General features: G+C 39.6%; 4 protein-coding genes and 1 pseudogene across 21 annotated transcripts in view; 3 read left to right on the top strand and 2 right to left on the bottom strand.

Moving 5' to 3' along the window:
* RCHY1 (ring finger and CHY zinc finger domain containing 1) overlaps positions 1 to 23,627 on the bottom strand; it is a 126,055-nt gene extending 102,428 nt beyond the window's left edge. For 4 of the 8 annotated variants that reach the window (XR_015165300.1, XR_015165301.1, XM_086405378.1 and 1 more), the window contains exons 1-8: positions 23,414 to 23,627; positions 21,771 to 21,890; positions 21,194 to 21,309; positions 14,804 to 14,882; positions 12,817 to 12,861; positions 12,649 to 12,707; positions 12,531 to 12,557; positions 11,482 to 11,602 (exon numbers count right to left, since the gene is read on the bottom strand). Coding sequence is in view for 6 of the 8 variants with exons in the window: in XM_086405378.1 (XP_086261504.1) it covers positions 11,482 to 11,602; positions 12,531 to 12,557; positions 12,649 to 12,707; positions 12,817 to 12,861; positions 14,804 to 14,882; positions 21,194 to 21,309; positions 21,771 to 21,890; positions 23,414 to 23,503 (657 nt within the window). In the remaining 2 variants the exon portion in view is untranslated. Of the gene's footprint in view, positions 1 to 8,425; positions 9,083 to 11,481; positions 11,603 to 12,530; positions 12,558 to 12,648; positions 12,708 to 12,816; positions 12,862 to 14,803; positions 14,883 to 21,193; positions 21,310 to 21,770; positions 21,891 to 23,092 lie in introns of those variants that run through there. The other 4 variants (XM_086405384.1, XM_086405381.1, XM_086405379.1 and 1 more) reach the window with 4 other exon arrangements.
* THAP6 (THAP domain containing 6) lies at positions 23,598 to 48,596 on the top strand. 4 transcript variants are annotated; one of them, XM_086405385.1, is made up of 5 exons: positions 23,598 to 23,738; positions 24,648 to 24,750; positions 37,053 to 37,260; positions 41,628 to 41,753; positions 48,238 to 48,596. In XM_086405385.1, the coding sequence occupies exons 2-5, from the start codon at positions 24,671 to 24,673 to the stop codon at positions 48,490 to 48,492; spliced, it is 669 nt and encodes a 222-aa protein (XP_086261511.1). In that variant the 5' UTR covers positions 23,598 to 23,738; positions 24,648 to 24,670; the 3' UTR covers positions 48,493 to 48,596. The 4 variants fall into 4 exon arrangements, with proteins under 4 accessions (XP_086261511.1, XP_086261513.1, XP_086261512.1 ...); XM_086405386.1 differs by having other exon boundaries at positions 23,685 to 24,197; XM_086405387.1 differs by lacking the exon at positions 41,628 to 41,753.
* A 13,288-nt stretch (positions 48,597 to 61,884) lies between these two features.
* ODAPH (odontogenesis associated phosphoprotein) lies at positions 61,885 to 80,175 on the top strand. 2 transcript variants are annotated; one of them, XM_086405377.1, is made up of 4 exons: positions 61,885 to 62,342; positions 63,622 to 63,852; positions 65,577 to 66,197; positions 74,653 to 80,175. In XM_086405377.1, the coding sequence occupies exons 3-4, from the start codon at positions 66,131 to 66,133 to the stop codon at positions 75,018 to 75,020; spliced, it is 435 nt and encodes a 144-aa protein (XP_086261503.1). In that variant the 5' UTR covers positions 61,885 to 62,342; positions 63,622 to 63,852; positions 65,577 to 66,130; the 3' UTR covers positions 75,021 to 80,175. The 2 variants fall into 2 exon arrangements, 1 of the variants encoding a protein (XP_086261503.1); XR_015165299.1 differs by having other exon boundaries at positions 61,902 to 62,342; positions 65,577 to 65,750; positions 74,653 to 74,783.
* A 2,921-nt stretch (positions 80,176 to 83,096) lies between these two features.
* On the top strand, positions 83,097 to 83,565 carry LOC147370460 (fatty acid-binding protein, heart pseudogene; annotated as a pseudogene).
* Positions 83,566 to 95,180: 11,615 nt separating this feature from the next.
* CDKL2 (cyclin dependent kinase like 2) lies at positions 95,181 to 141,215 on the bottom strand. 7 transcript variants are annotated; one of them, XR_015165297.1, is made up of 15 exons: positions 140,767 to 141,215; positions 138,031 to 138,229; positions 127,204 to 127,398; positions 125,126 to 125,304; positions 123,347 to 123,459; positions 117,025 to 117,164; positions 114,270 to 114,358; positions 111,909 to 112,044; positions 110,464 to 110,762; positions 108,229 to 108,322; positions 104,833 to 104,956; positions 104,503 to 104,609; positions 98,302 to 98,390; positions 97,468 to 97,616; positions 95,181 to 97,282 (listed from the first exon to the last, which is right to left on the bottom strand). XR_015165297.1 is itself a non-coding variant. In XM_086405356.1 (15 exons), the coding sequence occupies exons 2-15, from the start codon at positions 138,196 to 138,198 to the stop codon at positions 97,235 to 97,237; spliced, it is 1,908 nt and encodes a 635-aa protein (XP_086261482.1). In that variant the 5' UTR covers positions 138,199 to 138,229; positions 140,767 to 141,215; the 3' UTR covers positions 95,181 to 97,234. The 7 variants fall into 7 exon arrangements, 5 of the variants coding, with proteins under 5 accessions (XP_086261482.1, XP_086261483.1, XP_086261485.1 ...); XR_015165298.1 differs by lacking the exon at positions 140,767 to 141,215 and adding an exon at positions 139,267 to 139,351; XM_086405356.1 differs by having other exon boundaries at positions 98,302 to 98,368.
* Positions 141,216 to 144,179: the final 2,964 nt, after the last annotated feature.

Raw genomic sequence — 144,179 nt, 5'->3', positions numbered from 1 at the left:
TCCCTTGTCTTGATGAGAGGAGTTTCAATGTCACATTGGGAAATGAGCATGTGGAATGAAGATTTTTGTTGCAGCCATCTTAGAAAATTCAGTCTGCCATACTTTGGGTCCCCCTTGGCATGCACATTTGTTTCTCTGGCTCTGATCAGTTCCCAATTACTAGCAAGCCAAAGGGCACTTTCCCACTCAGAGGGCTTGTCCATCTGGCCCTATCAGCTTGCAGATTTCCCTTGGCATCAAAATTTACATCATTCCAGCACTGGTGTTACCTGCTCCCAGACTTCCACCTCCCTCCTCTCTTGCCCTTTCCAAAACATATAGGGACACAGCAGCAGATAACATAGGCCGTACACTCTTGAAAATATTCCACCTGTACAAACCCGGCCCAAGGAATACAGATACGAAATATGGTGGTAATAGACATGCTTAATTAAACTTTAAAACTATTCAAGATTGTGCACTCTTGATGTTGGTTTGTGTCATTATTATATAATAGATACTAAAAGGCCTCAATGTCAGTATCCTGAGAAAGCTCTTATTTTAAGTACCAGGTAGAAGAAAAATTATTCAGCACAAAACATTCCTATCACCAGAAACATTGTGGCACCCTCTGCTGTCAGGAAACAAACCTGAAGGTACACTGGGCTAATTCTCCCTGCAGGCTTCTCCAGTGTCTTTGTACCAAGGCTGCCAATCATCATAGGCAGATGTGAAAGCATAAATCAGAGAGGGGAGGAAAATTATGCGGCTTAATTTGAGCAAAATAGTAAAGAATGAAAATCCAATCAGGGTGTCTAGCTGAATGGTAATAATAGGAAAGGGAAAAGGAAGCCAGGCAGAGAATCTCAAGAGGTAGCCAGTATCAAGGACATCATAATATAGTCAATCTTTGTTTAAACCCTTTACGGAAGGAAGGTTACTCTCCATAAATAACCCATGAAACACAGAGAGGTTAAACAAGCTGCACAGGGTCACATAGCAAACAAATGTCAGAGCCAGGATACAAATCCCAGCCATCTGTCTCCACAGTCTATGTCCTTAAACACTCTGCTCTACTGCCTAAGATATAACTGTGACTACTGTGGGGAAGGAGGGCAGGGAGAGTTATTTTTTAAATGTATCCAGAATTATTACTAGATGGTAGCTAAGACAGTAAAGAATCTGCCTGTAATGCAGGAGTCCTAGGTTCATTCCCTGGGCTGGGAAGATCCCCTGGGGAAGGGAATGGAAACCCACTCTAGTATTCTTGCCTGGAGAATCCCATGGACAGAGGATCCCGGCAGGCTACAGTCCATAAGGTCGCAAAGAGTCGGACACAACTGAGCGACTAACGCTTTCACTTTCATTATTGCTTTCACCTAGGAGAAGACTGATTACCAGGAAAATTACTTGTCCCAAGCTAAGCAGAGACATTAGGAAGCAATCCAAGTCTCCTAACCACAATAAAATCATTCTGAAGTTTAGAAGATTCTTTCCTTCTAAATTTAGGACTTTTTGCTCTTTTGACAAATCAGAATATATTACAATGACCCCAAAAGTAATGTCCCTCATCACAACCTCACTAAAATCCATCAGCTGCTTTTACAAAGAGAATGGATTTCCCCTATAACAAGTTCAAGGCCCATACAATCTGACTGCTTCATGCACCAACCAATAAACCAGCTGAGCAGAGTCACTGAGTATTCCAAATCTGAAGACTGGTTTACTTGGCAAGTGAAACCTGTATGGTGGGAAGAGGAGGAAAAACCCTCCCTCAGAAAGGACAGAGCAACTCAGTTCCAGTCACAGGAGATGTGGGGATATTACTACAGTTCACTGGGAGCACATGCTGGAGATCATCTCAATACTGCAAACAGGAAGGGTATGAGCTTGGATGTCTACTGAAGGCCCAGTACACACAGGAACTGTTCTTAGAGTTTTGGACTTTTTATTGTATTTAAACCTCACCACATAACCCCTATGAGGCTGTCATTACCATCCCTATTTCACAGAGAGTAGTATGTCTGGGAAGAACTGACCCAAGGTCACATATAAGTATCTGCTAGATTGACAGATGTGAACTTCTGTGTTTCTGCTTTCAAAGTTCAAGCCATTTCTCTTCCATCCAGTTGCTCATGCAACATACAACATACAATTCAAGACATCAGAAAACCCAAGAGTTGTTTCTGGCCACCTCCCCAAAATTTTAGACTCGCCTGAGTGGTCTGGATATACCTAGACTGCAATGCCCACTATGACACTGGCTAAGTACAGCTTAGAGAACACGCTTTCTGTTTATTCCTCCATGTTTCCCGTCCTTCTCCCGTATTCCTCACGTCTTCCTTCTCCCAACCCAGATCATCTCTCCTGGTCTATATGTCTAGGGTTGGTGTTTACAAAAGGGGACAACCCTATTCATTACTGCCTCCAATGATGTACATTATACATAGCCTCAGAAGAGATACTGATGCAGAAAATAACAAACTTCTCCTTTGCAGGCCTTCATGGAAAGCTTGGGCAAGTAAACTGAAGTTTGCTGGCCTTCAGTTTGATCAAGCAAAATAAGAGTGGGCTAGACTATACACTCTTCCAGCCATAAAGGCTATGATTTCACAATTTTTTCTGAAGGGTGTTTATCGTCACAATGAAATAGCCCCAAGAAGTACATAAACTCACAAAGGTCAAAAGAAGGAGACAGACTAATTCTAACAATACTGCTCTTTGCCTAGAATAGCAACATGATTTGACTGAAAAAAATAAAACATGCACAGACATACTGTAGTAAGCACTGCTTCACTCTCAAGATGAGAGTGAACGATAGGTCTTGCCTGGTATCCCAGCCCAGCATCCCTGGAGGTCAGGCCAATGGTGGCTTAGACAGTAAAGCTTCTGCCTGCAATGTTTGAAACCCAGGTTTGATCCCTGGGTCAGGAAAATCCCCTGGAGGAGGAAATGGCTACCCACTCCAGTATTCTAGCCTGGAGAATTCCATGGAGAGAAGTATAGTCCATCGGACACAGCTGAGCAACCAACACTTTCACTTCCACTTTTTCATAAGAGGAAGAGGTTATTTATCTCATTCTCTGTAAGTTCCTCCTTCACAGATCACAGCCTTGTTGTGAAAGGGTGTATGTAACTTAATGAAGCTACCAACCATGCCGTGCCAGGGCCACTGAAGACAGACAAGTCATAGTGAAGAGTTCTAATAAAACACGGTCCCCTGGAGAAAAAATGGCAACCCACTCCAGTATCTCGCAGTGATGAATAGACGCAGGGGTTAGGTCTGGTAGACAAAGTGCCTGAAGAATTACAGACAGAGGCTGGTAACATTGTACAGGTGGCAGTAACCAAAAAATATCCCAACAAGACAAATGCAAGAAGGCAAAGTGGCTTTCTGAGACTTTACAAATAGCTATGGAAAGAAGAGAAGCAAAAGGCAAAGGACAAAGGGAAAGATACACCCAACTGAATGCAGAGTTCCAGAGAATAGCTAGGAGAGATAAGGCCTTCTTCAATGAACAATGCAAAGAAACTGAGGAAAACAATAGAATGGGAAAGCCTAGAGAGCTCTAGAGATACTGGAGATACCAACAGAACATTTCATGCAAAGATAAGCACCATAAAGGACAAAAACAGAAAGGACTTGAAAGAAGCAGAAGAGATTAAAAAGAAGTGATAAGAATACACAGAACTATGCAAAAAATGTTTTAATGACCCAGCTAACCATGATGGTGTGATCATTCACCTAGAGGCAAAGATCAAGAAGTGTAGGTCAAATAGACTTTAGGAAGCATTACTACAACCAAAGCTAGTGGAAGTGACAGAATTCCAGCTAAGCTATTTAAAATCCTAAAAGCTGCTGCTGTTACAGTACTACATGCAATGTTAGCAAACTTGGAAAATTCAGCAGTGGCCACAGGACTGGAAAAGGTCAGTTTTCATCCCAAGCCAAATGGGTAAATGCCAAAGAATGTTCAAACTATCACACAATTGCACTCTTTTTACCAGCTAGCAAGGTTATGCTCAAAATCCTTCAAGCTAGGCTCAACAGTATGCGAACCAAGAACTTCCAGATGTGTAAGCTGTGTTTAGAAAAGGCAGAGGAACCAGAGATTAAATTGCCAACATTTGCTGGATCATGGAGAAAGCAAGGAGTTGAAGAAAAACATCTACTTCTGCTTCGTTGACTGTGCTAAAGCCTTTGACTGTATAGATCACAACAAACTGTGGAAAATTCTTATTAAAGAGATGGGAATACCAGACCACCTTACCTGTCTCCTGAGAAACCTGTATGCAGATCAAGAATAAACAGAACCAGACAAGGAACAACTGATTCAAAACTGGGAAAGGAGTAAGACAAAGCTATATGCTGTCAGCCTGCTTATTTCACTTGTAGGCAAAGTACATTTTACAAAATGCTGGGCTGGGTCAATCACAGGCTGGAATCAAGATTGCAGGGAGAAATATCAATAACCTCAGATATGTAGATGATCCCACTCTAATAGTAGAAAGAGGAACTAAAGAGCCTCTTGATGAGGGTGAAAGAGGAGAGTTAAAAAGCTGTCTTAAAACTCAACATTCGAAATAACTAAGATTTGGGCTTCCCTGGCGGCTCAGCTGGTAAAGAATCCACCTGCAATGCAGGAGACCTGGGTTCGATCCTTGGGTTGGAAAGATCCCCTGGAGAAGGGAAGGGCTACCCACTCCATTATTCTGGCCTGGAGAATTCCATGGACTGTATAGCTCATGGGGTTGCAGAGTCTGACACAACTGAGAGACTTTCACTTTCATATGGCATCAGGTCCCACCAATTTATGGCAAATAGAGGAGGAAAGAGCGGAAGCAGTGACATTTCATTTTCTCGGGCTCCAAAATCACTGCGGATGGTGACTGCAGACATGAAATTAAAAGACACCTGCTCCTTTGAAAGAAAGCTGTAACAAACCTAGGCAGTGTATATCACTTTGCAAACAAAGGTACAGAGAGTCAAAGCTATGGTCTTCCCAGTAGTCATGTACGGATGTGACAGTTGGACCATAATAGAAGGCTGGGTGCTGAAGAACTGATGCTTCCAAACTGTGGTGCTGGAGAAGCCTCTTGAGAGTCCCTTGGACTGCAAGATCAAACCAGTCAATCATAAAGTCAATCAGTCCTGAATATTCATTGGAAGGATTGATGCTGAAGCTCCTGTACTTTGGCCACCTGATGCAAAGAACTGACTCATTGGTAAAGACCCTGATGCTGGGAAAGATTGAAGGCAAAGGAGAAACAGGTGGCAGAGGATGAAATGGTTAGACAGCATCACTGACTAAATGGACATGAATTTGAGCGAACTCCAGGAGAAAGTGGAGGACAGAAGAGCCTGCGTGCTGCAATCCATTGGGTGACAAAGAGTTGGACACAACTTGAAGATTGAGTAATTTACAAGATAGGATGTGGGCTCTTTACTACTTGCATTTATTTTGGTTTACGACCAAAATTTTTCTAATTAAAAGAAAATTAAATATGTGTACAATATGAAAATAGGTTTAAGGAAAAAAAACTTGAGTTCAAAATTAAAATCTATGACACCATAAACAACAGTACTACTGCAAACGAACTAAAGTTAATGTCATACAGAAATCCATATACGCGTTAAGAAGACTAGAAACTCCAAGAGGTAAAAAGTAAACAACTTGATACACATTTCATCAGTGACAAAAGGGGCCAACAAGCTTCTATGCACCAAGAAATTCATAAACATATTGAGTTATTGGTATTTAAATTAATATAATACATACAAATTCTGCGGCAAGGTATTCTTATTTTCAGGACAAGTAATTCTACCATACCACCATACACAAGGTCAGACTAAGCATTTAACATTCATTCCCACAAGCTTTCTAAAGTCTCTATGAACAAGAAAAGAATGAAGTTATCCATTAGAAAACATTAACAGTAGTAATCTCTGAAAGATTTTTTTTACCTTCTTTTCCTCTTTCCTATAATTTCCTACAATATAGCTATTTTTGAATCAGGACAAGCCAAAACATATTTTTAAGATTTTTCATTTTAAGTATTACATACTGACACTAAGGGACTTCTGCTTGTCAATGAGAACTGTTGGAGGATTTTAAGCACTGATTTGACATGTCATGGACAAACCCTTGAAGAAACCCTTGGTACCCTGACTTCGAAGGCATTTGAAAATTGCTTCATGCATATGATTAGATGTCATAAACAAGCTTTTACATACCAATTTTGCATTATTTCAGACAAATCTGGATTCTGAACTGAAGATATAACTAATCAGATTTAGAGTTAGAGGAAGACAGCTAAAAATGAAAGGTCTATCAACTCAGGAGTTCCTCCATGACTTAGCTATCAAGAATAGTTCAGCAAGATGGAAGTTTGAATTAAAGCATGATATAGTGGGTTTGAGGTCATAGACTTGGACCTGATTCCCAGCTCTAACACTGAGTACCTTTCACTAACTCAAGCATTTCATCTCTGAACTTCAGCTTTCTCATCCATGGAATGAAGACAACACGTACCCTATAAAACTATCATTACAATTAATGCTAATGCGTAAGACTTGTAAACAGTAGATGTTCAAATCAGAGCTTTGTTACTATTACATACTCACTGCTACTCAAACAACCAATGAGTCTATGATTAAAAGCAATAGTATAGGGACATCCCTGGTAGTCCTGGGGTTAAGACTCCATCTTCCAATGCAGGGGGCACAGGTTTGACCCCTGGTCAGGGAACTAAGGTCTCATACGCTCCAAGGTGTGGCCAAAAAATTTTTTTAAATCCATATGATTTAAGTTTAGCAGATTAGATAACAGAAATAAAAAGTAACACAACTGGAAAACTAGTCTTTCCTTATCTGTACACTGACTTGTAATACCTAACAAGATAGCCCATTACTAGGTTATACAGGTCCAGTACTTTGGCCACCTCATGCAAAGAGTTGACTCATTGGAAAAGACTCTGATGCTGGGAGGGATTGGAGGCAGGAGGAGAAGGGGACAACAGAGGATGAGATGGCTGGATGGCATCACTGACTCGATGGACTGAGTCTGGGTGAACTCCGGGAGTTGGTGATGGACAGGGAGGCCTGGCGTGCTGCGATTCATGGGGTTGCAGAGTCGGACACAACTGAGCAACTGAACTGAACTGAAGCAGACACATTTCTCCACTGACAAGATATTCTTGCGATCTCAAGTCATCTTTCTCTTCGTGGTACAGAGGAGACCCTTACAAATGAAAACTTCCTTTATAAATGTAACTTTCCCTTAAAAACCTTAACTTCTATCGTGTTTTCAGAGCTTCCACACAGCTCTTTCGCAAAAATAATCAGATCAAAATAATCTTTATGCCTAAAAGGCATATTCTGTGATGGCGTATTCTGCTCTCCTTCACTGTATAATAAATCACCCAACACTCAGTGCCTTAAAAAGGAAAAATAAAAAAAGATATCCCATTCCTTCCCCGAATCCAGATCAGCACTCATGCTCTGCCCAGGCCGAGGAAATGGACCAAGGGACAGAACACAAGAAAAGCAGACAATATAGAATAAAGATCTGGGCCCAAAACCGGAAACCAATGCTGCTGCCTTAGCCAGGCAAAGAGATTTCAACAAAAGAAATAAATGTACGAGAAATGTTAGGATTTTTAAAAGACCACTTTCCTTATACACAGGCGATTCAACTAGATCAAAGTTGGAAACATAATTGGTGTTTAATAAAATATCTGTCAACCAATATATATCCATTTTACTTCCTATCTAAAGCTTTTTATAAACAAGACTAAGTAAATACTGGTACACTGGTGTAAAAAAGTTCATTGCAGTTGCTCAGTCGTGTCTGACTCTTTGCAACTTTTTTCCCACGAACAGTATGAAAAGGCAAAAAAACGTTCAGGATCAAATATTTTTGTGTACCATGTTTCTAAATTAAGAGGTATATTCAATTCCATCACAAGTCCCTGAAAAAGTTACATTCTATGCCACTTTGACTCATCCATACCTACTTACAAGCACTGAGAAGAAAGAACCCATCCCATTCACAACAAAGATAACCACTGCATACATAAGAAAAACAAGGAAAAAGCTAGTCAAGTATAAGGAACATTAGAATCTGAGGGCAGGAGCTTTCATCTCTATTGTTCACTGTTGTCTCTATATTGTCTAGAAGCATACTCAGCACATAATAGCTGCTCACTAAATACCTGCTGACTGAATGAATAATTATTCTTTGAAAAAATAATTTGGGGCAACTAAAACAATTTTTTTCAATGTTGATTGTCTTAAGGCTTAGAAGAGTTATATTATTTTACATTCTTCCCAATTACTCTTATGGAAGAATACCTCAAAACAAAGAAAAGTGGATTTCTTTTACATCATTAGACTATAATGCTCTGAACCAAAAATAAACAGCATTGGAAAAAACTTTCTATAAAATACTGTTTCAATATATTTTTATTAGCAGTTATTACATCAAAATTCACAATTACAGGATCCGAAGGACTGTCTTAAAAATTCTCAAGTATATGTAATTAGATTTTAACAGTAAGATAGAACATATCCTCATTACAGCACAGCCCTTAAAGAGTCAAGGATAATACTGAGAATTAAGTACAGTTCTATCAAGAACTCGAAATTAATTCTGTACGCATAGTGTCACTTAAAACAAAGTTCAAGGAAGTATAAGAAGTCTATGGATGTGAATTTCAGTGGCAAACATCATTGACTTCCAAACAACTGACACCAAAGAAATTTCCAATCAAAACATAAGCATGGTGCCTTTCATTCAATGTAGAGCTATGCTAATTCTATAAAGAGACCCTGAATCCTTAAGTCTTATGTTTTTATGCTGTGACACTAATACAAAACACGTCACTCTTAATGTATAGATTGTGACGCATCATGACAAAAAGATAGCCTTTTTCTATCAGAAAATCCTGATTTTTCCAGTGCAATATAGGCTGTTCATTGCTGATCTATTGAAATTCTATATTTTCCAGCCTGAGCGGTATTGTAGGATTCACAAATATTACACTTCATGCCTAATATATGGAACTGAACTGTAGATCTTCCATTGCAATCATTGCAGAGAATCTGAAAAGAGATGAATTCAAATTAAGTAAATTAAACCTTATTGATAGAAAGTGGTACTGTCTGTTCAAAATCATTCCTCAAAAATCATACTGAAGAGGTATCTTCCTGGCAGTCCAGTGGTTACGATTTCGCCTTCCGATGCAGGGGGTGCAGGTTAGATCTCTGGTCAAGGAACTAAGATCCCACATGCCTCACAGCCAAATAAAACCAAAACGTAAAACAGAAGCAATGCTGTAACCAACTCAATAAAGACCTTAAAACTGGTCCACATCAAAAACGCATTTTAAAAAACCATACTGAAGATGTGAAAACATATACATCTAAGTCTAAATATTTCCATAAATAGAATACCTTTTATTTGTTCACTGAAAGTTCTAAGAGGCTATTAAGGTAGCTCTAAATTTAGAAAATGAAAATGTGGATTTGCACTAAGAAGTCTTATTTTAAAAGTTCTCAAACAGCATAAATAGTACTAATACAAAAGTTAACACAGGACTACTCAAATCAACACTTATAATTCAAAACAACACACAATTTCATTATTTTTCACTGACACTTAGAAAATTATCTTAGTCAACAATTTTTTACATATTTATACTATTTTTGCTTGTTAATATATTAAGTTCCTGGTCTTAGATGCCTCAAGAATGAATTAAAAGTTCAAAAGAGTACTTTCTAAAGTTGAACAAAAGAAAAGCTTTTGGTTCAACCCTAAAATGACAGTAAGATGCCACTTAGGAATTAGTCTCTTCTCATACTGAGATCTTGAAAAATAAAAAAGGGTGTTAACATGAAAATCAATCAATACATTACTATGTGAGGAAAGTATTAACTTTAGAAAAGCCACACCATAATAAGTAGAAAACATCCAAATTTTCTCTAAATTACAATTTTGAAAGTAACTTTTTTTTTTTCCTTTAAAGATTTTTCTTTGGACCATTTTTAAAGCCTTTATTGAATCTGTTACAATGTTGTTTATGTTTCGGTTTTCTGGCCCCGAGGCATATGGGATCTTAGTTCCTCAACCAGGGACTGAACCTGCACCCCTTGCTGCTGCTGCTGCTGCTGCTAAGTCGCTTCAGTCGTGTCCAGTTCTGTGAGACCCCACAGACGGCAGCCCACCAGGCTCCTCCATGCATGGGATTTTCCAGGTGAGAGTACTGGAGTGGGTTGCCATTTCCTTCTCCAATGCATGAAAGGAAAAGTGAAAGTGAAGTCGCTTAGTCGTGTCTGACTCTTCGTGACCCCCTGCACTGGAAGGCACCGTGACCCCCTGCACTGGAAGGCAAAGTCTTAACCACTGGATCGCCAGGAAGTCCTGAAAATTAATTAAGAATATGATCTAAATGGAGAAGGTACTCACTGCCGAGATTTAGAGGGTTAAAGAATGACTGCTAGTGGTTACAGTTTCCTTTTGGCGTGGAGAAAATATTTTAAAATTGATGGTGGTTGTATCTCCAAGAATACACTAAAAAGCACTGAACTGTCAGTCCATTTTCAATGGACGAGTTGTACAGTATGTGAATTATATCCCAATAAGGTTGTTACTTTAAACAATGATCTAAACAGAATATAGCATGCTATAGCCTCTAGTAAAACATAACGCAACTATCAGTATTACAAAAATGATCTTTCATCGACCTAACAATTATCCACACAAATTATGAAATGCTACAGTGTAAATTACACAGAAAGTGATTTTTATTTGGCTTTGTTAAGGGGTTTTTATCTTTTTATGTAGAAATATCTGAACTGAAGATTTTTGAAAATTTTTATGTCCAAAAATCATTAAAGCACCAGAAAGCTATCTACTTTTCAATTCTGTTCTGTAAATGAATATGCTAGACAGCATATATTGAGACTAGACAGCAGCACGTCTCAATTAATGGAGAAAAGATGATCATTCTCCACAAGACTAAAGGACAGAAATACTTCTTACATTTTAGACTGCAGGCTAAGACCAAATTAAAAAGTCTTGAATAAAAAGCAAACATTAAAAAACAAAAAAGCAATCTTCAAAAAAAAAGTAAACATGTTTGCCTTAAATAAAATTTAAAATAATTAAAACATAATCAAAATAAAATAGCAGACCAATAATGCACCTCTACTCAGTTATTATCAATTCACTCCGTTAAGTAATAAGTAAATAATTTAGAACGAAGTTTTTGCCTGCCATCTAGTGTTGGCAAGTATTACACGAAGATATTCTTAGATTTTCTTTTTTCCTCTGAGTTCAGAATAACTAAAATTTAAAGATTATTTGGTCCCTCCCATTAATCATCACAGTGACATCTATGCTGAAATAGTACTTTTTAGACAGATTTGAGCAAAAGGGCAAAAATAAACATGAACATCAACAAGGAACCTGAAAAGTCTTTTTAGGCATTGATTCTACTCACATCCACAGTCATGTTCTGATATTCTGAGGGCATAGGAGTCTGTGCTACCTCATCATCCCGTTGTCTCCAGGACCTACTCATATCTAAAGCAGAGCGCATACACAATGGACATCTGTAGCCTCTAGGAGAGATATAAAAGAGTTATTTTCCAAGTATTAAATGGAGAGTGTATCAACTCAGGCTAACTGGTACATAAACCATCTAAAACAAGCATTATTCTATACTTCAAGACCATCTCACAAACCTTTTCAATTAAATCTTGTATCATAGGGTATTTTTTAAACCTACTTCTTTTTCCTCAGTTCTATAAAATGGAGAGGAATTTCTTAGTATTCTTTGTAGAATATATGCAATACATTTTAAAAACCAATTAAACTGCTTTTTAGCTAAACAGCCTCGATTTCTTAATATATTCAAGCAAAGAAGAGATTGTATTCCTTAAAAATTATTCAGGTCATGTTATTTTCTTTCTAAAAATTCTGAAAATGTTCCCTTTTATCTGGCTCTTAAAATTTCTGCTCATCAGTTTGCAGGACCAAAATACATTTACACAATTTCCCCTTTTCTAACTATCTGCATCTCACTTTAGCATCCTTTCCCCACAACAAAATTAGCATTAGATAAATCTTAGTATGAGTTTTGGATTTTTTTGCACCTCATCATAGTGGGCTAATACAACAGCTAATAATTTTGAGCAACATGTCTCAGCATGTTTGTTTTTACAATGCTATGACTGTCTCAGGCAGAGACCAAGCTCCCCAATTAGTAGCCAGACAATGAAAGGTATGTGTCTCAAACTGCAAATGAGGTATGGCATAACAGAAACATGAGGACAAAGGCAAAGTCCAGTGTTTCTCTCCCAACATGCTTTGCCCAATTTAACAGTACTCATCTACCCTACCCATCTCAAAGGAAATATCCACCATATCCAAATATGGTACAAGTAACTGGGAGGTTTGCCCATTTCCTTCCCCACTCACCTGCAAAAAAAAAAAACAAAAACAGACATCTTACAGTAACAATTTTTTATAATCCCATCAAACACTCACTCTTTCAACATATCTTCATAACATGTTCTGAAAGAAAATAAAACATTATTTTAATAAAGCAAAAAGTATCTCCACCATTTCCAAACATTTTTGAGGGAAAAAAACAAAGTTACTTTACCTATGTAGAAGATGTCCACATGGCAAGACTTGAGCAGCAATACGAGATGTGTGAATGTCCTGTGAAAGCAAATAAAGTTGGTGGTTAATTACATGAATACAATATAAATCCTGAGTATTTTAAATTCAAAAGGGGATATTTCCAAAGCAAAAAATATTTTAAGCTCACCTCCAAACATATTGGACAATTCTGCCGGGAAACATTTTCAATACACTGTTTAAAAGCAAAATTAAAATTACCAAAAGCTTAACTAGATGTTAATTATATAAACACAGCATTAATAATAAAAACTAACAAAGGAAACAATACCAACAATACTAACAATACCAATTAAATGTAATAATGAACATTAATATGTCTCTTATATGTCAGACAGGAACTGAACAGTTAACTCTCACAACTATTTCAGGCTTTGCACATTACCTGAAACAATGAAATTGTCTAATACATTTTAATTATTCAAATTATCTTCATTTTACAGATAAAGAAATAGTAATAGTTCATATTAAAGAGATTTTACTACATGCCATATGTCAAGTTCATTACCTGTATTATCTCAATTAATTCCCACAACACTGAAACACATACAATTATTTATCCCATTTTACAGATGAGGTATTTGAGGCCTGTGCATGCATTCAAGTGTGCTTGGTCATGTCCAAGGCTTTGTGACCCCATGGACTTATGGCCCACCAGGCTCCTCTGTCTATAAAATTTTCCAGGCAAGAATACTGGAGTAGGTTGCCATTTCCTTCTCCAAGGGATCTTCCTGACCCAGGGATTGAACCCACATCTCCAGCACTGGCAGGCGGGTTCTTTACCACTGCAAAACCTGGGAAGTCCCTTTGAGATCTAGAGAAGCTAAATAACTCCCCAAATTACATGCTATCAAGAAATAGAAATATATGTGTGCTCCAACAGGCTGCCCATTGAGCCTGAGTTCTTAACTTGACAAGACAAAGTCTGATTAGGTGTGAAGAGGTAAGAGAAAGCATCAAGCCACAAATGATACCCAGGTTTTTTAGCAAACACCTGAGTAGATGATACCACCACTTACTAACATAGACAATAAAAAATAACCGAGAAACAAAACAAAAATACCACAAGAGAAACTGAGTATATGGTTTTCTAAAGACAACATAGCATATCTAAAGGCAACACAGCATAGTTAGTCAGCCTAAACTCAAGTCTGTAAAACCAAATCCAATCTTATATCATCTCCAAAATCTATTAATAAAGTACTTAAAGCCAGGACTAAAATCCTTAGGAGTCATCTTCATTCAGCCCCCATTCTCTCCTTTATACTTGTCACTATAGTCTCTGTTTTCATTATTCACCTCAGTTTCTCTTACTACCTCAGTATTTTAGGCTAGCTATTATCTAGTAGGGCTTCCCTCGTGGCTCAGTTGGTAAAGAATGTGCCTGCAATGCAGGAGACCAAGGTTCAATTCCTGGGTCAGAAGATCCCCTGGAGAAGGAAATGGCAACCCACTCCAGTATTCTTGCCTGGGAAATCCCACAGACAGAGCTGGGCAGGCTAACAGTCCATAGGAATGCAAAGAGTAGGACACAACTGTGTGACTAACTTCCACTTTTTCATTATCTAGTATCTTTTAAAAACACCCTCATCAGATTCTCCATTCTCTCAATTCTTGGATAGAATCGGTACTATAAGCGATAGCTTATTAGATTTTCTCCTAAATAATGAAAAATAATTTTTAAAAGGCCTAGGACCATGATATAAAATTTCTACATCCAAGTTAAAAATATTTTTATTGAAAAGGAATACTCAATTATCTAGGAATGCTATATTAACAAAAGGTTACACTGCTCGCTATTTCTCCTGTACCATACATTTTAAAAGCTATTCTCAAAACCAGTTCCAATGATAAGAATCCACAGGCTAATTTAGAGGCTGTCTACGTTACAGTAACTGATGTTAAGTATTCTTACACCCTATAGAGAAGAAAAGGGAACTGTAGATCAGATATTCTAAGGTGTATACTTTAAAACATTTACTTAATACTGCTTAAAAATAAAAAGCAACATGACTATACTCAGTAACATCTGAAAGTTACCATGCTTTTAAACAAATTAGGATTTTAGCTGTTTTCAAAAATAATACTTTTTAAATCATACAAACTGAAGTACATACCTTGTGCTTCCCTTGGAGATTCATTGCAAGGCATAAGTTACATTTCAAACAGTGGAAAAAATCTTCCTTTGGACCAATCCTAAAAAATAATGTGAAAACAAAAGATTATATATGTTTTTATTACATATTTACTCATTATATATAAGTTCAGATTCACTATAAACAAAGTCCAAACCACACTGAAGAATATGAGGTGAATCCCTACTTCCCCAACATCATTCCCCAAATGCAAGCCCTACAAACAGAACGGTATCTTTCTTTCTGAGTATTTTTTTCTTCTATAAAACTGCATACACACACACACACAGACACACACGCTTTCAGTTTTATTTTTTACACAAATGGATTCTTTCTATCTATCCTGCTCTGCAACTTCTTCTTCACTTAACAGTATTCCCTGAAGACTATTCTATGTAAGAACATACAGAACCACTTTATTCTTCTTCAAAGTTACATAATATTAGATAATATGGATATATCTTAATTTTTTAATATTCTTTTACTGATAAAACTTACTATCTTTAGCTAATGAGATGACACAATAAATAACTCTTACAGACATCAGTCAACTACATATTGAGGATTTTTCACAAAATTCCTAGAAGTGGAACTGTAGGGTCACAGGGCAGTGCATCATCAGTTCTGATACTGCCAAACTGACCTCCAAAGACAGTACTAATTTATACTACCCCAGTGTGTAACAGCACCATGTTCCCACACCCTAGCCAATACTGGTTACCTATATGAAAAATAAAAACATCACTTTTAATTTGAATTTCTCAAATGATACACAGAGTATATTTTACTCTTTATGAGCTACCTGGACTTCTCTTGTGGCTTGTCTGTTCACGTGCTCAGTTCATTTTTCTTAATAGGGCATTTGTCTTTTATAATTTTAAAGAAGCTCTTTAACTCAAATATATACTTGATTTACAATATTATATCAGTTTCAAGTATGTAGCATAGTGATTAGTATTTTTATACATTATACTCCATTTAAAATTACTACAAAATGGCTGTTTCCCTGTGCTGCACCACCCGGAAGCACAACTTCACTATAGTCAGTCCTGTCCGATTCTGTGACTCCGTGGACTACAGCCCACCAGGCTCCTCTGCCCAAGGGATTTTCCAGGCAAAAATACTGGAGAGGGTTGCCATTTCCTACTCCGAGGATCGTCCCCACCCAGGGATCGAACCCACGTCTCTCGTCTCTCACATCTCCTGCACTGGCAAGCGGACTATTTACCACTTAGCACCACCTGGGGAGAAGGCAATGGCACCCCACTCCAGTACTCTTGCCTGGAAAATCCATGGAGAGGAGCCTGGTGGGCTGCAGTCCATGGGGTCGCTAAGAGTCGGACACGACTGAGCAACCCACTTTCACTTTTTACTTTCATGCACTGGAGAAGGAAATGGCAACCCACTCCAGTGTTCTTGCCTGGAGAATCCCAGGGACGGGGGAGCCTGGTGGGCTGCCGTCTATGGGGTTGCACAGAGTCAGACACGACTGAAGCAACTTAGCAGCAGCAGCAGCAGCAGCAGCACCACCACCACCACCACCACCTGGGAAGCACAATATATTCTTGCAGCTTCCCTTACCTCTATATCTTGCCCTCTCTGCTTCTCTCTCCACTAGTATCCACTAGTTTGTTTTCTATAACTAAGTCTGTTTCTGTTTTGTTATATATATTTACTATTTTTTTTAAAAGATCCCACGTGTAAGTGATAATATACAGCATTTGGCTCTGTGACTTCCTTCACTAATACTCTTTAGGTCCACCCACAATACTGCAAATGGCAGAATTTCATTCTTCACTATGCTGAGCAATATTCCAGAGTGTGTGTGAGAGAGAAGACAGTATGTGTGTGTACACATTTCCTTTATCTGTTGGTGAACACTTGCGTCGCTTCCATATATTGGCTACTGTAAATGATGCTATTATAAACTCTTGAGCAAATGTACCTTTTTGAATTAGTGTTTTCACTTTTTTTGGATATGTACGCAAGAGTGGGGGCGTCCCATGTGGCGCAGGAGTTAAGAATCTGCCTGCCAATGCAGGAGACACAAGAGACTAGGGTTCAATCCCTGGGTCAGGAAGATCCCCTGGAAAAGGAAATGGCAACCCATCCTGCCTGGAAAATCCCATGGACAGAGAAGCCTGGCAGGCTAGAATCCATGGGGCTGCAAAGAGTCGAACAAGACTGAGCACGCAAGTGTACACACACAAATAGCACCCCGAGAATGGAACTACACATGGCATCATATGGTACTTCTACTTTTAGTGTTCTGAGGAACCTAATTAAAGGAGTTCTTTACATATCCTGGCTTCCCTGGTGGCTCAGATGGTAAAGAATCCATGCAGGAGACCTGGGTTTGATCCCTGGGTCAGGAAAATCCCCTAGAGGAGGGCATGGCAACCCACTCCAGTATTCTTGCCTGGAGAATCCCATGGACACAGGAGCCTGGTGGGCTACAGTCCATGGGGTCACAGAGAGTCAGACACAACTGAGAGCAACACTTTTATACATCCTGGATATTAATCTTTTTCAGTTGTATACATTAAAATTACTTTTTTGGTATGTCAACTATATTTTTTATATCTTTTATCATACATTCAATTCCTAGGTAATAAAAAGACATGATATTTCAATTTATGGCTTATGCGTCTCTTTTTTATTATTAATCTTTTTATTTTTTTGAAGGATAATTGCTTTATAGAATTTTGCTGCTTTCTGTCAAACCTCAACATGAATCAGCCATAGGTATACATATGTCCCTTCCCTTTTGAACCTCCATCCCATTTCCTTCCCCATCCCACCACTCTAGGTTGATACAGAGCCCCTATTTGAGTTTCCTTTGCCATATAGCAAATTCCCATTGGCTATCTATTTTACATATGGTAATTAAGTTTTCATGTTATTCTTTCCATACATCTCACCCTCTCCTCCCCTTTCCCCACGTCCATAAGTCTACTCTCTCTGTCTGTTTCTCCACTGTTGCCCTGTAAATAAATTGTTCATTACCATTTTTCTAGATTCTATATATATGCATTAGAATATGGTATTTATCTTTCTCTTTCTGACTCACTTCACTCTGTGTAATAGGTTCTAGGTTCATCCACCTCATTAGGATTCAAATGCGTTCCTTTTATGGCTGAGTAATATTCCATTGTGCATATGTACCACAACTTCCTTATCCATGCATCTGTCGATGAACATCTAGGTTGCTCCCATGTTCTAGCTATTGTAAATAGTGCTGCAATGAACAACGGGATACATATATCTTTTTCAATTTTGGTTTCTTCAGGGTATGCCTCTTATTTTGAAAAAACTTTTGAAACCCATTGGTCATATACATACTCTCCTATATACTTCTAATACTATGGCTTATGATTTGATTTGATATGATATGATTATATTTTTATTTCATCCATTTGAAATCTACTATGTGAGACTATGTAAAGGTGAGACTGCTAGTTGTCCCCAACTTTCTCTTATCCTCTTCCTGCACAATATTAGCTGGGCACAGGGCTGTACTGAATAAAAACTACTTCCCAACTTCTCTGGAAGTGTGAACAGAAGAGACAAATGAAAATTCTGTTTTGTGCCCCTCGGAGAAAAGGGCGTACCTTCCCTTCACCTATTTCCCCCTTTCCACTGACAAGAATATGAGTTCTTTTAAATTGTGTAGACAAGGAAGTATCTTATAGATAGCAGGGCAAAAATAAGAGAAACCTGGGCTTCTGTTTAAATACATGGTTCAGACTTTTCCCTGAGAAACATAAATGTCTATTTTGAGCCAGCTGTTATTTAGCATTTCTGTTACAACATGCTAAAACCATATTCTAATGAATACATAGAATTTTAGTAATCAGTTTTTTGTTTCCCGAATGGATTATCAGTTATCTTAGTACCTGTTCTCCTGATCTGAAATGCCATTTTTGCTATAAATTCGTACGTTAAATATGTGAATGTGTGCGTGCGCACACGCACGCACACACACACAATTTTTCCCTTTATTTATTTGTCTATTCCTATACAAAGAATACGGAGAAGGCAATGACACCCCACTCCAGTACTCTTGTCTGGAAAATCCCATGGACGGAGGAGCCTGGTAGGCTGCAGTCCATGGGGTCGCTAAGAGTCAGATACGACTGAACGACTTCACTTTCACTTTTCACTTTCATGCATTGGAGAAGGAAATGGCAACCCACTCCAGTGTTCTTGCCTAGAGAATCCCATTGGACGGGGGAGCCTGGTGGGCTGCCATCTCTGGGGTCGCACAGAGTCAGATATGACTGAAGCGACTTAGCAGCAGCATACAAAGAATATACCATTTAAATTACTCTCACTTTGTCATGTTTTGGTTATGTGGAAAGGCAATCCCCTTGTTGTTCTTCCTTTTCAAAATCTGCTCATCTCTGTATATTTTCTTTTTCAGATGAAATTTACAATCAGTCTGTCCAATTCCACAGGTAAAACCCTGCAGGAGACTTCCACTACTGCCCAAGACAGAATAATAGACAAGAGACTGGATCTACCCTCTTACCTAAAACTACTACCACACAACCCAAACAAAATATATGAAACAAGTTTCACTGAACATCAAGCAATGAAAGACAGTGACCTGCAAGATACAGGAAACAAATTGAGTGAGCCCTAAAACTGCCCTAGTTTATTGCCTAGAGCACTTTCAGGCAGTAGGACAAGTTGGAGGAACAAAAGCAGAGCCAGAAAGATTAGCTGATCGAAAAGATGAGCTGAGAGTCCAAGGAACTCAAGATTGGTGCAGCTCACAGGATAGAGTATCAGAGAGGACAGAGCTGCACAGGGGAGCCCCTCAAGTATTTAGCAGGATACACATCAGCTCATGCATGTGAAGAAACCCCCCAAGGCCAGAGAGAGATCCATTCAAGAGAACTAGAAGGAACAGTGTTCAGCAGTCAGATACGGATAGTGTTTGCTCCCTTTGGCCAGACGGGAAAACCTTAGAATTCATGGGGTAATGGGCTGAGTACTCAGGAAGGTATTGCCTCAGTGGTGAGGAATAATTACTCCTGGAATAAGCACACCTCCAGATTCATCTAACAAGTTATAAAAGCAAGTCCCAGAAGTACCAAACTGTTCAAAGTAACTTAACTATATCCCAAAATAAAGCTCAAGAAGATTTGCAGGAATATGAAAAGTTCCCAATAAGGTAAAAATCACAATGTCTGGTATCCAACAATGACCAGTCACCCAAAGGCAGGAAAACCAACTAAAAAAATAATTGAACAATCAAAATCAATCCAAACTGACACAGAGGTTAGAATTAGCAGAGAAGAACATGAAACCAATTATTATTACTACATTTCACATGTTCAAAGAGTTAATACAGATGTAAAAAATTAAAAAAAGACCCAAGTCAAATTTCTAGACATAAAAACTAGAAAAGGGGGTTTGCTTATGATTGTCACATCTTTTGGTATATTTGTTATCCTTCCTTAAAAACACCTTTAGGGACCTCCCTGGTGATGCAGTGGTTAAGACTCCAGGCTTCCAACACACGGGGCACGGGTTCAATCCCTGGTCAAGGAGCTAAGATCTCATATGGCACAGCCAAAAAACAAAACACTACATAGAAATGGAAAGGGATTTAAAATTCTCCAATAGAAACAAGGAAAAGGACTGACATAGGACACTTGGAGCTCCAACACTGGTAACATTCTTATTCTTAAAAACAGTGGTTTGATGTATTAGTATACTTTAAAACATACATTTGTTACATATATGCTTCTGGACGGAACACTTTAGGATTTTTAGAAAGAAAAAAATTCCTATATACCAACATGTCAACAATAGCTTGTCAGTGCAGGCTGGACTGAAGACTATTTTATTTTCATTCTTTCTACTTTCCTGTATCATCCAATTCTTAAGCCTATACTGATTTTATCAAAACTTTTGATAATTTTTTAAACTAATTTTCAAAAAGGAAAAATCTACCCTAATTTTCTACCTTAGCTTCCTACAAGCCACTTCATATAAAAGCATAATTTCTACCCTAAATTTAAAATTTAAATAGCCACACAATTGTTGATGGGCTAGTTAAATGATGAAGGCATGAAGAAACTTTTAGGGCAATGGAAATTTTTTTTTTAACCTTGATTTGTGATGATAGTAACATAGTAGATATATTTGTCAAAAGTTACTGAACTGAACATTTAAAATTGACGCATCCCATAAGATGTAAATTCTGAATGCCCTCCGTCCATGGAATTCTTCAGGCAAGAATACTGGTGTGGGTAGTAGCCATTCCCTGACATAATTATATTCCAATAAGGTGATTTTAAAAACTATTATTGTTAAGATATATTAGAAATAATTTTAAAAGAACATTTTTACATACAGTACCTACAAATTCCACAGTTTTCACAATGATACTGTTTCTTGTCTTTGTCAAACAGATGGCATACACTGCAATAATATTCTCCAAACAATGTGCTACACTCCTCACAAGTCTGTTGTGCCTAAAAAACAAAAAGGAACTAAAAATATACAATTTACCAAAACATTTTGAATTACTAATTTAAATGTCCAGATTTTTTCTTCATGTACATGTGGTTTTTTTGACACAAATACATTTTATTAATAAAGAACGTTGAGATAAGCACACCAACTTAAATACAAAAATGTTTTTAAACTCGACAGTCATTACACTAAAACAAATCTGACAATCTTATTCACAGTTATTATAGTTTACAGAACATTTAATTAATATTTCCTCTATTTATTCCTCCTCTCCATCCCATTGCATGGCTCACACCTCTCTGTCTGTTAAACTGGCGACCACGGATCTTTACATGTTTTCCTACATTTAAACCCAAGACACTGCATACTTTAAAAGCTATTGCAATACTCTTGATTAAATTTTCAAAACCACCTTAGTACAAGTTTAAAAAAAAAATAGAAATATGTAATAAAATCTTACATGCTGAATTTTTTCACAGTTTATGCACTGCACTTCCTTTACTTTAAAGCGGTCTAGCTGATGATCTTCATTGTTATCATGACACAATCGGCAAGTATAAAGCTTGTCACAGCAAGGTGCCTAATCCCCAGGTGAGGGGGAAAAAAAAAAGGTATAAGAAGCAAGACAAGGCAAGTTTGAAAAAATGCAAAAAGAAATTTCTTTCCTTCTCCTCCTCCTGGAACAAGGTCAAAGATTACAACCAATGGATCATTTGGTAAACTGATAACTACACATAACATTTCACTGTTTTCCCATCAACATCTGGGTCTCTATCAAGTTGAACACAACCCTGCAGTTCAAAACAAGAATTATGAAAGATGGCTGTCCCTAAACTGAAAAGTTAATCCCACAATACCCTAAACTCATTCTCAGCATTAAGTAGCAGGCAGGCAATTTCTACTTAAGACATTTCAGACAAATTCCTTTACCAACTTTAACACTGAAGCATTAAATACTATAATAATTATATTTTAGTCCACTTAAGTTTACCACACATCAATTCTGTGTCTTAAAGTTTGGAGAACACAATAAACGTAAAAGACAGTCCTTGTTTTCAAGATTGGCAAAGACTGCCAGTTGTCCAAGGCAAGAAAGCCGACTCTCTCCTTCTTCCTGGACACATGATTGCCCAGCTACGCTACTGTTTCCTTGCTGTTACTTCTGGTCAAATGACTTTAAGTTCTTAGCAACAGAATACGCACAGAATAAAATCAGTGCCTCTCCCGGGCCTGTTTATTAAGAAGCTAGACATGCCTCTTCCCCCATGCTCCCTTCTCCCTTTCCACCAGATGAAACCTGGGCAGCAACCCAGTTGACGACTATATGCCCTAAAACATGGTTAACAACACAACAGAGAAAATTTGTCCAAGGAGTGGTCATGTGAAACAGCCTCATTACCAAACTAGATCATTCATTCACCTTGAATTGTGAGGTGAGGAGAAATAAACTTTTTATTCTTTAACTCACATTACTACTGGGTCTTTTTGTTACAGCAACTGAGCTTTACCCTAACTAGTACCTCAAAAAGTCTCTAGGCCAGTAAGCTAACCTTATATTATACTTTCCAGTACACCGTGAACTTTAAGATTCACTCATTCCTGAAGACTTCCTATGTCATGACTACCATAACATAGCTAATTCCTTCCGCTTACATTTTCTGCCTGGCAGACTTAGGCCTACTCACGCTAAAATGAAGCTGGCAAGCTATAAAACTTATTTGAGATGAAAGTGTATTCCGAATCTCCACTCGCTTACCCGCCTTCTATTATTTCATCACACACCTGAAAGTGATCCTGGGAAAAGCCAGCACAGGCCCGGGGCTACCTCTGTCTACTTCCAGCACCAAAAGACTAAATAAATGAACCCCCTGATAGGCAAGGCCAGGTTTTTGCCAAGCAAGAACTTCGCTTGCAAACTACAACACAAAGGTGGGGCCAGTGCTCGCCGTGACAAAACACGCTCTTTACGGCAAGAAGCCAGTCACAGGTAAAGTTATCCTGACAATAGCTTAGCCCTACAACAAACTTAAGCCCAAGCTTCACCTCCCGGCCCACTCCTACCCAGCCCGGCGGAAGCTCTTAAGAACCCAGTGAAATCGTCACCTTCAAGAGACATCCCCTGTCGTAATGCTCGCAGCCCCGCCGCCTTTGGGCTTGCCCGCGGGCGCCATCTTCCAGCGCCGAGAAAGCCATCGCCTCCACCTCCCCTCAAACTCCACGACCCCTTCCCCCAGGCCAAAAGCTACGCTCAGAGAAGCAGCGCCGCTCTAGCCCACCCCGTCCCGGCGGCAGCAGCCTCCGGAGCCAAGATGGCGGCAGGGCACGTGACCCGGGGCAGCCGGATTTCCGGCGCCCGGGACCACGGGGCGGAAGCGAAAGGAGGCGCAGTCTCCGTTGTCGTCGTTAGTCGCTTCCTTCACCGCTAACGGTAATAATTCTTAGGTTGTCTCCCGTTTTTCCCCCATCGCTACCCGCCCACAGCCTGGGCGCGGTTCGGGGCGAGGAGGACCCCAGCGGCGCGGAGACGTCCGGTGGCCCCTGGAAGGGCCGCTCTCCGGCCGCATCGACTCCTGTGACAGGGCGACCCCTCCCTCTCCCGGCAGCTGCCGTAGCCTCGAGAAAGGGGCGGAGCTCTTGCCTGGGCTCCGGGCTGGGAGCGAATCCTAGCGCGCGCGCGGCGACGGCCGAGTAGCCAGGCGCTCGTCAGCGACCCTAATGCCTTTTTGTCCCTTTCTTCATTACTTCCTCATCATTCCTTCAGTAGTATATTAACATTTACTATGTGCCAGTCACCAGCTACGCCATGGGAACGAAAGTGACCAAAAACGGTTCTGGGAACTCAGACTGGTGAAGGAGAAAGAGAGTCCACAGACACCCTGAAATAAATGTAGGTTTACAGCTTGAAGAAGTGCTAGGAAGGGGAAGTGTGTGTTCCAAGAGAGCTAGTACTAGAGGGAATCGGACTTAATCGGGTGTCAAGGAAGGTTTCCCTGAGGAAGAAACGCTTGAGCTGAGAGCTCAGAATGAGCAATCTAGGAGGCATCAGTGTGCCAGGATCTGGTGACAGAGGGAACACATGCCTGTAAGAAGTAGTGGGAGGGAAATGTACCCACCCCCCCCCCCCGAAACTGACATAAGGCCTAGCTGAATATGACCTGCCTTGTTAAAGAGTCAAACCCCTAGAAAATTTTATGAGCAGAGCTGCGGGTTTTGAAAGAAAATATTTGCCTTTGGCTTTCTAACCTCATGTAATGTTACGTGGAACGTACTGGGAAAGGTAAATATGTACGCCTTAGCTTTGAGGTTACTGACGCTTGCCCCCTTAATTTTCTTTCAGTTCTCGTGTGAGTTGCTGAAACCATGGTGAAATGTTGCTCGGCCGTTGGATGTGCCTCTCGCTGTTTACCAAATTCCAAGTTAAAAGGACTGACATTTCACGTGTAAGAGTCTGCTGTAGTTAAGCCAAGTACTTTTTGACTGTTAAAAGAAGCAAAAGACAGGTCTACTTAAATCTTCATTTTGCAGCCACTTGCTTTACCCCTGAGCTATACCCCCTAGATCTTTGATTTTGAACTTTAGGTCTCAACTTCTTTTTTAATAACCTTTTTAATTGAATTTGAAGTGACAATAATAACTTTACATTTTTATAATTAGTTCAGAAGCTTAAGATACCTGCAAAGGTATCACAGATTAACAAAAATATCATCAAACCTTTTTGCTAATATTACTATTTTGCATTTTAACATACCTTCAAAGAAATTGTGTTGTTTACATGTAGTTTACAATCCAAATCAAGAATCTCTGCCAGATATATTCTGTCCTTTAAAAATAAATCAGGCTTATGTTTATGTTGATGTTTAAAAATAGATCAAGCTTATGTTACAGAGAAAAGGGTATAAATTACAACTTCAGACCAAGTTTAGCTGTACTGCAGATAAATCACTTCAGTTCAGTTCAGTCGCTGAGTCATGTCCGACTCTCTGCGACCCCATGAACCGCAGCACACCAGGCCTCCCCCAGCTCCCGGAGTTTACTCAAACTCATGTCCATCGAGTCAGTGATGCCATCCAGCCATGTCATCCTCTGTAGTCCCCTTCTCCTACTTGCCACTGATCCCTCCCAGCATCAGAGGCTTTCCAGTGAGTCAACTCTTCGCATGAGGTGGCCAAAGTATTGGAGTTTCAGCTTTAGCATCAGTCCTTCCAATGAACACCCAGGACTGATCTCCTTCAGAATGGACTGGTTGGATCTCCTTGCAGTCCAAGGGACTCTCAAGAGTCTTCTCCAACATCACAGTTCAAAAGCATCGATTCTTAGGTGCTCAGCTTTCTTCACAGTCCAACTCTTACATCCATACATGACCTCTGGAAAACCTTGACTAGACGGACCTTTGTTGGCAAAGTAATGTCTCTGCTTTTCAATATGCTATCTAGATTGGTCATAACTTTCCTTTCAAGAAGTAAGAATCTTTTAATTTCATGGCTGAAATCACCATCTGCAGTGATTTTGGAGCCCAAAAAAATAAAGTCTGACACTGTTTCCCCATCTATTTCCCATGAAGTGATGGCACCAGATGCCATGATCTTTGTTTTCTGAATGTTGAGCTTTAAGCCAACTTTTTCACTCTCCTCTTTCATCTTTCATTAAGAGGCTTTTTAGTTCCTCTTCACTTTCTGCCATAAGGGTGGTGTCATCTGCATATCTGAGGTTATTGATATTTCTCCCGGCAATCTTGATTCCAGCTTGTGCTTCTTCCAGCCCAGCGTTTCTCATGATGTACTCTGCATGTAAGTTAAATAAACAGGGAGACAATATGCAGCCTTGACGTACTCCTTTTCCTATTTGGAACCAGTCTGTTGTTCCATGTCCAGTTCTAACTGTTGCTTCCTGACCTGCATACAGGTTTCTCAAGAGCCAGGTCAGGTGCTCTGGTATTCCCATCTCTTTCAGAATCTTCTACAGTTTATTGTGATCCACACAGTCAAAGGCTTTGGCATAATCAATAAAGCAGAAATAGATGTTTTTCTGAACTCCCTTGCTTTTTCCATGATCCAGCGGATGTTGGCAATTTGATATCTGGTTCCTCTGCCTTTTCTTTTTTTTGCATATAGACATTGTATTTATTTTTTTATTTTTTTTTTTAATTTAAATGTATTTATTTTAATTAGAGGCTAGTTACTTTACAATATGGTATTGGTTTTGCCATACATCAACATGAATCCACCACGGATGTACACGTGTTCCCAATCCTGAACCCCCCTCCCACCTCCCTTCCCATACCATCCCTCTGGGTCATCCCAGTGCACCAGCCCCAAGCATCCTGTATCCTGCATTGAACCTGGACTGGCAATTCGTTTCTTTTATGATATTATACATGTTTCAATGCCATTCTCCCAAATTATCCCACCCTCGCCCTCTCCCACAGAGTCCAAAAGACTGTGCTATACATCTGTGGCTCTTTTGCTGTGTCACATACAGGGTTATCATTACCATCTTTCTAAATTCCATATATATATGTGTTAGTATACTGTATTGGTGTTTTTCTTTCTGGCTTACTTCACTCTGTATAATAGGCTCCAGTTTCATCCACCTCATTAGAACTGATTCAAATGCATTCTTTTTAATGGCTGAATAATACTCCATTGTGTATATGTACAACAGCTTTCTTACCCATTCATCTGCTGATGGATATCTAGGTTGCTACCATGTCCTGGCCATTGTAAACAGTGCTGCGATGAACATTTGGGTACACGTGTCTCTTTCAATTCTGGTTTCCTTGGTGTGTATGCCCAGCAGTGGGATTGCTGGGTCGTATGGTGGTTCTATTTCCAGTTTTTTAAGAAATCTCCACACTGTTCTCCATAGTGGCTGTACTAGTTTGCATTCCCACCAGCGGTGTAAGAGGATTCCCTTTTCTTCACATCCTCTCCAGCATTTATTGCTTGTAGACTTTTGGATCGCAGCCATTCTGACTGGCGTGAAATGGTACCTCATTGTGGTTTTGATTTGCATTTCTCTGATAATGAGTGATGTTGAGCATCTTTTCATGTGTTTGTTAGCCATCTGTATGTCTTCTTTGGAGAAATGTCTGTTTAGTTCTTTGGCCCATTTTTTGATTGGGTCGTTTATTTTTCTGGAATTGAGCTGCAGGAGTTGCTTGTATATTTTTGAGATTAGTTGTTTGTCAGTTGCTTCATTTGCTATTATTTTCTCCCATTCTGAAGGCTGTCTTTTCACCTTGCTTATAGTTTCTTTTGTTGTGCAGAAGCTTTTAATTTAAATTAGATCCCATTTATTTATTTTTGCTTTTATTTCCAATATTCTGGGAGGTGGGTCATAGAGGATCCTGCTGTGATTTATGTCAAGAGTGTTTTGCCTATGTTCTCCTTTAGGAGTTTTATAGTTTCTGGTCTGACGTTTAGATCTTTAATCCATTTTGAGTTTATTTTTGTGTATGCTGTTAGAAAGTCTTCTAGTTTCATTCTTTTATACTGAAGTGGTTGACCAGTTTTCCCAGCACCACTTGTTAAAGAGATTGTCTTTTCTCCATTGTATATTATTGTCTCCTTTGTCAAAGATAAGGTGTCCATGGGTGCGTGGGTTTATCTCTGGGCTTTCTATTTTGTTCCATTGATCTATATTTCTGTCTTTGTTCTAGTACCATACTCTCTTGATGACTGTGGCTTTGTAGTAGAGCCTGAAGTCAGGCAGGTTGATTCCTCCAGTTCCATTCTTCTTTCTCAAGATTGCTTTGGCTGTTCGAAGTTTTTTGTATTTCCATACAAGTTGTGAAATTATTTGTTCTAGCTCTGTGAAAAATACCGTTGGTAGCTTGATAGGGATTGCATTGAATCTATAGATTACTTTGAGTAGTATACTCATTTTCACTATATTGATTCTTCCAATCCATGAACATGGTATATTTCTTCATCTATTAGTGTCCTCTTTGATTTCTTTCATCAGTGTTTTATAGTTTTCTATATATAGGTCTTTAGTTTCTTTAGGTAGATATATTCCTAAGTATTTTATTCTTTTTGTTGCAATGGTGAGTGGGATTGTTTCCTTAATTTCTCTTTCTGTTTTCTCATTATTAGTGTATAGGAATGCAAGGGATTTCTGTGTGTTAATTTTGTATCCTGCAACATTACTATATTCATTGATTAGCTCTAGTAATTTTCTGGTGGAGTCTTTAGGGTTTTCTATTGTAGAGGATCATGTCATCTGCAAACAGTGAGAGTTTTACTTCTTCTTTTCCAATCTGGATTCCTTTTATTTCTTTTTCTGCTCTTACTTCTGTGGCCAAAACTTCCAAAACTATGTTGAATAGTAGTGGTGAAAGTGGGCACCCTTGTCTTGCTCCTGACTTTAGGGGAAATGCTTTCAATTTTTCACCATTGAGGATAATGTTTGCTGTGGGTTTGTCATATATATCTTTTATTATGTTGAGGTATGTTCCTTCTATTCCTGCTTTATGGGGTGTTTTTATCATAAATGGATGTTGAATTTTGTCAAAGGCTTTCTCTGCATCTATTGAGATAATCACATGGCTTTTATTTTTCAATTTGTTAATGTGGTATATTACATTGATTGATTTGCAGATATTGAAGAATCCTTGCATCCCTGGGATAAAGCCCACTTGGTCATGGTGTATGATCTTTTTAATGTGTTGTTGGATTCTGACTGCTAGAATTTTGTTAAGAATTTTTGCATCTATGTTCATCAGTGATATTGGCCTGTAGTTTTCTTTTTTTGTGGCATCTTTGTCAGGTTTTGGTATTAGGGTGATGGTGGCCTCATAGAATGAGTTTGGAAGTTGACCTTCCTCTGCAATTTTCTGGAAGAGTTTGAGTAGGATAGGTGTTAGCTCTTCTCTAAATTTTTGGTAGAATTCAGCTGTGAAGCCGTCTGGACCTGGGCTTTTGTTTGCTGGAAGATTTCTGATTACAGTTTCAATTTCCGTGCTTGTGATGGGTCTGTTAAGATTTTCTATTTCTTCCTGGTTCAGTTTTGGAAAGTTGTACTTTTCTAAGAATTTGTCCATTTCTTCCACGTTGTCCATTTTACTGGCATATAATTGCTGATAGTAGTCTCTTATGATCCTTTGTATTTGTGTGTTGTCTGTTGTGATCTCTCCCATTTTCATTTCTAATTTTATTGATTTGGTTTTCTCCCTTTGTTTCTTAATGAGTCTGGCTAATGGTTTGTCAATTTTATTTATCCTTTCAAAGAACCAGCTTTTGGCTTTGTTGATTTTTGCTATGGTCTCCTTTGTTTCTTTTGCATTTATTTCTGCCCTAATTTTTAAGATTTCTTTCTTTCTACTCACCCTGGGGTTCTTCATTTCTTCCTTTTCTAGTTGCTTTAGGTGTAGAGTTAGATTATTTATTGGACTTTTTTCTTGTTTCTTGAGGTATGCCTGTATTGCTATAAACTTTCCCCTTAGCACTGCTTTTACAGTGTCCCATAGGTTTTGGGTTGTTGTGTTTTAATTTTCATTCGTTTCTATGCATATTTTGATTTCTTTTTTGATTTCTTCTGAGATTTGTTGGTTATTCAGCAGCTTGTTGTTCAGCCTCCATATGTTGGAATTTTTAATAGTTTTTCTTCTGTAATTGAGATCTAATCTTACTGCATTGTGGTCAGAAAAGATGCTTGGAATGATTTCAATTTTTTTGAATTTACCAAGGTTAGATTTATGGCCCAGGATGTGATCTATCCTGGAAAAGGTTCCGTGTGCACTTGAGAAAAAGGTGAAATTCATTGTTTTGGAGTGAAATGTCCTATAGATATCAATTAGGTCTAACTGGTCTATTGTATCAGTTAAAGTTTGTGTTTCTTTGTTAATTTTCTGTTTAGTTGATGTATCCATAGGTGTGAGTGGGGTATTAAAGTCTCCCACTATTATTGTGTTATTGTTAATTTCCCCTTTCATACTTGTTAGCATTTGTCTTACATATTGTGTTGCTCCTATATTGGGTGCATATATATTTATAATTCTTATATCTTCTTCTTGGATTGATCCTTTGATCATTATACAGTGTCCTTCTTTGTCTCTTTTCACAGCCTTTGTTTTAAAGTCTATTTTATCTGATATGAGTATTGCTACTCCTGCTTTCTTTTGATATCTATTTGCATGGAATATCTTTTTCCAGCCCTTCACTTTCAGTCTGTATGTGTACCCTGTTTTGAGGTGGGTCTCATGTAGACAACATATATAGGGGTCTTGTTTTTGTATCCATTCAGCCAGTCTTTGTCTTTTGGTTGGGGCATTCAACCCATTTACGTTTAAGGTAATTATTGATAAGTATGATCCCGTTGCCATTTATTTTATTGTTTTGGGTTCGAGTTTATACACCGTTTTTGTGTCTCCTGTCTAAAGAATATCCTTTAGAATTTGTTGGAGAGCTGGTTTGGTGGTGCTGAATTCTCTCAGCTTTTGCTTGTCTGTAAAAATTTTTATTTCTCCTTCATATTTGAATGAGATCCTTGCTGGAAACAGTAATCTGGGCTGTCGGTTATTTTCTTTCATCACTTTACGTATGTTTTGCCATTCCCTCCTGGCTTGAAGAGTTTCTATTGAAAGATCAGCTGTTATCTTTATGGGAATCCCCTTGTGTGTTATTTGTTGTTTTTCCCTTGCTGCTTTTAATATTTGTTCTTTGTGTTTGATCTTTGTTAATTTGATTAATATGTGTCTTGTGGTGTTTCGCCTTGGGTTTATCCTGTTTGGGACTCTCTGGGTTTCTTGGACTTGGGTGATTATTTCCTTCCCCATTTTAGAGAAGTTCTCAACTATTATCTCCTCAAGTATTTTCTCATGGTCTTTCTTCTTGTCTTCTTCTGGTATTCCTATGATTTGAATGTTGGAGTGTTTAATATTGTCCTGGAGGTCTCTGAGATTGTCCTCATTTCTTTTAATTCGTTTTTCTTTTTTCCTTTCTGATTCATTTATTTCTACCATTCTATCTTCTACTTCACTAATCCTATCTTCTGCCTCCGTTATTCTACTATTTGTTGCCTCCAGAGTGTTTTTTATCTCATTTATTGCATTATTCATTATATATTGACTCTTTTTTATTTCTTCTAGGTCCTTGTTAAACCTTTCTTGCATTTTCTCAATCCTTGTCTCCAGGCTATTTATCTGTGATTCCATTTTTATTTCAAGATTTTGGATCATTTTCACTATCATTATTCAGAATTCTTTATCAGGTAGATTCCCTATCTCTTCCTCTTTTGTTTGGTTTGGTGGGCATTTATCCTGTTCCTTTACCTGCTGGGTATTCCTCTGTCTCTTCATCTTGTTTATATTGCTGAGTTTGGGGTGGCCTTTCTGTATTCTGGCAGTTTGTGGAGTTCTCTTTATTATGGAGTTTCCTCGCTGTGGGTGAGGTTGTACTGGTGGCTTGTCAAGGTTTCTTGGTTAGGGAAGTTTGTGTCAGTGTTCTGGTGGGTGGAGCTGGAATTCTCTCTGGAGTGCAATGAAGTGTCTAGTAATGAGTTATGAGATGTCAGTGGTTTTGGAGTAACTTTGGGCAGCCTGTATATTGAAGCTCAGGGCTGTGTTCCTGTGTTGCTGGAGAATTTGCTCTGGAACTTGTTGGCCCTTGGGTGGTGCTTGGTTTCAGTGTAGGTATGGAGGCATTTGATGAGCTCCTATTGATTAATGTTCGCTGGAGTCAGGAGTTCTCTGATGTTCTCAGGATTTGGACTTAAGCCTTCTGCTTCTGGTTTTTAGTCTTATTTTTACAGTAGGCTCAAGACTTCTATACAGCACCATTGATAAAACATCTAGGTTAAAGATGAAAAGTTTCTCCACAGTGAGGGACACCCAGAGAGGTTCACAGAGTTACATGGAGAAGAAGGAGGGAGTTAGAGGTGACCCAAATGAGATGAGGTGGAATCAAAAGAGGCGAGAGCAAGCTAGCCAGTAATCACTTCCTTATGTGCGCTCCACAGTCTGGACTGCTCAGAGATATTCATGGAGTTACACAGAGAAAAGAAGAGGGAGGAAGGAGACAGAGGTGGCCAGGAGGATAAAAGGGGGGAATGAAAAGGAGAGAGACAGATCCAGCCACTGATCAGTTCCTTAAGTGTTTTCCACCTTCTGGAACACACAGAGATTCTGAGAGTTGGGTAGAACAGAGAAGGGGGAGGGAAGAGACAGAGGCGACCTGGTAGAGAAAAAGGAGAGTCCAAAGGGGGAGAGAGCAGTCAAGCCAGTAATCTCACTCCCAAGTAAAAATGGGTACTGAAGATTGGGTTCTTAAAGGTACAAAATTGATAACAAATACCAAAAAGCAAAGATTAAAATTCTAGAGTAGAGGTTGGATTTTCAAAAATACAATATTAAAGAAAAGAAGAAGAAGGAAAAAAAATAAAAGTCACAAAAATTATTTTAAAAAAATATATATGGTTTGCTTTAAAAAAAGTCTTTTTTTAAAAAACTAATAGTAGGTTATAAAAATGAAAATTAAAGGAGTAATAAAGGACTTAAATTTTTTTTTAAGTTAAAAAGAAAAAAGAATGATAGTAAAAATAGTAAAAATATATCTAGGACTTTCTCTGGTGGTGTTGTGGGCAGTGTGGGGTCAGTTCATTTTTGGATAGTTCCTTGGTCCAGCTTTTATTTCTCAAGATCTAGGCCCGTTCCTATGTAGTCGGTACTAACTACAGGATTTTAATCTGTTGCACTGTCATTTCCAAGGCGGTTCCCTCGGTGCCGGGGTCCAGCCCCGGCTGATCCAGGGTATTCGAAGGAGAGATGGCTTCGGCGACCTATTTATTTATTTATTTATCAAAGATATAAAGAGTAATAGAATGAGGATAGCTCAGTAGGAAAATTCAGTGGAGTAAAGAAGCTGAGTAGCTTGGTTTACGCAGAAAATCAGTATAACCCGTGACACCAGGTTAGCTCTGACCACGGAGGCCGCAGGCACCCTCTCGAATAGCGGAAGGTGCCCCACCTTAGACACCTTCTCGAGTGGGTCTTAGAAGCCCAGGCAAATAAATGGTCGCAGAGGACCTCCGCGCTCCAGATGGAGACTCAGCTGGAAATTGAGGAGAAAATGACATGGGGAGACCAAGCTTTGGTGAGCAAGGCCTGTAGCTTTATTTCCAACAGGGGTTTTTATACCCTAAGTTACACATAGAGGATAATAGGGGATGCAAAGTCAGCAGTCTCTGATCCTTATCAAAAACCAGTGTTTCTTTCCTGCAAATTTATCGTATACAAATGGTTTAGGTGATTTACATCATCTTCTGGCCAGAAGGCCTATTAACATTTTATGACTCTTGACAAAGACTTATTTTGTCTAAGAGTAATTATTTTAAGGTTTGGCGCCATCTTCCGAAGGTGTTAGATAAAATTGCATTCGTATAGGGTGGATGTGTAATGGGTTTACAACAAAGGAAAGAATTTATTACCTTAAGGGTCTAAAGTTACTAACACCAAGGCCACTACTTATTTTTTCTACATACCAACTATTAATTAATACATATTCAAGGATACAATACAGGGGATGTGAAAACTTGGCAACAAGCATTGGCTCATCAATGAAATCTTTTACTAGTTTTTATTCTGACAGTTTCTAACTCTCTGAGAGGCTGTAAGCTATTTGAATATCTTAAGCTTCTCGTGCCCCTCGAGGCTGGGAGACTGTAAACAATCGTATGCATAGCTGTAGGAGTCTGGGTAAACTTGTCAGGTGAATTAGAGAGCTATCTGAGGGGTTTGGATTTAAACACTACTAATTGCCCAGGAACTTTATTAATTGGAGCTGTAAGTTAACTCTTTGACAGAGAGAGCGAGATGGTGGTGGGGGACAGCCCCCAGTAAAGTCAGAGGTGAGAGCACAAAGCAATAAAGTAAGCAGACTCTGGTTTTTTGGGGGTAGATGCTCGAGAATATCCGGGGGGACTCCTGAGGCTCAATCCCGCCTTTGCGTATGCCGAGCCTCCTTCCTCATGACCTTTGTCACGAGTGGAATGCCTCTCGCCGGCTCCCGGCACCTCGGTTTTAGCTTCTTCTGTTTGCTGGTCTCTTCAGTGTCTGGTTTCCGCCCTGACACAAGGGGGGCGGTGGTGGACACTTTTTTTTAGGCTCAGTTGTTCAGTCGCGCTGTGGGGAGGGACACTGCAAACAACACTGGCGTGTGCTCACAATGTCTCAGCCACACTGGGCCTGCCCCTGCTCACAGAGCGTGCACCCTGCCTGCCCACACAGCTCAGGCTCTAGGTTGCTCTGCCCGGAACCATCCGAGGCCGGCCCTGGGCTGCATGCACCTCCCAGGGCTAAGCCTCTCAGGTTCAGGCACTCGGGTAGTCCTCAGAGGTGCAGACTCCATTGGGCCTGCGTTTTGTGCCCTTCCCAGCTCCAAGCAGCTCGGGTGATGAGGTGTTTGGCGAGCGCGGTCACTGCAACTTATCGCCTCTCCCATCCCTGCCACTCGGTTTTCTGGGTGTACAACGGGCGCACCTTCTCAGGCGGATAATGACTGTCCAAAACCCCAAGAAGTCTTAGTTAGCAAAGAAGCCTACTTGCAGTTTGGTAGATAATGTCTCTCTGGGGCTGCAATTGCCCCCTTCTGGCTCTGGCTGCCTGTCACCAGAGAGGGATGGTCTGTAGCCGGCTAGTTCTGTTCAGTGCTTTGTTCTCTGCGCGGGCCTGGCGGTGTCTTAGGGCTTTTCACGTGGTAGCTATCCCACAATCTGGTTTGCTAGCCCAGATTATTTCGCTCTGATTACCCTCGGGGCATTCAGGCCCGATCCTTACTCTAAGCAATGCAGCCCATGCCTCCCTGCCCAGCCCCTGCTTGCTAGTGGCGGGTGCAGGTGTCTGGGCTGCTTCTCCGCTGGGGGAGTTACCGTTGGGCTCGTAATCTGTGGGTTTTAATTATTTACTTATTTTTCCTCCCTATTATGTTGCCCTCTGTGCTTCCAAGGCAAGCCACAGACTTCGGCAGTGAGAGTGTTTCCTGGTGTTTGGAAACTTCTCTCTTTTTAAGACTCCCTTCCTGGGATGGAGCTCCATCCCTACCTCTTTTGTCTCTTTTTTTGTCTTTTATATGTTTCCTACCTCCTTTCGAAGACAATGGGCTGCTTTTCTGGGTGCTTGATGTCCTCTGCCGGCATTCAAAAGTTGTTATGTGGAATTTACTCGGCGTTTAAATGTTCTTTTGATGAATTTGTGGGGGAGAAAGTGGTCTCCCCATCCTATTGCTCCGCCATCTTAGGACAGCCCCCTCCTCTGCCTTTTCTAAAACCAGCTTGAACATCTGGAAGTTCACAGTTCACATATTGCTGAAGCCTGGCTTGGAGAATTTTGAGCATTACTTTACTAACGTGTGAGATGAGTGCAATTGTGCAGTAGTTTGAACATTCTTTGGCATTGCCTTTCTTTGGGATTGGAATGAAAACGGACCTTTTCCAGTCCTGTGGCCACTGCTGAGTTTTCCAAATTTGCCGGCATATTGAGTGCAGTACTTTTCACAGCATCATCTTTCAGGATTTGAAATAGCTCAACTGGAATTCCATCACCTCCACTAGCTTTGTTCGTAGTGATGCTTTCTAAGGCCCACTTGACTTCACATTCCAGGATGTCTGGCTCTAGGTCAGTGATCACACCATTGTGATTATCTTGGTCGTGAAGATCTTTTTTGTACAGTTCTGTGTGTTCTTGCCACCTCTTCTTAATATCTTCTGCTTCTGTTAGGTCCATACCATTTCTGTCCTTTATCGAGCCCATCTTTGCATGAAGTGTTCCCTTGGTATCTCTAATTTTCTTGAAGAGATCTCTAGCCTTTCCCATTCTGTTGTTTTCCTCTATTTCTTTGCATTGATCGCTGAGGAAGGCTTTCTTATCTCTCCTTGCTATTCTTTGGATCTCTGCATTCAGATGCTTATATCTTTCCTTTCTCCTTTGCTTTTTGCTTCTCTTCTTTTCAAAGCTATTTGTAAGGCCTCCCCAGATAAATCAAGATGGTCCTAATTTAGTATTTTAGTCATTCTTCTGACAGCATAGGAAAGAAGGAGCAATAAAGTTTAATAATTATTCATTTGCTGAAGTTTTATTTTGTTGCTTTTGTGCCAGGTACTGTGCTATGTGCCAGAGAAAGATCTCCCAGCTACTTTGCTAAGTATAAGGAAATAAAAAATGAACATGTGTACCCCACTTTATTCCAAAAAAGACTTGAACCAGCTTGGAAAATTGGAAAAGATATGGCTATTAACCTCCAGATCTCAAAATAGTTCTGATCTCCAAAATTCCAGATTCCGCAGGTGTTCTCTGCATTCATTCACCAAGCATTTACACCCTTGTTTTGTATTAAATGTTGTACTAAACAACTTTTTGATGTTGATAGAACATTGGAACTACAAGTGTCTCTGTTCATCTGGGATAAATTCATCAGATAGGAAAAGGCCCAAGTGATATTCTTCATCATCTATAGATGAAGAAAAACCTTCAGTTGTGAATTTTACTCTAAGGTATTAAATGTCTTTGGAAGCTTTTCTTCTTTATAATATGAGAAAGAATTAAATGAGGACTATTTGCCTGCAGCATGTTTGGTACAAAAATCTGAGTATTAAAACTGAAAGTTATAAAACCATAAATTGCAGTGGTTTCCTAAATATTCCAGTTTCAAGAGTAATAACAAACCAGTTAAAGAATCAATTTAGGCACAGCCTTTTAATTCAAGTATATGTGTTAAATTAAACATCAATACTTTATGTAATTTTTTTCTAGATTCCCTACAGATGAAAACATCAAAAGAAAATGGGTATTAGCAATGAAAAGACTTGACGTGAATGCTGCAGGCATTTGGGAGCCTAAAAAAGGAGATGTGTTGTGTTCAAGACACTTTAAGAAGACAGATTTTGACAGAAGTACTCCAAATATTAAACTGAAACCTGGAGTCGTACCTTCTATTTTTGATTCCGTATCTCACTCACAGGTTTGTTTATCAGATGCTGCTTAACCATCATTACTCACTTTTTAGGGACTATTTAAGAACCTTCACACACTTGCTACCATTTTTTACTATTTGCTTATTGATTTGAAAACCATTCTTTAAGTTTTTTTAGATTTGTAAACTGTGTAAGCTTTTCTAAAGAGTAGTAAGAGTGTTTTACCAGTAGCCCCTCAGAAATGTTAATATCTGTACCTTACTAAGGTTTGGTGAAGCAAACTTGAGTTAGTATAGCTCAAGATTTGGGTCTAAAAATTGGAGGAATGTTAGAGTTGAACTGAAGTTCCAAGCTGGCAGTGCGCCTCACACTGGAGCAAAAGTCAAGAGCAGAGCCGCAACAGACACAAAGAATACTTTGAGAGCCACATATTCACACTTAAAGCCTGAGTAGAACTGGAAGGTAGAAAACCAAAAGATGAGAAGGAAAAGAAGAGGTCAAAAACAAGAAGATAAAAGGATTGTTTAAGGAAACTCTAGTTGTATTCTGTGGCTTTTCTCAATGATTTTAGTGCCATGGATGAGCTGCTTCACCCTCAGTATCTCTCTTGACTTCATATACCTGAACGCGTACTCACTTTCAGAAACTCTAGAGATTGACTGATTCCAATGTGGAAAATTCAGGGAGGGCCTGTGGTTCCCATACCAATAGGAATGAACCTCTATTGAAAGGTATCTCCTTCCTGACAGCTGGAAACAGGAAGTAGTTCAGAAGATCTACTCCCATAGGGATCTTGGTCACATTTGCAGATGTTCGTACCTCAGTACTTGAGTTATATAGTGGAAACTGACTCAGTTTCTTCCATGTTAATAAATGTACAGTATCTTCTGCAATTTGCTCTAAAGGATTTGTTTCCTATACCATGGTGTCATCTATAGTCTTAAGCGAACCTTAAAAAATATGGACATAATAAGTCAAATAAGCAATAAATTACTAACTTCCAAAAGTTATTTCCTAATAACAAGGAAATCACAGAATCCAGAAGTAACACTGTTAACACTCTATGTGGATCTTTTCTGTCATTTTTATGTGTATGTTTGTATATAAATATATCTCTATTTATAATTCTTACAGAATACGATTATACTGTATATCCTTTTTATTTGCTTTGCTCTTTTTTTAACATTCATACAGTGCTTACTGTGTGCCAGGCAGTAATCTAAGCACTTTACATATATTTTGACTCTTTTAGTCCCCTAAACTACCATAAGAGTTAAATAATCTTATTCTCATTTGACCACTTGAGAAAATTTAGACCCAGAAAACTAGAATACATTCCCCAAGTCACACTGCTGTTAAATGGCAGAGGCTGGATTTAAACCCAGGTATTTTAGCTCCAAAGTTCACTCTTAACTATTATAATATTTTCCATGATGTTAAATATTTTTATATAACAATGGCTTTCAAATTTAGTCTACCTAAATATTATCCAGGGAGCTTGGCTTAAAATGCAGAATCCTAACCAGCTCTCCCAAAATGTTTGATTCAGCAAGTTTGCTTTGGAGTCTAGGATCTGCATTTTTTGATAGGTACCCTGCATGATTGTGTTGCAGCTCAATGGATCACATTTTTAAGAGAAACCTATATGGAACATCAATTTTTTTTTTTAACTAAACTTTATACTGAAGTCAACATCAGTTCAGTTCAGTTCAGTTCAGTCACTCAGTTGTGTCCGACTCTGCAACCCCATGAAAAGCAGCACGCCAGGCCTCCCTGTCCATCACCAACTCCCGGAGTTCACTCAGACTCATGTCCATCGAGTCAGTGATGCCATCCAGCCATCTCATCCTCTGTCGTCCCCTTCTCCTCCTGCCCCCAATCCCTCCCAGCATCAGAGTCTTTTCCAATGAGTCAGCTCTTCGCATGAGGTGCCCAAAGTACTGGAGTTTCAGCTTTAGCGTCATTGCTTCCAAAGAAATCCCAGGGCTGATCTCCTTCAGAATGGACTGGTTGGAAAAAAAAAAAAAAAAAGAATGGACTGGTTGGATCTCCTTGCAGTCCAAGGGACTCTCAAGAGTCTTCTCCAACACCACAGTTCAAAAGCATCAAACAAATGCACACATCATAAGTGTATAGACCACTGGACTTTCACAAAGTGAATATATTCATGTAACTCCTCTCAGACCAAGACGGAGAAAGTTATCAATGCCCCAGAAGCTTCCCTCATGCTCTTTCCCAGTCCCTACACCCTTGAAAGTACCACTATCCTGACTTTTATTGCTGTCAGTTATTGTAAATGGAGTCATATAGTACATACTCTGTTCTGTGGCTGCTTTCACTCAACATCTTGCTCTTGTGATTCATCCACATTGCAGCATGTGGTACTTACTAGTCCATGTATTTTCTTTGCACTATAATATTCTATTGTATTTGTTGTTGTTCAGTGCTAAGTAATGTCCAACTTTATGTGACCTCATGAACTTCAGTGCACCAGGCCTCCCTGTCCTCACCATTTCCCAGAGTTTGCTCAAACTCATGTCCATTGAGTTGGTGATGCCATCCAGTCATCTCATCTTTTGCTGCTCCCTTCTCCTCCTACCCTCAATCTTTCCCAGCATCGGGGTCTTTTCCAGTGAGTCAGCTCTTCACATCAAGTGGCCAAAGTTTTGGAACTTCAGCTTCAGCATCAGTCCTTCCAATGAATATTCAGGGTTGATTTCCTTTAGGATTGACTAGTTTGATCTCCTTGCAGTCCAAGAGACTCTCAAGAGTCTTCTCTAGCACCACATTTCAAAAACATCAGTTCTTTAGCACATTGTATAAATAAACTATAATTTCTATTCTACTGTTGATGAACATTTGGATTTTCACTTTGGAGCTATTATGAATGGTGTAACTACAAACATTTTTGTCCATGCCTTTTGATACACTTAAATGTACACATTTCTACAGAATATATGTATATTTATGTTAGAAGTGGAATTGCTGGATCCTAGGATCAGCTTGAGTAGATATCACCATAGTTTTCCAAAGTGGTTTTACCAACTTATACCCCCACCATCAGCTTATAAGAGTTCCTATGATTCTATATCCTTTCTCATATTTAGTGATATCATCTTTACAGTACATTTTTAATGACCATATAGTGATTGATCCAGTGTATGGACAATAAATACTTTATGTAATCAATCCTTACCATTGTATATAGATTATCATCTTTCACTGTTTTTAAAAGCATTAGAATGAACATTATTGTAGTTAAATCTATGTACATATCCTTATTTCCCCAAACTAATTTCCTGGAAATAAAATAGCTAGACCAAAACTTACACACATTTTTAAGTCTTTTGCTTTTGATACAAGCCTCCCAAAAGCCCATCGTAAAGTTTGTATCAGTCTACTGCCCTACTAATAGTTATGCATTAAAGTGTCTGTCCATCCTAATCCTCAGTGTAAGTTGTGTTTTTAACCTTTGCTGAAATTGATAGGCATAGATGACATCTTATTGTTTTAATATATCTTTGAATATTAGTGCATTTATGCATTATTTCCTGTGTTCATTAGACAGTTTTACTTCTTCTTTCCTGAATAACTTATTCAAGTCTTCTAGTTTTATCTTTTTCTAAGCTGTTTTATAACAACAATAGATATTGAGGATATGAATCATTTAACTATGTTGCAGTTACTTTTTGTTCTTTGTCTTTAGTTCTAATTATGGTGTTGGTTTGTTTTGTGTGAAATACGTTTTTTTAAGTAGTCCTATATTTTCTCTTGTGCTGTCTGATTTAAGATTTTATAAATATTTCCCATGTATTTTTCTACTTCCTCATTGTTTTCATTCTTACATGAATTTTCATTATGTAGAAATTCATTGTGATTTACTGTACATAAATGATAAAACTTTTTCATAATTAATTCATTTTTCATGACTTATAGCCTTTCTCCACTTATTTAGAATGCCATTTTTTATCCTGAAGGCTCTTATCTACATGATCTACTCATATTTTTCTTAAGAAAATAGTCTTCTGACCCAAGGCTAGAACCCATATCTCCTGTGCCTCCTGCTTGGCAGGCAGATCTTTACCGCTGAACCATCTGAGAAGCCAAAAGAATAGTACACTATCTTAAATATTCTTTCCTTGTAGGATATTTTTAATACCTTGTAGGATATACCTTCCCTCATTATCATTCTTTTTTTTAAGGAAAATTCGTGTTTCCAGGTAAACTTTAAAGTTAGTTTAGGGAAGTTCCTTTAAAGTAATCTTAGTGAATTTAAACTTTACTGACTGTTAAAAGCAATTTCCACTAAAAAATATATATAATAATTTTACTACAAAAAGTTAAGAAGGTTAAAAATTTACAAAAGGACAGAAATATCTACAATGATTGATTAACAATTAACTATTCTTAACAGGGGAAAAGAGAAAAGCTTCATTATAGGAAAAACTTCACCCTCAAAGCCCTTCCAGTTACAAACCACAATCACAAGCTTGTTGATACTTCCTCGTGTGTTGAAGAATTCCAGTCCCAGTTCATTTTTGTAAGTAAAATTACTGGGCTAAAGTTGATATTTTTAAGATGAACATGCCCTCTCTGTTAGGATTAAGCTTTTTAAAATCTTACTGAAAAATTAGGAGTTCAGGTTTTTGAGATTTTTTTTAATATGTAATAACCAAAAGTAATATTGCTTCCAAGGGCCATTATAATTTATATATACGTATTTAATTCAAAGAATGCTTTCACAAAAATATTTCAACCAGTCAGTTCAGTTTAGTTCAGTTGCTCAGTTGTGTCCGACTCTTTGTGACCCCATGAACTGCAGCACGCCAGTATGCCTGTCCATCACCAACTCCTGGAGTTTGCTCAAATTCATGTCCATCGAGTCAGTGATGCCATCCAACTGTCTCATCCTCTGTCGTCCCCTTCTCCTCCTGCCTTCAGTCTTTGCCAGCATCAGGGTCTTTTCCAGTGAGTCAGTTATTCACATCAGATGGCTAAAGTGTTGGAGCTTCAGCTTCAACATCAGTCCTTCCAGTGAATATCCAGGACTGATTTCCTTTAGGGTTGACTGGTTTGATTTCCTTGCAGTCCAAGGGACTCTCAAGAGTCTTCTCCAACACCACAGTCCTAAAGCATCAATTCTTCGGTGCTTAGCTTTCTTTATGGTTCGATTCTCATATCCATACATGACTACTGGAAAAACCATAGCTTTGACTAGATAGACCTTTGTTAGCAAAATAATGTCAACCAATAAAATACAATAAATAATTCCTCCCTTTAGTTATTGGTATTGTAGGTTCTATGTGGAAATATCTAATTTTAAAAATAGTTATGTCTTTAGGTTTTCTTGAAGGACTATCATACACACACAGTATTGAAGCTTGCATTTATTTATTCATCTGATTGCTTTTTCATGTTAGAATCAGGCCTGGAATCCAGATCTGTTTTACTATCTTAATTACTATAGTTTTATAATAATGCTTAAAATCAGGTAGTGTTTATCAGTGTTAAATCTTCCAACTTTGTTCTTTTTCAAAGTTGTTTTGGATAGTCTTGGTCCTTTGCATTTTTATATGAATTTTAGAATCACTTTCATAAATTTCTACAAAATTCCTGCTAGAGTTTTGACTGGTATTCTGTTGAATCTACAGATCCATTTGGGAAGAATTGACATCTTAATAGTACTATTTTAAGTCTTCCAGCCCATCACTTCATATATTTAAACTTTTAAATTTTCTTAGCAGGGTTTTGTCATTTTCAGTGTAGTCTTTCGTTTTTTTTTGTCAGGTTTATCCCTAAGTATTTTGTATGTTTGGATGCTATTATAAATGGCATTGTTTTAATTACTGTTAGTATATGGAAATAAATTGACCTTTGTATATGAAACTGTATCTGTCAAACTTGCTAAACTCACATGTTAATTATCAAAGCTTTTTTGTAAAAGCTGTCAGGTTTTCTACAAAGATAATCATGATGTCTGTCATTGCTGCTGCTAAGTCACTTCAGTCATGTCCGACTCTGTGTGACCCCATAGACAGCAGCCCACCAGGCTCTGCCGTCCCTGGGATTCTCCAGGCAAGAACACTGGAGTGGGTTGCCATTTCCTTCTCCAATGCATGAAAGTGAAAAGTGAAAATGAAGTCGCTCAGTCGTGTCCGACTCTTAGCGACCCCATGGACTGCAGCCTACCAGGCTCCTCCGTCCATGGGATTTTCCAGGCAAGAGTACTGGAGTGGGGTGCCATTGCCTTCTCCGATGTCTGTCATTAAAAACAGTTTTAATTCTTCTTTTCCAATGTAAATACCTTCATTTCTTTTTCTTGCTTTATTGCACTACCTTGAACCTCCAAGGGTATGCTGAGTAGAAGAACTGAGAACTGATCTTTGTGCTTTGCTCCTGATTTTAGGAGGAAGGCATCAGTCTTTCACCATTGAAGATATTCATATGATGTTAACTGTGGATTTTTCATAATTGCCCTTTATCAGACTGAGGAAGTACCTTTCTATTTTATTCTTTCAGTTTTAGTGAGATATAATCGACAATACATCACTGTATAAGTTTAAAGTATACAGTAATGATTTAATTTACATTCATCATGAAGTGATCATCACAGTAAGTTTAGATGAACATCTATCATCTCATATAAGCAAAACTAAGAATTAGAAAAAACTTACAATGTGTGAGTTGAAAATTATATTGGAGAGAATTAATGGCATGTTTGAAGGCAGGAGGAAAAGGGGACATCAGAGGATGAGATGGTTTGGATGGCAGTACCAACTCAATGGACATGAATTTGAGTAAACTTTGGGAGTTGGCGATGGACAGTGAGGCCTGGCATGCTGCAGTCCATGGGGTCACAGAGAGTTGGACACAACTGAGTGACTGAACTGAACTGAATGGCATGTTAGATATGTCAGAAGAAAAGATTAGTTAAGGTAAAGATATAGCAATGGGAACTATCCAGAATGGACTACAGAGAGAAAAGGGAATGTTTAAAAAATGAAAAACATGAACAGAGCATCAGTGAGAAGTAGCACAACTTCAGACAGCCCAATATACATGTAATTAGACTCTCCAAAGGAAAAGGAAGAAAAGTTGAAATAGAAAGGAATAATTGAAGAAATCATGGCCATAATTTTTCCAGGTTTGATAAAAACTATAAACCCACAGATAAAAAGCTCAGCAATCCCAAGCACGAGAAACATGAATAAAACTAAACTAGGCTACATCATAATCAAATTATTCAAAACCATTGGAAAAGAAAATTCTTATGTCTTGATAAATTAACCCCTTTATTATTAAGAAATGGCCTTCTTTATCCCTGGTAATATTCTTTGCTCTGAAGTCTACTTTGTCTGATAGTAATATACCCACCGTAGTTATCTGTTATTAGTGTTATCCTAGTTGAAACCTTTAGTTTCAACCTATTTGTGTCTTTTTGTTTTAAGGTGTGTTTTTTCTTGGTGGCATGTACTATTGGGTCTTGATTTTTTAAATATAACTTGGTTATTTATAATCACTAATCTTTTCTGTATATAATTTCTGCCTTTTATTTGGATTATTTAAACAATAATAATATAATTATCATATTACTTTATATCAGATTATCTAATGGGATATGGTTTGGTTTAAATCTGTCATCATACTTATTTCCTGTTCCATTTAGTCTTTGTTCTCATTTTCTTCTTTTTTTGTCTTCTTTTCAATTAATTAAATTTTTTTATAATTCCATCTTATCTCCTTTTTTTAATTCATTCACCATAACTGTTAGTTGCTTTTGGGTCTATAACATCCATGTTTAACTTACCACAGGCCACATGATAAGTAATATTATTCCACTTAGTGTATAGTATACATATCTTACTATAGTATACTTTTATTTCTCTTCTCCAACCTTTTTGCTACAGCTGTCATACATTTCACTGTACATATGCTATGAACCACACATTACATTGATATTATTTTTGTTTAAGCAGTAAATTATCTTTTAAAAAGATTTAAATAACAAGAAAAAAAGGTATATGCTACCCATGTAGTTGCCACTGCAGGGCTTTTCATTCCTTTGTGTAAATCCATATTTCCATCTGGTATCATTCTGTCTGAAGGACTTAACTTTAATACTCCTTATAGTGCAGCTATGCTGGTGATAAATTCTTTCAGCTTTTATAAAATCATTACTTAGTCTGCTAAATAGTCATTATTTAGTCTGGAAAAACCTGAACAATCATTTAGTCTTCATTTTTGAAAGATATTGACAAATTCTGGGTTGAAAGTTTGGGAGTTTGTTGTTTTTAGTTTTTTTAAGATGTTGCTCCACTATATTCTCATATGCATGCTTGCTAATTAAAAATCTACTATCATTCTTATCTTTTTCCTTTGCTAAAAATTTTTCTTTGCTGCTGCTGCTGCTAAGTCACTTCAGTCGTGTCCAACTCTGTGTGACCCCATAGACGGCAGCCCACCAGGCTCCCCCGTCCCTGGGATTCTCCAGGCAAGAACACTGGAGTGGTTTGCTTTGCTAATGGTTTTAAATAATTTGATTATACCATAGTTTAGCTTTGTTCATGTTTCTTATGCTTGGGATTTATTGTTTCTTTATCTGTGAGTTTATAGTTTTTATCAAACTAGGAAAAATTTCAGTCATGATTTCTTCAAATAGTTCTTTCTTCCTCAACTTGTCTTCCTTTTCCTTTGGGGAGTCTAATTACGTGTGTATTGGGCTGTCAGAAGTTGTGCCACCTCTACTCATGCTGTTCATTTTTTTGTATTTTAAATACTCCCTTTTCTCTCTGTAGTCCATTCTGGATAGTTCCTATTGCTGTATCTTCACCTTCACCAATCTTCTGAAATTTCTAATCTGCCATTGCTGCTGCTAAGTCACTTCAGTCATGTCCGACTCTGTGTGACCCCAGAGATGAAATCCCCGTCCCTGGGATTCTTCAGGCAAGAACACTGGAATGGGTTGCCATTTCCTTCTCCAGTGCATGAAAGTGAAAAGTGAAAGGGAAAAAGTGAAATGCGTGAAAGTGAAAAGTGAAAGGGAAAGTCGTGTCCGACTCTTCACGACCCCATGGACTGCAGCCTACCAGGCTCCTCCATCCATGGGATTTGCCAGGCAAGAGTACTGGAGTGGGGTGCCATCATTCTCTTTAATATATTTTTCACCTCACACATAATAATTTTTAAGTCCAGGTGTCCTACTTGATTCTTTTTTATGTCTTTCATGTCTCTGCTTAACTTTCTAACATATATGATACAGATTAAATAATTTCATTAATTTCCTTGTCTACTGATTCTAACATTTGTTAGTTCTGGGTTGGTTTCTATGGATTGGTTTCTCTGTTATTATGGCTCATATTTTCTGCTGTTTTGCATGCCTGGTAAAATTTTGTGTGCCACTTACTATGGATTTTACTTCACTGGATGCTGGATATTTTTGTGTCCTATATGCTTGAGCTTTGTTATGAGGTGTAGTTATTTGGAAACAATTTGGTCCTTTCAGGTTTTGCTTTTTTTAGGCAGGACCAGAACAGTGCTCAGTCTCAGGCTATTTGTTCTCCACCACTGAGGCAAGACTCTTCTGTGTACTCTGCTCAGTTCCCCATGAATCTGGTCTGGCTGGTGGGAGTAAAATCTGTGAGCTCAGGGTACTCCTGATCTTTTCTGGCCATTCTTTCCTCAGCCTTGAGCAGTTCCCTACACACAGACTCTGATCTTACTCAGGGCCATACTTGACAGGGAGCTTCTGAAGATCTCCAGGTTCTTCTCTCTCCTATTGATACTTTGTTCTGTGAACTGTAGCCACCTTGGTCTCCCCAAGTACTTTGCACTACCTCCTCAACTCTGACTAACCAGCTCTGCCTGGGTTTCCTCTCCTTGCACTGACGCCTAGAACTCTCTCAAGGCAGTAAGTTGGGCAGTCATAAGGCTCATCTCTTTGTTTCCCATCTCAATCTCTGCCTTCCTTGCCTGCTGTCCTTATGTGCAAAACATTTTTATACCTTTTGGCTGTGTGTTGAGGTCTTACTGCATCTACTCATTGCCACACATGGGCTTTCTCTAGTTGCAGTGAGCAGGGGCTACTCGATTGCAGTGCACTGGCCTCACTGGTGGCATCTCTCTCGTTGTGGAACACGCGCTCTAGGGCACTTGGGCTTCAGTAGCTGCAGCACTCAGACTCAGTAGTTGTGGCTTGCAGGCCCTAGAGCGCAGGCTCGGTGGTTGTGACACACGGGCTTAGCTGCTCCACAGCATGTGAAGTCTTCCTGGTCTTCTGCCTTAGCAAGCAGATAGCCTTTTACCACCAGGGAAGTCCTGGGTTTCTTTTGTCAATCCAGCCTCTTATTTCATCTTGGCTGAAAGCAAAGTCATTTTCACTAATTTTCACAAAGCTGAAAGCAAAGTCATTTTCACTAATTTTAAGTAACAGCTTGTCAAAATTATGTCAGTGGTGTTTTTGAATGAAAAAAGTATACCTAACAAATATACCATAACCAAAATAAGTACTGAGTGCTTAAATTATCTCTTTATAAATCCAAGACCAGAGTCCTCTCTAAATCCATAACACCCAGCCTGAGGACCTGCTTCAGTGCTTTCCTGTCATCCCTTATAAAGTGAAATATTCATCAAATAAAGCAATTCCGTTAAAAGGTTAAAAATGTAAGTTTTTTGGATAGGTAAAACTTAAACTTAGCAGCCCACACTTAGGGACCAAAACTATTATGGTCACGTGAGTGTCATGCTGTTTGTTCATAAGCAGATGCCTACCTCCAGGTGAGAAGTGCCTTCCACCCCTAGGATTCTGCCCTCCTTGTGTATGCCAGACCTCAGACAAACAAAGATGGGGACTCTAGGCACCTGAAACATCCCCGTCCTCTCCCTGTGGTCTTTGAACAACTCTTAGTATCACCAACTTAAAAATGTTCTCTAAGCATAGTATTCGGAGAAATAACTGAGGCCTAGTTATAACTTTTTATCTAACTGCTTGTCTGTCTGGTTTAATAACTTGGTGTTTATGTTTTCAGGAACATAGCTACAGTGTGATGGACAGCCCAAAGAAACTTAAGCATAAATTAGATCATGTGATCAGTGAGCTAGAGGATACCAAGAAAAGTCTGCAGAATGTTCTAAACCGAGAAAAACGTTTCCAAAAATCATTGAGGAAGACAATCAGGGAATTAAAGGATGAATGTCTCATCAGTCAAGAAACAGCAAAAAGACTGGAAGCTTTCTGTTGGGACTGGTGTCAGGAGAGCATAGAACAAGACTATATTTCATGAAATAATTTCATGTTATGTTCTACTTAAAATTGGTAAAATTGATATTGGCTTTTAAGGAAATAATTCTCATTTACCATCATTAAATGATGTCCATCATTCCATCATTTAGAGTGCCCTTTGGGTCCTCTGCAACCTGATGCATTAGAGTTATTATCCAAAGGCTTTTTTTAAAAGATACGCAAAATTTTGTGCTAGTTATCATGTTTTGGAGTAACTTGTGAGAGTTATGTTTTTATAGGCCTAAACTATATGGGCTTCCCTGCTGGCTCAGAGGTGAAGAATCTACCCACATTGCAGGAGACCTGGGTTCAATCCCTGGATTGGGAAGATCCCCTGGAGAAGGAAATGGCAACCCACTCCAGTATTCCTGCCCAGAAAATTCCATGGACAGAGGAGCCTGGAGGGCTACAGTTCACGGGATCACAAAGAGTCAGACATGACCGAACAGTGAACACTTTTAGACCTAAACTAGTACCAGGTCACTATTTTAAAATGTTAAGAGATCAAGAAAATTCTGTAGGACTAAGGAAATGATTTTAGATCAGCTACATTAAGCTCTAGTAGTCGAAAGTGGACACTTAAGCAGCATCAGATTTTTGGCTTCAAAGGAGTATCTTTGCTTATAATACATGTCCATCTAGAATCCAAATCAAGGTGCTTTTATTATCAATAACACCAAAAGATGTTTTTACAAGGCATCCCATGGTAGTAACCTTGAGAACAACATAAGGTGCAGATCTTTTGGCCTTTAAGGTTGTTCAGAGCCAAGTTAAGAAGACCCCTGATGAGGTCTTATTTTTTCAATACAGTACATCATTTCTCCTCACTAGGAGCACTTTGATGTAAACCAGCATCGCTTTAACACATTTTTAAAGAGGATCATAAATCTGACTTTTAAATGGTTACTGACAGTTCTTCTGAACATTTTGTTTCATGACTGTTATTTCATCATAAAGGTATATCTCCAAAATCTGAATGCCAGTAGTAACTGGATACTTTTAATGTTGTTTTGTATTTTACAGAAGGTAGTATTACTAACATTTTTTTAAGGTATAAAATACAGAAAAAAACATTAAAAATAATGATGTGGCTCTTCTAGTTAAAATAGGAATTAAAAAGAGGGTTATAATATTTTCCTTTAATTAGGAGACAGGATTGCTCTCCAAGATTTCATTTAGAGAAATAGATAAGCAACAATTTTAGAATAGCTTCTTACTGAATTTACAGATGAATAACTTTTAGTTATTTTCTGACTGATCCAAGAGTCAGAAATTTAAGTTTATCTCCTAATTTCTTAGTAAAAACAACTGAAATTAGTCATAAATACTGTGCATTAGAATAAAAAGTACTAGCCCCAAAGCAAGTTCTACTTTGAAGCATATGTATATACGTAAACTCCATTCATATGTGTGTGCTATAATAGTTAGAATTTGAATATCAGTTATTTCAATATGTTAACTAGAAATGAACTGCATTTTGTGTTAAAATGTTCATTATAATTTTATTTGTGTTACATTAATATCAGTAAGGATACAGTCGCTTGAATTTTTTATATTCAAGAAATATATAATGCATGTTATATTTTTATGTAAGATTCCAAACCTTCCCACTAAATGGGATTTTACCCACATTTGAAAGATTAGCATTATGCTAAGAAATCATTGAGGTGCTATCTTTTTACTACCTTTAAAGTATTCTTTAGCTACCCATTATTTATTTGAGTTATTTAATTGTGCATTCATGGTGGACATGCTAATAGAAGTTTGGTATGATCTTAGGTTTTTAAAGTCAGTGGGCAATGGAGAAAAATAAAAGGATAGATCCAAACACTGCGTCCAAATTCTAGATCTCTCCTGGCTGCTTAAAATAAATCAAGCCCAGTAGACCTTTCCGAGAATCAGTTCCCAGTTTCTGCCACTATCATCACAGTTACCACAGTCACTTTTATTACTGGTATTCCGTGTTCATAGTGAACTAAGATTTTGTCTTCTTTTTCACTGGTCTCACTGTCATTGAGAAAGAGTGAGCTGTGGGCAAAGTATTGCTATCGTCAAGAATCCGGAGCTGCCCATTTGCCCTTATGGAGAAAGGATTACCAGTAGAAATGTGACATAACTAGAGTCCTCCCCACCTACCATCCAGGCAAATGCCTGAACGTGTACACATACCTCAGTTCCCTATAGCTCAGATATAAAGAATCTGCCTTCAGTGCAGGAGACCTGGGTTCAATCCCTGGGTCAGGAAGATCCCCTGGAGAAGGAAATGGCAACCCACTCCAGTATTCTTGCCCGGAGAATCCCATGGACAGAGGAGCCTGGTGGGCTATAGTCCATGAGATCGCCAAGAGTCAGACACGACTGAGCAACTAACACACACACACACTGTTCCCAGAGATTCCAGCTTAGCCTGAGGACGAGCCGTCCTGTGCAAAACAGAACCAGGCACCCCTCACCCCCATCCGGAGGATCCTTAAGCAGCCAAGGTCAACCTAAGGGTTTCACTTTGCTTTCAAGCTTACAATAGCCTCTGGATCCTGGAGCAAACCATTACACCAGTTCAACCTCAGCACCAAATCAGGTACAGTGGACTTGATACAGTGTTTTTCTCATATCAAGTTCAAACCTCTGGAAATAGACTTTGGTTGCTAAAAGATAATCACAATTATACCATTGTCATTAATTTGAGAAAAGATGAAATTATTAATATTTATATATATTTAGTCTTAATAAAAAGATAAAAGAAATAATTGAGAGTAAAGAATCCATTATGTATTTGAAAAATAAAATATTTTTTCTAGTAATGTGCTCTATGTTGGTTTTATACACTCAGTTCAATAAAATGAACAGCGAAAAATCAAGAGTATGTATACAGTGGTTTTGCTTTCATTTCGCCTGCATTTTTCCCTCCAGCAATAACTCTGCTGTCTTTTAGAGTCTGCTAGATTAGGTAACCCAGGTGGCAGGCCTGCTTCCACCACAGTATGCATCTGCCGTAGACCCCTTTCAGCCCTCTCCTTTCAGCCTCACTCAAAACTGGCAGCCTTCATGTTACCAGCAAGGGCAGTATTCTTAGATTTGAAATGTGCTACCATCAGAACCTAGAGATGCTTATTAAGCATCGTGCTTCCTTATTCCTAGTGGGGGCTTCCCTGGTGGCTCAGACAGTAAAGCGTCTGCCTACAATGCGGGAGACCGGTGTTCAATCCCTGGGTTGGGAAGATCTGGAGAAGGAAATGGCAACCCACTCCAGTATTCTTGCCTGGAAAATCCCATGGATGGGAGAATCTGGTAGGCTATAGTCCATGGGATCACAAAGAGTTGGACACGACTGAGCGACTTCACTTCACTTCCCTGGTGGCTCAGCTGTTAAGGAATCCACCTGCAATATGGGAGACCTGGGTTGGGAAGATCTGGAGAAGGGAACAGCCAATATTCTTCCCTGGAGAATCCCATGGACAGAGGAGCCTGGCAGGCTACAGTCCATGGGGTCGCAAAGAGTCAGACAAAACTGAGCAATTTTCACATTCACATTTCACATTCATAGTGGGAGATAGAAGTTGTACTACTAAATTTGTCTTTTATTCAGAGGGGATGGTCTAGCGTGCCCCTGGTCACTGGACTCCTCCCCCACTCCGCCTCAGATTTTCCCTGTGTGGTTTAGTTGGCTAAATCATGTCTGACTCTTTGCGACCCCGTGGACTGCAGCATGCCAGGCTTCCCTGTCCATCACCAACTCCCAGAGCTTGCTCAAACTCATGTCCATCAAGTCGGTGATGCCATCCAACCATCTCATCCTCAGTCATCCCCTTCTCCTCCTGCCTTTCCCAGCATCGGGGTTTTTTCCAGTGAGTCAGTTCTTAGCATCAGGTGGCTAAAGTATTGGAGCTTCAGCTTCAGCATCAGTCCTTCCAAAGAATATCCAGGACTGATTTCCTTTAGGATTGACTGGTTTGATATCCTTGCAGTCCAAGGGACTCAAGAGTTTTCTCCAACACCACAGTTCAAAAGCATCAATTCTTTGGCACTCAGCTTTCTTTATGGTCCAACTCTCACATCCATACATGACTACTGGAAAAATCATAGCTTTGTCTGTACTGACCTTTGTCAGTAAAGTAATTTCTCTGCTTTTTAATATGCTGTGTAAGCTGGTCATAGCTTAGCAAGAGTCTTTTAATTTCATGGCTGCAGTCACCATCTGCAGTGATTTGGAGCCCTCAAAAATAAAGTCTGTCACTGTTCCCATTGTTTCCCCATCTATTTGCCACGAAGTGATGGGACTAGATGCCATGATCTTAGTTTTCTGAATGTCGAGTTTTAAGCCAGCTTTTTCACTCTCCTCTTTCACTTTCATCAAGAGGCTGTTTGGTTCCCCTTCACTTTCTGCCATAGGGTGGTGTCACCTGCATATCTGAGGTTGATATTTCTCCCAGCAATGTTGATTCCAGCTTGTGCTTCATCCAGCCTGACATTTTCTCCTGGCAATGTTGATTCCAGGTTTTACTTCATCCAGTCCTGCATTTCACATGATGTACTCTGCATATAAGTTAAATAAACAGGGTGACAGTATACAGTTTTGATGTACTCTTTCCCCAGTTTGGAACCAGTTCACTGTTTCATGTTCAGTTCTAACTGTTGCTTCTTGACCTGTATACAGGTTTCACGGGAGGCAGGTAAGGTGGTCTGGTATTCCCATCCTGTTAAGAATTTTCCACAGTTTGTCATGATCCACACAGTCAAAGGCTTTGGCATAGTCAATAACAGAGAAGTAGATGTGTTCTGGTGTGGTAGACCCCTGAATTTCATGAGTTTCATCTCACCCTCTAGAGCATACTTTATCAAGTCTTCAGATTTACTAGTCACAGCTTGTTCATCCCATTTGATTAACATAATCTGTCAATATAGTGATTTTCTATAGAATGTCTACATGGTCTAGGTCTCTTTCAATTAGAGGCAAGAGAGTTATAACCTAGGCTGTTAATGTTGCTTTTTGTTAGTTCCATGTTAATATGATCTGTTTTCTGATCCTGTTTGTGTGTGTGTTTTTTTAGTAGGGATGGTAAAGCAGGCACCCAGCTGATCACTGGGTCGCCTACCGTGCACCCAGAGCCATGTTAATCGACTCTAGCAAGATGTCACAGCTGGCACTCGGCCATTGTCAGGCCTACTCCTTGGTTGAATTTGCTTTAGTCCTCTGTCATCCTGCAGCCTCTCTAAATTTTGCAGGAGCCAGAGTGGTGAATTAAATGGAGATAAAATGGGAGCCACTTCTCCTACATCCTGTAAGATCTGTAAAGGTTTTACCAACCCCACCCACAAATCAGAAGCCAAGGGGTCTGAAAAAAGGGATTAACATAACAGGCCTGAGACTGCTATCCTTAGAAAGGCCTGACTGTAGAATTGACTCTCGGCTAGCATCTGGGAATTTGGATTTCAGGAGGATTTCCATCATTCCCTAACTGATAAGAGGGCCTCTCTGTGCCTTAAGAGTTTGTAGATACAATGTGGTTTATGAAGAACACCTGCTTTCCTTCTGGGAGTCTGGAATTTGACAATGTTTTAGGCAAAGAGTGCCCATATAACCAGCCTCCAGTAAACCTTATACACTGAATCTTTCATGAGCTTCCCTAGTAGAGTTTCATACATGTTGTCACAATTCCATGCTACACTGAAATGACTCTTGGAGGATTACACCTGATTACCTCCAGACTTGCTTCCTCAAACTTCATTTCACCACACTTCTAACACTCAGGAGAAACAACGATGCCCACACTCCCACATCCCTTACCTTCCTCCCAGCTGTACTTCCAATCACAGAAGTATACCCGATGCAAAGCAGGAGCTGGAAGAGATGAAATTAGCAGAAGAAAACATTGGATCAGGACCAAGGAACCCAGGAGCAGTAGCCAGATACAACCTGTAATAAGAACCACATGGGGGTCCATAACGAGCACCAGTAACAGCAGTTTAAGAGAAAATGCTGAGAACTTAGCACAATCAACACGTATTTTTCAAGTTTCAGGAACTGAATGCCAGAAAATACACTAGGCCCTAGATAACCAATAGAGAAAACACCAGTTCCTGTCCTCAAGGTTAGAGACTAGTAGGAAGTTCCAAAAGCAATAATCTGAGAATGCCAAGGAGTGTATTTCAGGAGAGTGGGCTCCCTGGTGCCTTTCTCCTCACTGTGCACTGCTTTATTATTAATAGTAGATGCACATGTGCAATAGAATTCATACCACAGTATCTTAAAGTTTAAGTGTTTGAGTCTCGGTCTCCTTCATTTAATATTTACTTCAGCTGGTGGCTCAGCTGCTAAAGAATCTGCCTGCAACACGGGAGACCTGGGTTGGATCCCTGGGTTAGGAAGATCCCCTGGAGAATAGAACGTCTACCCACTCCAGTATTCTGGCCTGGTGAATTCCATGGGCTGTGTAGTCCATGGGGCCGCAAAGAGTCAGACATGACTGAGTTACTTTCACGTTCACTTTTTAGGCACATAAAGAAATTTATAGACTAGCAAATTTAACATCATAACCCATTGAGTGTGCTGCTTTCAAAGCCCCATACAGTATTGTGAGGGATGCAAAGATGACAAGGTGAAGGCATACGCAGCCTACAGGGATGCACACGTATATGACGCAAACAGAAGTAAGCAAGGTGGCAGGACCGTGGCAATTAAAGTAGGTGACTGTGGAATGTATGGAGCCTCCAGGCTCCAAAATGGAACTCAAGTGTGTCGATGTAGACACTTTTAAAGTTCTGTCACAGGACTGGGACTCTATTAGCAGCGTCCTCAGATGTAAGAGTAGGAGACCAAACCACCTGGGGAGAATCAAATAGACCCAGGTTCAAGTCTCAAGCCTGCCGGTTTACAACACATGGGACCTGGGCCAAGTTACCGAACCTCTATGAGCATTCACAAAGTGGACCGTATACCTTCCTCATCAATATAATTGATGAGAATTATATTTAACTGGTTGTAAAACATAGACCATACAATGAGCTTTCCATGCATTGTTTTTCTTTCTTTAAATCCTATGGCAAGATAATGGGGAAAGGAGATAAGAACAGGAAGAAGGGCAGAGCACAAGAGGGGAGAAATGCTCTTGATAGGGAATAAGAGTAGTACAAGCAGCAGTGGCCAGGTGATCTATTTGTGCCTTAAACAAACCTTCCCTCTCTGTGGCAGCTCAAGGACGAGCAAGGAACATCGTCCCACTGAAAGTCAGGAAAATTTTATTTAATCACATCCTCCCATGTCAACTCTGAAAAATCACTTAATCCATCTTAGACATGTCTCATTCACTCATTCATTCATTCATTCCATTTCATAAAGTACTTGAGACAGTGCTACTCATCAAGTGGTTCAGAGACCAGTGTCCAAGTAAAGGAGTTCACATAAGAAAAGAAGTCAACTACATTGCCAAGCCCACTATTTAGTCAACATATTTTCATAGTGAGATTTTCTCCATGAATAAAGCAATGTGTTTTAGGATATATTTGTTTCTTGGCCAGAGCATGCGAGATCTTTGTTCCCCAACCAGGGATTGATCCATACCCCTTGCCTTGGGAGCATGGAGTCCCACTGGACCACCAGGGAAGTCCCACTGAAACTACGTGTTGATCTACATTCTAGGACGAGTACCTCATCTCACTGTGACCTGGCTACTTTGAGTTAGCACTGTCTCATAGTATCTGGTCACTTACTAAATAGATACTTTGATTAGCAAGGTGAAAAGACAGCCTTCAGAATGGGAGAAAATAATAGCAAATGAAGCAACTGACAGACAACTAATCTCAAAAATATACAAGCAACTCCTGCAGCTCAATTCCAGAAAAATAAATGACCCAATCAAAAAATGGACCAAAGAACTAAATAGACATTTCTCCAAAGTAGACATACAGATGGCTAACAAACACATGAAAAGATGCTCAACATCACTCATTATCAGAGAAATGCAAATCGAAACCTCTATGAGGTACCATTACATGCCAGTCAGAATGGCTGCGATCCAAAAGTCTACAAGCAATAATTGCTGGAGAGGGTGTGGAGAAAAGGGAACCCTCTTACACTGTTGGTGGGAATGCAAACTAGTACAGCCACGATGGAGAACAGTGTGGAGATTTCTTAAAAAACTGGAAATAGAACTGCCTTATGATCCAGCAATCCCACTGCTGGGCATACACACCAAGGAAACCAGAAGGGAAAGAGACATGTGTACCCCAATGTTCATTGCAGCACTGTTTATAATAGCCAGGACATGGAAGCAACCTAGATGTCCACCAGCAGATGAATGGATAAGAAAGCTATGGTACATATACACAATGGAGTATTACTCAGCCATTAAAAAGAATACATTTGAATCAGTTCTAATGAGGTGGATGAAACTGGAGCCTATTATACAGAGTGAAGTAAGCCAGAAAGAAAAACACCAATACAGTATACTAACGCATATATATGGAATTTAGAAAGATGGTAACGATAACCCTGTATACAAGACAGCAAAAGAGACACTGATGTACAGAACAGTCTTATGGACTCTGTGGGAGAGGGAGAGGGTGGGAAGATTTGGGAGAATGGCATTGAAACATGTATAATATCATGTATGAAACGAGGTGCCAGTCCAGGTTCGATGCACGATACTGGATGCTTGGGGCTGGTGCACTGGGACGACCCAGAGGGATGGTATGGGGAGGGAGGAGGGAGGAGGGTTCAGGATGGGGAACACAGGTATACCTGTGGCAGATTCATTTCGATATTTGGCAAAACCAAAAAAATATTGTAAAGTTTAAAAATAAAATTAATTTAAAAATAAAATAAATAAAAACAGGTGAAATATAAATTTAAAAAAAAAAAAGGAAAGCTAAATAGATACTTTGAACTTAACCATGGCTCCATGGCTCCACAGAGTCCCCAACAGATTTGTGTCAGATAATAAATTTCCCAAATCCTTGTGGTAGAGCTTGTGCTGTTGAAAAAAAATACATAAGATCACATCTGCCTCGGCAAATCTAGGTCTCATGCTTTTTAAAACGGACATGTTTTATTAAACAGAGATAGTGAAGCATACCCTGTTAGTGCAGGACACTAACCACAAATACTGGAGATGAGCACCTTGTGGAGACGGGCACCAGCTGCAGACTTGCCAGCAAAGTGTACTCAACATACAATTTAAGTAGAAGCAAAAGGTATCAGTGCTTATAAAAGAGGTAGACTTTATAATGGTACACAAAGTGTTGCCAGCCTATACAGCTGAAAGGAACTACCTCTGAAATCCTGAGCATTTAAAAAAAATGTTTTGGCTGCAACTCTCTCTCTGACACTTGTGGGTAGGTCTTAAGAGTATTGAGATGTACGTTTCACCTTTCTGTGGCCTTCACCATTATCTGGATATATCCTTGTTGAAAGGATACGAAATGATGTTAGCCAGCAATAAAATGTGGCTATCCAAAGGATCCAGCCCACAAAGTGCCATAGGGACCAGAAAACTAGAATGAAATGAAGATAAATTCTACAATTTAAACCTAAAAACAATTTCAGCAAGCTACTTTTAAATGTACCTTACGGCAAATGCACTCTGCATGCGCCCTATGGGAGGATTGTTTATAAGAGCACAAAATGGAAACGAATTCAAATTCCATCAGACAGAGAATCGATAAATAAAACTATGGTGCACCCATACAAGGCAATAGTAAGCAACAATTCAAAAGAAAGAGATCCATCTATATGAATTGGCATGTGAAGAAAAGACATTTAAGTGAAAAAGAAATAATTTAGAACGCAACTCAAAATATTATCCCATTTATAAAAAAATTTTTAAACCCATATGCAAAACAATTTTTGAGTGTGTGTGTGTGTGTGTGAATACATAAAAAAAGGAATAGAAGGATATGTGGCAAATTGTTAAAAAGTGGTTAATTATTGGACTTCCCTGGTGGTCCAGTGGTTAAGAATCACCTTCCAATGCAGGGTACATGAGTTCCATCCCTGGTCAGGGAACTAAGATCCCACATGCCGCAACTAGAGAGAAGCCCACACCCTGCAGCAAAGAGCCTGAGGGCCGCAACTAAGACCCAGTGCAGCCTAAACAAGTAAATAAAATGTTTAAAGTGGCTGGTTCTATACAGAAGGAAGAAAATATTTCCAGTAGGGTAGAGGGAGTGGGAAAAGAAAGAAGGTGTGGGGAGAAGGAGAGAGAGAAAGGAGAGGGAAGGAAAGAACAAGTTTTAACAGCATTCTACAAATTTAAATCAAAGCCATGCCATTTCTGAAAAAACTAGTAGCTGCTTGTCACCATTACCCTCATCATCTCCTGGAGACACTGGTGAATGTTAGATACAAGTCTTAAAGTATTACCATTTCCTGTAATTCCTGAATATTTCAAAGAACTCTCTCAAACCTCTGCCAGCTTAACTACTGCAGTTTATAGAAACCATTGTCTGGGTAAGTATGATGACAAGATTTTAATTAGCTTGCCTATGACTAGCCACCTAGCAGAAACCTAAAGAAAACCGCCTTCATTCCCTGTTGAGAACCTTCCCATTCAGCTTTCCAACTGACTCAATACCTCAGAAAAGTAAAAAACAGGACTTCAAAGTACTGCTGTGTGAGAGGTATTGCACACGCTCACAAGTCACAATTTTCATAAATCCTCATGTTCTGCCTTTTCTTAGTTTTGTTTCAGATATCCAGGTTCTAGAAGAAACGTTTGTCTGAAACAGAAAGTTATTATTTTTTCAAGAATAATTATAGTTGATATTTACATAGCCCCAATTTCCACTGAAAGTGTTTAAATGGCATTAACTCATTTAAACTCACAACAACCCTATGAGGTACGCACTATTATTATTCTCATTTTATAGAGGAGAAAATTAAAGTTGGGTAATTTGCCCCTTGGTCTTACAGCTTGTATAATGATACATATTCTCACAAAGAGATACATTGTTATCAACCCCAATCTACAACCCAGAGATTTCAATTCACTAAATACTGAATTGCTCACTGAAAACACCTAAAGGCCAGACTTCACTCCTGAATGGAAATTCAGGAGCTCAAACTGGGGCAGTTTAAGGTTGAAGGATAAAATCTATACGCACCCTGTGTCTGAAGCTGGGGAAAGCCCATAGTGACTCATCACCGCAACCTGGATCTGTCTGATGCTACTGCCAGGCATAAACAGGGCGGCTGAGCACACAGGATGAAGTCACCTGACCGCATTCGTAGCCAAGACACAGGTATCCACAGCTTCCACCTGCGGGGAAGTCTGTCTAGTCACCGGGCTTCTCTCAGCTCTCAGGAAGAACGCATGGAATGATAAAAAGAATCATCTTAATTTCTTCAAAGGCCTTACCTTACCCAACCACTGGAACTGACATAGTTTTCTACTCCCTATTTCTATAGTTTGTAAGCACATACAAGAATATAAAAATTAATAGCTCTTCTTTCCATTTAACAAGCAACACTAGACTAGAATCTTTATTCTCTATGTGATTTGCTACCGTAAGACTGTGCTGGTTATACTTTAGAATCAATCTTCCCATACCGCATGCAGTGCACTGGGTATGGCCGCAGGTATAGCTGGATCCAGGGGGTCAAATGATGTCAGAATCTGCTCTCTCTCCAATCGGTTTTATTGAGCAGACTCTCTTTGTGTAGGTATGTCTCTCCCCAACTTCAAGTCCAAAGGCAAAATTTATGTGCCTCTTTTCCAGTCACTTATACAAAAGTTCCAGGATTGGTTTTGACTGGGCCCCGGTTGATTTGGCTTGAGTCAAATGCCCAACCCTAAACCAATTTCTGTGGCCATAGAAAAGCAATGTGATTTGCAAGTGTAGGATACAGACAATCCTGAAGCCAGGGAACTTAGGCTAATCAGTAGCACTGGGCCAGATGTTGGGCAGGGCAGGCAAAAGATAACAGCAGTGGGACTCAGAGCAGTGTTGTCTCTGAGAGGTGTGAATAGTGGGGATGTGGCTTCAGAGTGGAGGTTTTAGTAAATCTTTTCGTGTACTTTGTCTACCAGGATAAGGCGGGAAGGTGTAGGAGTATTTTGGTCCTCATGACAGTGATAGATAAAGATACCTTTAAATGCACAATTTGGTTAACTGGGAAACATACAGAATCATTTCATCATTCTATTTGACCTAGAAATTAGATTCTGTTTCTGATCTTGTGACAGACTGGTTTTCCAGCTCATCGTGGGCCAGATTCATTCACATTCATTCATCCATATGTTCATGCATTCATGCAGGCCAGAAGAATCCACTAAGAGTCTGCCATGTAGGAAGCACTGGGGTCACCCTGAAATCAATGGTACCCTAGAAGGGGAATCTCCGAAAAAGCATCCAACCCCTTCTCTCCCTATCAGCTGTCATTCTCCCCACCAGCCCTGCAAAGTAGGTCCATGGGGCTCTGACATCATAAACCCAAATACACCCCTCACCCAGCTTAAATCATTATTAAACATGGACAATCTTGCTTCATCTATACTCCCACTCCCCATCCTCTGATTATTTTGAAGTAAATCCCAGACAACATACAACCTGTAAATATTTCAGCAACTATCTCTGAATCCATCTTTATCTTTTTGTTAAAATCATTTATCACTATCATATTTGCAATAATTACTTAATATCATCAAATATCCAGTCAGTGTTTACATTTCCCCAGTAGTATTTTCTTTAACAATTTGTTTATTTGAAGCAAGACCCAAATAAGGTCCAAATGTTGTAACTGTTTATGTGTCTTAAATCTCTTTTAATCTGTAAGTTCTCCCTCTACCTCTTTTTATTTATTTAAGCCTTGAAAAAAAAATTACGTTAACAACCAGCTTTTGTCCTACAGTGCATGCCTGAATTTTCAGGATACTTTCACAGAGCATTTATAACAATAAGCTGACAACCAGGGGGTCAGAGTCCACCTAGCACAGCGATTAGAGCATGAATTCCAGAGCCTAACTGCCTGTGTTCATATTAAGGCTCTGCCACTTAATAGTCACATGAACTGACCTCTCTGTGCCTCAATTTCCTCATCTTTAAGTGGGGTTCACAATAGTACCTTCCTCATTGGGTTATTTTGAGAATTAAATGGCTTGATGTATGCACAATAATTAGAAGAGTGGTGCACAGAACACAGCAAATGATACATTATACAGATGAAACTGAGTCAGTCAGGCTGACAGGTCCAAGGCCTCACAGCTAATGGGTGGCAAGGCAGAGACTAGCACCCTGATTTATCCCACTGGCTTGATACTGTTTCAGACCATTGATAAATGAAAGCTCTCACGTGGTGGGCATCACTCCGCCCCTGACCAGCATGTTACTGCCTTTCTGTTGTTAAATCACTGGGATGACTTTAGGAAACTTCTCCAGGTCTCATCTCAGTCTCCAGATCTGCAAAGTGGTGGAGTTGGAGATAAATCTCAGGTGCCTGCAATCCCTTTTAGGAGAAATCCCAGCAGAAGACGCCCTTAGCAAGCCTAGCAGGAGAGTCATACAGTCTGCTCCACGTTGGCGCCAACCACAGAAGCCTATAGATTCCCGAAAGGAGTGTGATCCACCCCCAGGCCTCCAGGAAATGAGCCTCGCAGCGCTAACCGCTACTCCCTCAGCCTGACTCAGGGGGCAGGCCGGTACCCATCACTCTCCCCAGGTTATCCGTAATCCTGACTCACGGCGGCCCTGATGGCAGCTTCCCGGCTTATTCACACGGCCAGGTAAGGGGAACGCCTCCCCCAGACAGCTTCAGCGGTTTCTGCAGCAGGAAACCAGCCTCATTGGACGTCTGTCGCGCCTTTGGTTACCTAAGGCCTGGCAGCAAAACAGGGACTTCATCTCATCAGGACTGCGGAGGTAAGTGAAGCTAGGTGCTGCTGATCATCCGCAAGCAGTCGTGCTGGGGTCCTTGAGCATGTGATAGGCGGCTCTGCAGAGTGCCCCTCAAAGCCGCAGACGGACATCCAGCAGTTCTCAACTTGTAGGGTCTGAACAACAACATGCAAATAAAGACCAGCAGTAAAGATATGTTACAGGGACTTCCTGGTTGGTCCAGCTGCTAAAACTCCCCACTCCCAATGCAGGCCACCTGGGTTAGATTCCTGGTCAGGGAACTAGATCCCACAGGCCGCAACTAAGATCCAGCGTAGGGCTTCCCTGGTAGCTCTCTGAAAAAGAATCTGCCTGCTAATGAAGGAAACACGGGCTTGATCCCTGGTCCTGGAAGATCCCACATACGATGGAGCAACTAAGCCCATGTGCCACAACCACCGTGCTCTAGAGGTTGGGAGTTGAAATTCTGGAGCCTGGGCACCCTAGAGCCTGTGGTTGCCAACAAGAAGAAGCCACTGCAATGAGAAACCGGCACAGCATAACTGGAGAGTAGACCCCTACAACTAGAGAAAAGCCCACAGGCAGCAAGGAAGACCTAGCACAGCCAAAAATAAATCATTTTTTTAAAAGACCCTGCTCAGCCAAATAAATAAATAATAAAAGTTTGTTTAAAAGATATGTTAGGATTTTCTGTCAAATAAAAATTCGATGAGGGACTTCCCAGGCAGTCCAGTGGTTAAGACTCCATGCTTCCAAGGCAGGAGGCATGGGTTCCATCCTTGGTCAGGGAACTAAGATCCTGCATGCTGCTCAGTGCAGCCAAAAAAAAAAGAATTGTATGAAACTTTAAACATTTTTGTTCCTTTTGAAGTTTTATTTCTTTACTTCATAAACTTCAGGACAACAAATGCAAACAGAAAAAAAAATTCTATTACCATTTTGCTTTTGTTACTTATTTTCATCAACATTTCAAATGAAAGGTCATCAGAAATCCAATACAAAAAGAAAGAGGAACAGAATAAATAATACAAATGTCCATCATACAAAATATTTGGCTAAATAGTTTGCAGTAAATCCATAAAACACAACACTGGCAGTAGTTACAGAGAGTACGTGGATCTAATTTTATTGGCATGGCAATGTGATTCTAATACAGAATACAAAGTATTAATAGTCTACGTAATACACACCCATTGGCGTAAAGCTATGGGTGTCTCTGCTTTGCAGCCCCCAGTGCTTTTTTTATCTTAACACTCAAACCTTTTCCTGTCATTCCTTAATTAACATTTAATGTCCCTGCCAGACTAGACACTCCATGAGAGCAGGAACTCCATCTTTAGCCCGAGCACCTATACCAGCCCGAGACGTGGCACAGGACATGTGGTCAACAGAACCGAACCGTGGAATCTCAGGAACTAAGCTTGTCCCTGCTTCCTTTCCAAATTGCTGACGCATCGTTGACTTAACCATCTATTTCTAGAATTTTTGCCTAGGATTATCATCAAGTCTGTGGAATTTACCATTCTTCTAGTTGGTGAGTGTTTGCATTCTTATTCACTTTGGTTCTCAGTTTGCACAGTCTCTCTCATTAGATTGCCAGCCTTTTGAAGCCAGGGACTGTGCTCTGTTTTGTTCTTTCTGCAATGGCCAGGAAAATGTTCTGCTCAACCATTTGGTCTTTGAGCTATCGAATGAGTTGGCAAGTATAAGCTCCTAAGAGAACAAAGAATTGAAGTCACTGTAATTTAGCTGCAATCACAACTCCCTTTCTTTTTTTTTTTTTCACTTTTGTATTTTTATTCTTGTTACACCTTTTATTTAATATTCGTTAGCAGAGCCAGTGTGGGCAGGAAGAGGGGAGACAGGCTTTGGATTCACACCAACTTAAAAATCTCAGCTCTGCCACCCCTCAGTGGTGCAACTTTGGATACATTGCTTGAGTATTTCTCTGGGCCTTGGTTGCAATTTTGGATACATTGCTTGAGTACTTCTCTGGGCCCTGGTTTCCTTGTAGGTAAAATGAAGATGATAACATTTGCCTCGCGGATTATGGACATTCAGTTATACAATGCAAGCTACAGGCTTAACACAGTGCCTGACACATAATAGATGCTCAATAAACGTTATCAATATCTATATTGACACAGTAGAAGACGGTCTCTTAGCCAGTTCAGCAGCTTAAAGGAGGCTTCCAGTCCTTATACAGAGCAGTCTGGTGGGTGCCCGCAGCATGTTGAACATTTGAAACCGGAAGCTTCTCCGTAGCGCCTTCATGTACGTCTGCTCCAACTACCTGAGTTGTTTTTGTCTCCAAACCTGTTCTGTGTTGTCCTCAAACCTCTTTATCCCAGCTGAACTTGTCCTTGTAATTGAGTGATTTTTTAACTAATTAATTAATTTGGGATGGGCTAGGGAGGTGGGTTCAGGATGGGGGACACAGGTACACCCATGGCTGATTCATGTCAATGTATGGCAAAAACCACCACAATAGTCTTAAGCAATTAGCCTCCAATTAAAAACAACTCCCTTTCTTGTGCCGGGCACTGTGGTTGGAGCTCTGTGTCAATTACCTTTCATTCATCACAACAATCCTCAGAGGGAAATACTACAAGCCCCATTTTACCCCTGAGGCTTCAAGTCACCCACCTAGTAAGAAAAAGAATCAGGGCTGGAGCCAGTTTTTCCTGACTCTAAAGTCCATACCTTTTTTAACCTTTATTTTATTCAAGTATAGTTTATTTACAATGTGTTAATTTCTACTGTACAGCAAAGTGACTCAATTATACGCCTATATACATCATTTTTCATATTCTTTTCCATAATGGTTTATCACGGGATAGTGAACATAGTTCCCTGTGCTACACAGTAGGACCTTGTTGTTTATCCATTCTCTAGATAAGTTTGTATCTGCTAATCCCAAACTCCCAACCCACCTCTCCCCCTATGCCCCACATCCCCTTGGCAACCACAGATGTGTTCTCTGCATTTGTGAGTCTGTTGTTTCATAGATAAGCTCATTTCTGCCATATTTTAGATTCCACGTGGATTTCGTATGATATTTGTCTTTCTGACTTACTTAGTATGATCATCTCTAGGTCCAGGGGCCATGCTTTTAATCACTTGCAACCATGCCCTCCCATTCCTCCAGTAGCTGACAAGAAACAAACTGGGCATCTTTGGGGCAGTTTGATGAATCAGAGGGAGTCCTGAAAGGACAACTCACTAAGTTAACCTCCCAAAATTTTCATGTCTGCTTAGATAACGACCATGACGGCTACTAGAGAAGACAGTTTTTCAACTGTTGCTCTTGGCTCCTGAACCAAAGCAGAAAAGACATAATCCCTGATCTGAAACCTGTGAACAGCCTCGTCAAACCGCTTCAGTCCCTGAGCCTTTGGATAACCCCCTCCCCATCCCGTTTGGCTTTGTGAGGTAAGCTATACGGAAGGAAACAGTGTGGAATATTTCCTGGACAGATCCTTTCTCTTGCCGAGGAGACCTATGAACACAAGTAAAGAGAAGGCACTAAGAGAAAAAGATTTAAAGGAATTAGAAGTACAGCGAAGATGTGATTGTCCACAATCCAGCTCCAATCAAGGATGGATAGATGATGTTTGGCCGTCATTATAAGAGGCTCTGGTTGATAAATACTGTCTGGTATTTCCTTGCTGACTTCTTACCCTCACACCACAGGCCCTGATGGCTGTGGTCCATTATGCAAATACAACTCCCTGAATCAAGCTGTGGGTGACTCACCCACCCCCTTTAAAGCCACGTTGGGTTCGAGGCAGTGACTGCTCAGGGTAGAAGCCATGGCTCACAGACCCTGCTTCTCCTACTGGCTATTGGTCTGCTGGTTGGTGGTAACTGTGGCAGAAGGTAAGGGTTTTGCTTTTATTCTCCTGCGGGTCCACTAATTAATAAGCTGTGTAAAAAGAATGAATTTGGCTCCATGATTATACATATCCATGAATTGGAAACATTTACGTCAGCTTCCATCAGCATATGTGTTTAAAGAGAAAGACACTGAATTTTATCATCGGAAGATGTTGGTCCTAGTCTCAGTCCTAGCTATATGACTTCAGATGAACTTAACTGCTCTGAAATGCATTTCCTCTTGTGTAAAGTGACGGCATGAATGACATCCATTATTATGGGGGTTGTTAGGACCACATGAGCTATCCTTCAAGAAAAGCTCTTCAAGCTTCAAGCACTATATGAATACTAGTTATTATTGCTGTGGAGCTAACAATATCTGCCCTGAATTATAGCAATGTCCACCTCTTTGATTTCCTAATCATGTCTAGTCAGTTGTGTCCTGGTGCTGTGGAGGTGAGCCTAGACTTCTTGCTTTGAGATTCTATGAGATTCAATTTCTCCACTGCTCCTTTCTCTTTCCTTTTCCCCCACTACAATATTTCCAGGTGGCCTGAGCTAGAGAATTGGTTTGCAAACCCTGGGGACAGGCAAGAAAAGGAGGAGAGCCCCAGGAGTCATACCAGGCCCTCCACCCCTTTCATGTGGCCCTGGAACTTTGCAGGGGTGCAGCCAGACCCTAGTGGACCCTAGTCACCCCCCAACCAGTTCACTGAGCCCATGCACCACAGCTCATAACAGAGTGGAGGGGAGCCGGGCCATTGGAGCTGGTGGTTCCAGAAAGTGAACCACTCTTCAGGAAACCCTATAAACATGTAGCTAAATAAGTTATAATGAAATTAGAGGTTTATTCACTTTTTTTAAGCACCACTAAAATGTGGTTTCTGTTTTGGGCTCCCTCTTCCCCACTGTCCCTCAGACTGGCCTCAAAGTCCTTCAAATGCAGCTTCACTCTCTCCAGGCAGCCCTGGTTCCAGGTCATCACTTGCTTACACCTGTCCTGGCTCTGCCAGACAGGATCACGTGTGGGTCCCTGAACTCACCCCGTCCTCTCTCATCTCCATGGCAGCAGCAGTGGCTAGCGCTTCCCCTGCTTTCACCCGTTTATTACAATTCTGCTTCATAGGATGTCATTTAGTGTCACTATGGTACTATGTGTGTCATAGAAGTCACTATGTCACCTTCACAACAGTTTTCTTAAGATACGTAGTTTTAAAATTGCAATCTCCTTCTATCTGACATTTTTGAATTCTTACAGCAATTCACACATCGCCCACGGTACTTGCTGCGTTATGCTCTGTATTGTAAATCCATGTATTTGTAGCATCTCCCCATAGGCCCTGTTTCTTCATCTCTGCCTTTGCCGCAGCTCCTAACACAGTAACCTGCACACTGTTGAGTTGACTAGACTCACAGCACAGGATTGAAAGAGGCCTGTGTGAACTTGTGTGAAGTGGGCTCCAAAGTCTTTATCTGTAAAATTTGGGACTTGACCAAAATAGCTAGTCATTCTGTGAGTCTATGCAGTGGATTAAGTTGCAGTTATTGTGAGCAAGTTAATCACAGGACTTATATTTCTTTTTGGTTCGCCTCTGAAGGCACCTGAGAATGTATAAAAGAAGAACTGCATACTTATACATCAAGCATAAAGCTTACTTCTCTTAAAAATCAGGGTAGCGCACTACAAAACAGCTATTGTCTGCCCAAACAACCACAGACTACAGGTAATTATATTTTCTAAAAAGAGGTCATCTCATCCTTACTTTTTTTTAAAAGTACTAGTTGGTGTACTATGAATTTCATGTCTAGACTATAATAAACCCACTTAAAATTGATGTCCAAACTCCAGCAATAGTTTGGCTTATTTTATTATCCTCTAATTTTGAATGTAAATTATTTTTGAAAATTTTATGGGTTTGGCAGTCCAGTGGTAAGACTCCACATTTCCACTGCAGGGCACATAGGTTTGATTTCTGGTCTGGGAAATAAGATCCCACATGCCATGTAACCAAAAAAAAAAATTTTTTTTTAATTTTTTTCTGAGACTAGAATGAAATATTCACTTAGACTTGCAAAAATCTGCAGAAATGTACTCAACACCCATTAATACAATCCTCACCTGCCTGCCTGGCCACTCATTCAACTCATCTGTTATGTACTGGGCATAAGTACTCATGCTAAGCGAAGGACTGTTTATAGCAATGACCAATAGGGGCTTCCCGGATAGGACAGTTGGTAAAGAATTCACCTGCAATGCAGGAGACCCCGGTTTGATTCCTGGGTTGGGAAGATCTGCTGGAGAATAGAAAGGCTACCCACTCCAGTATTCTTGGGCTCCCCTTGTGACTCAGCTGATAAAGAATCCTCCTGCAATGTCGGAGACCTGGGTTCGATCCCTGGGTTGGGAAGATCCCCAGGAGAAGGGAAAGAATACTCACTTCAGTATTTTGTCCTGGAGATTTTCATGAACTGAATAGTCCATGGGGTCGCAAAGAGTCAGACACAACTGAGAGACTTTTTCACTTTCACTTTCAATGACCAATAGAGTCAACAGTCCTCCTCATCTTCATGGAGGTTCAATAACCTACTAGCTCAGTTCAGTTGCTCAACCCCATGGACTGCAGCACAACAGGCCTGCCTGTCCATCCCCAACTCCCAGGGTTCACTCAAACCCATGTCCATTGAGTCAGTGATGCCATTCAACCATCTCATCCTCTGTCGCCCCCTTCTCCTCCCGCCTTCAATCTTTCCCAGCATCAGGGTCTTTTGCAATGAGTTGGCTTTTCGCATCAGGTGGCCAAAGTATTGGAGCTTCAGTTTCAGCATCAGTCCTTCCAATGAATATTCAGGGTTGATCTCCTTTAGGATTGACTGGTTGGATCTCCTTGCTGTCTAAGAGACTCTCAAGAGTCTTCTCCAGCACCACAGTTCAAAAGCATCAATTCTTCAGTGCTCAGTTTTCCTTACAGTCCAACTCTCATATCCATATCTGAGCACTTTACATATCTTATTTTAGACACTACAACAAGCCAATAAGGAGCATTGTTTTCTCCATTTTAACAAATAAGGAAAGGCAGACTTGGAGGACACTATCAATTAAGTTATGGAAGCTGTCAATAGTCACACAATTATTAAATGGTGGAGCTCATATAAGTCATAGAGCTCAGGGATTCTATGCTGTTTTTAAAAATTATGAAAGTATGATAACATTTACAAGTGACTTGGAAAATGCAGAACAAAGTTATATATAGTTCCACTGTATATTACAATTATTTTTTAAGTAGATAAATTAAGATTTTTAGTTGGAGTTAAAATAGAAAACTCTCAAAAATTAATAGAATGAATAGGCATAAAAGTAGAAGGAGGTAGTGGACCTGAAAAGCATTTTGAACAAGTTCAATGTAATTATGGTTTATACAATTTTCACACAACAGCAGAATACAAATCCTATTCAAGTTCCCAAAGACTGTAAACCAGGAGAGACTGGAATATATCCAGGGGTGTGAAACAAGATCCAAAAATTTCATGGTCTAAAGGTACTGAAATCATACACAGTCTGTTCTCTTAAGGGATCCTGTGCTTTTAAACACTATGCTATTCTCTCAAAATGTTTCCAATCTGCATTTAAATATTTGACTGACTTTAGTCTAATTAAGATTACAGAAGAGCTCTCATTTTTGATATTCAGTATCTTTGGTGTCATGTCAGTATGCTACATAGTGAGAAATATTTGCTTATTAATAATCACATTATCCCTGAGAGGTAGGAAAGTGATAACTTTTGCAATTATGGAAGCTGAGATCTCTCTCCGTCTGATCAAGTCCACTGTAGGCACAGTGCTAGTGATCAGGAGAGCAGGTATGCATGATGATCTCGCAGGTACATCAGTGGAGGAGGAATATAACCACTGAATACTAATCACATAACCGATAAATATGGTGAAAGTGGACTCACGGGTGCTGTGGAAGCATATTGCTAAAGGCCTTAAGCCAGCCTCAGGGCAGGGAAGACCTCCTTGAGAAAATGAGATGTGAAATCTGCATAGAGATAAACCAAGCAAAGAGAGCGGGAAATGATGTTCTTGGCATCTGGAACCAACTTTTTAAAAGCCCAGGACCATTGATGATTGCTGTCAAAGTATTTGTCAACATTTGTCAGAAGAGAGCATTGACTAATACTGGACAAACCAGGGATTTCTCTGGCGGTCCAGTGGTTAAGACTCTGAGTTTCCAAAGTAGAGTGCACGAGTTCAATACTAGTGACAACACTAATACTTATTTGTGGGATGGCGGAAACAGAGTCAGATTCCTATGGATTAAATAGGGTGAGGGAAAGGGAGTCAGAATGTGTAGACTTCTCTTTGAAGTGAGAGAAGTAGAAACAAAGAAGTTCATGGCAGATCACCGAAGTTTTCTCTCTGCAATATGAAGCAAAGTAATCTGCTTAGAAAGGCCAGGAGAATTGTGAAGAGAATTCTTCATTAGAAAAGTCAGGAGAATTGCGAAGATAATTCTTCAAATGAATGAAGAAGAATGAGAATGTTGAAGGGGCTTTGAAGAGACTATGGGAGGTTTAGAAGACAGAGAGAATGGATCAGAACAAGGACAGAGAGAATTCAGGAGCAGTATTAACTCTTCGGAGACCATGAATGGCATCAACCCACTCACTCAGATGTATGGCCTGAACCTCGTAAAAAGCCTGTGACAGTTCCCCAAATAAGTCCCTAAAGTTCCCACATGTTACAACACTTGAGCTAGCCAACCAGGAACCTGCAGTAGTCACCACGTGTGTAGTCTGCTGGGGGAATGTGGTTCTATGTGAGCTAGTTACTGGGAGGAGCATATATCTTGACCTTGAGTACCGAGAAATTCCTGGAATAAGACAGCATTGACTAATATTGAACAAACCAGGGACTTCTCTGGTGGTCCAGTGGTTAAGACTCTGAGTTTCCAAAGTAGAATGCACAAGTTCGATCCTTGGTTGAGGAATTAAGATCTCACATGCTGCGTGGCATGGTCAAAAAAAAACAAAATAAAAAAGTTTTTTTTAATTTTAAAAAACACTAGACATCCCAGAGTCAGAGAAACACTAACAACTCTAACACCCCAATGTCAGGAGGATTTGGTAAGTAGCCTCAGTTTTAAGAAGTAAAATGAGCACAAAGGGTGGATATTTTTAAAAGCTAGAATCCAATTCACTGAGTGGCAGAGCCCAAGACCTAGCTAAACCTTATCTGATAGCAAAATGTCCCAGTGGAGCTCAAGAGTAAGGCTAGCTTCCTCTCTAGCAACTGGATTCTCAGCAGAAAGTTTTTATGTTAAAAAGGTTCATAATTAATCTGATTGTATAGGAGGAAAGAATGAGTGATATGCCATTAAGTCATCTTCTGTAGTTTGAAATGTCTTAATCCAGTTTCAACCGTAACATTTTAATACTCGGTAGCCTGAGTGGATATGGGAGAAAGAGTCAGTATTTAATTCACCCATTCAAGCTGGATTAACAAAATAATAGAGGTGATTATTATAAAGATATTTCCAAGAAACTTAAGTACAGCCAGCCCTCAAAAAGACCAACCCTGGAAAGTCAAGAGCCGAGGTTACTCTCACAATCACCCTGTTACCACATAGGTACTTGTCTCTTTTTCTCTCTGAGAGGCCTTCCCCATTTTACAGCTATGGAAAGACTGGCTCAGCTGGCCAACTCCTGACTCTCCAGCCTCTCCCCTACACCTTCTCCTTACATCCTCCACTGTGTCACTTTGTTGAAATTCTTGGATGAAATCTGATTTGTCACTGGCCAGTCAATGAAAGAGTTGAATGTCTAACAATAGTCCTGTGAGGAATTCATTTTTTCCATCATTCACACTCAGCTGCCCTTTCCAGACTTGTATTGGCAAGTTTCTAAAGGAGAGAAGGGATAATTTTCTAAAGGAAATCTTGCTATTTCATAGCCAATTTGATTAAATGATATAGCTAGAGGAAAGACCTTGACACTGGATATTGATCCAAATTTCTTCTTGGAAACTTGTCACCTGGTCCTCACTGCTCATTCCTCTGCTGCCTGTAGACTCTCCCTCTGTCCTCTTCAAGGAGCAATTTCACTGCTGGGGAAGTGAAGCAAGTTCTTTTGGATTAATAGCCTTCGGGGGGACAGTTACTTTTCTTAACATTGCATTTTTTTCCACCAAATTTTCTTATTTATTTATAATTTATGCACAATAAAAGGCAACATCTTAAAAGTGCAGATGAATCACTTTTTACATATATGCATATGTGCATATAATCATATGTGTGTACACATATATTTTTGTGTATATTTATATGTATGTGTATAAATATAAATGTGTATACATATCTCCATATTTATGTAACAACCACCCAGATCAAGATCGAAAGAATTCACTGGTTCCTTTCTCCACTAAATAACACCTACACATAACCCTAAGCTGTTTTTCACTTTTTTTTAAACCATTCAGTTCAGTTCATTTGCTCAGTCGTGTCCGACTCTTTGCGACCCCAGGGACTGCAGCATGCCAGGCCTCCCTGTCCATCACCAACTCCCAGAGCCTACCCAAACTCATGTCCATCACATTGGTGATGCCATCCAACCCTCTCATCCTCTGTCATCCCTTTCTCCTCCTACCTTCAATCTTTCACAGCATCAGGGTCTTTTCCAATGAGTCAGCTCTTTGCATCAGGTGGCCAAAGTATTGGAGTTTCAGCTTCAGCATCAGTCCTTCCAATGAATATTCAGGGTGACTTCCTTTAGGATGGACTGGTTGGATCTCCTTGCAGTCCAAGGGACTCTCAAGAGTCTTCTCCAACACCACAGTTCAAAAGCATCAGTTCTTCGGTACTCAGCTTTCTTTATAGTCCAACTCTCACACTCATACATGACTACTGGAAAAACCATAGCTTTGACTAGATGGACCTTCGTTGGCAAAGTAATGTCTCTGCTTTTTAATATGCTGTCTAGGTTGGTCATAACTTTCCTTCCAAAGAGTAAGCGTCTTTTAATTTCATGGCTGCAGTCACCATCTGCAGTGATTTGGGAGCCCTCAAAAATAGTCTCTCACTGTTTCCATTGTTTCCCCATCTGTTTGCCATGAAGTGATGGGACTAGATGCCATGATCTTAGTTTTCTGAATGTTGAATTTTAAGCCAACATTTTCACTCTCCTCTTTCACTTTCACCAAGAGGCTCTTTAGTTCTTCTTCACTTTCTGTCATAAGGGTGGTGTCATCTGCATATCTGAGGTTATTGCTATTTCTCCTGGAAATCTTGGTTCCAGCTTGTGCTTCATCTATCCTGGCATTTCACATGATGTACTCTGCATAGAAGTTAAATAACCTGGGTGACAGTATACAGCCTTGACATACTCCTTTCCCAATTTGGAACCAGTCTGCTGACCTGCATACAGATTTCTCAGGAGGCAGGTCAGGCGGTCTGGTATTCCCATCTCTTTAAGAACTTTCCACAGTTTGTTGTGATCCACACAGTCAAAGGCTTTGGCATAGTCTATAAAGCAGATGTAGATGTTTTTCTGGAACTCTCTTGCTTATTTGATGATCCAGCGAATGTTGGCAATTTGATCTCTGGTTCCTCTGCCTATTCTAAATCCAGCTTGAACATCTGTCATAGATTAACATAATTTTCCTTGTTCTTGAATTTCATATAAATGGAATAATACACTACATACTCTTTTGTGTCTAACTTCTTTGGCTCAACGTAGCATCATAGGATACATCCATGTTGTTGTATTCATAATTCTTGGTCTTTATTACTGAGTAGTATTTTATTATATGAATACATAGTTTATTTATCCTCACCTATTGATGCTTTCTGTGTGTATGTACTTAGTTCCTTCAGTCATGTACAACTCTTTGTGATCCTTTGTACCATAGCCCGCCAGGGTCCTCTGTCCATGGGATTCTCCAGGTGGAATACTGGAGTGGGTTGCCATACCCTCCTCCAAGGGATAGTCCCAATCCAAGTCTCCCACAATGCAGGCATATTCTTTACCATCCAAGCCACCAGGGAGCCCACTGATGGTTTCCAGATTTAGATTAATATGAATGAGAGTGCTATGCAGATTTCCTTTGTGGTTAAGACTCTGCACTTCCACTGCAGGGGGCCCAGGTTTGATCCTTGGTCAGAGAACTAAGATCCCACATACCCCACAGTGTGGCCAAAAAAAAAGCTGCTTAAAAAAAAAAATTCTTGAACTAATCTGTAGACATACACACTCATTTCTCGTGGATAAATTCTCCAGCATGGAATTTCTGGGTCACAAAGAATGTCCATGTCTCATTTTACTGACCTAGACAGTTCTCTGAAACATGCTTTAGGGAGACTCTAGAATTCTCCCTTCCATTCTTTCTCCTCTGCTACACCTGATGACTCTCCCCTCTGCTCCTGTCATCAGGCCTATTTCCTGACATGCACTTTTCTCCCCACAGGACAAGAAGAAGTGGTCATGCCTCCTGGAGACTCACAAAATAATGCAAACCCTACAGACTGCGAGATCTTAACACTCACCCCTCCCCCTGCCACAAGGAACCCAGTGACTAGGATCCAGCCCATCACCAGGACACCCAGGTGTCCCTTCTATTTTTTCCCGCCACGATGGCTCCGAGTCTACATTAGGTTTCCATACAGGCCTTATCCTCCTCCAACGTGGAACCACCATTTTCAATTCCATCCATATTTTTGTCCATACAGTCGCCTTCCTCCTTATTACAATTATTTCCCCAGGAGAAGACTCTGGAGAGGAAGTTCCTCTGAGGAAAGCAGAGAAAAGAGAGAAGCCCCAAATGTGCTGAAGTAAAAGAAGCCAAGGCCTCAGAAAAGACTAGAAAAAGATTTGTGCTTTCAGTTTTCAACGAAAACAATTGGGTTGGAAAATTATGCATCTTAAACTCCACTGACTGGAAGTTGTTCTCCTTGTCAGCAGTGATCGTATTGGTTTATAGGTTATTCATGATAACAGAATAGAAGCAATAATGACATTATTCTTATCCTTTACTTTTTATGATCACAGCATGTTTATGCAAGAAAAGTTCTAAAATGAGTGGTTCCCATAATTCCTATCATCCTGCAATACCAGAAGAATCATCTCCATCTTCTAAATCACAGTGAAGAGCATTTAAATAAATCGAGACTGCTATAAACCAAATGGAGACATTAATGACACCATTTTATGCTTACTGGAAAACTCACAAAGCAAGGCATATTTACAAAGTGATCTTTAAAAGAAATTATAAAAGACAGAAAGTTTTGTTTTATTCTGTTTGGCAGTGGTTATTCATTCACTTTTAATTAACATGATATTATATTAGTTCCAGGTTATTTAACACAATGATTCAATATTTGTATATATTACAAAATGATTACCACAATAGTTCAGTTAACATCTGTTACCATACATAATTACAAAACTTCTTTCTTATGAAGAGAACTTTCAAGATCCACTCAGTTTTCCAACAACAAAAAAAAATTATAAAGATTAAAACAAAAAGCTATGGGGAGTTTAACAATAGGTACTATTTTAAAGATACTATAAACTAAATTACCTAACCAAAAAAGTTCTTTTTAAACTGCAATATCTAAATATACTTTAATGTTAACTATTTAAGCCACCAATGAAAACTAGTTTGATATGTATCTCACTGTTTCTCCTATTATCTTCGTATGCATGCTAAGTCACTTCAGTCGTATCCAACTGTTTGTGACCCTATGGACTGTAGCTCGTCAGGTCCCTCTGTCTGTGGGATTCTCCAGGCAAAAATACTGGAGTGAGTTCCCACTCTCTTCTCTTCATATAGATACTAGTTTAAATTATATACTTCCCCTAAAACTTTCAACAAGATTCTAGGCTCAAAATTCAAGTACAGAGATGTTCTAGTAAGTCTAGAACTCCACAGACACAAATTCAGTCAACTATAGTTCCAAATAGGAAAAGGAGTACGTCAAGGCTGTATATTGTCACCCTGCTTATTTAACTTATATGCAGAGTACCTCATGAGAAATGCTGAGCTGGAAGAAGCACAAGCTGGAATCAAGATTGCGGGAGAAATATCAATAACTTCAGATATGCAGATGATACCACCCTTATGGCAGAAAGTGAAGAGGAACTAAAAAGCCTCTTGATGAAGGTGAAAGACGAGAGTGAAAATGTTGACTTAAAACTCAACATTCAGAAAACAAAGATCATGGCATCTGGTCCCATCACTTCATGGGAAATAGATGGGGAAACAGTGGAAATAGCATCAGACTTTATTTCTTGGGGCTCCAAAATCACTGCAGATGGTGACTGCAGCCATGAAATTAAAAGACGCTTACTCCTTGGAATGAAAGTTATGACCAACCTAGATAGCATATTGAAAAGCAGAGACATTACTTTGCCAATAAAGGTCCATCTAGTCAAGGCTATGGTTTTTCCAGTGGTCATGTATGGATGTGAAAGTTGGACTGTGAAGAAAGCTGAGCGCCGAAGAATTGATGTTTTTGAACTGTGGTGTTGGAGAAGACTCTTGAGAGTCCCTTGGATTGCAAGGAGATCCAACCAGTCCATTCTAAAGGAGATCAGCCCTGGGATTTCTTTGGAAGGAATGATGCTAAAGCTGAAACTCCAGTACTTTGGCCACCTCATGCGAAGAGTTGACTAATTGGAAAAGACTCTGATGCTGGGAGGGATTGGGGGCAGGAGGAGAAGGGGACAACAGAGGATGAGATGGCTGGATGGCATCACTGACTTGATGGACGTGGGTCTGAGTGAACTCCAGGAGTTGGTGATGGACAGGGAGGCCTGGCGTGCTGCAGTTCATGGGGTCGCAAAGAGTTGGATATGACTGAGCGACTGAACTGATAGGAACCTTGTATTGTGAGAAGGCAATATCAGCAACAAATCCCACAGGCTGTGTTCATTTGTTATTGATATTTCTTTAGCCATTCTGTAAAATACTGCCTCCTTTTTGTGTGTTCACCTTGCCTATAGTATAGGAACCTCGGTTTCTCATATGTGGTCAGTGGCTTACATCTGTTCCTCCCAAAAACTATGTGCAAAGTTGCTGCTGCTGCTTCTACGAAGGAAAAAATGTAGGAGTTTGGGGGCACACAAAGTCATGGAGATGCTGGGAATGCTGCCTGGGAAGTGGAGAGAGATATAAAGTCATCATGCTCTGTTTCCTCACTATATTAAAAGATAAAAAGAAAAACACTGTTTTCTTTACTACATAGCAGATTTTCATCCTAAGAACAGATATTTGCTTAGAAATCACAAGCTTAAGTAAACCTGTATTTGAAATCCTCATTAAGTTAAAAAAAAATCTATATTTTGTAATAAACTTGCTCACTCATTTGCTTTCTTTTTGGTTGATGGGGCATAATCTGAAAAGGGCCAACCTTGGGCAAACATGAAGACAGATCAGTGCTGTATTTGAACCTCACCTCCCTCCCTGGACCTCCTGCTTTATTACCTCTCACTCTCACCTCTCACTGCTCACCCAGCTGTTCCGTGAGCTCACCACACTCCACCGCCCAAAACCAACCTGGTTCTGACAGGCCTTTCTCTCCCCAGACATTTGAACTGCAATCCAGTATCTCAGCGTGGTTCAGTCGCTTAGTCACGTGCGATTCTTTGTGACCCCATGGACTGTAGGGATCGCCATTAAATCTGCTCTGAAATCCAATCCCTGAAGGCCTTGTTGGTGATCTATAGACCTCAGGAAAACTAAGACAAACTAAAAAAGGTGTAACAGCTTCAGTGCATCCATTACAGAAAGTGGGCTACTCCTGGGGTATTTCACAGTAAGACCCTTTTTCGAAATGGCCTCAGATAAAATTACATCATTTCTCACCCTTGAACATGCATAGAATAGCCTACATGAGAAACAGCCCACAACCACAATTAAAAGTATAGGCCTTTGTGAGTTTCCAAATCCAAATATTACTGCTCCATCATGTCTGACTCTTTGGGATCCTTTGGAGTATAGCCTGCCAGGCTCCTCTGTCCATGGCATTCTCCAAGCAGGAATACTGGAGTGGGTAGCTGCTATTCCCTTCTCCAGGGGATCTTCCCAACTTAGGGATCAAACCCAGGTCTCCTACATTGCAGGCAGATTCTTCACCCACTGAGCCATTGGGGAAGATCCTTGTGAGTTTGGGTTAGTACATTTTTCTTTTAAAATATGGAGGTACCTAGTAGGTTTATTTGCCTGGAAAATCCCATGGATGGAGGGGCCTGGTGGGCTGCAGTCCATGGGGTCACTAGGAGTCGGACACGACTGAGCGACTTCGCTTTCACTTTTCACTTTCATGCATTGGAGAAGGAAATGGCAACCCACTCCAGTGTTCTTGCCTGGAGAATCCCAGGGACGGCAGAGCCTGGTGGGCTGCCGTCTGTGGGGTCACACAGAGTCGGACACGACTGAAGCAACTTAGCAGCAGCAGCAGCAGTAGCAGGTTTATTGACTTAGGGGGATCATTTTCAAGTACTAATATGTCAAAATGAACTAGTTTACAGGTGTTCCTCTCAGCGTATAGATGGGATTGTCTGCTTCTGCAGCAATGGCAGTCTGTTGGGAACATGTGACTGTTTTAATGCATCTTTTATACATGCTTTAATACATCTTTTGCTTTGTGGCAGAAATAGCCTATGCAAGTCTAAAGTTCTAATTATACTAAAAAGGCTTAACCTGAATCAAATCATCCAGTGCCAGGACTCAGCATATTGCATACTGAGTGCATATTGCATATTGCATATTGAGTGCAGCACTTTCCACAGCCTCATCTTTCAGGATCTGGAATAGCTCAACTAGAATTCTATCACTGCCGGGAGCCAGTGTGAGGAACTCCGCCCATGGCAAAGGTCATGAGGAAGGAGGCTCGGCATACGCAAAGGCGGAATCGAGCCTCAGGAGTCCCCCTGGAAATTCTTGAGCATCTACCCCCAAAACCAGAGTCTGCCTACTTTCTGCTTTGTGCTTTCACCTACACCTCTGACTTTACGGGGGGCTGTCCCCTACTACCTCTCTCTGAAAAAAGAGTTAGCTTACAGCTCCAGTTAATAATTCCTGGGTGTGACAGTGTTTCAACCTACAAACTCCTTTGGAAATCCTGTAGCCTGCCTGAATAGGTTTTTCCGGCCACATGTGATTGTTCAGAGCCTCCCAACTGTGAGAGGCGGAAGATGTTCTAAACTGTCTAAACACAGATTCCTTTGAGTAGTTAAAAGATGGATTAGAAATTGTATTGGTGAAGGGTTTTTCACTTGTTGGGCCAATGTTTGCTGCTAAGTTTCCATATCCCTTACCTGCTGTGTCCCTGGCAGTGTATTGATTAATATGATTGGTGTAAGTAGTAGTTTTAATGTTTGTAACCTTGGACCCTTGAGTTAATTCTTTTTCTTGTTGTAGCCCACCACACCTTTGCCCTATAGGAATGCAACTTTAATGCTTTTGGAGGGTGGCACCTGACTAGTCACCTTTAGAGAAAAATAAGTTTTCTGAAGAAAGGGTCTTAAAATGTTAACAGGCCTCTGGGCCAGAAGATGATGCAAATCACCTAAACTTTTGCGTATGATAAGTTTGCAGGAAGAAAGCCTGGCTTACTGCATGACTCTACCCCTTCCCCCATTATCCTCTATGCATAACTTAAGGTATAAAAACTACTTTGGAAAATAAAGTGTGGTCCTTGTTCACCGAAACTTGGTCTCCCCATGTCGTTCTTTCTCTCACCTTCTCGCTGAATTATTCAGCCTCTTTTCTCCACTGAATTTCCTCACTGAGCTATCCTTATTTCAGCCTCTTTTCTCCACTGAATTTCCTCACTGAGCTATCCTCATTCTATTACTCTTTATATCCTTAATTAACGTTTAATTAAGCAGTTGTTTCCTGATCCTCGCCGACGCCGTCCCCGCTTCGAATTCCCTGGATCCACCGGGGCTGGACCCCGGCAATCCAGCAAACCCAAATTTACAAAACAACTGCTCTGTAATTTCCAAAATATGTGGATGTCAGGGTAGACAAAGTGTAAAGACCATTAAAGAGACGTGACAGCTAAATGTAACATGGCCTGGAGCTGGGACAGAAAGGGAGATATTGCCATAAAGGGTATTATTGGAACAACTGGAAAATTTTTATGTGAACCATGTTTTAAGTAGTAGCCGTATATCAATGTTAAATTTTCTGAGCTTGATAATTATGTAAGAAAAGATCCTTAGATAAAAATCTGAAGGTAAAGGAATATGTTTTATGCAACTGTCTTAAATTATTTGGGGGAAAAAATGTGTGTGTGTGTGTGAGAAGGAAGGTGGGGAAGGGAGATAGGGGGAGAAAAGGGGAACATGGAGGGAGGCTGGGAGGGAGAGTGAAAAAAAATCGTGGGGAAATGTTTTTATAATTGATATATTTGGAGGAAAGGCATATGGCAGTTCTTTATATCATTCTTGCAACTCTTCTGTAGCTTGAAATTATTTCAAAATGAAATTAAAAAGACATTATTAAAAACAACACAGGACCTAGCAATAGGGGTTTAGTTGTCGGGGAGGAACTGGCCTGTTTAAGGTCTCAGGAAACAGATGAGGGAGACGACAGTTGAGACTGGGGAGCGGGTACAAAAAGAAGGAAGATTAAAAAGATCTTGGGGGAAATATCCTGCATTCAGTGCAATGACTGCACTGAAAGTGGTCACAGTCATTTGGGGAGGACAGTGCCCTGCAGGCTGGCTGTCCCTGCTACCCCTCCTCCCCCCAAGAAGGCGCACTTGACTTGTGGGAGGGGCTACGCCTACGTGGACTTTAAAAGTACCTAAGATTCTGGTGTACACTCAAGATGAGATGTAACTCATATTTTTGTTCACTGAGATATTTTGTGATTAAAAACTCTGAGCAAAGTGGAAATGCAGTAATTTTAAAGGAATTTTATGTTGAGTTCTGCCAAGTGAACACATCTTCTTTTGGTTTTATTGTGTTTGTGGTCAGTATGAAGAAAACAAAACCTCTGCTTACTGTATCTTTTCATAGTCATTGTAACAAGAAGCAAAGAGTCTTTTGTGGTCACCGTAAAATGACTATAATGTTTGGTAGCAAACAGAATCCATGTACTCTTACTAAGGTTAGATAATTTGTTGTATCTCAGTCCAAGGTTTCTTTATGCTTTTTAAATAATCCAGTAGTAGAGTAGAATCTATTAGCTAAAATCAGTTTGGGAATTAAGAGCAAAACCTGGGGTGGGAGAGAAAAGGGTGGACTTTTACAAGATACAATCAGTAAAAATTCAGGGAAAGATCTGAAAACCCTGTATGGTAATTCATACTTGTTCCTGAACTGTGCCCTGAGTTGGTAATGTGGGCCTTCCCTGGTGGCTCAGACGGTAAAGCATCTGTCTATCAATTCGGGAGACCTGGGTTTGATCCCTGGGTCGGGAAGTTTCCCTGGAGAAGGAAATGGCAACCCACTCTAGTACTCTTGCCTAGAAAATCCCATGGACAGAGGAGCCTGGTGCAGGCTACTGTCCATGGGGTCGCAAAGAGTCGGACACGGTGGGGTTGGTAATACCAGTAGCTTTTTATCATATCCCTCTTGTCCTTAAATTTTATTTTAAAAAATTTATATCCCAACACTTTCTGCCCTTGGAATTTTTCTGTCTTCTGAGTTTTTGTTTTTGTTTTTTTTAATGTTTAAAAATATGTCGGCATGATGTCCAATTTTTAACTAGTGACTTGGGCAAGAGGAGAAGGGGACGACAGAGGATGAGATGGCTGGATGGCATCACTGACTCAATGCACGTGAGTCTCAGTGAACTCCGGGAGTTGGTGATGGACAGGGAGGCCTTGCATGCTGCGATTCATGGGGCTGCAAAGAGTCGGACACGACTGAGCAACTGATCTGGTCTGATCTGGGCATGATACAATTACCAGAATTTAAAGAGTGGTAGTCACGCCCATATGGGGAAAGATGTTTGGGTGTGTTCTTTTGAAACTGAAACTGTAAAAGTAGGTGCTTAAAAGATCTTGTTTGCTGCTCTGTATGGTAAAAACTAATTCTGTTGTATCATGTACATAGTTACTCATCACAGATGAGTAAATTCACAGAAAATTAACCATGTATTTATTCTTGCCTTGAAGCTAAGTTAAACATAAAATTCTATTCCTACAGCCCACAGTATGACCGACCTTGTAGTGATTCATATGTTGATTGTAAGAGTTATGGGGCATCTGGACTGGTTCAGCTGAAAGTCATGTTCACTGGTATCTGGGGAAGACAGTTTTTAATTGGGTAAGGAGAGGGAATTCAGTTGGAGGTTGGGGTCTCAAAGGGAGAAATAAAAGATATAAGATGGCATGTCCTTCCACAACCACCACCTGGATTGAACTGGAGCTGGGTGATGAGCACCAGATGATGATCAAAATGTCTTTTTTTTTTTTTTTTTTTTGGTTACTCAGCGTGGAATGTGGGATCTTGGTTCCCCAACCAGGGATCAAACCTGTGCCTGGATGCCAGGGAAGGGCCCCTGCCAATGTCTTTAAAAGAAACTTTAAGGTCTTCCTTGGTGATGCAGTGGCAAAGAATCCTCCTGCCAATGCAGGAGACGATGGGGCTCCGACCCCTGGTCCAGGAAGATCCCACATGTTGTAGAGTAACTAAGCCCCTGTGCTCCAAAGCCCAGGACACAATTACTGGCCCACATGCTACAACTACTGAAGTCTGTGAGCAGAGAGCCCATGCTTCCCAACAAGAGAAGCCACGGCAATGAGAAGCCCTCACACCACAGCTAGACAGCAGCCCCTGCTGGCTACAACTAGTGGAAAGTCTGTGCAGCAACAAAGACCCAGCGTAGCCAAAAGTAAATTTTTAAATAATTTTTTTAAAAAAAGAAACAGGGTCCCAGAATCCTTGCACACATTCTCTGTCTTCTCTTTCCCAGCCTAGCCCAGCCTCACCACAGTGGACACCTTCATGGGTACCTGGAAGTTAGTGGATAGCAGGAATTTCGATGACTACATGAAGTCTCTTGGTGTGGGTTTTGCTACCAAACAGGCGGCCAATATTACCAAGCCTATCACAGTCATCGAAGTGAATGTGGACACAATCACCATAAAAACACAAAGCGTCTTCCAGAATAGGGAGGTTAGCTTCGAGCTGGGAGTGAATTTCAATGAGACAACAGCAGATGACAGGAAAGTCAAGTCCATCGTGATGCTGGATGGAGGCAAATTTGTCCACGTGCAGAATTGGAATGGACAAGAGACAACACTTGTATGGGAAATAGTTGATGAGAAACTCATCCTGCTGCTCACCCACTGCAGTGCGATTTGCAATCGTACTTACAAGGAAGAGGCATGACCTGTCCACTCCTTTACTGACTGCTCTTCTGCCAGTTGGCTACTCATGGACTCGGCACCAGATTGCCTCATTTTTCTCCCCTAGCATTTTACATAAATCTACCTTGATTGCGGAAATTTTCCTGGTGTCAGGTGGCATCAGCCTAAATCCAGTTCCAATCTCATTGTGTATGTTTGGTTTTTTAACTGCATCCAAAGGGTGCTGCTCTGAGGTCAATAACGCAGAGTCAAGGCCAAAAAAAAAAGAAAGAAGCCTTTAGGAGCCTCTGAAAAGAGCAGAGCTGCTTTGGGATCAATGTGACAAAGTATCACACAGTTTTAGGAAGGGGGCCCTTCTATCCAGAACTTCTTCTCTGCACAGAACTTACTCCTTCTCTGGAAAATAAAAGCAACTACTTTAGGGAAGTCAGAAGGCGGCAGCACTCTCATATGTGGTTTCATCACGGTTGGGGGGTGTGTTCTGGGGATTTGTGGGCAGCAGGTGTCAGCAAGGGACATTCAAACCAGGAAGGAAGTTTGGGTCTGAGTGATTGGGCTATGGCACATTCCAACACTGGGATTAGCTAAATTACTGATTAAAAATGAAAAACTAAGAGCCAACTTCTTTTGTAAATGTTACCTTATGGCATTTCAAAAATTATTTGAAGAAGTGTACTAGCTTGCTTGCGTTGCCTTTATAAAGGCTGGGTGGCTTAAATAATAGAGACTTATTTTCTCTGAGTTCTAGAGGCTGATGGTCCAGGATCAAGGCGTCAGCAGGATGGGTTCGCTCAAAGGACTCTCTCCTTGGTTTGCAGATGGTCACACACTAGCTGCCTTCTCACATGGCCTTTTCCCTGTGCCTGTGTGCCTCTGCTGTCTCTCTTGTGTATCCACATACTCTCTTAGTAAGGACATCAATCAAATTGGATTTGGACCCACCATAATGGCCTCATTTTAACTTCCATCACCTTTTTTAAGGTACTGTCTCCAAATATATCACATTCTGAAATCCAGTGGACAAGGCTTCAACATAGGAATTTGAAGGGGATGAGTTCAGCCCGTAACAGGAGATATCCAATTTTGATAGCAGTAATTACAAACTTTCAGGAGAGCTGCATAATCTAGAGAGAGCTGCTTCCAACTCTAAAGAAAACAAGGGTTACAATGCTTAGGTACTTTCTTAAAAATTGAAGTATAGTTGATGTACAATATTATATAAGTTACAGATGTATAATACAGTGATTCACAATTTTAAAGGTTATCGGTTCAGTTCAGTTCAGTCGCTCAGTCGTGTCTGACTCTTTGCGACCCCATGAACTGCAGCACGCCAGGCCTCCCTGTCCATCACCAACTCCCGGAGTTCATCCAAACTCATGTCCATCGAGTCGGTGATGCCATCCAGCCATCTCATCCTCTGTCGTCCCCTTCTCCTCCTGCCCCCAATCCCTCCCAACATCAGAGTCTTTTCCAATGAGTCAACTCTTCGCATGAGGTGGCCAAAGTATTAGAGTTTCAGCTTTAGCATCAGTCCTTCCAGATCTCCTTTAGAATGGATTGGTTGGATCTCCTTGCAGTCCAAGGGACTCTCAAGAGTCTTCTCCAACACCACAGTTCAAAAGCATCAATTCTTCAGTGCTCAGCTTTCTTCACAGTCCAACTCTCACATCCATACATGACCACTGGAAAAACCATAGCCTTGACTAGACAGACCTTTGTTGGCAAAGTAATGTCTCTGCTTTTCAATATGCTATCTAGGTTGGTCATAACTTTCCTTTCAAGAAGTAAGCGTCTTTTAATTTCATGGCTGCAATCACCATCTGAAGTGATTTTGGAGCCCCCAAAAAATAAAGTCTGACACTGTTTCCACTGTTTCCCCATCTAATTCCCATGAAGTGATCAGTTATACTCCATAGTTATAAAATATTGGCTAGGACTTCCTTGGTGGTTCAGTGGTTAAAAATCTGCTTGCTGGGACTTCCCTGGTGGTCCAGTGGTTAAGAATCCACCCTGCAATTTAGGGGACACAAGGTCAATCCCTGGTCAGGGAACTAAGATCCCACATGCCATGGAGCAAAGGTCCTGCATGATGCAATGAAGATCCTGCGTGCCGCAACTGACACCCTATGCAGCCATAATTAAAAAAAAAAAAAAAAAAAGAATCTGCTTGGTGCTAAAGGGCACACGAGTTTGATCCCTGCTCCAGGAAGATTCCACATGCTGCAGAGCAACTAAGCCCATGAGCCACAACTACTGAGTCTGAGCACCCTAGAGCCCAGGCTCTGCAACAAGCAAAGCCCCTCTCACCACAGCTAGAGAAAGCGGGCATGCAGTAACAAAGACCCAGAGCAGCCAAAAAATAAATAAATACATTTAAAAAAAATTGGTTCTATTCCCCATGTTGTACAATGTATCCTTGTAGCTTATTTTATACCTAATAGCTTGTAGCTCCTACTCCCTATGCCTATATAACCTTTCCTCCCTTCCCTCTCCCCACTGGTAACCATTAGTTTATTCTCTATATCTGTGAATCTTTTTGTTATAGTCACTGGTTTGTTGTCTTTTTAAAATTCTACATGTTAGTGAAATTCCACATGTTAGTGATATAATATTGGAGAAGGAAATGGCAACCCACTCCAGTATTCTTGCCTGGAGAATCCCAGGGATGGGGGAGCCTGGTGGGCTGCTGTCTATGGGGTCGCACAGAGTCAGACACGACTGAAGCGACTTAGTAGTAGTAGTAGTAGTGATATAATACAGTAGTTTTCTTTCTCTGTTTGACTTACTTCACTTCACATAATGCCCTCCAAGTTCAACAGTGTTGCTACAAATGGTAAAATTTCATTCTTTTTTGAGGGGCTGAATATATATGTACTGGGGGCTTCCCAGCTGGTGCTAGTGGTAAAGAACTCCTCTGCCAATGCAGGTGGACTTAGATGCAGGTTCAACCCCTGGGTCGGGAAGATCCCCTGGAGGAGGCACAGCAACGCACTCCAGTATTCCTGCCTGGAGAATCCACGGACAGAGGAGCCTGGTGGGCTACAGTCCACAGGGTCGCAAAGAGTCAGACATGAGGGAAGCGACCTAGCACGCACATATGTACCACATCTTCTTTATTCTTCATCTGTTGATGGACACTTAGGCTGCTTTCGTATTTTGGCAACTGTAAATAATGCTGCTGTGAACATTAAGGTGCATGTATTTTTTTCATGTTTTTGGTTTGCTTTTTCTCCCCAGATACATACCCAAGAGTGGAATTGCCAGTGTATGGTAGTTCTATTTTTAGATTTTTGAGAAACCTCCATACTGTTTTCTGTAGCGGCTGCACCAATTTACATTTCCAACAGCAGTTTACAAGGGCTCCCTTTTCTCCACATCCTTACCAGTGCCAGTGCAGACTAATTCTCCAATTTTCATTCATTGTGAGCATCAGCTTACATTTGGCTACTTGTAAATCACACTTGGAAACTGTATTTCCAATTCATTCCAAAGATGTTCAGCACTCTTTTGGGATTAGCATTCTTTGAAGTGGGCTGATCCGCCTCCTGCCACTCTGCCTTTACCCTTCTGCTCACCTTTCATCATTGTGAGGCAAATTTACTTTCATAATTTTCCAAATTCTTTTCTTTTACTCAGGCTTCTCAGTGAAATCCACAGCTCCTCCTCCCCACAGGAATGCTCCCACCAGCAGAGCTCTCCTCCGGCCCCTGCTTCTGCTTCACTGACCTCTGAATCACCAGCAACTTGCTGACCTTAGGGGAGAACCTGATCCAATCAGAGACAAAGTCCACATACCTTGGGTCTCTTCGGCTCCCTCTATGCTTCTTAGAGCCCCTCGTGCTCAGATGCTAAGTCGTGTCCGACTCTTTGCGACCCCATGGACTGAAGCACACCAGGCTTCCTGTCCTCCACTATCTCCTGGAGTTTGCTCAGGTTCATGTCCATTTAGTCAGTGATGCTATCTACTTGTCTCATTCTCTGCTGCCGTCTTCTCTGTTTGCCAAATCAAATAGATTAAGCAATCCTCAACATTGGGCCCTTAAAAATGGGGAAAGAAGACCATTTATGGCATGGACAAAAGGGCAGATAATACCCCTCAAGTGAAACTCATCACAGGTTTTAGCACTTTTCCCCGTAGGACGAAAATCGCTTACAGTGAACGGGGTTTTACTGCCACCTCCTGGATCATGCTTGGCAGCACTGGGCAGCCATGGGCGGAGCCAAAGGAGAAGGGGTCACCATAGCGAAGTGGATGTAATGTCAACTACAAAAACTCCCGAGCTCAGAACTTTCATAACTCTCCTTAAATAACTTCCAGCCATCCAGGCAGCACTGACTTCTTCATTCCTCTACCCTAAAAGGGAAAAATGCCTCTCTCTCATTAACTTATTTTCTCCCAAGACTCAACAGAAGAAAGGGGATCTGAGATCTGACCACCTTACCTGGGATGACAAGTATAATTAAACATAGGCAGAACACACGATGACATAAATCAAAGCAAGATCCTCTATGACCCACCTCCTAGAGTAACATAAATAAAAACAAAAGTAAACAAGTGGGACCTGATTAAACTTAAAAGCTTTTGCACTATAAGCAACCATAAGCAAGGAAACTATAAGCAAGGTGACAACCCTCAGAATGGGAGAAAATAAGAGCAAATGAAACAACTGACAAAGGATTAACTTCCAAAATATACAAGCAGCTCATACAACTCAATACCAGAAAAACAAACAACCCAATCAAAAAGTGGGGGAAAGACCTAAACAGACATTTCTCCAAAGAAGACATACAGATGGCTAAAAACACATGAAAAGATGCTCAACATCGCTCATTATTAGAGAAATGCAAGTCAAAACCACAATGAGATATCACCTCACACTGGTCAGAATCGCCATCATCAAAAAGTCTACAAACAACAAATGCTGGAGAGGGTGTGGAGAGAAGGGAATGCTCTTGAACCGTTGGTGGGAATGTAAATTGATACAACCACTATGGAAGATGGTATGGAGATTCCTTCAAAACTAGGAACAAAAACACCATATGACCCAGCAATCCCACTTCTAGGCATAGAAGGAAACCTGAAGAAACCAGGGTTGAAAGACACATGTATCCCATTGTTCATTGCAACACTATGTACAACAGCTAGAACATGGAAGCAACCTAGATGCCCATCGACAGATGAATGGATAAAGAAGTTGTGGTACATATACACAATGGAGTATTACTCAGCCATAAAGATAAATGCATTTGAGTCAGTTCTGATGAGGTGGATGAACCTAGAACCTATTATACAGAGTGAAGTGAGTCAGAGAGAGAAAGATACATATCATATTCTAACATACATATACAGAATCTAGAAAAATGGTTCTGAAGAATTTATTTACAGGGCAGAAATGGAGAAACAGACATAGAGAATAGACTTAGGAACATGGGAGAGGGGAGGAGAGGGTGAAATGTATGGAAAGAGTAACATGGAAACTTACATTACCATATGTAAAATAGATAGCCAACAGGAATTTGCTATATGGCTCAGGAAACTCAAACAGGGGCTCTTTATCAACCTAGAGGGGTGAGATGGGGAGGGAGTTGGGAGGAAGTTTCAAAAGGGAAGGGATATATGTATACCAATGACTGATTCATGTTGAGGTTTGACAGAAAACAACAAAATTCTGTAAATCAATTATCCTTCAATAAAAAAATTAATTAAAAAAATACATTCTCCAGGCTGCATTGTATTTCCCAGTTTAAAATAATTTTTGATCTACAATATACTTTGTACCAAACTATGTTATCTGAATCTGGTGTTTGCCTTTGTTTTCAGGAGGTGGGAAACATACCTACAAAGGAAAATCTCCAATAGTAGAGCCGAAATCTGCTTCAGTTTTTCTTAAGACCTTTAATATCTTTCATTAACTAAAGCATAGTAACTCCAATACTTTGGCCACGTGATGCGAAGAGCTGACTCATTTGAAAAGACCCTGATTCTGGGAAAGATTGAAGGCAGGAGGAGAAGGGGACAACAGAGTATGAGATGGTTGGATGGCATCATCAACTAAATGGTCATGAGTTTGAGTAGACCCCGGGAGCTGGTGATGGACAGGGAGGCCTGGCGTGCTGTGGTACTTGGGGTCACGAAGAGTCGGACACGACTGAGCGACTGAACTGAACTGAACTTTCACCCAGTTTGGTCCCCATGGTAAATTTTTCTAAGATTTACTCATTTATTTTTATTTTTGTCTGTGCTGGGTATTCGTATAGAGTGAGGGCTTTCTCTAGTTGCAACGAGTAGGGGCTACTCTTCACTGTGAAGCATGGGCTTCTCATTGCAGTGGCTTGTCTTCTTGCGGAGCACAAGCTCTGGGCACATGGGCTCTAGAGCACAGGCTCAGTAGTTGTGGTGCATGGGCTTAGCTGCTCCAAGGCATGTGGGATCTTCCCAGTTCAGTCCAGTCCAGTCATTCAGTCATGTCCAACTCTTTGCGACCCCATGGACTGCAGCACGCCAGGCCTCGTGTCCATCACCAATTCCCGGAGCTTACCCAAACTCATGCCCATTGACTTGGTGATGCCATCCAACCATCTCATCTTCTGTCATCCCCTTCTCCTGCCTTCAATCTTTCCCAGCATCAGGGTCTTTTCGAATGAGTCAGTTCTTCGCATGATGTGGCCAAACTATTGGAGTTTCAGCTTCAACATCAGTCCTTCCAATGAACACTCAGGACTGATCTCCTTTAGGATGGACTGGTTGGATCTCCTTGCAGTCCAAGGGACTCTGAAAAGTCTTCTCCAACACCACAGTTCAAAAGCATCAATTTTTTGGTGCTCAGCTTTCCTTATAATCCAACTCTCACATCCATACATGACTATTGGAAAAACCATAGCTTTGACTAGACAGATCTTTGTTGGCAAAGTAATGTCTCTGCTTTTTAATACACTGTCTAGGTTGGTCATAACTTTCCTTCCAAGGAGTAAGGATCTTTTAGTTTCATGACTGCAGTCACCATCTGCGGTGATTTTGGAGCCCAAGAAAACAAAGTCAGCCACTGTTTCCACTGTTTCCCCATCTATTCGCCATGAAGTGATGCAATTGGATGCCATGATCTTAGTTTTCTGAATGTTGAGCTTTAAGCCAACTTTTTCACTCTCCTCTTTCACTTTCATCAAGAGGCTCTTCAGTTCTTCTTCACTTTCTGCCATAAGGGTGGTGTCATCTGCATATCTGAGGTTAGTGATATTTCTCCCAGCAATCTTGATTCCAGCTTGTGCTTCATTCAGCCCAGCGTTTCTCATGATGTACTTTGAATATAAGTTAAATAAGCAGGGTGACAATATACAGCCTTGACGTACTCCTTTCCCGATTTGGAACTGTTGTTCCATGTCTGGTTCTAACTGTTGCTTCCTGACCTGCATACAGATTTCTCAAGAGGCAGGTCAGGCGGTCTGGTATTCCCATCTCTTTCAGAATTTTCCAGTTTGTTGTTATCCACACAGTCAAAGGCTTTGGCATAGTCAATAAAGCAGAAATAGATGTTTTTCTGGAACTCTCTTGCTTTTTCAATGATCCAGCAGATGTTGCCAATTTGATCTCTGGTTCCTCTTTCTTTTCTAAATCCAGCTTGAACACCTGGAAGTTCATGGTTCACATATTGTTGAAGCCTGGCTTGGAGAATTTTCAGGATTACTTTACTAGAGTGCGAGATGAGTGCAGTTGTGTGGTAGTTTGAGCATTCTGCCTTTCTTTGGGATTGGAATGAAAACTGACCTTTTCCAGTCCTGTGGCCACTGCTGAGTTTTCCAAATTTGCCAGCATATTGAGTGCAGCACTTTCACAGCATCATCTTTTATGATTTGAAATAGTTCAACAGGAATTCCATCACCTCCACTAGCTTTGTTCATAGTGATGCGTACTAAGGCCCACTTGAGTTCACATTCTAGGCACTTGCATCAGCAGGCAGATTCTTAACCACTGGACCACCAGAGAAGCCCCATGGAAACTATTAGTAGTATTTTCTAATATGGTCCAGTTGTAGGGAGGTACGTTCTTATACACTGTTGCTGGGAATGTAAATTGGCACGGCATTTCTGGAGGACAATATGTCAGAATCGATCAAAATCTAAGAGGAAGCATACCTTTTGCATTTTCAAAATATCCCTGGTGAGCACTGCGACTGTTTCTCCAGCATCCATTCCTTGTTTGCCTCCAGCTGGGTGGAAGCCAGGTGGTCATTAACCTAGACCAATCAGTATAATCCCGTTTCCTTTTGCTCTTTCATTAATTCAAAGAAATTTAACAGAGACCCAAGCCAAGCAGTGCACACCATTCCCCTGGCTACAATGTTTGATTCAAGGTGAGCAGTATCCAAATCTAATTTAATTAATGTGAAGTTTTGTTTACGGCTGGAGAAACATGCTTCCTCCTCTGTAAATGGATGAGGTTACTTGTAGCTCCAGGAGTCTAAGCTCCAAAAGTTCATATTATCTAAACAAAATACATATATATTTTTTTTATTGATTCCAGATCTAAGTAATCATGTTGTTGTTCAGTCGCTCAGTCATGTCCAATTCTTTACAACTCCATGAACTGCAGCAAGCCAGACTTCCCTGTCCACTATCTCCCAGAGTTTGCTCAAACTCATGTCCTCAGAGTTGGTGATGCCATCCAACCATCTCATCCTCTGTCACCCCCTTCTCCTCCTGCCCTCAATCTTTCCCAGCATCAGGGTCTTTTCCAATGAGTTGGTTCTTCACATCAGGTGGCCAAAGTATTGGAGCTTCAGCTTCAGCATCAGTCCTTCCAATGACTATTAGGGTTGATTTCCTTAAGGATTGACTGGTTTGAACTCTTTGCAGTCCAAGGGACTCTCAAGAGTCTTCTCAACAAACACCCACAGTTCTATCATTTATTAATTGAGTGACATGACAAATTTCTTAAGCTTTTGAAGCCTATACTTTGCCTGTAAACCATGACTAACATTCCTACCTTCATAGGGCTTCTATTCCTATTGTCAGATAAAAATCACAGAGCTAGATGGTTTGGAACAGAAAGAGGTTATAAAAAAGATGTGGTTCGCAATCTTTAAAGACACAGACATTTTGGCGGCGGCGGCGACTCTGGGTATTGACCTCGCCTGTCTGTGTGCTTTCAGAATCTGGCCCTGACTCTCCCGGAGGGTCTAGAAGTAACTCAACAAACAGCTTTTCTATTTGAAAAATATATAGCGGAGGAGACAGACAGGTAGGTATGTGTGTAAGCAAATGGACTGATCATCAAAGGAAGGAGACTAATTGTAGGTTTGACAGGGACAGAGTAAAGGGACAATGTAAGTGATTAGTTAATCTTACTAGGGGAGTGTAAGTAGGAAAAATATGGAAAATCCCTGTAAGTTAATGATAGCTCAAGAAAGCAAGTTTGCCTAACCATAAAACCAAGCAGGCTTTCTTAGCAACAAAACCATGTAACAGAAGCACGAGACATGCCCCAAAGCAATAAAACAAGGGTGGCATGAGGCCCACCACTTGCCCAGTAAACTCAGTAAGTTAATGATCCCTAGGACATGCTCTCTGCACACATAAGAAACAACAATAATTTGTGGACCTAGATGAACCACGTAGGGACAAGAAAATTCCCCTTTTCAACCTGGAGAAGGAACTGATGATAGAAGCACAGAGTCTAGTCAAGAGAGACAAGGAAGTTCTTCTCCCCCTCCCCACTTTTCCTTTGACTGTAAAATTGTAGCCCAGTAAGTTCTCGGTATGCAGCATTTCTTGCCCACCCACTTGTAAGCCTCAGAAGCGTCCTATTGTAATAAATCACTTATCTACCACTTTTCTCTCACTGAATTCTTTCTTGTGCTGAGACATAAAGGACTATAGTACCAGACCTCGTCAGAACCCCTGAAACAACACCAAACAGTTTGGGGTTCAGGAGAGAAGTAACCAGTGGAGACATTGTTGTGGGACAGAAGGACTGTTTTCAATTCAAGCAGCAGTTAATGGAGGTCGTTTTCCAAATTTAGAGGCACATGTGTGTGTGTTCAGTCACTTTAGTCATGTCCAACTGTTTGCAACCCTAAGGACTGTAACCCTCCAAGTTCCTCTGTCTGTGGAATTCTCCAGACAAGAATACTGGAGTGGGTTACCATTCCCTCTTCTAGGGGATCTCTTGACCTAGGGATCAAACCTGTGTCTCTTGTGTCTCTTGAACTGACAGGAGGATTCTTTACCACTGAGCCACTGGGGAAGCTCTAGAAGCATGAAGATAGCTAAATGGAGATAAACTGATACAAAAAAACCTGTTCTCTTGACTGATTGGAGATCCTTCCCTAATGTAAGGAGAAGAAAACATGCTGAATTGAAATATTTTGGTTTCACCTTCCTGACTCCTCATTTAATTCATGTTAACCAATAACACAGTTTCCAAAATTTGGCTAGAGCCTTCCTCACTTCTACAGGAGATGATCCTACACGCCAAAGTAGAACAAGAAGGGATTAAATAAGGCTATGCAATGGAGGGAAATAAAATTTCACTGAAAGCAAAGGAAAACAACATTTTGTCGGTGAGTTTTTGTTTTGTTTTCAGTTTCTCAGTATATAATAACATCACAAATATCCACAATAATAATATCCAAAAATATCTACAAACACAAAGCTCTAAATCACAAGTTACTTACAAGTGATGACAAGTGATTTGTGGTAAGGTACTTCTCAGAAAGACATGTTAAGAAACAGATAAGCTTTATCATAATTATGAGCTTTTCTGGTGGCTCAGTGGTAAAGAATTCGCTTGCTAATGCAGGACACTTGGGTTCTATCCCTGGGTCAAGAAGATCCCCTGGAGAAGGAAATGGCAACCCACTCCAGTATTCTTGTCTGGGAAGTCCCATGGACAGAGGAGTCTGGAAGGCTACAGCCCACGGAGAGGCAAAAGAGTCAGAGACCACTTAGTGACTAAACAACAACATGGTAATTACACTTTCGAGTTACTTCATGTCTGAAGCTACAAAGAGAGAAAATAAGACCTTTTAAAACATAATGTGAGAACATACTTTTTCATTCACATGGAGGAGTGTTAAGGGTTCATTTCTAATGCTAAAACACAACACAAAAAAATGGGAAAAAATTCATTTAGTCCAATTTTCTAGGACCAGCCTTAAAACCTGAAAAGCAGTGATGCTGAGGTCTCTAATTCCTGCCAATGGTTCGGTTATAGGAAGCAGGGCTTAGCAAACAAGTCAAGTACATTTTCCCACCTAGTGTAACACACAATTTACTATAGATTCAGCCTTGTAGCAAAACTAAAGTGAAGGAACCAATGATGAGAGTCACAAGAGAAAACACATCTTCTGTGTCCCCATTTCTATAGGATGTTAGCTATCCTAACCAAGCAAGGCATTCTCTCTTACCAAGCAAGGTATTCTCAATCAAGAGAACCAGCTTCTAAGATTGAGTTTGTCACAGTTTTTACCAGGTCGTCTTTACAAGACAAGTAAAGGACAAGACAGGGCCAGGCTGCTTGTATCACTGGCTGTACCAGAAAATTAACTTGCTATCCATTTCCTAAATTTTGAAAAGAAAATTAATGGATTATTTCAAACTTATCTGTTAAAACTATACAGTGCTGCATGCATTATTCATGGTCGCAAATAAAAATCAAGCAAAAACCATATATGGAGCTCAGTAAGATATAATATTTATTAATTTTAAAACATACATACACACAGCAAGCCCATTTCCCCCACCAGTACATACATATATTTTCTATTAGTAAGTGGCTTAATCATATCCTTGTAGGTGAGAAAAAGTTAAAAGTAACCTCAAACTGAAAAGAGGGATTATTTTGGTTCAGTATCTATGGCCCCAATTTGCAAAATCTTCTTTTTCAAGTAGTTCTGCAAGTTCTAACCAGATAAGATCCTCAAGTCTCAACCTGGACTTACAGTAAATCATTTTTAGTTCCTTAACTCTGAAGTTCACAATATGTTTTAATAAACAAAAAAATGCCCAAAAGCAAATATAGAAATGAGAAGGTTATTGATCTTAGATCCTTAGACACTGAGATGATATTTTCACACTGATCTATAAATTAAAATAACATAGAAATAAACTAGAGAAACACTTGGCTTTTTAAGTATCATCTGCTTTCCATGCTGTAGAGTCTCTTGGCAATATTTTTCAAAGTAAAAATAAAATAATATTTTAATGTACTTATACACAAATTTTCTTCAGCATGTTAGCCATAACAATCTAGTCAAATACTTGGTCAGAGGTTAAAGATAGAACCTCAGAATCAAGACCAAATTTTAGCTGAACTACCACCAACAGACTCCACATTGGAGCCTCTTATTTTGCCTCCTCTGGAATGTCCTATTCTTTTGAAGCCCAAGTGTCTAAGGTCAGAATTTCAATATTAAGCTCTTTAGAGTAATAGAGAAAAGTGCTAGTTAAATTTGGGAGGCATTCTAGCCAATGCCTTTTGGAAAAAAACAATATGTTGTTAATAGGTTAAGGCAAAAAAAAAGTGTCCACACAAATTCTGGTCCCCTTAAAAACCATTCTCTAAATGCAGAGCATGACTTACAACCCAGAAACCAAAAACCTGCAGTCCAACTGGTTTAACATTGCCACCTAAAAGTTTGGACCAGAGCACTAGAAAAGATGTATGCGCTGATGGTAAATGATTTTGCACCTTGATAAAAAGTTTTGGGGAAGGCCTAAGTATTTGAGGAAACAAGGAGAGAGGAACATCTCTAGGTTCTGTCTAATGTCACCTTCAAACTATCAGTGGGACAAGAGAGAAGTCCTCACAGTCGATATTCCCTCCCTAAAGCATTTCCAACTGGGGAGTTTCATAGGCACTGAGCCAGATAAGAGTAATCAGCCTGAGTCGACTGGTATAATGCAGTTTCAGCCCTGAAACTCTGTATGGTTACCTCTGTTTTTTTTCAAATGAGAAGCACAGTACTCAGCTCCAAGATAAACTTAACGAAATTCTTCTTCACCACTCATTTCAATCACATTCCTACACACAGGAACATTAGCACTAGAATCTTACAAAACAGAGGACTGTCCAATGCCAGAATCACACTAAGTTATTAGAAATAATGGTTTCTTTGCAAAATTTGCTTTAGTGTGGTTCTTAGAAGATCAGCAGAGGCCAAAATTCCCACAATAACACTGATCAAACATTAACAATAATCACAGAAACCAAAGATACACTTCTATCCATAGAGAGTAGTTACTTTTCTCCTTAAAGCATAGAAACAAGCAAGATTTTTAAATTTGTTTTATAATTAAGTTTGGGTAAAGGAAACAAAATCTTTTTTATCTTTTTTTTTTTTTCATTTTCTTCAATTGATCCTAGTTTTGATCATCTACCTCCACTGAACTCACTTCCAAATAAATGTACACATTTATATAGATAGCAAACAAGATTCAATGCATAAATAACAAAACCTTTTAAATGCTTCTCTTTTATTTTTACTCACTTTAAATACACAATCTACTAATAGTAAATACACATTCATATAACAAGAACCCTATCACTATGCTTTCATTTGATACATCTTGAAATAGCATCAACGGACTTGAAATGTGAGGGGATAACAGTTATTCAGTCTTCCTGTGAAACACATGGATGATGTCTTTTCTTCTGCTGTAAGGCTTTTCTTAGAAAATGCAGGCAGTTCAGAAGTCAATGCTCAAAGCCATGAATCTCTGCTCCTAGAATTCTGTTGCACAAGAATGTTCTCTCAGGTACCATAGCAGCATCTAAAAGCAAAGGGGGATATATGCCACCCAACAGTTCATATAAATTCCTGCTAGAAATTGATTTCTACCTCTCTTGCCTTCTTACCCTGTATATATTGATAGTCTTGGTAGGTATTACGTGGTCTAAGAAAATCATGAGTATCAAAAACAAGATTTTAAAGACAGTCTTCAGGATAATTACTTACCAAAACTATCATGTGTAGCACATCCACTTTTATATAAATAATGACTAATTTTGACAAAACAGATCCAGGTTTTAAGAGAGCTTGAAGTTTACACAGTATGTATAATGAATGCATTGTAATGACTTCCACTAGGGCCTTGGAAAGGACCTCTAAAAATGAGAAATTAAAATTTAAAATTTGTTCACGTCACAGTAAATTCACATTTGGTGTCACAGACATTCAAAATACTTTGTGGAGGTTGAAAGATTAATTCTAACAACACAGTTATGAGAATGTGGGATTTTATTACCAATACATTTCACAGAGTTAATGAGATACTCAATTTTGAATGACGTGTGTGAGCTCACATAGAAAAGTATCACCCCCAAAAGGTCTGATTTGGGGGGGGAGAAGTTTTAGCATTAAAAAGTTCTATTTAAAAGGAAAGCAATCACTGGGTTTAGTGCTGATACCTCTTTATTAGGAAAAGGATTATCTAGCAGTCATTTGCTCTTTCTTGTTTTACAAGCCCAAAGGGCATATGACTGATAAGAGAGATAAGTCCGTATCCTCCTGGAACATTTCTCACCCTAAATTCACATTACTGTATCCAATAAAATACAGCAGATTAGTTTAAAAGCAAGAGATGTAAACTCTATGAAAAAGGATTTCATCCCAGAGACAAATGCTACTTCTATTTTTTTAAGTGGTACAATTCTTTGTCTATCAGGAGTTCCCACAGAGCCAAACATGGAAGAATATTTTGGCTGGGAATCTGTAACTTTAGCAAGCTATTAACACACAACATTTCCCATGAAGGGTAACACAGCTCCAAGTGTGAGAAATCAGACCTACCCAGTTCAGAATCGACAGGCCACTCAGTGCTGGTGTTCCACGGGAGGCAAATCAGCCTCTGAATCATCTGACAGGGGAGATTTTGATACCTAGAAGTTAATAATTGAGCATAATAGATTCTCAGTAATTGCCAAAGTCCTACTTCCCCCAAAGGGTTAACTATTCATATGGATAGCTCAAGCTGCTTATACAGAAAAAGATGAAGTAAGGGCTTCATCTTACTCTCTGACCTCGTTGTTGATATATATGCTAAATGATACTTCTGATGTGCCAGGGCAATGTAAACCTGCTATAACCCATGTTTACTACCTATCAACAAAATAAACAAATCAAAACCGTTTGAAAAAAATACAAAAAAAACAACTGAGGATGAAGGACAAGAGTCAAAACTTGGAGATACAACCCTTCGTGTGGGAGTAAGTTTCCAGTTTTGTTTGTTTTTCACCACTGTGACTTTGCCCAAAGGGCAAGCCCTGCTATCAGAGTAGTGAGAAGTGCAAGATAGATCAGTAGAAATTACTCAATCTGAAAAACAGAAAAAAAGATTGAAGAAGGTGAAAAGCCTCAGGAACCTGTAAAAAAAAAAAAAAAACAAAAACCTACCCAAAGGTCTACCATGTAAGTCACTGGAATTTCATAAAGAGAAAAGAAAGATATGGCAGGAAAAAATATTTGAAGAAATAATGACCAAAACTTGCCAAATTTGGTAACAGAGATCAGTTTGCAGATTCAAGAAGCTCAGCAAATTTCAGAAGGATACACTCAAAGAGAACTATGCCCAAACATAAGATATTCAAGCTAATGAACACAAAAGACAAAGATTAGATAGTGAAAGCAGCTAGAGAAAAATGAAGCACTTCATATAGAGGAACAATTCAAATACCTGATAATTTTCCACCAGAAACTGTAGTGACTAGAAGACAGAGAAATAATTATCTTTATAGCACTGAGAGAAAAAAATTCTTTTTTAAAAATCTACCAACTCGTGCTCTATATCCAGTGAAAATATATTTCAGGAAAGAAGGCAAAATAATAATGTGATTCCCAAATGAAAGAAAAGTAAGAGTTTGTCATTATCATACCTGCTCAGTAAAAATCATTACAGGAGGTTTTCCAGACAGAAGGAAAATAATATCAGAAATTAAAACTGTAATCTTTATGAAAGAAGGAAGAACAACATTAAAAGTCAGTAGCTAGGTAAACATAGAAAACTACTTTCTTTGCATAAACTGCTTAAAATACTTATTATTATTTATAGATTATTTATAGAACAGTCTTTTGGACTCTGTGGGAGAGGGAGAGGGTGGGATGATTTGGGAGAATGGCATTGAAATATGTATAATATCACATATGAAACGAGTTGCCAGTCCAGGTTCGATGCACGATACTGGATGCTTGGGGCTGGTGCAATGGAATGACCCAGAGGGATGGTATGGGGAGGGAGGAGGGAGGAGGGTTCAGGATGGGGAACACATGTATACCTGTGGCGGATTCATTTCGATATATGGCAAAACCAATACAATATTGTAAAGTTAAAAAATAAAATAAAATACTTATGATTATTTTAGCAAAAAGATAATATAGTGTAGTGAGGCTTTCTATGTATGTGAATAAAATACATAACTCTAACATAAAGTTCAGGTGTGCAGAAGAGAAATAGGTTTTGAAAGATTCTACATTTTATAAGTGATACAATACTTATTCTAAGTAGACTATGAAAAAATTAGTTGTATACACTGTAATCCTTAGAGAATTCATTAAAAAAATAATGCAGAGATTATCACCAAAGAACCAGTACTAAAAATACCTAAATACAAAATAAGACTGGAAAGGGAAAACAGAGGAACAAAAATAACTAATAAAAGAATAGTGCTAGATCCAAACACTTGAATAATCACATTAATGTTAATTGGCCTAAATATTCAGTGGTAGGAAGGATTCTAAAGATATTCCCCTAAGATATCTGTCCCTGGTTAGTCAATCGAACTCACTTAGCTACTTCTGTGAAAGAACTTTGAAATTAATGAACATGAAATTAAAGAACATGAAATTAATGAACATGAAATTAATTTATCAATTCAGCTGACCCTCAGAGAGATTATCCCAGTGGGCCCAAGGAATCACATGTGCCCTTAAAAGCGGAAGAATGTCAGAGAGGTGAGGCAGATGAGTTAAGAGTGAGTCAAAGGAGTAAGAAAGTTTCAACCACAGTTGCTGGCTTTGAGACCTGTGGAATTAGGCCATGAGCCATGTGAATGGCCTCTAGAAGCCAAGAACAACCCCCCAGGTGTCAGTCAGAAAGGAAACGGGACATGAGTCCCACAACCACATGGAACTAGATGCTGCCAACTACTTGAATGAGCCTGGAAACAGATTCCCCCTCTAGAGCCTCCAGAAAGAAACGCAGCCCTGCTGACATCTTAATTTCAGCCTATGAGACTCTTAAGGAGACCAGCAGCTGTACCTTGACTTCCAACCTATGGAAACTGTGAAGCTGAACAAATGGAGATTGTTTTAAATTGGTAGTAACTTGTTAGAAGAAATAGAAAATAAACAGACGTTCCAATTAAAAGAATCAGAATTGACAAAATGGATACAAAGGGAAGATCCTAATTTATCTGCTGTTGGCAAAAGAAACACTTAAAACATAAAAACCAGATAAGCTGAAAGTAAATTAAAGTATTGATAGAAAGACACACTATGAAGACAAATAACTGTAAGTACACTGGAGTGAAGGCTTCCCAGGGGGCACTAGTGGTAAAGAACCCACCTGCCAGTGCAGCAGATATGAGACGTGGGTTTGATCCCTGGGTCAGGGCAATCCCCTGGAGGAGGGCATAGCAGCCCACTCCAGGATTCTTGCCTGGAGAATTCCATGGACAGAAGAGCCTGGTGGGCTACAGTCCACAGGATTGCAAAGAGTCAGACATGACTGAAGTGACTTAGCACGTACGCACGCTGCAGTGACTATTTTAATCTCAGATAAAATAGACTTTGAGGCACAGAGCACCAAGAGAGATAAAGTGAGAGACTTCAAAATGATAAAAGAGACAATGTATCAGAAAGACAAAACAAGTATAAATGTGTCTGTACCTAATAAAACAGATTTTTTAAAATACATGAAGCAAAAATAAACAGAAAAATAGACAATGCCACAATCATAGTGAAAGATCTATCAAGATCTTTCAGGAACTGATGGAACTAAACAAAAAAATCAAGAATATACAACGTTTGAACATTATCAACCTTAATCGAATTTCACATTTATAAAACACTACATCCAACAACTAATTATATACATTATTTTTAAGAGAATAAGGTTTATTCACCAAGACAGACCATGTGCTGGGCCATAAAACACATCTCCATGCATCTAAAAAAATCGAAATCATACAGAGTATATTCTCTGATCACATGAAGTTAAAATTATAAATTAATAATAAAGTATCTAAAGAATAACCAAGTGTCTGTTAAACAACACATTCCTAAAAAATTATTGGGTTAAAGAAAAAATTACAAGGGAAATTTTTTAAATGTTTGACCAGAATGATAAAGAAAATATAACATATGGAAATTTGTGGGATGAAGCAAACAGTGCTTAGAGGAAAATATTTGAAGTTATGTCTGTAAATATAAAATGTGTAAGCATGGGGTGGAGTGAGGAGTGGAGACATATTCCATGGATTAAGCAATATTTCACTTACAAAATCTATCTTACAGATTGTTCCAGAAGGTATATAATAGACTTTTATAAATGTGAAAATGTTATGTAGTTCAGTGCATTGATGAATACCAGAAAGTAAGGGTGCAAGGCAGGTCACAGCCTCAGAAGGCAGGCCCTTGGCTTTCAGTCTCCAGTTACGTCTCTTTCCACCCAGATTTTCCACACACAAATTCATGTTATTTTGGTGTTAATCTGCTTTTTCAATACACCTACTTTCTCTTTCATTGTATTTTAAATACAAATGGAAACTGAACAAATAACTTGAGAGGAAAAATGCAGAACCAGTTTTCAGATATAAAACGATTAGTTCAGAATGAGAAAGAAAAATATTGAAGAAGGGGGAAGGCAGCCAAAGCTTTTCTTCCATTGCATGCAACTAGATTGAGCTGCTGTTGCTGCTGCTGCTAAGTCGCTTCAGTCGTGTCCGACTCTGTGCGACCCCAGAGACGGCAACCCACCAGGCTCCCCCATCCCTGGGATTCTCCAGGCAAGAACACTGGAGTGGGTTGCCATTTTCTTTTCCAACGCATGAAAGTGAAAAGTCAAAGTGAAGTCGCTCAGTCATGTACCGACTCTTCGAGACCCCATGGACTGCAGCCTACCAGGCTCCTCCGTCCGTGGGATTTTCCAGGCAAGAGTACTGGAGTGGGGTGCCATTGCCTTCTCTGTAGATTGAGCTATGTTGACCCAAAAAGTGCTTTGAACAATAATGTGCTCACAAAGAGCAAGTGGGAATTTTTGCCTTTAAAATCTGCTTTACATTTAAGTTTAGACGTATACAAGGAATTTCCCGCAACACTGTAGTTCCTAAAAATAAAATCTGTGGCCATGCTTCATCTTCACACAATAGGAATTTGTTTAGCTTTAATGATGTTGCTCCCGAAATGGCTGGCAAGGGATAAGGCAAAAAGCAACAGCTGTCTATAAATGTTTTTCTCAGAATCACTCGGTAACTGCCTCTGTAATTTGTTATCCTCAGCAACAGCATTCCCCTTGTTTGCAGAGTTGTACAAATTATTTCAGGAGTAACAGTAGGAAAAAGTACCCACATAGAGGAAGAGGGTACGTACAGGGGCTGTTTATGAAATGGAGATACTTAAACAATCGGGATGGGGAATTCCAAAATAAAAGTTGCATCAAGCAGAAGTGAAAACTTGTTTGAGGAACAAAAGTGGGGGGAAAAAAGAAGTAAAGGGAAAAATTCAGGGATGCATGTCTCAAGTTTGTTGTTAGTTATGGATGGCCCAAGAGATTAAAAAGTTGGCCAGTTTTCTTAGGGATATGACTGTTGTTGATATGAAAGGAGCAGAAACATAAATATTCTGGAGAGATACGAGAAATTATAGAAAAAGACTATATGGAATAGAAAATCTCTAGCATGAACCTAGAGGGGTGGGATGGGGTGGGAAGTGGTAGGGAGGTTCAAGAGGGAGGGGACATACGTGTACCTATGGCTGATTCATGTTGATGTATGGCAGAAACCCACACAATACTGTAAAGCAATTATCCTTCAATTAAAAATAAATAAATTTAAAAAGAAAATCTCTAGCATGGATGGAGCAGATTGCCCTAGGGAAAAGTGTCAAATAAACAATACATTTTAAGAGGATAAAAACAATTCCAGAGTTTAACTCTTTGAAAGATGGGTAATATTAATAATTTTGGTATTATTGCAGTGAAATGCCATAACCTAAAATAAAGAATAGGTATATTAAAGCCACAGCTAGGCTAAATACACACACACACACACAATTTTTTAACCTATAAAAAACTGATCACTGTAAGCTGGGAAATGTTTATGTAAATATATATGTAATAAGGGTGCTTAATGCAATGAATCATAAAATAAAATTTAACATGCAAATTTTATGCTGCTGCTGCTGCTAAGTCACTTCAGTCGTGTCCGACTCTGTGCGACCCCATAGACGGCAGCCCACCAGGCTCCCCGTCCCTGGGATTCTCCAGGCAAGAACACTGGAGTGGGTTGCCATTTCCTTCTCCAGTGCAGGAAAGTGAAAAGTGAAAGTGAAGTCGCTCAGTCATGCCCGACTCCCAGTGACCCCATGGACCGCAGCCCACCAGGCTCCTCCATCCATGGGATCCTCCAGGCAAGAGTACTGGAGTGGGGTGAGATACCACTAATAAACCTACCCAATCAATAAAAGCAAACTCTCCATATGACACTTTAAAAGGAAGTATGTGTGCGTCCTAAGTCACTTCAGTTGTGTCTGACTCTTTGCAACCCTAAGGGCTGTTGCCCACCAGGTTCCTCTGTCCACGGGATTCCCCAGGCAAGAATATTGAGTGGGTTGCCATTCCCTCCTCCAGGGGATCTTCCCCACCCAGGGATCGAACCCACGTCTCCTGCAGTTTCTGCATTGTAGGCAGATTCTTTACCGCTGAGCCACCCAGGAAGCCCAAAAGAAAGTATGAGAGAAACCCAAGTTCCATGAAACCTACAGACAGTATTTCTTTACCTGCTGTAATGTGATACTGGGGGTGTGCAAGTCAATTGTGGCCAGAGACGGAATTCGAGATTCTGAAAGATTTTTGTTCTCTTTCTTTATTAGCCTGGAATTCCGAGCTAGACAAAAATAACCATAAACAGTGAGAAAATGAGACATTTTTGTTTGTTTTTCACATTCTATATCTGTCCTTCAGTCTGTAGTTATTGTACATAAGTCTACATTTTCACATACTTAAAGATGTAAAGTTACTAAACATTTTTAATATTGTTAGTTTACTTAGCATACATTTTAAATAACGTATACAAAAGGGCTAAAATAGGAAAAGCATTATAAACATACCGATGCCTTCCAGGGCTTTTAGTTCAGGGAGATGATTATAATTTAGTTCAGGCAAACGGACATCTGTCTTTGAGTATTCCCTTCTTTTCTTATTTGCCTGAAGTAGGCTCTTTTCACTAGCAACCTAATATCATCAGAATGGTTAACACAAATGAATTAGCTTCCAGGTAAGCTTGTCCCCTTTTCATAACTATTATATTCATATCTTAAAATTTATGGAATTCAAAAGCTGGAATAATATACAAAAGCTGGAATAATATAAAGTTTGAGGAACACTAATAACAAATGAAACAACTTCACCCAGTTATTTCAAATCTCTTCCTATTAAATTTACTAAAATTGCTAACAAGTGGGGTGCTTGGTTGCTGAGTTTCTCCTTCTCCCTCCACCAACTGGCAAGCGTCACAAGGTTAAAAGATGGGCATCAGTGTCCTTTCAGGCCAGCAAGGTCAGGCCTTATGACACTTGCTGGACTTTTATGCAAATAGTTGTTACTGACACCTGAATTGTGAATAGTTCATCTTGTTACAGATCACATCGCCTAGCACACTTTTCACTTTCCCAATGGTAATCTTGTTACTCATTTTTTTACATTTGTCCTTGTCTCCTTCCTCAGCATTAGCAAATGATACTATCTTCCTAGAAATGCATTTTATTAAGGTATAAAGGATAAAATTATTATTCAAATTATTTTCCTAATCTTTCTTAGTACTATTACTTCATATTTTATAAAGTCTGGAAAAATAATAAAGAACAGCAGTAGCACTTCAATTCTGCACCTTTGTGAGTTTGACATTTCCCAATCTGTTTCCTTTAAGAAACACAGAAACTCTACAATCTTTTCCACATTTTCAAAACAGATGATACACAGAGATATTATATGATTTGCTAAAAGGAAAAAACTACATATAGATGATGAAATCATATGTATGTCCATGTATATACACATACATGTATAAACAGTGAAATATACACACAAAGACTATAATGACAGTGTTAAGCCCCTGAGGGTCCAGATGTCTTGAGTTTAATATTCTGTGAACTACTCTGCCTCCCAGAAAGTCTTCAGAAGTCCTGTAGTGAACTTTTGAGTTTCTTTATTTTGGATGTTTCTATTTACTCTTTTAATAGAATTAGTGCTAAGCCTCAAGTTTCAAATCAACTATAAAATAAAATAATTAGTTTAAAAAAAAACTATCCACAAGTAAAAAACAATAAAATAATGAGTATAAACTACTAGATTTGTATATTCAAAAAGTGACAAGTTAAAATACATAAGAGATGTTTATAATAATATACTTATCTACATCTCAGAATCAGGGTACAAAGCATGGGAGAAGGGTATTGATATTCAACCTAGAAGTTGAAGAAAGTGTATGCTTAGTTCTGCCTCTGTTAATTTTCATTAAGAAAAGACCCCATGGGTCTTCTCCCCACTAATCTTTACCTCCTTTCTTGAGTCCCTGTTCCAAAGGAAGATAAACAGAAATGAGATCTAAAATTATCAGCCAGCATTGATTATGTAATGCCTGAAAGAAGCCTGATCTCAATGGCAGCAAAACGGTGTTGAGCCAGCTACTTTGAGAAGCCTTGCTGATTAAAATAGTCTTCCAAAGGAGATCAGGAATGTAAAACACACAAAAAAAATCCATAAATAAATGAGCAGAGTATAGCAAAAAAAAAAAAAAGGAAAGTACTATGGATACAGAAATTATAGGCTAAGAATAGTTAAAAGAAAAATAAATGCAATGTCTCAATCATGAGAGATAGGAAAAGAAGGGTATACTTTTCAGCTCTGAGGATGATGAGAGAGGTAGAGAAGGGAAAATCATGAGAAAAATACTCCTTTGGAAATATACATCCATACCTCCCTGTTCCTGGCAGAAGAATCCATTCACCACATTTCTTAAGCAGTTTAAATGCATGTGACACTATTCAAGGTGTGGGGCAGAACAGTGATGAAAACAAAGAAAGCACAAATTCCTCCTGGGAAGTTTCCATTCAGGGAAAGGGGTAGCAGGGAAAGACATTACATAAATAAGAGAATACAGAGGATGTCAGGTAAGGCAATTAGGGGTGGGGAATTAAACAAGGGGAGGGGAGAAAGTAATAGGAGACAAAATGAGTTAAAACATTTGAGAAGACTTCACAGTAAGATTTCATGAAAGTGAAGAAGGAGAGAAAGCAAAGTCTTTGGATTATCTGGGGTAAGGATACTCTAAAAGGGAGGAAACAGCAAGTGCAAAAACCCAACTGTGGGAGCACGTCTAGCCACGTTCTAGGAATAGCGAGGAAATCAATGTGATTGGACTTGTTTAGTTGCTAAGTCATGGCTGACTTTTTTGCAAGCCCATGAGCCCCCTGGGTTACCATTTCTTACTCCCAGGGATATTACCAACCCAGGGACTGAACCTGTGTCTCCTGCATTGGCAGGTAGATTCTTAACCACCGAGCCATCAAGCTGGATGGACTGCAGTGATCAAAAATGAGAGTAGCCAAGAGTGGGATGGAGGGATGGCGAGGGTAAATCACTCAGGGACCAAAAGGCCCTGAAAGCACTTTGTTTTTTCTCAGAGATAAGAAGCCAATGGAGGGTTTTGAGTGGAAGAGCAATGATGATTCAACTTAACTTTTTTTTTTTTTTTTTCAACTTAACTTTTAAAAGAAGACTTCTGGCCTGATAATACTCCTCTCAACCTTCAGAAGACCTCTGAACCTTGACATGATTCTACTACTGCAATCTGACACTATGTTTTAATTTGTTTATTCTCTACTAGACCACAAGCTCCTTGAAAAAAAAGATTAACTTATTCTTCTCCAGTGTTTTCTGTTTAATGGATAATAAATATGTTAAGTGAATAAATAGAATATTTCTACCAGAAATCTGATCTGGGTGAGATAAGATAATTTACCTTTTCAAATCTACTCTATAAAAGTACTGATCACCAAACATTAGGTTAAGAAAATTTATGATTACTGAAAAAAATTAAAGCAGGTCATTTTAACAATAACATCTTTTTGACTAAAGTATAGTTGATTTACAATGTTGTGTTAATTTCTGCTGTATAGGAAAATGATTCAGTTATATATACATTCTTTTTTATATTCCTTTCCATTATGGTTTATCTTAGGATATTAAATACAGTTTCTGTGCTATACAGTAGGACACTGTTGCTTATCCATTCTGTATAATAATAACATCTTACATTTAAATTTCTAGATTTATAAAACTTAAACTTGACTTTGATGGTCTGGGATGATATATATATAGTTAAGTTTCTACATTATGATGTATCTCCCAACAAAACTCTCAGTTTTTCACTATCATGTTTAATATTAATAAAATATAGAAATGACTAATGCTTGCTCTTCTACCACTGAGAACAGTTCACTTACCAATGTGGTCACATTAATATTATAAGCTCCTGGTGGAGAATGTTTATTTGGTTTAACAAATGGAATACAATACTTCTTGGTTTTCTCATCCACTCTGTAACAAAAACAACAAAAAAATTTACATTAGAAGCAGTAGTAATTATTTTTTTCAAGCACAAAATTAAATGACCCAACACCAAGTGACATGAACAGACATGAATTTGAGCAAGCTCCAGGAGATAGTAAAGGACAGGGAAGCCTGGTGTGCTGCAGTCCTGGGGTCGCAGAGAGTTGAACATGACTTAGTGACTGAACAAAAACTTACCACCCAGTGACATGCAGTTTAATCAGAATTTACTGCCTATTCTTTTCATTCCAATCCCTGAGAAAGGCAATGCCAAAGAATGCTCAAACTACTGCATAATTGCACTCATCTCACACACTAGTAAAGTAATACTCCAAGCCAGGCTTCAACAATACGTGAACTGTGAACTTCTAGATGTTCAAGCTGGATTTAGAAGGACAGAGGAACCAGAGATCAAATGGCCAATATCCGCTGGATCATCGAAAAAGCAAGAGAGTTCCAGAAAAAACATCTACTTCTGCTTTATTGACTATGTCAAAGCCTTTGACTGTATGGATCACATTAAACTGTGGAAAATTCTGAAAGAGATGGGAATACCAGACCACCTGACCAGCGTCTTGAGAAATCTGTATGCAGGTCAGGAAGCAACAGTTAGAACTGGACATGGAATGACAGGCTGGTTCCAAATAGGAAAAGGAGTACGTCAAGGCTGTATACTGTCACCCTGCTTATTTAACTTATATGCAGAGTACATCATGAGAAACGCTGGGCTGGATGAAGCAAAAGCTGAAATCAAGATTGCTGGGAGAAATATCAATAACCTCAGATATGCAGATGACACCACCCTGATGGCAGAAAGTGAAGAAGAACTAAAGAGCCTCTTGACAAAAGTGAAAGAGGAGAGTGAAAAAGTTGGCTTAAAGCTCAACATTCAAAAAACTAAGATCATGGCATGTGTTCCCATCACTTCATGGCAAATAGATGGGGAAACAGTGGAAATAGTGGCTGACTTTATTTTGGGGGGCTCCCAAATCCCTGCAGATGATGACTGCAGCCATGAAAATGAAAAACGCTTACTCCTTGGAAGGAAAATTATGACCAACCTAGACAGCATATTAAAAAGCAGAGACGTTACTTTGCCAACAAATGGTTTTTCCAGTAGTCATGTTTGGATGTGAGAGTTGGACTATAAAGAAAGCTGAGCACTGAAGAATTGATAATTTTGAACTGTGGTGTTGGAGAAGACTTGAGAGTCCCTTGGACTGCAAGGAGATCCAACCAGTCCATCCTAAAGGAGATCAGTCCTGAGTGTTCACTGGAAGGACTGATGTTGAAGCTGACACTCCAATACTTTGGCCACCTGATGCAAAGAGCTGACTCATTTGAAAAGACCCTGATGCTAGGAAAGATTCAAGGTGAGAAGAGGACGACAGAGGATGAGATGGTTGGATGGCATCACTGACTCAATGGACATGAGTTTGAGTAAATTCTGGGAGTTGGTGATGGACAGGGAGGCCTGGCATGCTGTAGTCCATGGGGTCGCAAAGAGTCAGACATGACTGAGGGACTGAACTGACTACTAAATGCCCACAGCCACACCATGCAACAGCAGACATGCAAAACCAATTATTTCTTTTATTATGACAACCTCTTTTTGTGTTATTAAACTAAATAGCTATAGAGTCTCTTCACCTTAAATAATACAACTCTATTTTCTTAGGACTCGGTAAATTTTTTGATCAAATGCTAATAATTTTCATCACACTGGCCAAGAAGTCTTTTGAAACAGCAACCTGACAAGAAGCAATAGCAGGGACTTCCCTGGTGGTCTAGTGGTTAAGAATGTGCCTTGCATTTCAGGGGACGTAGGTTCAATTCCTAGTCAGGGAACTAAGATCCCACATACTACAGAGCAACTAAGCCTGTGCACCTCAACTCCTGAGCTGTGCCCTCTAAGGCTGGTGTGACACAACTAGAGAGTCTGTGCGCTGCAACAAAAGATCCTGTGTTTTGCAAGTAAGACCTGACACAGCCAAATAAACAAATAATTTAAAAAAAAGAATGAAGAGTATCCAGAAGTCTGAAAGTAATAATGCAGGTCGTTGGACTGATAAATATTTGCAGCTTGTAAATATGTAAGAACATTTTGTTCTTATTTTCCTAATTCATACCTGTAACTCTGAATTCCTGAGATAGTTCCCATTCCAGAAGTAATAGTGGGAGCTGTTGCAGAAAGATTGTGTGTGAGTGGGGGAATTGCCATGCCTGGATTTCTTGTTTGGTCCACGCTGCCATTGCTGCAATCTCGGAGGCTTGTTGAAGGCACTATTTTGACGGGGCTCATCCCATTGTCATTGAGACAGCTGGCATTTGAAGCTCGACTCGCTTTTTCCACTTTTTCTCCATCTGTTTTTGATCCTTTTATTTTAAATACTTTAGAATCCTTAGTTTGGGGATCAGCATTGGTATCCTGTTATAAAATATTAACAACATTAATGATCTGAGGAGAAGGAAAAATCACCTTTTCCTATGAAGTACTTGTCAACAAAAGCAGAATTCCAGAGACAACACCTTCTTGTGCTCCAGTTTTTTCTTATTCTACCTATGGAACTAAAACTAAACCTGGGATTCTCAGACACCTATTTCAAATGAAAATGCAACTCACACGAGCTCTGACATATATATATCAGATTTAATGATGTATACACAGAACTTCCCTTGTGGTCCAGTGGTTAAGAATCTGCCTGCCAATGCAGGAGACACAGGTCCAGTCCCTGATTCAGGAAGATTCTACTTGCCAAGGGGTAATTAAGGCTGTGAGCCACAACTGCTGAAGCCCGAGCACTGCAACTGCTGAGCTCATGCCCTAGAGTCCATGCTCCACAGTAAGAGAAGCCAATGCAGTGAGAAGCCCACACACTGCAACTAGAGACAGCCCACACGCAGCAAAGAAGACTAGCGCAGTCAAAAATAAATTACTTTAAAAAAAATTATATATACACATAAGCAGGTATACACGTATCAAATTACAGTTCAGTGGAAAGCAATGAAAGAGGACTCAAGCATGCTGACTTTTGTTCTCATGTATTTAGAGTCAGGGAACACAAAATTGAGTCCTCTTTCTTCTTTGGGTTCATTTGAGAAAATGTGAGTTGGTGGTAGATTTGAATTATCTTACTGAGAACAGATTCTGGATAATTTACCAAGAAAAGCAAATTTCAAATAAACTGAGTACCAAAATCTCAATTTTTAAATGCTCTACTTTATATACAATTCTAAAAATTATATTTTTCTCTCCTATTATCTAAGGGGGAAAAACGGTGTATATATTTGCATATGAGTGTACACAAGCATGTCTAAATGTTCTTGAATGAGTATGATTTCCTGACAAGCCCTATTATACAGATTTGTGTACAGTAGGCACTCAGTACATGATACCCTAAGATTTTTTTTAAAACAGGTAATGTCTACAGAAAATACATTTTTATAACTAAGCTAAAAGTGAACTTGTTAACCACTCAGGAAACTTTTAAGATCTTCAATATCCCATACCCCCCTCAAATTTAAGGATATATTAAACTTAAAATTTAATATGCATTAAAACATGGAAATTTACCTGTACCACAAGTGTTTTTCTCTCTTCACCCAAGGACTCATCCTTTTCCTTTTCCTTCTTTCTGATTTGAGATTTTTTAGATAAAGAAATGTTTCTGGCATCTTTCTGTACTTTTAACTGCAGTTCCTGAGGAAACCTACATAAAAATACATTTGTCAATAAGACTGTATGAAACAGATAAATTTAGTAAAAATTGGTGTTCAAGATACTTATCTTTTAAGAATTGAGTATTAAACTAGACTGTGTTATTCAAAATGAGAAATGAGGTTTCTGCAGACCACTGGGGATCTCTGAAAATCTTTCAGGAGGTTCATAAGATCAAAGCTCTTATCTTATTATGAAGGTGACTTCTTTTTCACCATCTGACATTTGATGAAACAAAAAGCAATGGGGGGTAAACTGCAGGCACCTTACTAAGATTGAAGCAGAGGCACCAAACCTTACAGAGGTACAAAATTTTACAAACCTTACACAGACTTTATTATATTCTTTTAGTCACAAATTCTTAAGTTTAAGTTGGAGAGGGGGCAGTTTTGTTTAAGAATGTCCCTGATGGAACAGTAAATATATATATATATATATATACACACACATACACACACACACACACACACACACATTATTAAATCTATACCCCTGAAAAGGTACCTCCGCTGCAAATTAAAGTGCAATGGTTGTCTTAAGAAAAGCACTTGTGTAGCTGGTTGAGTTACAAGCTAAACTAGCCACTTTCTTCATGGAACATTATTACTTGAAAAACTGACAGAAACATTATTACTACTCAGACTTGGGGGTATTCAGCAGATATTTTCTTTTAAAAAATGAACAAAGGAGTGTGTTACTTCAAGGAAAAATCCAATATATTTGTGTTAATGATAAAATTCACATTTTTATAAAAAATTAGAATTTCATTCAACTTGTATCCACTACTGTCAACTTAGCAGTTCCTAATACTAAAGGTTTTTCTGATGAGAATGTGACTTTTTTATATAGTCCAATGAAATGTCAACATTACTAAAGTTCTATATAAGTTAGCAAAAGAGTATTTTCCAAATGACTAAATTGATGCTTTTGAATTGTGGTGTTGGAGAAGACTCTTGAGAGTCCCTTGGACTGCAAGGAGATCCAACCAGTCCATTCTGAAGGAGATCAGCCCTGGGATTTCTTTGGAAGGAATGATGCTAAGGCTGAAACTCCAGTACTTTGACCACCTCATGCAAAGAGTTGACTCATTGGAAAAGACTCTGATGCTGGGAGGGATTGGGGGCAGGAGGAGAAGGGGACGACAGAGGATGAGATGGCTGGATGGCATCACCGACTCGATGGACATGAGTTTGGATGAACTCCGGGAGTTGGTGATGGACAGGGAGGCCTGGCGTGCTGCATTTCATGGGGTCGCAAAGAGTCGGACACGACTGAGCGACTGAACTGAACTGAACTGAATGAATGATTCTACAAAAGCATGCATGAGTAAAAGATCTACTCAAAGTGTAAGACAGACAAGTGGATTTTCCTGTAATGGGAAAAAAAGTTCATTGATATGGTTTCAGATTCCACAACACAAGCAACCTTTAAGAAACACCACTGTCCAGTTTTGGTACAGTATCAGAGTTTTTTGGTATGGAATCAAAGAAAAATACCCACGGTGATCTAAAACAACTATCAAAATTCTCTTCCATTTTCCAACTACATATTTATGTGAGGCCACAGTTTCTCTATATACTTCAACCAAAACAACGTATCATAAGAAATCGAATGTGGAAGCAAATACGAGGATCCAGTTTTCTTTTACTAAGTTAATAATAAATAGATTGGCAAAAACATAAAGCAATGTCATTGCCACTTATCTCACTAATTTTTGTTTCGTCAGCTGTACTGATGCCAGCAGCTGGAGCAGCACAGGAGACTATGCCAGCTACTCTGGCACACACAGGTTTGGCACATCAACGTCTCCATGTACATCCACAGAGTCAGCAGTGTCATAGGACTGGGTATGGTGTAAGTTCAGCAGCAACAGGAGATGACACCTTTGCAAATACATCAGGACCCAAGATGATAGCATCTCACAGCTGGTAGCAAGACCAGAAATCAGTGACCTGAGTGACAGAGGTCATCACAGGGAGAGAAAGAATGGCATGAAGGGACTGTTTCGTGAAAACCAAGAGCCCTAAGTTAGCGAATGCAGGGGACCACTCCTAGGAATGTGTTGTTGCTAAGGGCGAATGGAGGTAGGGTGGTAAATATTTGAGATCCTATTAGAACAGGTGGGTAAAGAAACACTGTTTGTTACTGTTATGTACTGCTATGGGGGCCTTACTTTAACTCTAGGTTGATGTGACATACAACCACATGGTACCGTACCTCTCAGCAAATCCATCCATATGGAAGAAATCATGGTGCAGGAGCTCAGCACAGAAGGGCCTTTTGTCTGGGTCAATATGTAAGCATTTCTGGGAAACCAAGGAATATATATAGTTCATATCAAAGAAAAACTGCCTACACTTACATGTCTAAACATAGAAAATTCTTCTTCAGAGTCAATGAATTTTAAACATCTATAATAAGTGATAAGGAATAAAGCACAAATCTAGACAGTGACCACCAATGACTGCTAGTATCACAGAAAGAAAGACCACCGGACATTCAGTGTCTCTGAATATACAAAAAGCTCTTATGAAGTATCCTTGCCAAAAACTCAACCTAATTCCGATCAAGCTCTAGCTCTACTATGAGTTTATACAAAATATGGGACATGGAGGAACATATTAAACTATACTATGTGAAAAATTCTATGGGAAAAACAACCTGTTTTCTTTAACAGATAAATGGCAAGGTTTAAACAAAAAACAAAGAGGTGAAGAGGAGCTTGTAAATTAAGTGTCTTAAGAGACATATCAACTGATTGTGATCTCTAGACTTCATGTGGATCCTAATTCAAACTATAAAAAGGAATTATGAGAAAATTAATGAAACTTTGAGCACTGATTAGACATTTTACATTAAGAAATTTTTGAGAATTTTTAAAATTTACAGTACTTGCAGAATGGAAGGGAAGGGAACTACTCTGTGCTTATTATTGTGCTAGATACTTGACATAGATGATTTCATTTTATCTTATTCTTTCATTTTCATATAGATTTTATTATATCTTGTTCTGTCCCTGTGAAGCCACTCACAGCTAGTTAAAATAGAAGGGACTCAATAAGTAGCTTTACAATAACAAGAAAATTATACAAATAATTAAGGTATTTGTAAGTGAAATATCATAATATCTGCAATTTGCTTCAACATACTCCAAAAAAATGTTGCTGAGGGAATTCCCTAGTGGACCAGTGCTTAAGGCTCTGTGGTTCCACTAATGGGGCACAGGTTCAACTCCTAGTCAAGGAAATAAGATCCCACAGGCCACACAGTAAAAAACTGATGAGAAAAAAAAATTCCTAAGTGTGTGGATAGGATAGATGAAATACATCCCAAAGATTTTTAACCATTGTAGCTAATGACCAGCTTATGGGGGTTCATGACACCACTATTTTTTCTACTTCCTTTTCTATGTTTAAGATTTCCTATAATAAAATGTTCAAAAAGTCATATGATTCTACCATAAGGGACATAAGCTGGACAATCATTTTACCTTTATTCCTTTTAAATTTCTTTATAGACAGATCATAAAGCTAGTCTAAATAAAGAATATTTGGATCTGTTACATTAGGTAGAAAAATAACAATGTATTTTTCTAAGAACTTGTTGTAACTATTCATAAGCTTACTAAGCTTTTTTTAAATGAGTTATTTAAAGAAGTAAAAAAGCAAAAAATATCTTAGCTAAATGTTATGTGACCCTGGTCTTTTAGAGATATTTATTTTATCGACACTTTAGGACAGGGACCTCCCTGGTCGTCCAATGGGTTAAGACTTAGTGCTTTCACAGCAGAGGGCACGAGTTTGGGTTTGATTCCTGGTCAGGGAACCAAGATCCAATATCTCACATGCCACATGGTGTGGGCCACCCCCCAAAAACACAACACTTTAGGACAGTCCTCGGAGAAGGCAATGGCACCCCACTCCAGTACTCTTGCCTGGAAAATCCCATGGGCAGAGGAGCCTGGTAGGCTGCAGTCCATGGGGTAACCGCTAAGAGTTGGACATGACTTGAGCGACTTCACTGTCACTTTCCACTTTCATGCATTAAAGGAAATGGCAACCCACTCCAGTGTTCTTGCCTGGAGAATCCCAGGGACGGGGGAGCCTGATGGGCTGCCGCCCATGGGGTTGCACAGAGTCCGACACAACTGAAGCGACTTAGCAGCAGCAGCAGCAGCAGGACAGTCCTAACTAATGAGGGTTTTTTGAGCTAATAATTCCAAAAGGTCCACTTTTAGAAACACCTTGATCCAGTGAGAATGTCCCTAATATCTTCCTCAATTAAATACAAGGCAAAGGGGATGATCATCTAAAAATTAGCTTCAGTGAATCTAGTGGTTGAACAAAACCTCTTTTTCACAATATACTATAGGATCATGATCTGTAGACTTTAATACTTTAAATTGAAGCCCTAGACTTTAATACTTCTCTACTCGTCTTTTCATTTTCTTATCCTATTTTCTTTTTTCCACTTATACAAGGCCTGCATTTTAAATGTTAAACATTAAAAACACATCATTATGGGACTGTTTTCACACTTAAAACATGCTAGATAATACAAAATGATTTTTTTTAAAAAACAAGCAAAATTTTCAGGACTTTATCTCTGACATTCCTCCATCTCTGTTCCCACCAAATCAAACTCTTTCTTAATGTTGTTGTTGCTGTTCAGCGGCTAAGTTGTATCCAACTCTTTGTGACCCTGTGGACTGCAGCACACCAGGCTCCCCTGTCCTCCACTGTCTCCCCATGTTAGCTCAAATTCCTGTCCATTGAGTCAGTGATGCTGTCTAACCATCTCATCCTCTGCCGCCCCCTTCCACCTTTCTTAATGTACAAAAATTTAAGTTGTCAGAGGAAACTGTTGACCGAAAAGATCAAGTAGACCAGGAAAAAAAAAGAGAAAATCAAATCCACATAATGTAAATTCCCTGTCAGAAAGAGCAAAAAAAAAAAAAAAAAGTATTGATTACCTTTGCTAAATCAATCACAACTTCAGAGAGTTTGGGATAGCGTCTTTCCAGAGGTACAGTTTCTTTGATTTCAGGCAACCTTACTCCAGCAAACACAGGATTTTTATAAAACAGCTCCTGATGTCTTGGAATTAGATTCCCTGGCAGTGAGAATGGCACACATCTCTGTCATTATGCATTATAGGACAGGTGGTGTAGAGTAGAGATGAGAGGAACTCAGTATGTAAAGTGGGGACTCTCTCAGCATGCAAAAGCACCCAAAGACAGTGCTCTTATTGTGGTGGTGCCTGGCAGTCATTGTGGTGGTTTTAACACAAAGTCAACTCAAAGGAAATTGACATTCATATCTCAACATACTCATTCAGAAAAGTTCCCATGCCACTGTGTAGAAACTTGAAGACATGAGGGTGGAGCTTAGGAAAAGGACAGGTAAAGAACACTGTATAATTTCTTTTAATTGTATAAAAAATACTTTATTTCCAACAACAAAGCACAAAATTGCTGACCCAAACTGCAAATACTAATAGTTGTATGGTCAGAATCTAATCTAAATAAATAAGTTCCACTCTTTAAGAATGTGATTTTTACCCAAGTGATTTTGGCCTGATTTAATCACTTTTGTCTTTACTCTCAATTTTAATACCTAACCTAATATAAATTACCCAGATAACCACGATGGTGTGATCAATCACCTAGAGCCAGACATCCTGGAATGCAAAGTCAAGTGGGCCTTGGGAAGCATCATTATGAACAAAGCTAGTGGAGGTGATGGAATTCCAGTTGAGCTATTTCAAATCCTAAAAGATGATGCTGTGAATATGCCAGCAAATTTGGAAAACTCAGCAGTGGCCACAGGACTGGAAGGGGTCAGTTTTCATTCCAACCCCAAAGAAAGGCAATGCCAAAGAATGCTCAAACTACCCACAATTGCACTCATCTCACACCCTAGCAAAGTAATGCTCAAAATTCTCCAAGCCAGACTTCAACAGTACGTGAACTTCCAGATGTTCAAGCTGGATTTAGAAAAGGCAGAGGAACCAGAGATCAAATTGCCAACATCCACTGGATCATTGAAAAAGCAAGAGAGTTCCAGAAAAACATCTACTTCTGCAGTATTAACTAAGCCTAAGCCTTTGACTGTGTGGATCACAACAAACTATGGAAAATTTTGAAAGAGATGGGAATACCAGACCACCTGACCTGCCTCCTGAGAAATCTGTATGCAGGTCGAGAAGCAACAGTTAGAACTGGACATGGAACAACAGACTGGTTGCAAATCAGGAAAGGAGTACGTCAAGGCTGTTTATTGTCACCCTGCTTATTTAACTTCTATACAGAGTACATCATGCAAAATACCAGGCAGGATGAAGCACAAGCTGGAATCAAGATTGCTGGGAGAAATATCAGTAACCTCAGATACGCAGAAGACACCACCTTTACGGCAGAAACCGAAGAACTAAAGAGCCTCTTGAAAGAGGAGAGTGAAAATGTTGCCTTAAAATTCAACATTCAGAAAACTAAGATCATGGTATCTGGTCCCATCATATCATGGCAAATAGATGCGGAAACCATGGAAACAGTGAGAGATGAGAGACTTTATTTTGGGGGGCTCCAAAATCCCTGCAAATGGTGACTGCAGTCATGAAATTAAAAGGCACTTACTCCTTGGAAGAAAAGCTATGACCAACCTAGACAGCACATTAAAAAGCAGAGACATTACTTTGCCAACAAAGGTCCGTCTAGTCAAAGCCATGGTTTTTCCAGTAGTCATGTATGGATGTGAGAGTCAAACTATAAAGAAAGCTGAGCACCGAAGAATCGACACTTTTGAACTGTAGTGTTGGAGAAGACTCTTGAGAGTCCCTTGGACTGCAAGTAGACCCAATCAACCTATCCTAAAGGAAATCAGTCCTGAATATTCACTGGAAGGACTGATACTGAAGCTGAAACTCCAGTACTTTGGCCACCTGATGAGAAGAACTGATTCACTAGAAAAGACCCTGATCTTGGGAAAGATTGAAGGTGGGAGGAGAAGGGGATGACAGAGGATGAAATGGTTGGATGGTATCACTGACTCAATGGACATGAATTTGAGTAAGCTCTGGGAGTTGGCAATGGATAGGAAAGTTGGCCTGCTGCAGTCCATGGGGTGACAAAGAGTAGGACACGACTGAGTGACTGAACTGACTGACTGACTGGATATAAAATACACATATGAAAATTCTGCTGTAAGAAACCACTGTGTTGTTTATGGAATTTCTAACCTAAACACTTAATCCTCAAGATATTTCCCCTCATTTCCATTTTCCAAACTCCTTCACCCAACAGAAAGTTGACATTTCTACAAATATGAGAAGACTTTGATAATGTTGCTTTGAAATTCTGTCCAAATAGCAAAAGTCCTAACTGAAGCAAGATTAAATTACCTTGGAAGTCCCTGTGCCACTCAATGTAAAGATGAGAATGAGGTAATAGTCATATTATATAAAATGCTTGCTGACCCAAAGATAATATGATCCTTTGTATTCTCTCTACACATGACTTACTGAATGCAAAAGTGCAGAAAAATTTCCAATGTCTGGTCTTTTCTTTAGAGGGGAGCTGGGCAGAAGGACAGGTAAAAGCATTATTAGGATCATATGTCAGATAGACAAAAGCCAGGCAGAGGATGAATGAATGAATAAATACATCTATATATATTTATATATATATATATATATATATATAAAGGACAGAAATGGTATGGACCTAACAGAAGCAGAAGATATTAAGAAGAGGTGGCAAGAATATACAGAAGAACTATACAAAAAAGATCTTCAGGACCCAGATACTCACGATGATGTGATCACTGACCTAGAGCCAGACATCCTGGAATGTGAAGTCAAGTGGGCCTTAGAAAGCATCACTACAAACAAAGCTAGTGGAGGTGATGGAATTCCAGTTGAGCTATTTCAAATCCTGAAAGATGATGCTGTGAAAGTGCTGCACTCAATATGCCAGCAAATTTGGAAAACTCAGCAGTGGCCACAGGACTGGAAAAGGTCAGTTTTCATTCCAATCCCAAAGAAAGGCAATGCCAAAGAATGCTCAAACTACTACACAATTGCATTCATCTCACACGCTAGTAAAGTAATGCTCAAAATTCTCCAAGCCAGGCTTCAGTAATATGTGAACTGTGAACTTCCTGATGTTCAAGCTGGTTTTAGAAAAGGCAGAGGAACCAGAGATCAAACTGCCAACATCCACTGGATCATGGAAAAAGCAAGAGAGTTCCAGAAAAACATCTATTTCTGCTTTATTGACTATGCCAAAGCCTTTGACTGTGTGGATCACAATAAACTGTGGAAAATTCTGAAAGAGATGGGAATACCAGACCACCTGACCTGCCTCTTGAGAAATCTGTATGCAGGTCAGGAAGCAACAGTTAGAAATGGACATGGAACAACAGATCAGATCAGATCAGTTGCTCAGTCATGTCCAACTCTTTGCAACCCCATGAATTGCAGCACGCCAGGCCTCCCTGTCCATCACCAACTCCCGGAGTTCACTCGGACTCAGTCCATCGAGTCAGTGATGCCATCCAGCCATCTCATCCTCTGTCGTCCCCTTCTCCTCCTGCCCCCAATCCCTCCCAGCAACAGAGTCTTTTCCAATGAGTCAACTCTTCGCATGAGGTGGCCAAAGTACTGGAGTTTCAGCTTCAGCATCAGTCCTTCCAAAGAACACCCAGGACTGATCTCCTTTAGAATGGACTGGTTGGATCTCCTTGCAGTCCAAGGGACTCTCAAGAGTCTTCTCCAACACCACAGTTCAAAAGCATCGATTCTTCGGTGCTCAGCCTTCTTCACAGTCCAACTCTCACATTCATACATGACCACAGGAAAAACCATAGCCTTGACTAGACAAACCTTTGTTGGCAAAGTAATGTCTCTGCTTTTGAATATGCTATCTAGGTTGGTCATAACTTTCCTTCCAAGGAGTACGCATCTTTTAATTTCATGGCTGCAGTCACCATCTGCAGTGATTTTGGAGCCCAGAAAAATAAAGTCTGACACTGTTTCCACTGTTTCCCCATCTATTTCCATGAAGTGGTGGGACTGGATGCCATGATCTTCGTTTTCTGAATGTTGAGCTTTAAGCCAACTTTTTCACTCTCCACTTTCACTTTCATCAAGAGGCTTTTGAGTTCCTCTTCACTTTCTGCCATAAGGGTGGTGTCATCTGCATATCTGAAGTTATTGATATTTCTCCCGGCAATCTTGATTCCAGCTTGTGTTTCCTCCAGTCCAGTGTTTCTCATGATGTTCTCTGCATATAAGTTAAATAAACAGGGTGACAATATACAGCCTTGATGAACTCCTTTTCCTATTTGGAACCAGTCTGTTGTTCCATGTCCAGTTCTAACTGTTGCTTCCTGACCTGCATACAGATTTCTCAAGAGGCAGGTCAGGTGGTCTGGTATTCCCATCTCTTTCAGAATTTTCCACAGTTTATTGTGATCCACACAGTCAAAGGCTTTGGCATAGTCAATAAAGCAGAAATAGATGCTTTTCTGGAACTCTCTTGCTTTTTCCATGATCCAGTGGATGTTGGCAATTTGATCTCTGGTTCCTCTGCCTTTTCTAAAACCACCTTGAACATCAGGAAGTTCACGATTCACATATTACTGAAGCCTGGCTTGGAGAATTTTGAGCATTACTTTACTCACGTGTGAGACGAGCGCAATTGTGTAGTAGTTTGAGCATTCTTTGGCATTGCCTTTCTTTGGGATTGGAATGAAAACTGACCTTTTCCAGTCCTGTGGCCACTGCTGAGTTTTCCAAATTTGCTGGCATATTAAGTGCAGCACTTTCACAGCATCATCTTTCAGCATTTGAAATAGCTCAACTGGAATTCCATCACCTCCACTAGCTTTGTTTGTAGTGATGCTTTCTAAGACTCACTTGACTTCACATTCCAGGATGTCTGGCTCTAGGTCAGTGATCACACCATCGTGATTATCTGGGTCATGAAGATCTTTTTTGTACAGTTCTTCTGTGTATTCTTGCCATCTCTTCTTAATATCTTCTGCTTCTGTTAGGTGCATACCATTTCTGTCCTTTATAGAGCTCATCTTTGCATGAAATGTTCCTTTGGTATCTCTGATTTTCTTGAAGAGATCCCTAGTCTTTCCCATTCTGTTGTTTTCCTCTATTTCTTTGCATTGATCGCCGAACAGACTGGTTCCAAATAGGAAAAGGAGTACGTCAAGGCTGTATATTGTCACCCTGCTTATTTAACTTATATGCAGAGTACATCATGAGAAACGCTGGACTGGAAGAAGCATAAGTTGGAATCAAGATTGCCGGCAGAAACATCAATAACCTCAGATATGCAGATGACACCACCCTTATGGCAGAAAATGAAGAGGAACTAAAAAGCCTCTTGATGAAGGTAAAAGTGGAGAGTGAAAAAGTTGGCTTAAAGCTCAACATTCAGAAAACGAAGATCATGGCATCTAGTCCCATTACTTCATGGGAAATAGATGGGGAAACAGTGGAAACAATGTCAGACTTTATTTTGGGGGGCTCCAAAATCACAGCAGATGGTGACTGCAGCCATAAAATTAAAAGACGCTTACTCCTTGGAAGGAAAGTTATGACCAACCTAGATAGCATATTCAAAAGCAGAGACATTACTTTGCCAACAAAGGTCTGTCTAGTCAAGGCTATGGTTTTTCCTGTGGTCATGTATGAATGTGAGAGTTGGACTGTGAAGAAGGCTGAGCACCGAAGAATCGATGCTTTTGAACTGTGGTGTTGGAGAAGACTCTTGAGAGTCCCTTGGACTGCAAAGAGATCCAACCAGTCCATTCTGAAGGAGATCAGCCCTTGGATTTCTTTGGAAGGACTGATGCTGAAGCTGAAACTCCAGTACTTTGGCCACCTCATGCAAAGAGTTGACTCATTGGAATCCCTGATGCTGGGAGGGATTGGGGGCAGGTGGAGGAGGGGACGACAGAGGATGAGATGGCTGGTGGGCATCACTGACTCAATGGACGTGAGTCTGAGTGAACTCCGGGAGTTGGTGATGGACAGGGAGGCCTGGCATGCTGCGATGCATGGGGTCACAAAGAGTCGGACACGACTGAGCGACTGAACTGAACTGAACTGATATATATATATAGAGAGAGAGAGAGGGAGAGATGTTTTCCTATTTGCTCCCTATATTCATTCAAAACACACACATCATCTTTAGTGTACCAACAACTTGCAAAATCAATACAAAAAGAAACACATAGGAAAAAATTACTAAAATTTAAAATACAGATGCATAATCTTACCTAAACACACCATAATATGATATAACTGATCAATATCAGAATCTCCAGGAAAGAGGGGCTCCCCCATGAGCATTTCAGTTACCAGACAGCCGATGGCCCACACATCAACAGCCCTGAAAGAAAAGCACGGTGATGTAAAAATCGGGATCCTGATATGTTTCAGTTCAGTTCAGTCACTCAGTCATGTTGGACTCTTTGCAGTCCCATAGACTGCAGCACTCCAGGCTTCCCTGTCCATCGCCAACACCTAAAATGTTTACTATGACTGAATCTGTTCTGCATATTGTTGCTGTTGTTGTTCAATCACTAAGTCATGTCTAACTCTTTGCCACCTCATGGACTGCAGTGAACCAGGCTTTCCTGTTCTTCACTATCTCCCAGAGTTTACTCAAACTCATGTTCATTGAGTTGGTGATACCATCTAACCATCTCATCTTCTATCGTTTGCGTATTACTATTTTTGTATTCTTGGTATCAAGAAAAGTAATAGTAAGCCTTAAATTATGCTCCCCCCAATTTTTTTCTTTTATAAACTTAAAGTATTAACTTCCAATATTACATAAATCAGATTTCAGGAAACTTCAAGCGTGTGACACAAGGCTTCCAAAGAGTCAAAATGCTTGTTAAGTATACTTTACTCTGGAAATAAGCCTTCTGGGTTTGTTTTCAGAGGCTACTCATTTTTGTTTACACATAATTTGAACAAGGTTCATCAGTCTATCCAACTAGACACTGAAAACAGCATACCAGAACGAGATGGTTACTGGGGACACAAGCAACAAGGAGAACAGAAAGCTAATATGGAGAAAACAGAAAACCTCTCTTAAAGAGCGGTCACAAGAACTTAGACTATTCTGGCATCATTACCGTAGGAACAACTACCTTGAAATTGCTTAAGGCCATAGCTGGTACAGAAATTACAGTATGGCAGTAAAATGAGAGCTCAGAGTAATCAAGAAAATATTAAATGATATATGCTCTAAAAACAGAGAAATTATAGAAAATATTTTAGAACAATTTCTATTGAAACTGGTAAAACCTGCAATCCCTTCTTCTTTGCAGAATTCATTTATGAAGACGATTTGTATTTTTAAAATGGTTCACTTAATTCCATTTCTACACCCACCCTTGCCCACTCTACTCAGCCTCAATGCCAGTGTCAGACTTACCTAATCAATGTTACCTCTCTTTACAAGTGATAAATATATCTATTTCTAACTTACTGTTAAAAACAGACCATTTACTCACCTTGATTTCTCTACCTCTAAAATAATCATACTCATACCAACCCGTTTCACAAGAATGTTTAAAAGGGAAACACAAAAATGATTACAAATCACTTTCTAAAGTTTTCCAAACTGAAAACTTCCTTTCAGTATTAGAGGGATTTTTTTTTTTCTTAATGTAAGAAGTGGGATTTATTTAGAGAAACACACTCCACAGACAAGGGTGCGGGCCATCGCAGAGGGCAAGTGTTGAGTCACTAAGTCATGTCTGACTCTTTGAAACCCCAAGGACTGTAGCCACCAGGTTCCTCTGTCCATGGGATTTCCCAGGCAAGAGTATTGGAGTGGGGTGCCGTTTCCTTCTCCAGAGGATCTTCCCAAACCAAGGTATTGAACTCATGGCTCCTATATTGACAGGCAGATTCTTTACTGCTGAGCTACCAAGGAAGCCCAATTAGAGGGATTGTCATTATATTGAAAACATATTCCACTTTATCAAAAAAAGAGAGTCAAGTCTGCCCTCTGCACCCCCACCTTGCTGACGACATCTTACTTGCCATACTTGACATCACCAACCAACAGCTCTGGAGCTCTATACCATCGCGTTGCCACGTAATCAGTATACACCTCCCCAGGAGCTGCCAGTGTCCGTGCAAATCCAAAATCACATAGCTTGACAACGCCAGACTGGGAGACTAATATGTTCTCTGGCTTAATATCTCTGTGTATAATCTATGAGATAAAAAGCAGAGTATGACATATATTGATCAGCACGTCAAGTTAAGCGAGTTAACTTTTTTTTAGCACTTGTTATGTGCAGGGCACTGGCTTTGTCCCTATAATGAAGACAGATAAAAGCAGATAAAGTTGTTCCTGCGTTTAAAGAACCTGAGACCTAGCTGGGGAAAAAAGAACATTTATGCTTGAAATTTTATTTAAACGATTAATGATATTGGATGAAATATATGTTGCTGTTGTTGTTCAGTCACTAAGGCATGTCCAACTCTTTGTGACCCCAAAGACTGTGGCATACCAGGTTCCTCTGTCCTCCACTATCTCCTGGAGTTCACTCAAATTCATGTCCACTGAATTAGTGATGCTATCTAACTATCTCATCCTCTGCCAGCCCCTTCTTCTTTGCCTTCAATGAATTTCCAATCAATTGCTCTAATAATGAGGGCTCTCAAGACTAAGAGAATAAAGCTATCACTGAAGACTGCGGTGGTCAGGGAAAATTTTTGAGGAAAAAGGTGGGCTCTAAGACAGGTGTTTAACACTAGTGTGACCTAGATAAATGTAGAAATGAAAGGGCAATCCAAGTGAAGGGGACAAAAAGAGCAAAAGAGTGAGAATGGGAGTAGACCAGTAGCCACTAGGGAAATGTTTTTCCTGGAATAGAGGTTACTTACTAGGTTATGCCTCAACTGCCAGCCTGGGAAGTCTGAGCTCATGTCAAGGTGATGGGAACCCATGGGAACCCATGACATGACCCATATGGTGTTTAAAGAAGATACTGAACATTTAAAGAAGATAAAGCATGAACAAGATAAAGCAAAGAGGGCAACTAGAAGTGGGGAGAAGGGCAGTGGGACAAATAGGAGGTGAAAGATTGAGGGTGTGAGGAGAAGAGGACAACAGAGGATGACATGGTTGGATGGCATCACCAACTCAAGGGACATGAATCTGAGCAAATTCCAGGAGATGGTGAAGGACAGGAAAGCCTGGCATGCTGCAGTCTGTGGGGTTTCAAAGACCTGGACGTTTCTTAGCAACTGAACAACAAAAACAAAAGGCCTACGCTAGTCTGGTGCTCAAAGGAATGGAAAGGAAGAGGTGGAGCGTGGGAATATTCTAAATCAACAGAATTTAGGAAGTAATCTCAGACACTTTCCTTAAACCTGGGAATCTAAAAGAATGGTGGGTCCATTAACAAAAATAGAAGAGTCTAGAGAAGGTTAATTTTGGTTAAGAATAATTAGCAGTTTAGTTTCAGCAATATGTGTTTTTAGGTGGATTTCTGAGCACCCAAGTGGAGGCATACATCAAGCAATTATAAATGTAAAGAGGCAAAAAATATAAATTTTTACATTTGTAAAAATTATAAATGTAAAAAAGGTCAGTTAGTTATAAAAGAGAGACTATGGAAAGAGAAAAGAGGACACTGGGAAACAATAGTAGAAATTCTAGACCTAGGCAAAACAAATTATTAGGTCTAATTCTCTAATACAAGTAAATTTTATTTTGAAAATTTTGAAAATATATTTATTGTAAACTCTTGGAGGACCAGAAACTGGCACTGCTGAGCATTTTGCATAGGCTAAAGTTAGTAGCATAGCTACTAACTTCTATTATATCCTAGATATCCACAGTAAAGGCTAGTTAATAACATGCATAGCTCAAGCATATAGAGTTGAAGTAAACTGATGTCTGTAACTTACTTTCAAATAATGCATAAATAAATCAGGCAGATTAATAAGTAGACAAATGGAAGAAAAGATGAATAAATATTTCATAAAACAAATATAACAAAATGTTAGCAAGTATAGAATCCAGCGACAGGTATATGGGTGTTCACTGTATATTCTCCCAACTTTCCAACTTTATAAATTATTATTTAAACTGAATACTTACATTGTGACTGTGACAAAATCCAATCCCATTGATAACCTGAAACAAATACTTTTGAACTAGTTGGTAGTCTAGTCCATTTGGAGAGAGCTCCAGGTCATCAAGAACTGTATGGTCAACAAATTCAAAGACTAGGTACCATCGCTTTTTTTTCTTACATACTTCCAACAAATTCACCAGATTTTCATGCCTTAGTTGCTATCAAAAAAAAAAAAAGTGAAAAATAATTTTTTTGAGGACCAAATTATTAGTAATAGTCACAGTCTAAAACAGATCTCAGCACAAGAAAAACATCTAAATAAAATGCATAAACAGTATAAATTGTGAAACTATATCCTGGCTTTTAAAATATGGTAAAAGACCTTACTGCTCCATTCTCCTCTCAGAGAACACAACAAAGCCAATAAGAAAAAGAAGGGTAGCTTCATCTTTGATGAAATTAAGAATGATCTAGGACCCCAACCCCCAAAAAATGAGGTGGCACCATCAAGGTCAAACAGGAGTCTAGGGAGATACCATAAGATTATCTGTGGTTACAAAGCTGGCAGAGCAGAGTTTTCCAAAGCTGATGACATACCCTAAAAAGAAAAACAAAACCAAAAAAATACCCTTCTTTGATATAATGAGAACAGGGTTCACAGACTGTCAGTGAAAGCGTCCTAAGAACTGAATGGCACCAGGAAACAAGAGGGGAGGGGTGAACAGTCCCATAGAAACTCATCTGCTAGAAGCAGTCTGTCAGTGAAATCAAATGGAAGGCAAAACGATTCATTATGAACAAACCTACAATTACAAGTTTCAGAGAAATTAAGGAGAACGTAAATAAATCCCACACTAGGGCTTCTGTTGTTAGGAATGTCACTGTGAACCAGGGTGGATTCCTGCTAGCCTGGAACAAGACCATGGCTACTCCTGAAAATGAACCTCCTTCAGAGAGCTGGCCCAGAAGGGTCTCACTTTGTTGCAAGATAAGAAACAATCAAAAAGGAACAAATTCAGAATCTATTCAGAGATACTCTGTAATGTAATATGGGAAAATAATATTTTTAAATGATTGTATGTATATGTATAACTTATACATATATGTGTATAATAATACACTTATAATAATAATATATATAATTATATATATTTATATATAATTATATAATATAAAAATATATATAATTATATAATAATATATAATAAGTGTATAATGATTCACTTTGCTGTACACCAGAAACTGACAGAACATTTTAAATCAACTATTTGTTGTTGTTTAGTCACTGAGTTGTGTCTGACTCTTTGCGATCCCACAGACTGTAGCACATCAGGCTCCTCTGTCCTCCACTATTTCCCAGATTTTGCTCAAACTAATATCCATTGAGCCAGTGATGCCATTCAACCATCTCAACCTCTCTTGCCCCCTACTCCTCCTGCCCTCAATCTTTTCACCATCAGAGTCTTCTCCAATGAGTCAGTTCTCATCGTGTGGCCAAAGTATTGGAGCTTCAGCTTCAGCATGAGTCCTTCCAATGAATATTTAGGGTTGATTTCCTTTATAATTGATTGGTTTGATATCCTTGTAGTCAAGGAGACTCTCAAGAGTCTTCTCCAGGACCACAGTTAGAAGGCATAAATTCTTCAGCACTCAGCATTCTGTATGATCCAGCCCTCACATCCATGCATTACTAATGGAAAAAACATCAGTTCAGATCAGTTACTCAGTCGTGTCTGACTCTTTGTGACCCCGTGGACTGCAGCATGCCAGGCCTCCCTGTCCGTCACCACTCCTAGAGTTTACTCAAACTCACGTCCATTGAGTCAGTGATGCCATCCAACCATCTCATCTTCTGTCGTCCCCTTCTCCTCCCGCCCTCAATCTTTCCCAGCATTATGGTCCTTTCAAATGAGTCAGCTCTTCTCATCAGGTGGCCAAAGTATGGGAGTTTCAGCTTCAGCATCAGTCTTTCCAATGAATATTCAGGACTGATTTCCTTTAGGATGGACTGGTTGGATCTCCCTGCAGTCCAAGGGACTCTCAGGAGTCTTCTCCAACACCACAGTTCAAAAGCATCAATTTTTTGGCACTCAGCTTACATCGTAGTCCAACTCTCACATCCATACATGACTACTGGAAAAACCATAGCTTTGATGAGATGGACCTTTGTAGGCAAAGTAATGTCTCTGCTTTTTAATATGATAAGTTGGTCATAACTTTTCTTCCAACGAGCAAGCATCTTTTAATTTCATGGCTGCAGTCACCATCTGCAATGATTTTGGAGCCCCCCAAAATAAAGTCTCTCACTGGTTCCATTGTTTCCCCATCTATTTGCCATAAAGTGATGGGACCAGATGCCATAATCTTAGTTTTCTGAATGTTGAGTTTTAAGGCAACTTTTTCACTCTCCTCTTTAAAGAGGCTCTTTAGTTCTTCTTCACTTCCTGCCATAGGGTGGTGTCATCTGCATATCTGAGGTTACTGATATTTCTCCCAGCAATCTTGATTTCAGCTTGTGCTTCATCCAGCCTGGTATTTCTCATGATACACTCTGCATAGAAGTTAAATAAGCAGGGTGACAATATATAGCCTTGATGAACTCCTTTCCTGATTTGGAACCAGTCTGTTGTTCCATGTTCAGTTCTAACTGTTGCTTCTTGACCTGCATACAGATTTCTCAAGAGGCAGGTCAGGTGGTCTGGTATTCCCCTCTTTCAGAATTTTCCACAGTTTGTTGTGGTCCACACAGTCAAAGGCTTTGGCATAATCAATAAAGCAGAAGTAGATGTTTTTCTGGAACTCTCTTGCTTTTTCAATGATCCAGCGGATGTTGGCAATTTGATCTCTTGTTCCTTTGCCTTTTCTAATTCCAGCTTGAACACCTGGAAGTTCATGATTCACATACTGTTGAAGCCTGGCTTGGAGAATTTTGAGCATTACTTTACTAACATGTGAGATGAGTGCAATTGTGTGGTAGTTTGACCATTCTTTGGCACTGCCTTTCTTTGGGGTTGGAATGAAAACTGACCTTTTCCAGTCCTGTGGCCACTGCTGAGTTTTGCAAATTTGCTGGTATATTGAGTGCAGCACTTTCACAGCATCATCTTTTAAGATTTGAAACAGTTCAACTGGAATTCTATCATCTCCATTAGCTTCCTAGTGGAGATATGATGCTTCCTAAGGCCCACTTGACTTCACAATCCAGGATGTCTGGCTCTAGGTGAGTGATAACACCATCGTGATTATCTGGATCATGAAGATCTTTTTTGTATAGTTCTTCTGTGTATTCTTGCCACCTCTTCTTAATATCTTCTGCTTCTGTTAGATCCATACCATTTCTGTCCTTTATTGTGCCTATCTTTGCATGAAATGTTCTCTTGGTATCTTTAATTTTCTTGAAGAGATCTCTAGTCTTTCCCATTCTATTGTTTTCCTCTGTTTTTTGCACTGATCACTGAGGAAGGCTTTCTTATCTCTCCTTGCTATTCTTTTGAACTCTGCATTCAAATGGGTATGTCTTTCCTTTTCTCCTTTGCCCTTTGCTTCTCTTCTTTTCACAGCTATTTGTAAGGCCTCCTCAGACTGCCATTTTGCCTTTTTGCATTTCTTCTTCTTAGGGATAGTCTTGATCACTGCCTCCTGTATAATGTCACAAACCTCCATGCATAGTTCTTTAGACACTCTGTCTATCAGATCTAATCCCTTGAATCTATTTGTCACTTCCACTGTATAATCCTAAGGGATTTGATTTAGGTCATACTTGAATGTTCTAGTGGTTTTCCCTACTTTTTTAAATTTAAGTATGAATTTGGCAATAAGGAGTTCATGATCTGAGCCACAGTTAGTTCCCAGTCTTGTTTTTGTTGACTGTATAGAGCTTCTCCATCTTTGGCTGCAAAGAATATAATCAATATGATTTCGGTATTGACCATCTCGTGATATCCATGTGCAAAGTCTTCTCTTGTGTTGTTGGAAGAGGGTGTTTGTTATGACCAGTGCGTTCTCTTGGCAAAACTCTATTAGCCTTTGCCCTGCTTCATTCTGTACTCCAAGGCCAAATTTGCCTGTTACTCCAGGTGTTTCCTGACTTCCTACTTTTCCATTCCAGTCCCCTATAATGAAAAGGACATCTTTTGGGGGTGTTAGTTCTAGAAAGTCTTGTAGGTCTTCACAGAACCATTCAAATTCAGCTTCTTCAGCATTACTGGGTGGGGCATAGACTTGGATTACTGTGATATTGAATGGTTTGCCTTGGAAATGAACAGAGATCATTCTGTCATTTTTGAGATTGCATCCAAGTACTGCATTTTGGACTCTTTTGTTGATGGCCACTCCATTTCTTCTGAGGGATTCTTGCCCATAATAGTAGATACAGTAGTCATCTGAGTTAAATTCACCCATTCCAGTCCATTTTAGTTTGCTGATTTCTAAAATGTCGATGTTCAATCTTGCCATCTCCTGTTTGACCACTTCTAATTTACCTTGATTCATGGACCTAACATTCCAGGTTTCTATGCAATATTGCTCTTTACAGCATCGAACTTTACTTCTATCACCAGTCACATCCACAATTGGGTGTTGTTTTTGCTTTGGCTCTGTCTCTTCATTCTTTCTGGAGTTATTTCTCCACTGATCTCCAGTAGCATGTTGGGTACCTATTGACCTGGGGAGTTCATCTTTCAGTGTCCTATCTTTTTGCCTTTTCATACGGTTCATGGGGTTCTCAAGCCAAGAATACTGAAGTGGTTTGCCATTCCCTTCTCTAGTGGACCACGTTTTGTCAGAACTCTCCACCATGACCTGTCTGTCTTGGGTGGCCCTACACGACATGGCTTAGTTTCATTGAGTTAGACAAGGCTGTGGTCCTTTGACTATACTGACATTTGTTAGAAAAATGATGTCTCTGCTTTTTAATATGCTGTCTAGGTTTGTCTCAGATGGTAAAGAGTCTTCCTGTAAACACAGGAGACCCAGGTTCGATCCCTGGGTGGGGAAGATCCCCTGGAGAAGGGAATGGCAACCCACTCTAGTATTGTTGCCTGGAGTATTCCATGGAGAGAGAAGCCTGGTGGGCGACAGTCCATGGAGTAGCAAAAAGTCATACACGACTGAGCAATTATCATTTTCATACTTTCCTTCCAAGAAGCAACGTCCTTGAATTTCATGGCTGTAGTCACCATCCATAGTGATTTTGGAGCTCAGGAAAACAAAATCTGTCACTGTTTCCACTTTTTCCCCTTCTATTTGCCATGAAGTGATGGGACCAGATGCCATGATCTTAATTTTTTGAATGCTGTGTTTCAAAACAGCTTTTTCAATCTCCTCTTCCACCCTCAACAGGCTTTTTAGTTCCTCTTCACTTTCTGCCATTAGAATGATATTCCTTGCATATCTGAAGTTGTTGATATTTCTCCCAGCAATCTTTATTTCAGCCTGGCATTTCACAGGATATACTCTGCATATAAGTTAAATAGGCAGGGTGACAATAGATAACATTGTGTGCTCCTTTACCAATTTTGAAACAGTCAGTTGTTCTGTGTTTGGTTCTAACTGTTGCTTCTTGACCCACTTACAGGTTTCTCTGGAGACAGGTAAGGTGGTCTGGTACTACCATCTCTGTAAGAATTTGTCACTGTTCTGTAATCCATAGAGTCAAATGCTTTAGCATAGTCAATGAAGCAGAAGTAGATGTTTTTCTGGAATTCCCTTGTTTTCTCCATGATCCAACAAATGCTGGCAATATGATCTCTGATTCCTCTGCTTCTTTGAAACCATCTTGTAAACTATAAGTTCTCAGGTCATGTACTGCTGAAGCCTAGCTTGAAGGATTTTGAATACAACCATGCTAGCATGTGAAATAAGCAAAATTGTACAGTAGTTTGTACATTCTTTGGCATTGCCCTTCTTTGGGATTAGAATGAAAACTGAACTTTTACAGTTCTGGCCACTGCTGGGTTTTCCAATTTTGCTTACATATTGAGTTCAGGACTTTGACAGCATCATCATTTAGGGTCAAGAAGCAGCAGTTAAAACCAGAAACAGAACATCTGACTGGTTAAAAATTGGGAAAGGAGTACAAGAAGGCTGTATACTGTCACCCTGCTTATTTAACTTATATGCAGAGACATCAAGTAAAATGCCAGGCTGAATGAATCACAAGCTGGAATCAAGATTTCTGGGAAAAATGTCAATAACCTCAGATATGCAGATGACACCACTCTAAAGGCAGAAAGTAACGACGAACTAAAAAGCCTGTTGAGGAGAGTGAAAGAAGAGATTGAAAAAGCTGGTTGAAACTCAATATTCAAAAAACTAAGATCATGGCATCCAGTCCCATCACTTCATGGCAAATAGAAGGGGAAAAAGTGGAAACAGTGACAGATTTTATTTTCCTGGGTTCTAAAATCACTGTAGATGGTGACCACAGCCATGTAACTCAAGGACACTTGCTCTTTGGAAAAAAAGCTATGACAAACCTAGACAGCACATTAAAAAGCAGAGACATCGTTTTTCCAACAAAGGTCCATCTAGTCAAAGCTGTGGTTTTTCCAATAGTCATGTACGGATGTGAGAGTTGGACCATAAAGAAATCTGAGTGCCAAAGAATTGATGCTTTTGAACTGAGGTGGTGAAGACTCTTGAGAGTCCCTTGGATAGCAAGGAGATCAAACCAGTCAATCCTAAAGGAAATCAACCCTGAATATTCATTGGAAGGACTAAAGCTGAAGCTGAAACTGCAATACTTTGGCTACCTGATGCAAAGAACTAATTCATTGGAAAAGATCCTGATGCTGGGAAAGATTGAAGGCAAAGGAGAAGAGGGCAGCAGAGGATGAGATGGTTAGATAGCATCATCAACTCAATGGATGTGAATTTGAGCAAACCCTGGGAGACAGTGGAGGACAGAGGATCCTGGCATGCTACAGTACGTATCCACAAAGCATTGGACACAACTTAGTGTCTGAGCAACAACAACAAAATGCACCTAACAAGAAAGAATCAAACTATATGATGCAAAAATTGAGAAGTGCAGGGAGAAATACATGAATCTTCTATCATAGTTGGAAATGTCAACATTTTCAGAAATAGATCTAAGTAGGCAGGTAATCAGTAAGGCCTGAGTTGAACTCAAGAACACAATCCAACAACTGGGTAGAACTGCCATCTATAGACTACTTCATCCAACAACAGAAGAAGTAACTTTTTTCTCAACCTCATGTGGAATATGCACCAAGATATACCACTCTGTGGGCCACAGAACACAGTAACAAATTGAAACAAAGAAATCATGCAATGCCTTCTGTCAGATCAAATGGAATTAAACTGTAAATCAATAACACAGAGATAACTGGAAAATCTCAAAATAGGTGGAGATTGAACAATATACTTCTTAATTAAATTAAAACACAGGCTATCTGTTTCATATTATCCCCCATCCCCCTCTCTCTTCCTCTATTGCTCTGCTTTTCTTACTAACAGACCAAAGCTGAGATTCAGACTTCATTAGAGAAGGCATGGCTGCCATAGCAATGTACAGACTGCCAGCGGTGAAGACATGTGCCACAGGACGTCAGCCAGCCACGTGGAGAAAGTGCAGGTGCACCAGAGGTGTTCCATGAATGATGCTGATACAAGCTACCAAGTCCACCATGTGATCTGCTCCCTTCATGACAAAAAAAGGACCCACCAGGAAGGGAAGCCTCTACTGACAATGCCTAAAATCATACAAGCTGGCAAAAGGAGAACTGTTTGCAGAGGCCCCCTCCAGTTTCACAAAGCAGAGCAAAAAGGAGTGATTCAAAGCTGAAAGTTGATATATGGCACAGTAGCCCATGAACATAGAAGAAAAAAAATCTTGGGAACAAAACGTCTTCACTCTAGCCTCAAATTATTCCTAAAAAAAATAATGTTTCAAATGTAATGTCCAGAGGAAAAAATAAAGATAACCAGGGCATGCAAAGAAATGTTACTATAAGTAAAAAAAAAAAAAAAAATCAGAAGATAAAGTTAATCAAAACAGATGCAATATGAGTTCAGATATTGGAATTATCAGATATAAGCGACTATGCATAAAAAGTCAATGTCAAAAAACTGAGGGAACCTGAAACCATAAAAAGTGATACAATAGATTTGAACCCAAAGAAAAATTCTAGAACAGAAAAGTTCTAGAAAATTTCTGAATGTTAGTGCCACCAAGCACCCTTAAGGGTACCCTCAAGAGCCTCATTTAAGCAAACATAACTTCTCTCAGAGGGTAAGATAACATCATCCAAAAACTCTATAGAACTTTTAGAAATTAATACTGGCATATCAAGAGATAAGACTCAATCAAAAACCAAGAGAAAAAACAGACAATGGAAATAAACATGTGGGAGATCTATTTACTGGACACAGACTTTAGAAAAGCCTGTGATTTAAATAGAAAGCAAAATAGAGGGTCTGGCAGCAAAATGGAAATTATAGGGAAAAAAATCAAATAAAAAATTAGAACATTAAAATATGTCTTTAAGAAATCAGTGGCTGAGCTTAACAATAGATTAGATATAGCTGAAACAGAACTACTGAACTGGGGCTTCCCTGGTGGCTCATTGGTAAAGGATGCCAATGCAGGAGACAGGAGTTCGATCCCTGATCGAGAAAGATCCCACATGCCTCGCAGCATCTAAGCCTGTGTACCACAACTGCTGAGCCTGTGCCCTAGAGCCTGGGAGCTGAAACTCTGAGTCCACATGCCACAAGTACTGAGTGCCCTAGAGCCCATGCCTCACTAGAGAAAAGCCCACGCAGCAATGAAGACCCAATACAGTCAGAAACAAATAAAATTTTAAAAAAGAACTACTGAACGGAGGATAGGTCAAAAGAAAATCTGTAGAATGAAGTAAGGGAAAACAAAAGGATGAAAAACACAAAAGAATATAAGACACATATAAGGAAGGTCTCATATATGAAACTGAAATCTTACATGGAAAAGAGAAAGAATGGGACCGTAGCAATATATGAAACAATAATAGCTGAGCATCTTCTAGAAGTGACAAATGACATTATTTTATAGATGCAAGGGCCATAAAATCCAAGCAAGATAAATATAAAGAAACCCACACTTAGGCATATTATTGTAAAAGTGTTGAAAGCCAAAGTCAAAGAGAAAGCTTCAATGCACCCACTAAGGAATGTCTGACCTTTCAATAGAAGCAATGCAAATGAAAGCCAGCAGAACAGTGTAATGTTATCTTGAACATATCAAATGTAACTAACTGCCAACATAGAGTTCTATATCCTGTAAAAACACTCTCTTAAACAGAAAGCAAAGACTTTTTTTGAAAGACAAACACAAACGGACAACATTCCTTACTAGCTTCAAAGAAAATAAAAGGACATGATTTAAGTACAAGAAAAATGATCCAAGATGGAAGCTCAGAAATGTAGGAATAATTGATAAATAACGGAAAAGACAAATATTAGGTATTTATTAAAGGAATAAGAATCTTACATAGTACATACTCAGATCACAGGGCAATTGTGTTAAAACCAAATAATCTAGGGAGAAAAACCTAGAAATTTTCCACACGTTTGGAAATGAAGGAAAATGAGAAAACATTTTGCACGGCTAATCAAAATTTCTAGGACACATACAAGCTATTCTTAGAAGGAAAATGACAGCCTTAAATGCATATATGAGAAAAAAAAAAACAACCTAGAAATAAAAGAAGTTAAGCGTATAACTCAAAAGATTAGAGAAAAGAACTATAAAATAACCCACCCAAAATAAGTAGAAGGTATAAAATGCTAAAGAACAAAAATTAATGAAATAGAAAAGAAATACACAACAAGAAAGACCAACAAAGCCAAACACTGGTTCTTTCTAAAGACAAAACGGATAAACTTCCAGTTAGATTGATGTGGGTGGGGTGGAGGAGGGAGTTAACATAGCAGGTCTGAGATTTTTATCCTTAGAAAGTTGGCTTGCAAAGTGAGCCCTTGGCTTGTACCTAGGTACTTGGATTTCAGAAGTGTTCCTTCATTTCTAGAACTGATAAAGTGACTCATGGTGCAAACAATATGGTGTATGCTGAATACCTGCAGTTCTACTAAGAGTCTGGAATTTTGGTGCAAGCAAAGCAGGGAGTACCTCTATGACAAGCCCCGTAAAAAAAACTCAGCACTGAGTCTCTAATGAATTTCCTCACTAGACAATCACACGTAGTGTCATAACTCATTGCTGGAGGAAATTAGCGCATCCTGTGTTAAGCCACTGGGAGAAAAGTGACAGATTTCCTCTGAAATTCACCCCATGTGCCTTTTCCCTTTGCTGATTTTACTGTATATCTTTTTACTTTAACAAGTCATAGCCAAGAGTACAACTATTTGCTGAGTGCTGTGAGTCCTCCTAATCACTGAAACTTGGGATGGTCTTTAAGACTCCCAACACAGCTGTTGGTAAATAGATAGGCAGACAGATAGAGAGAGGGACAACAAATACTTTTAAAATTATGTTCTGGGACTTCTCTGGTGGCCCAGTGACTAAGACTCTGGGCTCCCAATGTGTTGGAGACCTGGGTTCAATCCCTGGTCAGGGAACTAGATTCCACATGCCACAACTAAAGATCCTGCCTGCTTGCAGTAACTAAGACCTGGAGCATCCAAATAAATAAATAAATAATAAAAAATTATGTTATGGATAAATGAAAACTCAGATGTAATCCTTCTGTTTATTACCAAAAGAGAAACAAAAATCTATACTTTAAACTTACTTATGGAAATAAAACAAATATTTAAAAAGCACTTTCTAAAACTGTTGACCAAGAAACAACTCTTTTTTTTTTTTCAATTCAATATACATGTTTACTCACCTTTAGTAACTTGATTTCTCGCATGGCAATTTTTTTAACCATTTTATCATCATCACTTTCTAAGAACTTCTTGATGGCCACAATTCTTCCACTATCTTTATTCCTACACTTCATCACCATTCCATAGCTCCCTTCTCCAACCAATCCTAGGTTCTCATATTTTTCCATTTTAATTCAAAACCACCAGGAATTTTTCTCTCTGTGGGAACCGAAATATGGCATTAATTATGTTGAATACATTAATTCCTCTACCCTCCCAAATTAATTCTTCCCCACCTGTTTTCCATATTAGAGCAGACACTGCATTTATAGCTGTCCTCTGTATTTATTCCCATCTAAGCTATGTTTTCAAAATATTCACATACATTTCATAATAGACAAGGCAAGTGGAACTGAAGCCATTAACTTCAAATTTAAATAACTGCATGTCATGTTAATGAAATCTCAATATATTTTTAATGCAGATAAAACAATGCTTGAACTATTATACAAAACAATTACAGTCTACCTTAGAAAAATACAATTCCTTTTCACTCAGATGTGAAAACCAAGTGAATCTGGTTTTAGTGAAGATAAAATTTATTTTTTTACATCAGGTTTAAAAGATCAAAATTGAGGATCTTTATAGTCTTTCTACTCAGTCGAGGGAAATATTACCATGTTAACACTAACAACTTCTGATAAACTTTTTTTTTTTAACTTTTCTTACCATAGTAATTAAATTCTTACATTGAACATACTAAATAACAGTCACACAGTATGTAAGAAGATTTTTAAAAATTAAATGTTAATGTTCCAAATATTGTATTTCAAAAATCCTTTTAATGATTAATCACTAGAAGTATGATTATTTGAATTTTGTGTTTAGAATTATTTTACATCACATTATATGACATTTTCTGAAAAAAGGCAATCCTAACAAATTCTGTCTTACTTTACCAATGATTGGTGAAGGACTAGCAACCATTCCACTTGATATTTTGGAATAGAAAGAAACTTTTCAGTCCAGATACAGTTAGGTTTTAATTCATAAGTTTTGATTGTCAAGAAATATAAAAACTAATAAACTACAACCTCAAAGTTAAATTTATTTTTACATGTGTTTTGGAAATTAAATTCCAGAAGCAGAAAATAAAAAATATTGCTTTTAATTCCAATGTGATTCTAAAAGTTTTGGGAGGAAAAAAAGTCTTTGGTACTATATTCCAGCTTCCCTGGTGGCTGAGAAATAATCACCTGCCAGTGCAGGAGACACAAGTTCAATCCCTGGGTTGGGAAGATCTCCTGGAGAAGGAAATGGCAACCCACTCCAGATTCTTGCCTGAAAAAGAAAATCCCATGGACAGAAGAACCTGATGGGCTACAGTGCATGGGGTCACAAAAGAGTCAGACACGACTTAGCTACTACACAACAAAATATATATTCAAATGATGATTCATAATTGAAATTTTTTAACCTGACAACATAGAAACACTCATTCATAAAACTCGGAAAGAAACAAATTCTTACCTATAACATTAGTTGTGTACTTATGGCAATCTAAAATTAATTTACCCACCCAGACTGTGAAGTGTGATATTTTCCTTTCTTCCCTATTGGTACACTAATGACTAAGACAAATATTCTCTTTGTTCTAGCAAACTGTGAAAACCCAATGTATACATTTTCATCAGTTTACATTTGACAATTTAGGATATATATATATATATATATATATATATATATACACCAGCTATTTTTGTCCTTGGTATGATAAGCCTAAAGTCTAGTCTTTAGTAACATATGCTGTCTTAGTGATAGGAAAAAAATTAAGGAAAGAAGAAAGAGAGAATTACACTGATAATTTTTTCCAAACACTGACATTTTATTTGAAAGTTAATAGACAGAGGTTAAATGAAATATATATATATATATGTTGATAAACATGGAAAATCAGAAGATTGATCTTCGAAAGGAGAAAAAATAAATCCCAGTCAACACCAACCCAATTATGTCATTATTTTACTACCAGCTCTGATAGGAGGTTCTCCCATAAACTGTCCCTGACACTAACTTGCCATACATTTGACATTTTAACTTCCATTTAACTTCTATTAACTATTTTAAAATAAAATGTCAGTGTTTGAAAAAAATCAATGTAATTCTCTCTCTTTCCTTAATTTTTTTTCCTTCCACTAAGACGGCATATTTTATTAAGGACTAGACTTTAGGCTTATTATACCAAGGACAAAAATAGCTGGAATCTATAACTTGAACCATTTAAAAAAAATTTGTAATTGGTGTCCTCAATATTTGGAAATGCAAAGTGAACAAAATTAAAATTACCTTAAGCATGTCACAAGCTAACATTCTGCAAGTTAACTAATCCACATGTACTCTCCAACCAGCTGCACACTGGGTCACGGTACATTGAACACACTTGCTTTTTCAAGTGGCACTGCCCACAAATACCTTAACAGTATCAAGGCTGAAAAAGCTTCTTGTTGTGTGAAACGGTTACTCATAAACCATAACTTCTCATGCCTTCTACTTGTAAATGTAAAGGGTGATACAAACTAAAAGGAAATCTGACCAATTGGCAATGCGGTAGCTCTGGACATATGCCAAGGAAGCATAGGGTTCTTCTACCAATAATTTAGATAATAAAAATAACGCTGTTTTATTGTGTTAAAGACACAAATCTATTATAGGTGAAAGAACGAGATAATTGAAGCTTTAAAAAGTATTGTACTTACTGTTTGTTTTAAATCTTTCCGCGTGGAAAGTCCCAAAGGTTTTCAACTTGGAGACAAAATTGAGGTGAAGAGCATCTTCTTCGCAGGTCTAAAAGATGCTGACTAGCAAACTAGCAATTCCACAGCTGTCTTTATTTCTTCTGCGGACGCAGTCACGGGTCCCAGGTGAAGCAGGCAGGTAGGCAGATTGGCCTCAACCCGCCGCAAGCTTACACTCAGAAGAACCGCGGGCCGCATGCTGTCGTCGTCAAGGCAACGACCTCACTCTGTCCCCAACCATAGGCACAAAGTCTCCAGAGAGAGATACGGCCGGGGTCGAAATGCGTCCACGGCAGGCACCAACACCTGTTAAGGCCAAGGCCTGTACGGAAATTAGCGAAGGTGAGAGGGCACCGCCCCGCAGCTCTTAAGATGCTTGGTCCTTGTAGTCAGTGAAACGGCTCAGCTCTGGCAAGCCCTAAGCGAAGGCGTTGGCCTCCAAGCTGCAAGGGGGCGGATCCTCACCCGCCCAGGCCCGCCCCCGAGTGCGCCAAGCCGCCCGTGTTCTGATTGGTTGAGCTCTGTCGTCAAGATCTCTGATTGGCTTGGCATCACCCATCCAGCCAGTTCTCCTGGGGCTCGGCTCTCGATCTAATCTCTGATGCGCAGACGCTAGTATCAGCATACACCTACGTCCTCAAGTAAGGGAGCACCTTTCCTTCTTTCCTTCGGTGGGAGATCTCTCCTCTAGACTGGGAGCAACAAGCGATTCTGGTGCTCACGGAGAGGCTAAAAGTGGTGGTGGTTTTGTAGGATTGGGTGAATATGGAAGGGAGAAACCGTGAAAATAGTGCGATGAAGCGTTCTTCAAACTCCTCCACTGAGCCGGGAAGTGGGCTCTGCAGCCCTCGCCCGGGAATGTTCGGGCTTGGAAGCGATTCGACGCTTCCTTTCCGGTCTGGGCAGTGGGGCCAGTGTGGGACAGGTAGATGAGAGTGACAATATAGGAGGTGATAAGTAAACGAGGCAAGGTGAAGGTAGGTAAGTGACGACAGAACTGACGTTAGAAGGGACCTTGGGGAGGACAGCCTGGGCACTGAAAGTGAGGGAAATATTTTGGAGATAACGAAAGGGGAAGGGAGGACAGGGATGAAATAACAGGAAAGTGGCTAAGACGGTTGGGGAACTAAAAGACATGAGCAATACTGGCATATGACAGACAGCCAAGCAGGGTGCAGTTAGGAATGCTATGTTTAAGGCAAAGACTAAGTCAATCCATGATTAGGCAAAACTGGTAGGTCAGAATCATGCAGATGCTTAAGTCACACACACACACACACACACACACACACACAAAACAGGGTTTTTCCTCATTCCTTACCTCTGCAAGGTAAGGTATGAGGATGCCTTAAACTGTTATTTTCACATTAAATCATAAAAACCATTTTATAATGGAATTTGGTCTCTGTAATTCCTTGATCCAGTTAGGAGTGTGTCCTGGATAGCAGAGCTACTAAAAACTGAATTGTACACTTTAAAGGGGTGAATTTTATGTATGTGAATGATATTGCAATAAAACAATAGACATACAGGAGGAGAAGAAATTCATAGCTGGCCCAGAAATCTTTTTCAGTAAATTTATATATTTTAGCTTTGAGCAGCCCAATTCTTTCTCACCTTAGCAGTCATCTGTTAAATAACTCGGCAACAATCATTCTCTATGTATCTGGATATCCCAAAACAATGTGCTTCAGTCAGTTTCTTGCAAGAAAACTTTAAAAAACCTCTCACTTAGGTCTCATGAGATACTGAATGATCATGGGATTTTGGGATCACTTCAGTTGAGTTACCAAGTGAACGGAAGGGCCATAAAATCTTCAGACTAAAAAAGTAAGGTTATCTTCAGTATTTTATGGCTCATGCAGCTATGAATGCATTCTATCATTCTATTAAAACAGACTGACTCATTTTGCAGTTCTTGTTCTTTGATGGAAGGATGGACATTTGTCATAGAAAAGATAATTCTGTTCACAATGTAGTAGTTGATTCAGTGACTCATTGCCACATTTAAAAGTGTTTAAGACAAATAGATTTGGAAACCTAAAGTACAATACTTGGTCAAATTCAATATACACCATATTTGATCTGTCAGTCACCAACACAGTTATATCATAATAGTATAAACCTGGAATCCATTCCTCAAATGTTAAAAATAGCATATTCTGTTTGCACTGATGACTCTTACAAACTCTCCCTTGATGTTCCCTCTCTCCCTCCAGCCTCTATCCCCTTCCTCTGTTCATATTCATAGCACTCATGCATGCTAAGTTGCTTCAGTTGTGTCTGACTCTGTGCCACCCTATAAACGGCAGCCCACCAGGCTCCCCAGACCACAGGATTCTCTAGGCAGGGATACTGGAGTGGGTTGCCATTTCCTTCTCCAAGATATTCATAGCAAACCTACATAAAAAATTGTTAATTTCCTGTTCTCTCTTGGGCTTTCATCCTTCTCACTTCATTGGAATAGTTCTTCCCAAAAGTCACTACGACCTATATAAAGCCATCTGTGTGTGGCAGACTACTGGACACTCACAATAAGCTGGCTCCTTTTTTCTCTATGTGTGGCTCGCTTATTTTCTGAAATTTCCATTGCAGTTAGGGGTGGTCATGTGACTGAAGTCAATGGAATATGAGATGTGTACCATTCCCAGACCTTGCCCATGAAAATCTCCATTCAAGATCCTCCATGTTACTTTTGCCTTCCATCTAGCAGTAATGGAGATGATTATAATGTGATCTTCAAACCACACTGTGAAGCTGGTAGAGCCTTCATTCATCTAGGTCCCTAAATGATTGTGTGAGGGAGCGACTACTGACCTCTTCACCACCACTCCTTTTTTATATGAGGGGGGAAAACTATTGCGTTTGAACTATTACACATTTCAGGGTCTGTTTATTTTAGCAGTTGTGTATTATTCACTCAGCCATGTCTGACTCTTTGCAACCCTATGGATTGTGGCCCGCCAGCCTCCTCTGTCCATGGAATTCTCCAGGCAAGAATATAGGAGTGGGTAGCCATTCTCTTCTCCAGGGGATCTTCCCGAACCAGGGACTGAACCTGGGTCTCCACATTGCAGGCAGGTTCTTTACCATCTGAGTGTCCATCTAATTATTTGACCTCTCAGCAGCATTTAAACAACTTACTATACTTTGCAAGACAAATTCCCAAAACTTAGCTTCCCTTGACACCAATATTTGCCACATTTTATCTGTTTTCTCTGCATGTTCTCCTGTTGTAGAACCCTAAATGCGGGGATTATCTGAGCGCTGTCCTCAGCCTCTTCTGTGCTCTCTTGCTAGATGATCTCATCTAACCCAATAGCTGCAAAGACCTATACTGACCAATCACAGCATAGCACTCTCAGAATTCCAAT

The sequence above is a fragment of the Bos grunniens genome, chromosome 6 (genome assembly GCF_055505025.1).
Source record: "Bos grunniens cultivar Pamir isolate PY7600 chromosome 6, Bosgru_T2T1.0, whole genome shotgun sequence".
Classification (NCBI taxonomy): domain Eukaryota; kingdom Metazoa; phylum Chordata; class Mammalia; order Artiodactyla; family Bovidae; genus Bos; species Bos grunniens.
The sequence above is the reverse complement of the archived record's forward strand: the minus strand, read 5'-3'. Positions and strand labels throughout refer to the sequence as shown.

Coding starts and splice junctions, on each gene's coding strand:
- THAP6 (XM_086405385.1), top strand. CDS start 24,671: ATGGTGAAATGTTGCTCGGCCGTTGGATGTGCCTCTCGCTGTTTACCA. Junction 37,261..41,627: donor ATTCCGTATCTCACTCACAG/GTTTGTTTATCA, acceptor TATTCTTAACAG/GGGAAAAGAGAAAAGCTTCA. Junction 41,754..48,237: donor TCCAGTCCCAGTTCATTTTT/GTAAGTAAAATT, acceptor TTATGTTTTCAG/GAACATAGCTACAGTGTGAT.
- ODAPH (XM_086405377.1), top strand. CDS start 66,131: ATGGCTCACAGACCCTGCTTCTCCTACTGGCTATTGGTCTGCTGGTTG. Junction 66,198..74,652: donor GGTGGTAACTGTGGCAGAAG/GTAAGGGTTTTG, acceptor TTCTCCCCACAG/GACAAGAAGAAGTGGTCATG.
- CDKL2 (XM_086405356.1), bottom strand. CDS start 138,198: ATGGAAAAATATGAGAACCTAGGATTGGTTGGAGAAGGGAGCTATGGA. Junction 123,460..125,125: donor GGTGATGTCAAGTATGGCAA/GTAAGATGTCGT, acceptor CTTTTCTTTCAG/GGCTGTTGATGTGTGGGCCA. Junction 114,359..117,024: donor TTGTGATTGATTTAGCAAAG/GTAATCAATACT, acceptor TTGGTTTCCCAG/AAATGCTTACATATTGACCC.